The following is a 114,868-nucleotide window of genomic DNA, read 5'->3' as shown; positions in this document are numbered from 1 at the left end:
GAATGTAAAATGGGGAAACTGCTATGGAAAACAGTTTGAAGTTTTCTCAAAAAGTTAAACATAGAATTAGCATATGACCCAGCAACTCCACTTCTAAGAATATACCCAGAAGAATTGAAACAGGTATTCAAACAAAAATTTGTACACAAATGTATCACGAAAAAGTGGAAACAATGCCCATCAGACATCAGTTGGGGTCAATATTTACAGAATTTTGAAGGGAAAAGTTTTGATCAAAGAAAATTATATCCAGTCAAGGTGTTGGTCACGTGAGTTGCTAATGAAAATAAACTCGGATACACAATAGTACAGAGAATTTACCCTAAACGGATACTTTTTGAGAAATATTTCAAGTCATATATATGTCAACAGAAAAATAAATAAAAGTCTATAACTCCAAAATGAGTAATTTGTGGTGTTAGAGGAATGGGATGAGTGTGAAAAACATTTCGATATAAAATAAATTGTAAGCAATTATTTTAAAATATTGCTTTAAAATACTGTAAATATCAAAAGTAATTCTTAAATGAAAACACATGTAATATTAAAAATGATAATTTGATATGACTAATATATATTGAACTCCTAGATTATATTTACAAATATAGATTGGGGAGAAAAAAATAAGTAAATTCCCATTTTACTTGGAGTGGTGGTAAGGCAAATTCATTATTGATTTTGGTAATCAGAAAATTATAGTATTTTTATTTTTTTTATCTTAATGTGATTAGCAGCATATTTTAAAGCAGGATATATCATTGTTAAATCACTGGAGTAGATAAAAGCTAAGAATGTTTAGCCTATGCAATAAAATGTAAAAGAAATGAGTATTTTTTTTAAAGAGGAAGTATGAAATAAGAGAACTGTTATATCAGTTATGAAAATGGATACAAATAGCTTAATTTCCCCTATTACATAGCAACATTTCATATTGATTTAAAATGGATATTTCAACAACAGGCTGATTGTAAAAGCATATCTAAAGTAGTGACACAGGTGATTAAAAAACAAAGGATGATAAAAAGTAATAAGGCAAGTAGAAACAAAAAGCAAAAGAAGAAATATTAAATTTCAAAGAAAAGACAATTCAAGACAAATCATTAAGCAAGATAATTTTATATCAATAAGCATGGTTCACAATGACCATATAATAGTCATGAACCATTTTAGCAGAATATGTAACCTTGCAATATTTCATGTAAAAAGGTGTTAGAAATATACAGATAACTTGATAGAAGCAATAATTTTAGAATGCTATAAAGCACTCAACTAACTAAAGAAATTATACCCAAAGGCCAGACAGTTCAATAACAAAGTCAATCATTTTAAAATTTGTATACATTTTAAAATTAATTATGCACAATCACCTAAATTACTATTGGATGTAAAATACAATTCAGACTCAACTTCATACTATTTAGAGAAAGTAAAAATGAAGTTTTCATATTAAAACATGAAATACATCATCTAAAGACCTGCTCAAGAGCAAATTCAAAACTTTAAATATTTTGAAATTTAAAAATAATGAATTAAACATTTATCAAATGCATTTGAAAATGAACAACAAAAATATATTGAAGGCACTATGAACAGGGAAATGTGTAGGAAAGGTAAAACTAATCTCATTCCTAAAACTCAGAGGATGAGCACAACACCAAAAATGATAGACAGTACAGAGCAAATAAGAAATTAGTAACTCAGAAAGTAAACAGAACAAGGAAACTGATAAAAATCTAAAAATTGGTTGCTTGTCTGAGGGAAGGAAACCCAACAATCTAATATTATTGAAAAGCCTAGCAAACAGAATTGAAACGAAGAGGGAACTACTAAAATCAATAGTGAGAAACTAGATATAGGGACACATATCTAAATTATTTTTAAAAATTAAGAAATGCTGCACACAATTCCATGCTTACAATATTAAAAACCTGGAAAAGTTGATTATTTCTATTCATCCCAATTTCTCCTGCCTCAACATACATTGTAAAAAATGAATAGTAGTTTACAGTGTACAATACTGGTTTGTTACCTATAGGTATTATGTTGTATAGCAGATCTCTACAACTTATTCATCCTGGACAACAGAAATTTTGCATGTGTCCAAACTCATGAAGGGTCTGCATGAGTTTATATGAAATGTATACAGTATTTTTGTGTATAAATTATACCTCAATAAAGCTAAAGATGAAAAGAACAGTATTCAACTAATTTCTTATAATGGCACAGGCTGAATTAATTTCAGAATATAGACTCTATTACTGTTTTACTTTTGTCAAAACATTGTTTAATTGTTGTGTCTCCAGTCCCTTTCTCTAATAATAATTTTATATACTACATCTCTTATCTACTTATTAGATAGTTTATCTATCTTTAATCTCTTCTTTCATAGAACGTTATACATATAAGCCCTCCAATATTTGCAAAACTCTTTTAAGCTTCCTGGAAGCAGTTTGCTAGCTCCTAAGGTGAAGATAAATTGGAGTCTTATTACAAACACCAAAATATACACTTATTCCGGTAGGTGTAAGTGTAAATTTGTGTGGTCTTACATCTTCCCCCAAATGTATTATGCTTCAGTGGTCTCAGCTGGATATCTGGGTTAAAATAAAGAATGAGAAGCCCATGCTTCATTTGATCTCAGCTTTCCTAAGGTCATAAATAATGAAAGACAAATTGTGCCTTCCTAGTATTTCCAAAGAGTCATCAGGCATACAGGCATGGCAGTGGAACAGAGCATTAGAATATGATCAGGCTATTTGTATATTAACAGAAGCAACACCTGTTGATCCTGATCTCTGAACTTTGTGTTCTTCAAAACAGGTGCTTAATTTTCCTGTGCTAATAACTCTGTAAATTGTAACATTATATTATCTTCATTGGAAATACTGATCTTTCTTTCACTCTTAACAAATATTTGTTAAACATCTTTCAATATGTCCTAATTTTAAAAGCCATATATTACAACTATGTAATAATTATTAAGCTCGTGGCAACTGAGTGGTCAATGTTCCTTTCATAAGAATAGAAAACATAATGGGAATTTGTAGTCTATATTGGCTATTATTAATTTAATAACACCTGGTAGTTTTAAGCATAAAAGAATTTGTCCTTGGTTTCTTTTAAAAAAATAATTTATTATAGTTGATTTACAATGTTGTGTTAGTTTCTGGTGTACAGCAACGTGATTCAGTTATACATATATATGATATTTTGCATATGCTAATCCCAAACTCCCAATCCATCCCTCCCCCACCTCTCCTCCCCCTTGGTAACCATAAGTCTGTTCTCTATGTGAGTCTGTTTCTGTTTCATAGATAAGTTCATTTGTGTCGTAATTTAGATTCCACATATAAGTGATATCATATGGTATTTTTCTTTGACTTGCTTCACTTAGTATGATAATCTCTAGGTACATCCATGTTGCTGCAAATGGCATTATTCCACTCTTTTTTACAGCTGAGTAGTATTCATATATATATATTCATGTATATATATACACCACATCTTCTTTATCCATTCATCTGTCGTTGGACGTTTAGGCTGGTTCCCTGTCTTGGATATTGCAAATAGTGCTACCATGTATAAGGATGCATATATCAATATCTTTTTGAATTACAGTTTTGTCCAGATATATGCCCAGGAGTGGTTTCTTATAAAACATGAAGCTCATTGATTAACATAATGTGAATACATCTTTCTTTGATTTCTTGGCTCAGACATATTATTTAACTCTTTTGAACCAATTGTTCTCATATGTAAAGTGGAAACATCATTTATATTCTGGGATTGTTTAATGTTTTAATAGATAATAATGATATGTAATATATGAACATCATTAACATGTCCATCATTTCTGTCGGTGATATCAGAACAGATGTTTGCAGTTGTCTGGCAGTTAGTCTAGGAGAGGATCAGAATGAACAATAATGAAAGCTTAGTCCAGGCATAGGGAACAGTATATTCAAAGATATATCCATGTGTAAAATCATGGTGTGTTAGAAATACTGTGTCCCTGGTGCTTAGGGTGAGATAGTCAAAGATGAGTCTGGACAGTATGGTACAGCCTTGGCCTTAATGAATTTTATGTCATCCTAAAAGCCATGAAGAGTCACCAAACTGTTTTACACGGCAAATCACATAAGATTTGCATTTTAGAAAGAGTCCTCTCACAGTAGTGCGCAGAATGTGTCAGAGGGACTGTTGCCCTTGTCTAGTCGAGGGCAGTGTTATGAGCCCTTGATGAGCCCATTGACGATTCTAAGAGGGACAGTGACAGTGAAGAAAGAGAGAGAAGGACAGAACAGAGGGCTAGTACATACGAGGTAGATTACCAGGATTCAGTGACAATGGTATTTAGAGGGCAAAGGGAAGAATAAAGTTTAATTTCAATGACACCGATTTAGATAAACTAGGAGGAGGCTCATGTTATTCTCCAAATTAGAGAACAGAGGAAGATCAGGTTTAAGAAGGAAATGGTGAGTTTAAAGTGCCTTATCTTCACCACAGATAAATTCATATTTCCAGTTGCCAGCTACATACAAGAGCCTTGGGTTCAGTTGGGTGTATGACAGCCTTCGACATGTATGTCATAACTGAAGCCATGGGAATGGATGAGATTTCTTAAAGTGAGATGCCAAAGGCTGTGTTCTGGGGGTCATTGTTATTAATAGTTAGGCAGAAGATAAAATAGAAACCAGAGTGATTCATTTAAATGAAATAATGGAGGAAAATAATTTATTAGGCATAGTACACTGACATTACGGATCAGATGAAATGTTGGATCTTATTGCTTCATGAGAATGTTTCATTTCAGCAGTGCCAGAAATTATATTCTGCCTCATAGAGAAAACCTAATTAACAGTGGTTAACTAAAAACAGCGAGATTTTTTCCCCCTTTAGGTAATGAGAAGGTAGGAGGAAGGTGTTCTAGCTGGTATAGCAGCTCCAACATGTTGTTAAGATTCTAGCTTTCTGCCCTGCCACTGTTAGATGTGAGTTTTCTTCTTGTTTCTGCTACATAAGTGCAAGATGGTTCTTCCGCTTCTGGCCATTTACTTGCTTCCTAAGGGAAACTGCTCTCCCCAAGGTGTGGCTGAGGAAAGCAAGGGTGTCCATGTTCCATGCCTTGTAAACTTATCGGCCATGTATGATTGTACCAAGATGAACACTTTTAAGATGGCCTGGAAAGTGTAGATGGTAGTTAGCAGGTCCCAGTAGATTCACTCATTATCAGGAATTTGAATAGGGAAATTTAGAGAAAATTACTTAATTGGTAGCTCGAGAGGAAATGGACATAATAACTGAGCCATGTTGGTAGCAGAAAAACTAGAGTGATGCAGGGACTCTCATAGTGGGAAGGGTTAAAAGTTGACCAGATTTTTACAGTTGCCCTGGTGCCTGAAAGACGTTTTGGTGCCATGAGGGCCAAGAGCACTGTGGTGTCTCTTCTTCCTATTCGGGCTGGGTGCTTGGCTTTTCTCGAATTTCCTTGACAACTGATCATGTGCCTAGGATTCTTACTTTCTTCATTTTCCTGTGCATCCCACCAGTTAGATCCTCATTAATTAAAATAACTTGACTCTGTATTTTGCAAAGAGAATCACAAACAAACATACGCACACATACTTTATTCACTATTCTTTGAACATTCTTGCTAGATTCTAACCAATGATTTTAAGGAAATAGCCAATAAAGTGAAATCAAACACTCATGAAATCATGACAGCAATATCTCTAAATTTAAGACAAGTAATGAAGTGGAAACCATTCTGAAAGTTAGTGAATTCTCGCCAAGGTTAATTACTTTATACAGAATGGGAAAAATATAATACTTATATTTTGAAAAATAATAGTAAGAACTATGCAGTATATAAAAGTTGATTTCTGGATACTTTGAAATTTATCTGAAGCCATGTCAAATCAAATCAAATACATTTAATATTATCTTAGGAAAGATATTAAGAAGCTGGAGAGTATACCTGCCTATAAAATGAAATTATAAAGATCTTGAGCTTTCATAAATTATCTATTGTGTGGGAAAAAGAATAAACACAATATTTACTCAGTACTGAATATATGGCCTATACACAAAACTGAATTTTCCAGAATAAATTATGTCAGACTATGCTTCATCAATCATAGATATAGGATTGTAAGGTGAGTCAGAAATAATCTCAGTGCCTAGGATTTGAGAAACTTAAAGAGATTGAAAGCAAAAGATTCTCAGATTCAATGTTATCACTGCACATGTCTTTCAAGTGCCAAAGATTTGAGAGGACTAATTCTCACAACATTCAAGTTTTTTGGAAGTTTTTCAGGAGATTTAGTAAGTAAAATTTTTATTATTTGCTGCAGTAGAAATATGAGATAGGATTATTATCTGAAAAAAAATATTTGTTGACTGGAACTAAATGGAACTAAAGATTCCAATGCAAGTCCTATTAGTTGCAAAGAGTAATTTTCAATACACCATGGTGTTTTCTACAATATACTATTTACCACTGAATTGAAAATCAGACTTCAAATAATAAGAAAAACTTTTATTTATGTACATATATTTTCTATTATCATTCTTTTTTAAATTTTTGAACAGTTGTAGGGAGCTATGTTTGCTGATCTGGTGGAATCTGAAATGCTTTTATTTAATTTCAAGAAATAAATGAATTCACAACTATTTTATAGAAAGAAAAGAGAAATTTACTTATAATTCTTTTAAAATCTGTTATTTTGTAGATGGTTTCCAAGATAAGTATACTTATTGCTTGTGGTAATGTCATTATTAATATACTTTTATTATTTTGACTGAAGAGTGTTTTTATATTTCACTGAACAAACTGTAAAGCTGAAGGTTTTATTCACAACACATTTGAGATCTAAAAACTAGTTCCCAGCAGTCCTAAATGCTTGTAAACAAATTAATATATTTGTCTGTAATCTGTTTCTTCCTCTTCTCTCTCTGCCTCTCTGTCTGATTCTCTCTCCCTTCCTTCCTCTCTCTCCTAGCCTTCTCATTATGTTACATTCTGACTAAAATTAAAACGTGGATTTTTAGAAGCAGTTTTCTTTACAGCAGAAGTGAAGTCATTCGGTGAGAATGATATTTAAGTAGTGTCCAGTTCCACTTTAGGTAAATCATCTATTTTGCCAAACTGGTTTGGCTGTTGGGATTTGAGTTGACCTATCAGGTTAGTGGAGAAAACAAACTTTTAAGTCAGGCAAATGTTGGCTATCTGCCTTATTAAAAAATTGTCAAAGTTTTGATCTTTGAGTTTGCTTAGGAAGTGTTTTTAAAGTGATAACATTTGGTTTACATAACTTTTGTTTAAATAATCTTTTTTATATAAATACTAGCACTGGTTCAGGTAATACAAAAATGGACAAAAACCAGTTCCTGATTCCTGACAACAAGAAACGTTTCCTGGTCCCCAACAGTGTTCTACAATATGTAAGGCAGAAGTTAAACTACTCTCTGTCTTCAGTAATGGCTGTTTGGGGGCATGTTAGGCTGTGGGGCAGAGGGATGAATCATTGAACATTATCTAAATACAACCTGGGATACGCATTCTACTGGAGTTTCCAAAAATCAGCTCACAGAGAGAAGAGAGGGGAAGATAAAGGGATGAACAAATGGTGAAGTGACAGGAACACCTCATGAGTTCCTCAACACTCATATGTCTAACAGGCAACTGAAAAATGCTACATAATTGTTTAACATCTAACTTTGTATACTCAAAGTGGAACTTTTGGATCCACGTGCCAAATCTGATCTTTCCTCAGTTTCCAGTTTCCCTTTGGCTCAGAAAATGACACCTTCATATAGTCAATTGCTTAAGCCAAAAATTTAGAAATTGTTCTTCGTTTCTTTCTGCCAGTCCCATATACAGTCCATTAGCAAGGTCTCCTGGCTTTACCTCCAAAATATTCTTCCTACCTCTTAATTTATTTTTATCCTGATCACCACTACCCTAGGCCAATCCATCATAACTCATTTGGATAGTCACCCACTTTTGCCACCTTCCCCTGCCATCCCTCTTCTTTTCAGCATACATAGTGATGCTTTCAATCTATCAACTAGATCATATCTTTCTTCCACTGAAAACCTTCAATGGCTCCCTATTACACTTGGGATGAAACACAAACTCCCTGACATGGCCGATCAGTCCACACTTGCTCTGGTCCTTGCCAACCTTACCCGCCTCATCTCACACTTCTTCTGCTGTTGCTCCCTATACATTACTTTGACCTTCTTTCTTTTCCTCATCATGCTTGTTACTGCCTCAGATCTTTCTTTGGTTGCTATTTTCTATTCTTGAAACTTTTTTTTTTTGGTCATTTTTGTGGCTGGTTCCTCACAATTCAGGTCTTAACTCAAAATGGTACTTCTTCAAAGAGATCTTCCCTGACCACCCTATCTAAAATATCTCCCTGTAACTCTCTACTACGTAAGTTTGCTTTTATTAGTGTATCAAAACTTTTGCTATGTGACACTAACTTGCTAATTTATTTGTTCAATTATTTATTTTCCATTTTTCTCCCACTGAACATAAAGCTCCTTGAAGGTAGGAACTTGTCACATTCAAGGTCCCCATCCCAGCTTCTAGAAAGTGCAGAGCACCTTGCAGGCACTCCATATATACTCGACAAATGAATGACTGAATGCATGAGCAGACAAAATTATAGAGGGAAGTAATGATCACTAGGTACCATCATAACTTAGTCAAAACCAGGTCTTGGCAGAATAATCTAATTCTCTTTGTGAAGTAGGTTTGCCCGACCTAAAGACTTGGGTAATGCTGTAGACATAAAATATATGTAGACAAGATAGAGAAATCTAAATATATGTAGACAAGATAGAGAAATCTAAATATATGTAGACAAGATAGAGAAATGTAAATTAAGTTTATAATTATTTGGGTTCAAATTGCTCTCTTCTTTGAATACATTATTTCACCGAATTGGCTTAAATGAATATTACTGAGTTATTACTATATGCTAGGCACCTTATGAGGTAGGAGACATTCATTTACATTTGTGTGTAACACAAAACTTGTGGAATCTAATTTGAAAACCAAATTAGATTAAAAATAGCACGATAGGTTGACATAATTGTCTAAATTTAACAGAAAATTAATAAGGATTAACATAAGGATTAACAGAGTCCTGAAACATGTTTGTACAAAAGATTTAAACATGACAACACCCAGAAAAAAAAATCTGTGGGTGCTACCCAACTGTCAGTTTAAAAAATTAGAGATAGGATGTAGCTGATAAACATATCTCAGTTGCCTTAATAGAAAGCTTACACTCTGCCCAAAACAGAGAAATTCAGTCCTGAGAGGCAGAGCAAGAACAAAGGCTAGAAATGACAAGGGGATAGGTTTAAATATTAGATTAGGATACACTTTCTAGTAATCAGATTAAGAGTTTGACGAAACATCTTCCACTACTTGTTGGATGACCATTTTTGGAGTAATTGTGGAGAGGCTTCATGCTATATTCTATTCTGTAGATTTACAGATTTTCAGTAGAGTGTGCCTTGTTGAACCCTTCAAAGATAAATAGGTAAAATGCATCAGAACACCAAAAGAATCTAGAAAATATGTAGTGTCATAAGTAAAGGAGTGTAGCAAGGGAACCCCCTTGTGGCAGGATAATATTATTCCAAACGAAGACTGTAACTAGAATTCGTTAGATTTTTCTTATCTTATACCCAGTGTTTGAAGTATGACTTAATTGTACCATATTCATTAATTTGATGTCATTGTTTGTTTTTGTTTCCTTTTCTCTCTTTTAAAAGCAACTTATAGAAGTATAACACATACAGAAAAGTATACAAATCACAAGTGTATAGCTCAATAAATTATCATAAATTGAACATACCTATGTAACCAGCACCCAGATCAAGAATAAGAATATTACTAACACCAAGAACACTCCCATTGTTCCTGCTTCTAGTCACTGCTCCTGCAAGGGCAGCCACTATTCTGATTTTTAACACCATAGGTAGGTTTTGACTATACTTGAACATTGATAAATCATACATTATGTATTCTTTTCCCATTTTCCCATTTTTCACTTAACATTGTTTGTGGGGTTCATGATATGAAGATATCATTCTTTTGCTCTCATTGCTATACAGTATTTCATTTTGTGAATATACCATATTTATTTGTTCTATTGCTAATGGGCATTTGAGGAGTTTTCAGCCTGGGACCATTACAAACAATGCTGCTATGAACATTCTTGTGCGTGTTCTGTGATGAATATGGATAGGAGAGTGCATAGGTGGTAGAATTGCTGAGTCATAAGGTACCCTTATACTCAGCTTTCATTGATATTGCCCACTAGTTTTTTTTGTTTGTTTGTTTTTTGCAGTATGCGGGCCTCTCACTGCTGTGGCCTCTCCCGTTGCGGAGCACCGGCTCCGGATGCGCAGGCTCAGCGACCATGGTTCACGGGCGCAGCCGCTCCGCGGCATGTGGGATCTTCCCGGACCGGGGCACGAACCCGCGTCCCCTGCATTGGCAGGCGGACTCTCAACCACTGCACCAACAGGGAAGCCCTGCCCACTAGTTTTTAAAATGGTTTTACCAGTTTATACTTCCACAACCAGAATTGCCATTGTGCCACATTCTAGCCAACACTTGGTTGATCTTTATCATTTTGGTCAGTCTGATAGGTGAATAGTGATATATCATTGTGGTTTTAATTTTTACTTTCTTGATTATTGATGAAGTTGAATACTCTGCATATGTCTATTCACCATTTATGAAGCACTCGTTTTTCTGTTGGTTTGTCTCTCCTGATTTGTACCTGTTCTTGAAATATTCTGGATATGAATTCTCTGTTGCATATACGAATTGGGAATCTCCTCTCCAAATTTGTGAGATGTATTTTCATTCCTACAGGTGTGTCTTTTGATAAGAAATCCTTAATTTTAATATTTTTCACTTTATCAGATTTTATAGTTACTGCTTTTTGCACCCTATTTAAGAATGCTTTGCCTACTCCAAAGTCTGGAAATGTTCCATATAGTTTTCTACTAAAAATGTGGTTTTACCTTTTACATTCAGATTTGTAATCCATTTAGAATTAATTTTTGAGTAGGGTCAAAATTAATTTTTTTCTGTTTGGTCTTCTAATTGACTCAGAACCATTTATTGAATGAATTATCCTTTCTTCACTGTACTGTAGTGTGTGTTTATCATTAATCAGGCGACTGTGTATGTGTGAATCTGTCTCTATAGACTCTATTCTGTTCAACTGGTCAATTTCTCTATCTTTCATCAATCACACACTATCTTAATGATGGTTTTATAACAGTTTTATAATAGTGAGTCCTCCAGTTTGGGTGGTGTTCTTCTTCTGTTCCAGTTATCAATTTATTGCCTCCTGGCTCCAAATTCACTCTTTATTGCCCAGTCTCTGATGAAAATTGTCCTTTTAAATGTTTTCCCTTTGTCAGTTGGTATGAAGTTGAGCATTGTTAGTAGAGGGCACTGGAGAGACATTGCAAGAGAAAGGTTTTGCTTCCCGGTTCTGCAAATGCTGGAGCGTGCATGGCTTCTCCAGGTCCAGCTCCTGCAGCATGCGCAGCTGGCTATTCCAGTAACAGGCTCCTGCAGTACATGGCAGCCAGAAGCACCCAGCAGCCTGCGGCGTTCCCCAATACCCCACCTCGGGTAGTTTTGTGCCAGCATGACTCCAGTGAGACACTGCTGTCTGAGCAACTTTCCCCAGCACCCCAGAGAGTAAATTTCCAGCAATTTCCACCAATGCACGCAACAGGCATTTCTTTGCCATTTAGAAAGCCACTGCCATACTTAAGATTTGGGGTTCTTTGCCCTACTGGGACGTCTGGCTTGTGTTCTAACTCATCCTAAGGGTATGACTGTTCCTTATATCTGCTATTTATGAAGTTTTTAGTTTTTACTTCTAGACAATCTGTCATTGTTACAACCCTCTGTTACTATAAATAGTTCTTTGTATTAAACTTTCCCAGATTAAATTACAGTGTGGTTTCTTTCTCCTGATTTTATCCAGGTTGACATAATATCTTTAAAATAAAGTCTTCCACTCTGAACATGGTACGTTTTTCCATTTAGTTAGTTCTATTCTTGTACAACATTTGATAGATTTATTACTTTTTTAAACATGCATTGATGTTATTGTAAATGGTATCTTTTATATTTAGTATTAATTTTGTTATTGTTATATAGGAATCTAACTGATTTTTCACAATTTGCCTTTTATTCACTGAACTTGCTAAATTCACATATTATTGCTAACAGTGTGCCTGCACAGTCTTCTGTATTTTTCCACATACACATTTAACACTTATGCAAATCCCTGAATTTACTTTTTCCTTCTAATTCTTATGCCTTTTATTTCTGTAGCTTGACTTATTGCATGTTTACATTTAACACCTTCAATACGAGGTTAAATGGAACTGGTAATAGCAGATACTCTTTCTCTTGGAAAAAAAATTCAGTATTACACCATTAAGGGTGATGCATGCTGTAGTTATTTATCATTAGATACTCTTTATTAGATTAGGAAGGTTCTTTCTATTCCTAGTTTGTTAAGGATTTTATTATTGTTTTAAAATCATGAGTGGGTGTCAAATTTTATTAAGTATTTTCTCTTTGTGTAGATCTTGTTTCAAAACTTTTTGTTTATTAATACGTCAAATTAGTTGCTTTTCTAATGTAAAAACACTCTGCATTACTGCAATGAACCGAAGTCGTTGGGATGTACTATCTTTTTTATTCACTGATAGATTCAATTTCCTAAATACTGTTTAAGATTTTTGTATATATGTTGATAGTGGTTTATAGTTTTCCTTTCTTGTCTTATAATGTCCCTGTCAAGTTTTGTACATAGGTTACTCTGATCTCAAGTTTTGTATCTACGTTAACTGATCTCAAGATTTGGGAAGTGTTCTTGAAAGTTTTGTATAATGTTTGTATTATTCATTCTTCTTATATTTAAAAGATTTCACTAACAGAACTACCTGCGTTTGGGGTTTTCTTTGTGAGATTTTTCTTTTAATTTTTATTTTGCAGTAGTTTAGACTTACAGAAAAGTTGCAGACATAGTACAGAGAGTTCCTATAAAGTTCCTACATACTCTCAACTCAGTTTCCCTTAATATTAACATTTCCCATAATCATAATACAATTATCAAAACTAGGAAATTAACATTGGTATTATACTATTAACTAAATTACAGACATCATTCAAATTTTGTCAGTTTTTCTACTAATGCCTTTGTCCCAGGATCCATCTAAGATCACACATTGTATTTAGTTGTCTTCTTAGTCTCCTTCAGTCTGTGACAGTTCTTAATTCTTAATTCTTGTCTTTTATGACCTTGACACTTTTGAAGATTTCTGTTCAGCTTTTTTTTGTAAAATGGCCTTCGATACGACTTTGTCTGATATTTTCTTATGAGTAGATGAAAGTTATGCATTTTACCAAGAATACCATAAAAGTTATATGTTCTTCTCAGTGCATGATAACTAGGAGTACATAATAGCAATATATTTATCCTGTTAATGTTAACCTCAATTACCTAGTTAAGGTGGTGTCTGCAGAATTTGTCTACTTAAGTTACTATTTTTTCCTTCAAAATTAATAAATATCTTGGGGGAGATACTTTGAGACTCTGTAAATGTCCTAGTTCTCCTCAAACTTACAACTCATTAATTTTAGCATACATTGATGCATCTTACGGAATTTACCTAATATTGATTTTCTATTTCCCTCATTTTTCCTACACTTATTAATTGGAATTCAGAGCTGTACTTTGTCATTCATTTATTTACGTATTAAATTATTTATATCAGGATGAGTTCATGGCTATTTATTTTATCCTATGTGTTATAAACTAATATGATTATTATTTATTTTGCTTCTCAAATTATTTCCCCTTCAGTCATCCTGTGTCTTTTTGACAGTTCTTTGGAGCACTGTCTCACGTTCTGGCACCGCAAGATAGTCATTTCTTAGTTGACGGATCTAGGAATATATGTTGCATACTAATCCACACATACACATACATCTATATTTCTGTATCTATCTATTTGTATGTGTGCTTATACCAATTCCTGCAATTCTAATACAGCACTACAGGATTCCTGCTAGCCTCCTTCCTTTTCTTATTTGTAATTTCTTTGGCAAAAAGAAGCATAGTTATTATTATTTATAATATATTTAATTTTCCTTCAATTCTAGTTGGAACAAACATTAATTTATTTCAAAACTGCTAACCCAAACCCCTATTGCTAACACATTTAGTAACTGGAACAAGGTGTTTTACAGTTCTTTTTGTCCTTAGCATTAGAGTATTTAGTCAAAGTACTGTTTTTCTCAGTTACCTAGGTTAGTTCTTTTCTTCTCCCTCCCTCTCCTTCAATGTGGTTCCATCATTTCTGGGCACATGGTTAGGTTAAGTTCCTTTGCTACAGTTCATATTGTATTTTGGGTTCCTCCCACATCTTGATTGATTTAAATTGTTTATTTATTTGTTTTGGTATGTGAAACATTACTATAGTTCTACGAGTAAGAGGCAAACCAAAGGACATACTTAGAGAAGTGACGTTCCTTCCTCATACCTACTACTCCTTTTTCAGTCCCCCTTTTACTCTACACCTTCCCCACCCCATTAGCAATCAATCTCTTTAGTTTCTGGTTTAGCATTCCTGTACAGTCATCCCTTGGTATCCCTGGGAGGATTGGTTTCTGGACCCCCAGTAGATACCCAAATCCACAGATGCTCATGTCCTATATATAAAATGGAGTAATATTTGTATATAGCCTATGCACATTCTCTGGAATACTTTAAATCATATCTAGATTACTTATAATAACTAATACAATATAAATGCTATGTAAATAGTAGTAAATACAGTGTAAACACTATGTTGCTGGTGTGTGGCAAGTTCAAGTTTTGTTTTTTGGAACTTTCTGGAATTTGTTTCTGCATATTTTCAATCGACATTTGGTTGAATCTGTGGATGTGGAACCCATGAATATGGAAGGCTGACTATTTCTTTTGCACAAATGAGTGGATACATGTATATTTTCTTACATTCTTTCTTACATGAAAAGTAGATGACTATAGATACTTTTATTTGCACTTACTTTTTTCACTTAATAGTAAATTCTGGAAATTACTTCATATCAGTTCATAGAGATCTTTTTATACAGCATAATTCTCCATTGTGTATTGTACCATTTCTTCACCTGATCTCCTATATATAGGCATTTATGTTGTTTCTAACATTTTGCAATTACAAAGAATGCTGTAATGAATAACCCTGTGTATATGTATTTTTGCATTGTTGGAAGCATATCTTCATGGTAGATTCCTAGAGGTGGGATTGTTGGCCGAAAGGTAAGGACATATGTACTTTTCTTACCTATTGTTCAATTCCCCTCCTGAAAGGCTGTACCAGCTTGCATTCCCACCAGTAATATATGAGTGCTTGTTTCCCTCTAGTTTCACCAACAGAATGTGCCATAATTTAAATTAAAAAAATTTAAATACAAGTGAGAAACGGTATAGCAGCGCTTTCTACATTTTCATTTCTCTAATTATGAGTGTTTTTGAACATCTTTTCATGTGTTTGATGGATATTTTTATAACTTTTTGTCTGTTCATAATTCTTTGTGGAAAGATTTTAAATAAAAGATTTAATTTCTTTATTAGAGAGTGGAAATTTTAAATTTTCTGTTTTTTCTTCTATCAGTTTTAAGTTGGGTTTTTCTAGAAAAATTTCCATTTTATATAGTCAAATATGTTGACGTAAGCTGCTAATAATATCTTTATTATATTTTTAATGTCTTTAGGATTAGGTAAGTAGTGATAGTGATGCCTACTCTTTCATATCTAATGTTGATCATTTGTGTTCTCTACCTCTCATTCTCTCTCTCTCTCATTCTCTTGATCTGTCTTGCTAGGAGTTTATCAGTTTTGTCTTTGCAAAGAATCAACTTATGGCTCATTATACTGTGAGAAAGCCAAGCAACCATGTCAGAGAAAATCAAGACTTCTAGCCAACAGCCCCAGGAAAGCTACTAACCAGCAGCCAGAAACAACTTCCAGCCTTGGGAGTGAGGTCATTTTGGACTTCTGGCTGTTCTACACCCCAGCCAAAATCAAGTGAAGCAGAAGCACTTAATGGTGAATGCATAGAATCCTGATAAATAATTGTCATTGTTTTAACTCAGTAAACGTTAGAGGTACTTTGTTATGCAACAACAGGTAACTGAAACACCAAAACAGAGCTTGTATCACTATCTAAGTTAAATAAGATAATAGTCTACACTAGGGATATTTGAGAGAAAAATATTTTGTAGTGACAGCTTTGCTCATAATTTGGATATGGAGTGAAACAAAAAAGAGAAATTAAGAAGAATTCCTAGGCTTTGTCTGAATAAAGCTAGATGGGTATTGGTATCCTTAACTAAAACAGGAACTACTAGGGGAGAAGTGAGGTCATGTTTGAAGGCAGGTTTTGGTGTAGGCCTGTTAAAAACTTAAATGCTTTTTAGACATCCAGTAGAGATATCAAGTCGTCAGCCTGATGTTCTGGGAAGAGGTCAGGACTGAAGACATGCATTTAAGAGTCCTTGGCATATCAACATAGGTGGTATTTAAAGTAAGGGACTGTTTGTTTTTTTGGTATTGAGTTGTATGTGCTGTTTGTGTATTTTGGAATTTAAGCCCTTGTCATTTGCTCATTTGTGAATATTTTCTCCCAGTTTGTAGGTTGTCTTTTCAACTTGTTTATGGTTTTCTTTGCTGTGCAAAAACTTATAAGTTTGATTAGGTCCTATTTGTTTATTCTTGCTTTTATTTCTTTTGCCTTGGGAGACTGACCTAAGAAAACATTGTTACAATTTATGTCAGAGAATGTTTTGCCTATGTTCTCTTCTAGGAATTTTATGATGTCATGTCTTATATTTAAGTCTTTAAGCCATTTGGAGTTTATTTTTGTGTATGGTGTGAGGGAGTGTTCTAACTTCATTGATTTACATGAGGCTATCCAGCTTTACCAACACCACTTGCTGAAGAGACTGTCTTTTGACCATTGTATATTCTTGCCTCCTTTGTTGAAGATTCATTGACTGTAGGTGTGTGGGTTTATTTCTGGGCTCTCTATTCTGTTCCATTAATCCATATGTCTGTTTTCTGTGCCAATATCATGCTGTTTTGATTACTGTAGCTTTGTAGTATTGTCTGAAGTCTGAGATGGTTATACCTCTAGCTTTGTTGTTTTGGCAATTCTGGTTTTTTTATGGTTCCATATGAATTTTTTGATTATTTGTTCTAGTTCTATGAAAAATGTCATGAGTAAATTGATAGGGATTGAATTAAAGCTGTAGATTGCTTTGGGTAGTATGTCCATTTTAACAATATTAATTCTTTCAGTCCAAGAACATGGGATATCTTTCCATTTCTCTGAATCACCTTCAGTTTCCTTTACCAATGTTTTATAGTTTGCAGCATATAAGTCATTCACCTTTTTGGTCAGATTTATTCCTAAGTATTTTATTTTTTTGATGCAATTTTAAAAGGGATTTTAAAAAATTTTCTCTTTCTGATATTGCATTGTTAGTGTAAAGAACTGCAACAGATTTCTGTGTGTTAATCTTGTATCCTGCTACCTTGCTGAACTTGTTTATCAGTTCTAATAGTTTTTGTGCGGAGTCTTAAGGTTTCATCAAATCAAAAAATGAGCAGAAGACTTAAATACACATTTCTCCAAAGAAGACATAGAGATCTCCAAGAGGCACATGCAAAGATGCTCAACATTGCTAATTATTAGAGAAATACACATTAAAACTACAATGAGGTATCACTTCACACTGGTCAGAATGGCCATCATCAAAAAGTCTACAAATAATGAATGCTGGAGAGGGTGTGGAGAAAAGGGAAACCTCCTACACTGTTGGTGGGAATGTAAATTGATGTAAACACTAAGGAAAACAGTGTGGAGATTCCTTAAAAAAACTAAAAATAGAGTTACCACATGGTCCAGCAATCCCATTCCTGGGCTTATATCTAGAAAAGAGGAACACTCTAATTTGAAAAGATACATGTGCCCCAATGTTCACAGCAGCACTATTTACAATAGCCAAGACATGGAAGCAACCTAAGTGTCCATAGACAGATGAATAGATAATAAAGAGGTGATATATATATATACACAATGGGATATTATTCTGCCTTAAAAAATAATGAAATAATGCTTTTTTCAGCAACATGGATGGACCTAGAGATTATCATACTAAGTGAAGTATGTCAGGCAGAGAAAGACAAATATCATGATATCACTTATTTGTGGAATCTAAAAAAACCGATACAAATTAGCTTATTTACAAAACAGAAACAGACTCACAGACGTAGAAAACAATCTTATGGTTACCAAAGGGGAAAGGGGACAGGGGAGGGATAAATTAGAAGTTTGGGATTAACAGATACACACTACTATATATAAAATACATAAATAATAAGCACTGACTGTAGAGCATAGGGAACTATACTCAATATCTTGTAATAATCTTTAATGGAAAAAATCTGAAAAAGAATATATTTTTTATATATATATATATATATATATCACTGAATCACTTTGCTGTGCACTTGAAACTGACACAACATTGTAAATTAACTGTATTTCAATAAAAACACTAATTGTACCATATACAAAAAAAAAAAAAAAAAAAGAAAAGAAAAATAGAGTATGGGACCAAATCAAATCATCCAGGATGTGAGAGTGTTAATAGAGAAGTAAATGCAGGTTTGTTAGGGTTCTATTGTTATAAGCAACAATAGTCAATGCTCATTGACTTAAAGAACAGGAATGTGTTACATGGATATCAACAGGGAAACTGGAAGTAGTTTTGTCCAGGAGTCAAGGGAGAAGGGGCCCAGTCAAGCTCCTGTCACTGGGATAGTTTGCTTAGGACACATGCCCTAACTGCTTCAGGACATGTACTGTCCTGCTGCTGGATTCAATGTCCTTGGTCCAATTCTGAAAGTGAAGAGTTCCCCAAATGCCAGAGCATAAATTCCCAACACTCTGGGAGAGGGATTCAGAAATGAATAAATCGATTTAAAGAAAACGATGATTTAACATACTTGAGTTGGAAGAGTGAAATTTGTATCTCTTTTAAATATATTTCTATTTTATGCTCATGATTACTGTGAAAATTTTATTATGCAATATTCTTTTTCATTTAATAATAAAAATATTAAATGTAGTAAAACTGGTAAATTTGACATTTTTCATACCACAGTTTATTGTAGCCCCAAATGTGAAATTACATAAGCATTGTAGACTGTTCTTCCTGAGCCTAAGTCTGAGTATCATATTAAAATCAGTTCACTGTTCATTTACAATGCAGAATAATAAGAAATCAATAAATGAACAGTTGTGTGTTTAATCATAAGGAAAGGAAATTATTTAATCATAGGAAAATATTTTTCATTATTTTTATTTTCTCAAAGAGACATTTTTCTTTAAATATGCTCTACTTTCTCTTTAGAAAATGGGTCACAATGGTCATGACCAGGCTCTTCTTTAACCTTGGGGGTTTCTAAATTGTCATTCACCTGTTTAATTTAATTCATTCTTCAAATGTATATTAAGCAGCTGAGGAATAACAAGCAGAAGTGGAGACTAACCACAGAGGAGAAGGAAGAAAGCCAAGGAAGGAAAAATGCTAAGGAGGAAGAAAATAGAAAAGGAAGGCATTATGGGATGAGGAAGCAAAATAAGTGGAAAGAAAACAAAATGTTCAAAGCAAGACAGTACTGGGAAGCTAGAGACTCTGAGTCTGTGTCTGGAAGAGGCTGCAGAACAACAGGAAGCACGAAGAAGGAGAAGGAAGGCAGGGCCATACCTTTCTGTCCCCCGGGTGAGGCAGCCGTGGCTCTCTGGTCTTCCTAACTACACACAGTGTGGGGGATGCTCACTGCTTTTGGAGGTGGCCCCCCTATTCAGCTACAGGAATAACTCAAGTGACAAAACACTTAGGCCATTTCAGTCTTTAAGGCCTGAGTCTAGGATTTAGAGTCTTACTCTAGGCAGACCTGGGAATCTTTTTTTTTTCCTGTTTGACTAAAATTTTTTTTAAATTGAAGTATAATTGGCTTACAATGTTATGATAGTTTCAGATATACAACACAGGAATAAGAAGAGTAAATGGGCAGCAATATGGATGGACCTAGAGAGTAATATACTTAATGAAGTAAGTCAGACAGAGAAAGACAAATATTACATGATATCACTTATATGTGGAATATAAAAAATAAAACTATATGCAAAACTGAAAAAGACCCACAGACATAGAAAATAAACTTGGGGTTACCAAAGGGGAGAGGGAAGAGAGGGTGGACAAAGTAGGGTTATGGGAATAACAGAAACAAACTACTATACATAAAATAGATACACAACAAGGATTTACTGTATAGCTCAGGGAATCATACCCCTTATCTTATAATAATCTATAATGGAACATAATCCGCAAAAATACTGAATCACTATACTGTATATCTGAAACTAACACAGTACTGTAAATCAGTTATACTTCAAAAAAAAAAGAAAAAAAAAGGACTGATAGATGAATGGACGAATGATTGAATAAATAAATAAATGCAAAAGGCTAAAAAGTGGTCTCTTTGATCTCAGTCTTGCCCTTTGTGATAGTCAGAAATCTATGATGGCCCCCCCATGACCTACACCCTTGTGTAACTCTCTACCCTTGAGTGTGAGAGAGATCTGAAAATGATGGGATACCACTTCCATGATTAATTTATTGGCTTTAAAAGAGAGATTATCTTCAGTGGATGGGCTTGATGCAATCAGGTAAACCCTTAAAAGAAAGGGGCTCTCTCTGAAGGAGATTTGACATGAGGGACATTCTGCTGCTGGCCTTGGAGGATTCTGTTGCCACCATGTCTTGTAAGCCTCAGATGAGTGAGACCATTGGCAAGGAACTGGGAGCATCCTCTTGGAGCTGAGAGTGGCCTCAGGCTGGCAGCGAGTAAAGAACAGGGGACCTCAGTCTTACATTTTCTCGGAACTGAATTCTGCCGTAACCGGAAAGAGCTTTCCCAGAGAAAGATGAGACCACTCCTGGCCAACACCTTGAGTGAGAGACCCTGAGGAGAGAATCCACTTGAGCCATACTGGTCTCCTGATCCATGGAAAAACTGTGCCATAATAAATGTGAGTTGTTTCAAAGCCTCTAGGTTTATGGTATTTGTTACAAAGCAAGAAACAACAAATACACTTTTCTTTCTAAGACGTTCAATTTTGACCATGCCACCCCCTGCTTTTAGAGTGTGAATGTTGTCTTCCTGATAAAAATTCAATTTAAATAAGACTTTTTTCCCCCCCAGGTGTGTATATATATTTTTTATTTTGTACAGTTTATTTATTTTTTTAAACAACTTTATTGGAGTATAACTGCTTTACAATGGTTTGTTAGTTTCTGCTGTATAACAAAGTGAATCAGCTATACATACATATATATATATCCCTGTATCTCCTCCCTCCTGCGTCTCCCTCCCACCCTCCCTATCCCACCCCTCTAGGTGGACACAAGGCACTGAGCCGATCTCCCTGTGCTATGTGGCTGCTTCCCATCAGCTATCTATTTTACATTTGGTAGTGTATATAACTACATGCCGCTCTCTCACTTCGTCCCAGCTTACCCTGCCCCCTCCCCGTGTCCTCAAGTCCATTCTCTATGTCTGCGTCTTTTAAAACCCTGATCACCTCCCTAGCCTCATTGCCTGCCAATCTGATGTTGTCACTCCATTCCAGTCAGACTAAAATAATTGGAGGTCTCATAACACTGTGCTCTCTCTTGCTTCACTTCTTCCTTGTAATTCATGTCTCAGTCTAAACTTTGATCTTTTAGCAAGCTTTTTCCTAGTGCACTAAGACTGGGTGAGGCCACCATCATCCTGGTCCCCAGACAATCTCGTTCTTACTCCACTTGTAGCCCTCGGCACACTAACATAATTGTCTGTGTACCCGACTGTCTCCCTAACATAATTGTCTGTGTACCCGACTGTCTCCCTGAGTACACAGCATGGTCCCTGAGGGCAGTGGTTTTATCTTACTCAACATTTTCCTTCCCAGGATCTAAGTCTGTATTGAATGAATGAATGTATAAACAGGAAAAGAGGCCGTACACTGCCTTACGTATGCATTCAGGAAAAGCCAAATCATAAACTGTTTGTTCCAGTGCAGAGTCTGGGTTTTGAATACCAGATGGCTGCACCACTCTATCAGCTCCATTACTTTGGGCAAAGTCTCTTAATGTCCTTAAGTTTTATTTTCATACTCTGAGAAATAGGGATGCTAATAGTGTTTACTGTATGAGATTGTTTTGAGCAGAAACTAGGAAAATGCAGGTAGGTGCACAGTGCCAAATACATAGTTATATGCACAAGAAATTATTAACTATTAATTTTATCGCAATTTTTAATTAATAATTGCCATTTCATGCATGTCTAGATGTGGGCTGCAGAGGGGACCAAAGATCTTTTTCCTGTGCTCAACAGGAATCTTTTTATTTTTTTCTTGTTTTCTGTCTCTTTTTTACTAGAGAAAAAGAAACTTAACAGCAGGTGGCTTGCTGTCTCCTGATTGTTTGCTGCTGTCTCTTTTTTAGTAGAGAAAAAGAAACTTAACAGCAGGTGGCTTGCTGTCTCCTGATTTTTTGCTGCTGTGAGTTTCACTTTCCTTTCTTATGAACAGGAAGCCACTGATCTCAGCAGAACCTTCAGTGTCCCAACTGTGGCGGTTCCATAAATCAGAGAGAGCAGTTGAAGCCTCGTCCAACTCTGAAAAACCGGTAAGTGACTTGCTGCCATCCAATGTTTCCTAGCTGTGTGCGAAGAAAGTTGCCCGTTTTTCTTTCTTTGAAAAAAGTTTCAGAGTGAAATCACTGCTAATGATCATGCTTTTCTCTTTCACTGGTTTTGTTTTTTAATTAATATTTCAAAAACAGGGAACTATAGAGGATAAATGAACTCTACTGTAATCTTATACAGTTCTATCTGATTTTTCGAATGATTTGCTTTATTTAATTAGAATGTGGAACTTTTTTTTTTTTTTTTTTTTTTTTTTTTTGTGCGGTACGCGGGCCTCTCACCGTTGTGGCCTCTCCCGTTGCAGAGCACGGGCTCCGGACGTGCAGGCTCAGCGGCCATGGCTCACGGGCCCAGCCGCTCCGTGGCATCGTTCTCAAGATTGATTTGGCTATTCGGGGTCTTTTGTGTTTCCATACAAATTGCGAAATTTTTTGTTCTACTGCTGTGAAAAATGCCAGTGGTAGTTTGATAGGGATTGCATTGAATCTATAGATTGCTTTGGGTAGTAGAGTCATTTTCACAATGTTGATTCTTCCAGTCCAAGAACATGGTATATCTCTCCATCTATTTGCATCATCTTTAATTTCTTTCATCAGTGTTTTATAATTTTCTGCATACAGGTCTTTTGTCTCCTTAGGTAGGTTTATTCCTAGATATTTTATTCTTTTTCTTGCAATGGTAAATGGGAGTGTTTTCTTGATTTCACTTTCAGATTTTTCATCATTAGTGTATAGGAATGCCAGAGATTTCTGTGCATTAATTTTGTATCCTGCTACTTTACCAAATTCATTGATTAGCTCTAGTAGTTTTCTGGTAGCATCTTTAGGATGCTCTATGTATAGTATCATGTCATCTGCAAAGAGTGACAGTTTTACTTCTTCTTTTCCAATTTGGATTCACTTTATTTCCTTTTCTTCTCTGATTGCTGTGGCTAAAAATTCCAAAACTATGTTGAATAAGAGTGGTGAGAGTGGGCAACCTTGTCTTGTTCCTGGTCTTAGTGGAAATACTTTCAGTTTTTCACCATTGAGGATGATGTTTGCTGTGGGCTTGTCATATATGGCCTTTATTATGTTGAGGAAAGTTCCCTCTATGCCTACTTTCTGCAGGGTTTTTATCATAAATGGGTGTTGAATTTTGTCAAAAGCTTTCTCTGCATCTATTGAGATGATCATATGGTTTTTCTCCTTCAATTTGTTAATATGGTTTATCACATTGATAGATTTGCATATATTGAAGAATCCTTGCATTCCTGGAATAAACCCCACTTGATCATGGTGTATGATCCTTTTAATGTGCGGTTGGATTCTGTTTGCCAGTATTTTGTTGAGGATTTTTGCATCTATGTTCATCAGTGATATTGGCCTGTAGTTTTCTTTCTTTGTGACATCCTTGTCTGGTTTTGGTATCAAGGTGATGGTGGCCTCGTAGAAGGAATTTGGGAGTGTTCCTCCCTCTGCTATATTTTGGAAGAGTTTGAGAAGGATAAGTGTTAGCTCTTCTCTAAATGTTTGATAGAATTCGCCTGTGAAGCCATCTGGTCCTGGGCTTTTGTTTGTTGGAAGATTTTTAATCACAGTTTCAATTTCAGTGCTTGTGATTGGTCTGTTCATATTTTCTATTTCTTCCTGATTCAGTCTTGGCAGGTTGTGCATTTCTAAGAATTTGTCCATTTCTTCCAGATTGTCCATTTTATTGGCATAGAGTTGCTTGTAGTAATCTCTCATGATCTTTTTTATTTCTGCAGTGTCAGTTGTTATCTCTCCTTTTTCATTTCTAATTCTATTGATTTGAGTCTTCTCCCTTTTCTTCTTGATAAGTCTGGCTAATGGTTTATCTATTTTGTTTATCTTCTCAAAGAACCAGCTTTTAGTTTTATTGATCTTTGCTATTGTGTCCTTCATTTCTTTTTCATTTATTTCTGATCTGATCTTTATGATTTCTTTCCTTCTGCTAGCTTTGGGTTTTTTTTTTTGTTGTTGTTCTTCTTTCTCTAATTGCTTGAAGTGCAAGGTTAGGTTGTTTATTCGAGATGTTTCCTGCTTCTTAAGGTGGGCTTGTATTGCTATAAACTTCCCCCTTAGAACTGCTTTTGCTGCATCCCATAGGTTTTGGGTAGTTGTGTCTCCATTGTCATTTGTTTCTAGGTATGTTTTTATTTCCTCTTTGATTTCTTCAGTGATCACTTCGTTATTAAGTAGTGTATTGTTTAGCCTCCATGTGTTTGTATTTTTTACAGATCTTTTCCTGTAATTGATATCTAGTCTCATGGCGTTGTGGTCAGAAAAGATACTTGATACAATTTAAATTTTCTTAAATTTACCAAGGCTTGATTTGTGACCCAAGATATGATCTATCCTGGAGAATGTTCCATGAGCACTTGAGAAAAATGTGTATTCTGTTGTTTTTGGATGGAGTGTCCTATAAATATCAATTAAGTTCATCTTGTTTAATGTATCATTTAAAGCTTGTGTTTCCTTATTTATTTTCATTTTGAATGATCTGTCCATTGGTGAAAGTGGGGTGTTAAAGTCCCCTACTATGAATGTGTTACTGTCGATTTCCCCTTTTATGGCTGTTCGTATTTGCCTTATGTATTGAGGTGCTCCTATGTTGGGTGCATAAATATTTACAATTGTTATATCTTCTTCTTGGATCGATCCCTTGATCATTATGTAGTGTCCTTCTTTGTCTCTTTTAATAGTCCTTATTTTAAAGTCTATTTTGTCTGATATGAGAATTGCTACTCCAGCTTTCTTTTGGTTTCCATTTGCATGGAACCTTTTTCCATCCCTTTACTTTCAGTCTGTATGTGTCTCTAGGTCTGAAGTGGGTCTCTTGTAGACAGCATACATAAGGGTCTTGTTTTTGTATCCATTCAGCCAATCTGTGTCTTTTGGTGGGAGCATTTAGTCCATTTACATTTAAGGTAATTATCGATATGTATGTTCCTATTCCTATTTTCTAAATTGTTTTGGGTTCGTTATTGTAGGTCTTTTCCTTCTCTTGTGTTTCTTATCTAGAGAAGTTTCTTTAGCATTTGTTGTAAAGCTGGTTTGGTGGTGCTGAACTCTCTCAGCTTTTGCTTGTCTGTAAAGGTTTTAATTTCTCCATCAAATCTGAATGAGATCCTTGCTGGGTAGAGTAGTCTTGGTTGCAGGTTTTTCTCCTTCATCACTTTCAGTATGTCCTGCCACTCCCTTCTGGCTTGTAGGGTTTCTGCTGAGAGATCAGCTGTTAACCTTATGGGGATTCCCTTGTGTGTTATTTGGTTTCCTTCCCTTGCTGCTTTTAATATGCTTTCTTTGTATTTAATTTTTGACAGTTTGATTAATATGTGTCTTGGCATATTTCTCCTTGTTTTTATCCTGTATGGGACTCGCTGTGCTTCCTGGACTTGACTATTTCCTTTCCCATATTAGGGAAGTTTTCAACTATAATCTCTTCAAATATTTTCTCAGTCCCTTTCTTTTTCTCTTCTTCTTCTGGAACCCTTATAATTCGAATGTTGGTGCGTTTAATGTTGTCCCAGAGGTCTCTGAGACTGTCCTCAGTTCTTTTCATTCTTTTTTCTTTATTCTGCTCTGCAGTAGTTATTTCCACTATTTTATCTTCCAGGTCACTTATCCGTTCTTCTGCCTCAGTTATTCTGCTATTGATCCCATCTAGAGTACTTTTAATTTCATTTATTGTGTTGTTCATCGTTGCTTGTTTCATCTTTATTTCTTCTAGGTCCTTGTTAACTGTTTCTTGCATTTTGTCCATTCTATTTCCAAGATTTTGGATCATCCTTACTATCATTATTCTGAATTCTTTTTCAGGTAGACTGCCTATTTCCTCTTCATTTGTTAGGTCTGGTGCATTTTTATCTTGCTCCTTTATCTGCTGTGTGTTTTTCTGTCTTCTCATTTTGCTTATCTTACTGTGTTTGGGGTCTCCTTTTTGCAGGCTGCAGGTTCGTAGTTCCTGCTGTTTTTGATGTCTGTCTCCAGTGGCTAAGGTTGGTTCAGTAGGCTTCCTGGTGGAGGGGACTAGTGCCTGTGTTGTGGTGGATGAGGCTGGATCTTGTCTCTCTAGTGGGCAGGTTCACGTCTGGTGGTGTGTTTTGGGGTGTCTGTGGCCTTATTATGATTTTAGGCAGCCTCTCTGCTAATGGGTGGGGTTGTGTTCCTGTTTTGCTAGTTGTTTGGCATAGGTTGTCCAGCACTGTGGCTTGCTGGTCGTTGAGTGAAGCTGGGTGCTGGTGTTAAGATGGAGGTCTCTGGGAGATTTTCACTGTTTGATATTATGTGGAGCTGGGAGGTCTCTTGTTGACCAATGTCCTGAAGTTGGCTCTCCTACCTCAGAGGCAGAGCCCTGACTCCTGGCTGGAGCACCAAGAGCCTTTCATCCACACGGCTCAGAATAAAAGGGAGAAAAAGTAGAGGGAATTAGTAGAAGTATGAGGAAAGAAAGAAGGAAAGGAGGGAAGGAAGGAAGGAAGGAAGGAAGAAAGAAAGAAGCAAAGAAGGAAAGAAGGCAAGAAGGAAAGAAAGGAGGGAGGGAGGGAGGCAGGAAGGAAGGAAGGAGGGAAAGAAGGAAAAAAGACAGAAAGAAAGAAGATACAGTAAAAATAAAATAAAGTATAATAAAGTTATTGAATTAAAAAGGGACGGATAGAACCTTAGGACAAATGTTGGAAGCAAAGCTATACAGACAAAATCTTACACAGAAGCATACACATACACCCTCACAAAAAGAGGTAAAGGGGGAAAAATCATAAATCTTGCTGTCAGAGACCACCTCCTCAATTTGGGGTGATTCATTGTCTAAAGGAGGGAAGGAAGGAAGGAAGGAAAGAAAGAAAGAAAGAAAGAAAGAAGGTAAAGTATAATAAAGTTATTAAAATTAAAATTAATTATTAAAAAATTTTTTTAAAAAAACCATGGACGGATAGAACCCTAGGACAAATGGTGGAAGCAAGACTATACAGACAAGATCTCACACAGGAGCATACACATACACATTCACAAAAAGAGGAAAAGGGAAAAAAATCATAGATCTTGCTCCTAAAGTCCACCTCCTCAATTTGGGATCATTCCTTGTCTATTCAGGTATTCCACAGATGAGGGTATATCAAGTTGATTGTGGAGCTTTAATCCGCTGCTTCTGAGGCTGCTGGGAGAGATTTCCCTTTGTCTTCTTTGTTCTCACAGCTCACAGGGGCTCAGCTTTGGATTTGGCCCTGCCTCTGCGTGTACGTCGCTGGAGGGCGTCTGTTCTTCGCTCAGACAGGACGGGGTTAAAGGAGCCGCTGATTCGGGGGCTCTGGCGCACTCAGGCGGGGGGGGGGGGGGGGGGGAGGGAGGGGCACGGAGTGCGGGGCGGGCCTGCGGCGGCAGAGGCCGGCGTGACGCCGCACCAGCCCGAGGCCCGCCGTGCGTTCTCCCGGGGAAGTTGTCCCTGGATCCCGGGAACCCGGCAGTGGCGGGCTGCACAGGCTCCGCGGAAGAGGGGTGTGGAGAGTGACCTGTGCTCGCACACAGGCCCCTTGGTGGCGGCAGCAGCAGCCCCAGCGTCTCCCGCCCGTCTCTGAGGTTCGCGCTTTCAGCCGCGGCTCGCGCCCGTCTCTGGGGTTCCTTTAAGCAGCGCTCTTAAACCCCTGTCCTCGCGCACCAGGAAACAAAGAGGGAAGAAAAAGTCTCTTGCCTCTTCGGCATGTGCAGACTTTCCCGCGGACTCCCTCCCGGCTAGCCGTGGTGCACTAACCCCTTCAGGCTATGTTCAAGCCGCCAACCCCAGTCCTCTCCCTGCGCTCCGTCTGAAACCGAAACCCGAACCTCAGCTCGCAGCCCCGCCCGCCCCGGCGGGTGAGCAGACAAGCCTCTCGGGCTGGTGAGTGCCCGGTCGGCACCGATCCTCTGTGCGGGAATCTCCCCGCTTTGCCCTCCGCAGCCCTGTTGCTGTGCTCTCCTCCGCGGCCCCGAAGCTCCCCGCTCCGCCTCCCGCAGTCTCCGCCTGCGAAGGGGCTTCTAGTGTGTGGAAACTTTTCCTCCTTCACAGCTCCCTCCCACTGGTGCAGGTGCCGTCCCTATTCTTTTGTCTCTGTTTTTTCTTTTTTTCTTTTGCCCTACCCAGGTACATGGGGAGTTTCCTGCCTTTTGGGAGGTCTGAGGTCTTCTGCCAGCGTTCAGTAGGTGTTCTGTAGGAGTTGTTCCACGTGTAGATGTATTTCTGGTGTATCTGTGGGGAGGAAGGTGATCTCCGCGTCTTACTCTTCTGCCATCTTCAAGGTCCCCCCTCTCTACTATAGGTTTTGTCAATAAAATTCGTAGTGCAAATTATAGCAGGTAACTTGTGGATCACCAAGAACAAGTTATATTTATAATCATAAAATATTTCATAATAGTAATGTTAAAACAAAAATAGCACTGAGTGGATGAAAGACATTTCTAATGTTTTTATATACTTGAAAGGAAATAATTATTTGACTGAATGTCTACACTTTTGCTTAGAATTCTTACAGCTATGGCTGGTTTCAACTACTTCAGGGCAGGGGTGGTTGGCAGGTGGGGAATACCTATCATGAACTTCAAGAACATGTTAGAAATTTTCTACCTCTATAAACCTCAAAAGTCACATATTATGTTGTGGTTTTTGAAGTTTATTATTGATAATTTATTTTCATGTTTAACATAATTGCTGTTTATTCCAAGGTTTATATATGCTTAAATCTGAAAGGTTTTATGTCTGATTGTCTTTAGTTAAAACTGTTACTCTTACTTCTTTTACAATAGGATTTGAGATAAGATATTTTTGTGTCTTTTTATACAAGATACTAATCAAAAATAAATAATAACATATGAGAAAAAAGACTGAATTCTAGGAAAATTTATGGTAGAGTCTTGTGACCTAACCTTAGTCAACTGTTTAACTTGTCTTGTCTAAACAGGCTCAAGGAGAACTTATTGTCTGCTATAAGAACTTCCGAACCATATGGAGGCCTAGTTCACCAAATACGAATTCTGCTTTTGGGTCCAATTGGAGCTGGGAAGTCTAGCTTTTTCAACTCAGTGAACTCTGTTTTCCGAGGCCGTGTAACAAACCAGGCCTTGGTGGGGTCTAAGACAACTGGGGTATCTGAAAACGTGAGTCTGTTCTAGGTCACTCAGCCTTTGCTTCTTTGTTCAAGTTAATTATATTTGAAAAGTCTTTTGCTGATCAATTTCATTACATGTAGACTTCATTTCAATTCACAGTTTTTTAGAAAATGAACTTTTAAAGTTACTTTTTTTTCCTCTGCAGTACAGAACATATTTCATTAAGGATGGGAAGGATGGCAACACCCGGCCATTTATTCTGTGTGACTCAATGGGGCTGAGTGAGAAAGAAGAAGGGTTGTGCATGGATGACATACCCTATATCTTAGAAGGCTGAATTCCTGACAGATACCAGGTAAGATTTGGCTAATTATTGAGAAAGTATAATTGATACTTGAAATGTTTATTTTTGCCCACTATCGACAATATTAGACTCTAGTGCACTGGCATTTATTTTATTAAACTACACTTGTTCAAGATATTTTTCTGTTTTTTGACATTTTATTTTATAAAGAATTAAAACATCCATAGGGTTCTTCTCTCATAGTTGTTATAACAACTCTGAATGTTGTTATACATTCAATTGCTTTTGGCTATGTGAAACAGAAGTCTAACTATGTCAATTTACTCACAAGGGTGATTTTTCTTATGTAACAGAAAGTTTGAAGGTAGGCCGCTTTGGGCAAGTGTGGAAGGTTATTAATTTCATGTGTCCTTCTGACTTTCTGTTCTGAGATCCTCAGCATAAGGCTATGGATGTAATGTTTGCCCCCCACCCTCCATTCACATGTTGAAGCCTTAATCCATAGTGTGATGATGTTTGGAGACAGAGCAAGTTTGGGAGGTGATTAGGTCATGACGGTGAAGCCCTCGTGAATGCAATTAGTGCCCTTGTGAGAAAGAACACAAGAGAGATGACCTCTCTTGCAGCCATATGAGGACACAGCAAGAAGTTGGCTGTCTACACACCAGGGTCTAACCACACACAAAATTTACCAGCACCTTGATCTTGGATTTCCTAGTTTCCAGAACTATGAGAAATAAAAGTTTGTTGTTTAAGTAAACCAATACGGTAACTTGTTATAGCAGCCCAAGCTGACTAAGACATGTGGTTTTCATCTTTATATTCTCAAGATGTTCATGCTAAGCACTGTTGGTATTCCAGGCAAGAGGAAGGAAGAGATGAAAGAGAAAAGCTACTTTAGTCTGCCTTTTAAAAAAACTTTCCGGTTCCTTTTTATAAACATTTAGATCTTAAATTAATTATTAATTCACCTTGTTCCAAATGAATAGGCGAATGTGCTAACATATTTTATTGAAAGTTGTATCTTTCCCTTCTAAATATGGGTATTTAGTTTTGCAATCTATAGTTTGTCCTATTAATGTATTTTTCAATTCCTTTATAATATTGCTTTTATTACCATATTGTCTAATTGTTTTAATTGCCATAGCAATCAGTTATGTCTTGATAACCAACTGGATGTCATATTCATTATTCATTTCTCACATGTTTTGGACTATTTTATACATATACTTTTCCTTTTCTAAATGAACTTGTTAGTGTTTTATTTGATTGTTTGTATTTGTGTTTGACTTGTTGGTGCTTTGATTGAAATTACATTAAAATTATATATTGAGTGTTGATATACATCTTTACATATCCAGTGTTTTTATCCAGAAACAGAGCATGCTTTATTTTTATATTCATGCAAACTTCTTTCATTCTTTAAAGTTATCTTGTAGAGGTAGTTAAGTTTATTTTAAAATATTCTTTAAAAGAAATATTTATTTAGAGAATGTTAAACCTATGCAAAAGTGGACAAAACAATTTAATGAATTTGCATTTACATAGCTTCAACAATTTTTTATTTATAGCCAATCTTGTTTCATCTGTGCCTACCCACTTTCTCCTCTCCTGTATTATTTGGAAGAAGATCTGAGAAGTCATAATATTTCATCCATAAATGAATATGCATTTAAATATATATATTTAAATTAAATATATATACACATAAGGTCATATGTGTCTTTTATTAAATATAGGCATGATATGCTTATCACATTTAAAAGTAATAGCTGCTCTTAATGTATCAAATATTACCCATTTCTATTTCTCTTTTAAGTATCATGCACCTTTTATAACAGTTTGTTCAAAAAATTATTCAAATAAATCTATACAGCCTCTTTTCCTTTTTTATTTCTTTTATTTTTTTGAAGGAACATGCTAGGTTTATTAAAAGGGTGACAAGAACAGAATACATAATTACATTTGTTTAAATGTTTTAATTGGAGTATAATTGCTTTACAATGGTGAGTTAGTTTCTGCTTTATAACAAAGTGCATCAGTTATACATATATACATATCCCCATATCTCTTCCCTCTTGCATCTCCCTTCCTCCCACACACCCTATCCCACCCCTCTAGGTGGTCACAAACCACCTAGCTGATCTCCCTGTACTATGTGTCTGCTTCCCACTAGCTATCTATTTTACATTTGGTAGTGTATATATATCTATATATACACTATCACTCTCTCACTTTGTCCCAGCTTACCCTTCCCTCTCCCCATGTCCTCAAGTCCATTCTCTAGTAGGTATGCATCTTTATTCCCGTCTTGCCCCTAAGTTCTTCATGACCATTTTTTTTTTTTTTTAGATTCCATATATATATGTGTTAGCATACGGTATTTGTTTTTCTCTTTCTGACTTACTTCACTCTGTATGAGAGACTCTATGTCCATCCACCTCACTACAAATAACTCAGTTTCGTTTCTTTTTATGGCTGGGTAATATTCCATTGTATATATGTGCCACATCTTCTTTATCCATTCATCTGTCAGTGGACACTTAGGTTGCTTCCATGTCCTGGCTATTGTAAATAGAGCTACAATGAACATTGTAGTACATGACTCTTTTTGAATTATGGTTTTCTCAGGGTATGTGCCCAGTAGTGGGATTGCTGGGTCATATGGTAGTTCTCTTTTTACTTTTTTAAGGAACCTCCATACTGTTCTCCATAGTGGCTGTATCAATTTACATTCCCACTAACAGTGTATGAGGGTTCACTTTTCTCCACACCCTCTCCAGCATTTATTGTTTGTAGATTTTTTGATGATGACCATTCTGACTGATGTGAGATGATATCACATTGTAGTTTTGATTTGCATTTCTCTAATGATTAATGATGTTGAGCATTCTTTCATGTGTTAGTTGGCAATCTGTATATCTTCATCAGAGAAATGTCTATTTAGGCCTTCTGCCCATTTTTGGATTGGGTTGTTTGTTTTTTTGATATTGAGCTCCATGAGCTGCTTGTAATTTTTGGAGATTGATCCTTTGTCAGTTGCTTCATTTGCAAATATTTTCTCCCATTCTGAGGGTTGTCTTTTCATCTTGTTTATGGTTTCCTTTGTTGTGCAAAAGCTTTTAGGTTTCATTAGGTCCCATTTGTTTACTTTCGTTTTTATTTCCATTTCTCTAGGAGGTGGGTCAAAAAGGATCTTGCGTGATTTATGTCATCGAGTGTTCTGCCTATGTTTTTCTCTGAGTGTTTGATAGTGTCTGGACTTACATTTAGGTCTATAATCCATTTTGAGTTTATTTTTGTGTATGGTCTTGTGGAGTATTCTAATTTCATTCTTTTACATGTAGCTGTCCAGTTTTCCCAGCACCACTTATTGAAGAGGCTGTCTTTTCTCTATTGTATATTCTTGCCTCCTTTATCAAAGATAAGGTGACCATATGTGGGTGGGTTTATCTCTGGGCTTTCTATCCTGTCCTTTGATCTATATTTCTGTTTTTGTGCCAGTACCATACTGTCTTGATTACTGTAGCTTTGTAGTACAGTCGGAAGTCTGGGAGCCTGATTCCTCCAGCTCCGTTTTTCTTTCTCAATTATGATAAATAGAAATGATTAAAAATAATATGCTTTGAAAGTTTAGAGAAGGAAAAAATTGTATTAAAGTGGATGGGGAAGATTTCATTCCTGGGGTGGTACTGGGAAATGGCTTTCAAGGAGGAGGACTACTTCAGTAAGTGAAGGGACAAAAAGGCGAAAATATTGAGGCCCTGGGGGCAACATAAATCAATACATCAATGAAGGAAAAGGCAGCGTGTATGGGAAGCATGGAGTCATTTAGTTTAGCGGAGGGCTGGATCTTTGGAGGGAGAGAGAAAGTGAGAAAGTTACATTTGCATGAAGTGGTTTTATTAATTAGGTGCATTATGTGGAATCACAGCAATGTTTTTTGAAAGAGTAATGACGTGACCAAAGTTAAGCTTCACAAAAATTAATCTGCTGCCCATGTGCACAATAGACTGGAGTCAAAAAGAACCTGGAGGTGGAAACAACAGTTGGGAGGATATAATGATAGCTAATATTAGTTGAGCACTAAATATGTGATAGATTTTCTTTTTTTTTTTTACATCTTTATTGGAGTATAATTGCTTTACAATGGTGTGTTAGTTTCTGCTTTATAACAAAGTGAATCAGTTATACATATACATTATGTTCCTATATCTCTTCCCTCTTGCATCTCCCTCCTTCCCACCCTCCCTATCCCACCCCTCTAGTGGTCACAAAGCACCGAGGTGATCTCCCTGTGCTATGCAGCTGCTTCCCACTAGCTATCTATTTTACGTTTGGTAGTGTATATACATCCATGCCACTCTGTGATAGATTTTCTTATTCAATACTTATAACAACCTTATGAGATGGATACTGTCATTACCACATTTGATAGATAAACAAAAACACACAGAGTAAAGCATTTGCCAGTTTACTGACAATGTTAGGAAGTGACAGAGCCCTACTTTGAACCCAGGCAGTGTGGTTCCACAAATAAACTAGTCTAAGCCTGAATTAAACATCAACATTAAACTAGTCTAGTAAAATAGACTTATCCTGAGAATAACCTTTAAAAGGAAGCTGAAGGAAATGATAGATTCTAATATAAGGGTGTTAAAAATTCTTCAATTTCAGAGTAGTTTGTATGGATCTATTAGTTATCTTTAGTTTGTAACTCATATTGAATCTATTATGTGTGTTCTAAATGAAAATTAGAAGTGATATTAGAACTTGACTTGCGAAGTTCTTGAAGAAATTCCTTTATGGGGCCAGATCTCTGTCTCCACATTCTCCAACAGGACAAGTATTGCCAAGCTCCTAGTTTTTGATATTACTTTCATAATTTATATCAACATAAAATTGTATTTTCCACTGTTTTAAGATTTCTGGGTTTTAAATTCTGTATTGCAGCTAGAGGCAGTTCACAGAGAACTTGGATTTGTTCTTCTGACATCTTTGTGGTTAGTAATTATACGTCAGAGTGGGAGCTGGAGCCTGTCATGGACGTTCTGAACCTCTCTGCATTGAGACAGATGCTGTGGGCTGCAGATGACTTCTTAGAGGATTTGCCTCTTGAGGAAACAAGTAGATGTTTTTGAGGTGTAGAAGCTTGAAGGTGTCAGCTACATGGCTACTTCCGGTTTGGGTACATCCTAGAGGATCTATACTACTTCTCATCCCCCTTGTCTTATTTTAAAATGAAATATTTGAAATGATTGACCTCTGTCATTCCCACTGTCTGAACATCCCAAGTAGTATCCTTGCCCTCTTCTGTTAAAATGGGCTTTGCTGCTTGGGACCCAGAATGGGATTTGCTCAGCATTGTTTCTGATCAGATGTGATCTTTGATTATCGGTTCTTCCTTCAGACCTTATACTTCCACTGTTATTGACTTGACTTTTCAATGGCTCTCCCTTGTCAAAGTCCCTCTTAATGCAGTGTGGTCAGTTCTGGGTAGAGGTGTGTGCCTTTCCTGTTTATGACCTCAGATTTTAGTGTTATGTGTATTTTCTCTTATCAGCCTGTGCATAGTACACACTGCACTGTTCCAATCAAAGATCAGACAGAAGTATCAATCTAAACTCAAATCTTATTTTAGCTTGTGGGAAATCAGAGTATCATATCATCTCTAGTTCTCTCTCACTCACAAACTCCTGGGAAACTCTCACACTACTACTTTTGCTGTCCTGACTCTGCTATCTTGGTTTTTCTATTCCTTCTCTTCCTCATTGTGCATGCATTCCCAAAGTCAGGGTTGGCTTAGACCTCCTGTAGCCCAATGTTTCTTCTTCCTATTGGTGGATTTTCCCCAAATAATCCATCAAGAATACTTTGTTTCTCTTTACTAAGAGATCAGAGGAAAGAAATGATCAGGTGTAAGTAAAGAAAATAAGTGAATGCTTTGCATATTAAAAAGTTTTTAATCTCATCATAGAAGAGTAAACAGTGCGAGATGAGAAAACATAGGAAAAAGAGAAGTAGTTGAACCTGAGGGGGGTATTTTATTTAAGTCTGGAATGAAGTTACACATACAAGATCATAATACCTACAAAGAGGAACAGGACCATTTAAAGTCATTAATTGTAAAAAAAAATTATAATTTATTTTAAAATTATGTTCTGTATCTGTGAAAAATTAAAGTTTCTTTTTGTAAAAACCGAGTCTAACTTGAATGTGTGCATATGTGTGTGTGTGGTATGTGCATGTGATTCTGGCAAAGCTTATTTTAATATGACTTGTCAGCATCTTCTGATCTTCACCCAAGTCATCTTAATTTTGCTTTCTTATGTTACTTCTAACGTGCTTGATTTTATTCTCTTTGGGCCCCAGTTAACATTGTATTCTTTAACCTAAAGCCATTTTTATTTGAATATCTGAACACTTCTTCAAGGATGTGGCAATTAATATTAATGAGTTCCAGAGGACTAAAACTGAGAGGGACTATAGTTTGATTACTCTGTGAATTAGGACTATTTTAATTTCAAGTGACAAAACTCAACCTAAACTACATGAATAAAAAAGAGGACTATAGTACTGGATCAAGTAATCCAACAATAGAAAAGGCTGGGATTGAATTGAATTGGCCTCAGGAATTGTTGAATCTAGGGATTCAAAAGCTATTCTTTCTCTCTTTCTCTCTTTCACACACACACATACACACACACATATACCACAGCCTTTTGAGTCCTTCTTTCTGTATATTGCTGTCATTCTCTCACGCTAGCAATCTTGATAAATCCTTCATCTTTTGAGTCCAAGCTTCAGCAGGCTGGCATTCATTCAGTCTTGTGACCTGAAAAGAAAGGACTTTTCTTTTCTAGTTTCATTGTGAAATACTCCCCCAAAACGACTGCAATTGATCCAGCTCAAGTCATACACCTAACCTCCCTCCCCCAGGAATAATTACTTTACCAAGAAGAGCAAGGAAGTATGATCAGCCCATCTTAGGTCATGTCTGCCCAGGAAGAGTGATTTATTATTATTAGAAGAAAGTTAATCATGGACATGGCTACTGTTGGATTAACTGAGCTGGAGAGACACTGTAATATGTATCTCATAGATCAGGAAGTTTTGTATCTAGTTCCTCATTTAGATTAAAAAGTTTGCTAAAAAATCTTATTAGTAAGTCTAAAATGGTTAAATTAAGAAAAACTTTTTAAACTTTAATAAAAAGCATTTTGTTGAAGTACCATATACACATAAAAAGTGCATGGTTCAAAAGTACAATATATAGCTGGATTTATTTTTACAAACTTTACAAATCCATGAAATTAGAACTCACATTAAAAATAGAACATCACCAGCATCAAATAAGTCCCGTTTATGCCAGGTCTAGTTATCTAGGATATCCACTGTTCAGACCTTTAATTGCAACATTATCTACGATCATACCTAGAATACCCACTATTCTGACTTCTAATTGGGTAGATTGGTCTTGTTCTTATTTATCCCTCACATAAATAGTATTATGCACTATTTATTCTTCTGAGTCTGATTTTAATATGATAATGTATTATTGCACAATGATAAAGATTATTCATTCTCATCTATTCTACCTTTGATGGGCAGCTGGGTAGTTTCCAGTTTGGCACTATTACAAATAGTGTTACTACAAACATTCCAGCATATGCCTTTGTAGAACATATGGAAACATTTCTGTTGGATATATATCTAGGACAGAATTGCTGTGTCATGGAGTGTGTACATGTTTAGCTTTACTCGATAATACCAGCCCCTTTTTAAAAGATATTTGAAAAATGTTTTGATTTTATCTAAAAATTTAATGAGTCAAGACTTCCAAATTTTTAAAACTTCATCTCAAATTTAATATATTTAATTTCTGATTTTATCAATTCTATTGTTTGACTAAACCTTCCTGAGTATTGAAAGATTCTTACAGATCTAGTATCTTGATCTTAGAATCATAGTGAACCTAAAGTTATTCTAAATTTCCAAATATATGATGAAAATGTATTAAGATTTCAACTTAAATCCACAAGTTCAAATTAAGTACTTAATTAGATATTTTAAATGAGAGATATAAGAAATTTGACCTATCAGTACTTTATTTTTGGTTAACTCTTGCTGCCTAAGAAGCCATGTCAAACTTTAGTGCCTTCAATAAGAATCACTTATTATCATCTGTGTCTGAGTCTGGCTAAAGTTTGGTTATCCCAGCTTGGGATCAGCTGAAAGGTTATACTTCAGGCTATGGCTGCCGGGGTATGTTGGCTAGGGCTGTTCCACTCCATATCGGTGCATTCTGAAACTGATAAGACAGTAGCTTCCTAGGGACAGCTCTTCCTGTTGTGTGGCAGAATTGCAAGAAGGCAAGGGGAGCCATGCAATGTCCCTTAAAGCCTAAGTGTACAACTAACACATCATCACTTCTGCCCACTTGCCATTGGCCAAAGCGAGTTATATGGGCAAACCAAAACCAAGGGGCTGAAAAATTCACCCCTCTCTCCCAGTGAGGTCATGGCAAGTGTGTGACTGCAGAAGAGAGTGAAAAATTGAGACCAATAATTATGTATGTATATGTCTATCTAGTATATACATATAATATACCATATTATACAATTTGTTTTCCATTCCCATATCAAAAGAAAGCCAGGATTAGTTTACTTGCTCATGGGACTAACAACAGTATACATTCTCTATCCTCCCTCAAAGATACTTATATTCTCTAGTATACTGTCATAACCTAATAAGACAAGATTTATACTTGATCATTATCAAAAGTCAGTTGCTTCATAACGATGATACTACCATGATAGCTTCCCTAAAGGAAAAGAAAGCCAGGGAAAAAATGAGAATTGTGATAGTTTATTCAGTTCAATTTTGAGTGAAAAACATGGGCTGTAATCAGAAGAGACTTTCCAAAGACAGTACATAATATATGCCAGGGCTTACTACTTAGAATGAGGCTCAATGGCTTTTAAGGCTATTTGAATCTTGGAGGGTACATATGTTGTACCTAAGTTGTTATTATCCTTTATATATCAAGTGACCAAAGAGAAATCTGAGTTTGAATGGGATCTGGAACAAAAGAGACTTTGATATATTTACAAAGGAAGAGCTATAGCTCAAGTAGCAAAATCAAGTCCATGTAATGTTGTCACATGAATTATTTTGAAAATATCTACTATGCAGACATATGCAGACTAAATTCTCAGGAAGAAGTCTATAACTGCTCTCACTTGGTGACTACTGAGATATTTGGACCTGCAAGTAACCTGATGGCAATAGCTAGATGTAGTCACTCCAAGAGACCTTTGTTGTCCTGAAATTGGGCTTTGATAGAAATAGCTCCCATCACTGAAAGACATCAAATATCCATTATATTATAGGTAATGACAGAGAGCTATTCCAATAATGATGGATCAGATCCAATGATGGATAACATAGAAATGGAATAGTAACTAGATGTGACTCTGGGAAAGTACATGGTATCCATGAACAGGATACAGCCCCACCTTTGGAATAGAGGACAGAACCACCAGAAGAATTCTTAGTTTCTTGTTAAAAAGGGTGAACCTATGACTTTTATCCTACTAAAGTAACACTTTAGGATTGGACAATTACAAATACCACTGTGAGGAGAATTAAATTATGGAAATATGTGGAAATTCTGTGGAAGAATTACAGTGGGTCATATCAATGACCACCAGATAAAACCTGGCTGCTGGCTCATACGGGGTTAGAATACAAAGACTGATGCATTGGTCTATTCCTTGGATGTTATCTCCTTGGGTACATAAAATAAATGGGGATATTTTTACTTGAGCTATAAATATTGGATGGAACAATGACATCCTCCTTTACGGAAATTACTGATGTGATAATATGCTATCCGGATTGTGAATGGGAAAAGAATTTCCAAAAGATGACTTTGGGTAAGATTCCTCAAGGGCAGGGAATAGCAGTTGACAACACTGGACCCTTACTGGTAGCCCAGGTGGCTTCAACTGGGTCCTGACTAGAATAACCACATATTAGACTTTGACTTTGCTTATCCTTTGGGTGTAACTATGGCTGAGGATACTATTAAAGATTTGGAACAATACAACGTGAATAAACTCAGTCTCCTAAGTTACATTTTATCAGTCAAAGTATACTTTTCACTGTTGCCTGTGTACAAAAATGAGCTAAGAGACATAACATCATATGGACTTACCAAATTCCATATCACACATATAGCAGCAGTTTGAAAAATACCTGGAATGGGTAATTAAAATATATGTTGATAAAGACTGGTGATGCTAAGGGAATGAAGAAATGGCTGCCATGACTGGGTCAATCTAACATAGAAAAACCATTGGGAGGTAGTTCCTATGTGAATGTAGGGGTAAAGATAACAGTGATGATGCAATCACACAACTCCAACAGAAATTTTTTTTCTTTTCTTTCTTTTCTCTTCTCTTCTCTTCTCTTTTCTTCTCTTCTCTTCCCTTCTCTTCTTTTCTTTTCTTTAATATGGAATGCTTCACAAATTTGCCTGTCGTACTTGCACAGGGGCCATCCTAATGTCCAATTTTAGTTGGAACAGAAAATTTATTTTATCTTGCCAGATTCACCTGTATTGTGTTCAAGACTACACTACCATATCCCAGCAAAGGGAGGCATTGATACTCAGAAAACTAGTTCAATTTCTCTGAATTTGACTGGCATCTTGGTAAAAAACACAATGGACTTGACAGTGACGCCCCTCATGTGTCCTTAACTAGGACTGACTGTAAGTGCTGCCCTGTTGGTGACACGTAGGATGGTCCCATCACTACTTGTCTTTCCTTCTTGCTGGGAGTGGACAGAAGGGGAAGCCTTGGCAGAGTGATTCCAGCTATCTGCCCTTGAGGTAAACAGTATAGAGACACACCCAGGGAATGAAATATGGTAATAAGTAAGTAACAAATGAAAGCAAAGGGGGAATTGTGGCAGATGGAAAGAAAGCACATAAAATCTACAGTGTTGCATCACTTTTTTCCTGAGTGTCTCAGAGCGAGAGAAAAACACTTTTAACTGTTTCTCCCAGATATAATACCAAGTTATTGCTAATTCAGAGAGAAGAGCCTGGATTTTCTCCCCTCTCTGGGAAATAGAATGACACTGAAGCCAAACTACAAGACTAACCTAAGAACTCTGGTTTAGTTATTTACTGAAAAGACATCAACTACCCTTGATGATCCACCTCAATAGGAGTTAGTTGCAATTCTAATTTGAGTCACATTTTGTTGATTATATTCATCATATTGGTTTTATCATGTCTTGGAGAAGGAGCCTACCTTCAAACTGAGAAGGATATGTTGTGACTCTAAGCTCGGTGTGGGTCTGAAGGGAGATATGTCACCACTGGATTTCCAGTAGGTCAGAGTCTCCTTTTCTCTTTTGACTAAATCAGATATAAATGTGGAAGGAACATTAAATAAGTAGGGTAGTCAGGAAATCAGAATGGTGTCCAAAAGAGTGAATTATGCCTGACTTGATGAGTAAGTATCACTGATGGAATTTGTCTCTGAAACTTTGAAAAGGGTGATTATGAAAAGCCTACTCCTATTAAATTGAACTGCAGCTAGGAGTCAACAGTTTCAGCTGATGATCTCCTAGAATAGCAATATTTTAGGTGTCTCTTATATATTTGAATAACACTCATAGCACAAGCAGTTAATGGCAACTATACTTGTAGTGGATTAACTAAAACTGGTCCCAACATACCAAGAGAGATTTGGGAGCCTTGGGAATCAGACTTGGTGTGTTGAATCGAGTGCAGATGGCTTTTCTGGAAGCTCACCACCATACTGAGAGGAATTTTAACTCAGATAGGGACACTGGATTCCTCTCTCAGGAAACTTGTCTTGCTAGGTAGGCCATCTAAAAGATGATGAAGTTATCTGAAATTGAAAGAGAAGAAAAGGGGCTGAGGGAGAGGGAAAGCAGTAGCTGGGTGGAATAGAGGCTTAGGCTATGGAATCACTAGGGTCAACCTAATATGGCAAGCCATCACTGGGAATGCAGTCTTTTACTGCTACTTCCTCATAATCAGTGTACCCACTTTTAAAACAAGGTCATGTCCCTCACAGTAAAATTGATTGAGATTGGACAGGATCAGGATCAACCACCTCCTCCTAATGGGAAGCAGATGCTACCTAGAAGCTTCTATCAGTAAAAACTTATTTTTATTTATGGTATTTTTGTTTTGATGGCTGGCATATACCTATATGTATTTTTATCCAGACCAAAGGCAACCAAAATTTACAGAGCAGTGGCCTCTGGTGACTTCTCCAGCTATGGGAAAATATATGGCATACAGAAAATGTCCTTTTTACTGGAAAGGGTGGTAAAATGTCACAGTAGTATTATTAATGTGTGGTGTACTAGGTATCATTTAAAATCCTACCATAACTATCTAGTGTAATAAAGGATACGCAGGCTCATTCATAGATGTAGATGAAAATAAAACTTACAAAGACAATGAACCTCCAGGATGAAATGATTCCCCCCACCCTAATTTGGTGTATTACCCATGGAAACTAATTACCCATGGAAACTAATTTTTCATGTTGGGAAGGTTATACATTCAATATCTATCAATACATATAAAAATATAGTAATATTGTACTACAAGTAATAGTGGATAAAAGAATAAAATAGTCCACCTGGTTCATCTATGTTGTTGCATGTGTCAATAGTTCCTTCTTTTTACTGCTGAGTAGTATTCCATTGTGTGGATATACCACATCTCTTTGATTATTCACCTGTCAATAGACTTTTGTTTCCAATAAAGTTGAAGATATGCAGACAGACCTGATAAACTAGCAACTTGACTCAGTTGTATATCTTAGGGACAATTTTTATATGTGAATCAAAAGATGTGTGTAGGGCTTCCCTGGTGGCGCAGTGGTTGAGAGTCCGCCTGCCGATGCAGGGGACACGGGTTCGTGCCCCGGTCTGGGAGGATCCCACATGCCGCGGATTGGCTGTCCTGTGTGGGCCATGGCCGCTGGGCCTGCGCGTCCGGAGCCTGTGCTCCGCGGCGGGAGAGGCCGCGGCGGTGAGAGGCCCGCGTACCGCAAAAAAAAAAAAAAAAAAAAGTGTGTAAGAATGTGTGTAGTAGCCTTATTCATAACAGTCCCAAACGGAAGACAACCCCCATGCCTATCAATAGTAGAATAGATAATAAATTATGGTATATTACATAGAGCATTTCATTTTACGTAGCAATAAAAATTAAAGAACTGTAACTATGTACAACAGTATAGATAAATATTACAAATATAATATTGACCAAAAGGAGAAAGACATGAATGAATCTGTACACTATGAATAGATTTATATAACTCTCACAAAATTTCTAAACAAAAGAAAGGGAATGATGATCATAAAAATGAAGATGGTAATTACCTTCCAAGGTGGAGGGGGTGTTGTGAAGGGTGAGTAGCTCATCTGGTGCTTCTGCAGGACCTAAAAGTGTCCTTTGTTTGGGTCAGGGTGGTGGTGAAATGGATATTTGCTTTATTATTATTTTTGAGTTGAATACTTGTATTTTATGTACTTTCCCGCATGTACTGTATATTTCATAATTAACACAGAAAAAAAGAAGTAATATCACACACAAACTTTGGAATTAGACAAAATTGGGTCTAAATCCTTATTATGCCACATAATCTGCGATCTTTTAAAAATCTTTAATTTCTCCATCTTACAGATGAGGATGGTAACACTTTATTCACAGATGTGTTGTAAGAACAAATTTAGGTAATATATATAACTAAATTATTAGTGTAGGCAATTAGAAACACAAACCTAGGTTCTGAAGGACATTGCCAATCTTATAACAAAAAAGTAATAATTAACTATCAGTGTCTCTATTGTAAATTTAATTTTATTGTAGTTGAAAACAAAGATAAGATTTGGACTTGGTAACTCATAAGAAAACAAAAGAGACTTAAAATTGAATTGTCAGTTTTTTCTTTCTTTCTTTTCTGTTTGTTTCATATGCAGTTTTAAAGAAAATACACCATTGGCTTCAAGAGCATACTGCATCTCGATTCAAAATCTGAAATAGCAAATAGAAACATATTAAATGGCTTGATCATGTCTGCCCCCTAGTGGTCAATGCTCTACTAAATGAAGAGGCTGCTGAAGGTTGAATCTGGAAGCTTGAATAAAAACAAAGACTTCTAATTCTTAAAAGAAAACTATCACAACAGAAAAATTTTTAAACGTGTAATTTTGTTAGAGGTATGCAATATTGAATTGGAAGATAATTTTCTCCTGGTGTGGAATATATGATAGTATTTGGAAATGCTGTGTTCTGTGCTACATTTTGTTATTCCTGGCATTATATAAGACGTATTATTGATGTATTTTTGCAATTTAAGCTACTATTAATCTATCCTATTTTAGTATGTTTGTCAACCTGTAGAATATAAATTTGAATGTATAATACTCAAGACTTATGGTGATCAATGAACACATGAAGTGGGTACTATTGCCTTTTGCTTTTCAAAAATGTTATCCCCAATTACATTACTTTTGGTTAATGAGGTTTGAACCCGTGTATACATGAGTTAACTTGTGCAGTCAAATTACACTCCTGTAGGGCTTCCCTGGTGGCACAGTGGTTGAGAGTCCGCCTGCCGATGCAAGGAACACGGGTTTGTGCCCCGGTCCAGGAAGGTCCCACATGCCGCAGAGCGGCTGGGCCCGTGAGCCATGGCCGCTGAGCCTGCGCGTCCGGAGCCTGTGCTCCGCAACGGGAGAGGCCACAACAGTGAGAGGCCCACATACCAAAAAAAAAAAAAAATTACAGTCCTGTAGAACAGAAGACACATTATGCTTCAAGAGCCATCTTCCTTCCATTTTAATTTATATTTGATTTAGCATTATTCTATATGAATAAAGAGTTTGCAAATTAGTTACTATAGTACCTTGCTACAAAAATCATGACAATGTGCCCTGTTTCCCTGGCAATTCTTCCTTCAGAGATTTACAATGAATTCCCTTCAGTTACATGGTATTATGTCCAAACTTCTTAGGACAGTTTTCCTAAACTGGTCATATTTGATCTCACACAATAAAGCAAGAGCTCCACTGAGTGAATTCCCTTTCCTGACTATTTTACATGCATTGTCCTATCTCCCATGCTGTTGTTTATACTTTGGGACAGTGACTTAATTTCTATTTATAATACATGGTTTTCTCATCTGGCAAATGGGGATAATTATAGTACATACCTCAGAGAGTTGTTTTGAGGATTAAATGAGAGAGTATATGTAAAGCACTTTTTGAAAAGTGTCAGAAACACAGTAAGCAGTAAATAAATGCCTATTATTATTCATCTTGCCCTTGTGTAATATTCTACCCCATACACCTCTCTACCACCTGACAATCAGGAATTGATTTCTCGGAGATTGGTTCAAGATGGCAGAGTAGACAGACATGCTCTCACTCCCTCTTGCGAGAGCACTGGAATCACAACTAATGGCTCAACACTAATCCACAGAAAGACACTGGAACTCACCAAAAAAGATAACCCACATCCAAAGACAAAGGAGAAGCCACAATGAGATGGTAAGAGGGGCGCAATCACAATAAAATCAAATCCCATAACTGCTGGGTGGGTGACTCACAAACTGGGGAACACTTATACCACAGAAGTCCACCCACTGGAATGAAGGTTCTCAGCCCCACGTCAGGCTTCCTAATCTGGGGGCCTGGCAACGGGAGAAAGAATTCCTAGAGAATCAGACTTTGAAGCCTAGTGGGATTTGATTGCAAGACTTCAACAGGACTGGGGGAAACAGAGACTCCACTCTTGGAGGGCACACACAAAGTAGTGTGCGCATCGGGACCCAGGGGAAAGAGCAGTAACCCCATAGAAGACTGAACCAGACCTACTGGCTAGTGTTGGAGGGTCTCCTGCAGAGGCAGGGGCTGGCTGTGTCTCACCGTGAGGACAAGGACACTGGCAACAGGGGTTCTGGGAAGTGCTCCTTGGCATGAGTCCTCCTGGAGTCTGTTATTGACCCTGCCAAGGAGCCCGGGTAGGCTCCAGTGCTGGGTCACCTCAGGCCAAACAACCAGTAGGGAGGGAACTCAGCCCCACCCATCAGCAGACAAGCAGAGTAAAGTTTTACTGAGCTCTGCCCAACAGAGCAACAGCTAGCTCTACCCACCACTAGTCTCTCCCATCAGAAAGCTTGCACAAGCCTCTTAGATAGCCTCATCCACCAGAGAGCAGACAGCAGAAGCAAGAAGAACTACAATCCTGCAGCCTGTGGAACAAAAACCACATTCACAGAAAGATAGGCAAGATGAAAAGGCAGAGGGCTGTGTACCAGATGAAGGAACAAGATAAAACCCCAGAAAAAAAACTAAATGAAGTGGAGATAGGCAAACTTCCAGAAAAAGAATTCAGAATAATGATAGTGAAGATGACCCAGGACCTCGGAAAAAGGATGGAGGCAAAGATCGAGAAGATGCAAGAAATGTTTAAAAAAGACCTAGAAAAATTAAAGAACAAACAAACAGAGAAGAACAATACAATAACTGAAATGAAAAATACACTAGAAGGAATCAATATCAGAATAACTGAGAAAGAAGAAGAGATAAGTGACCTTGAAGAGAGAATGGTGATATTCACTGCTGTGCAACAGGATAAAGAAAAAAGAATGAAAAGAAATGAAGACAGCCTAAGAGACCTCTGGGACAACATTAAACACAACAACATTTGCATTATAGGGGTCCAAGAAGGAGAAGAGAGAGAGAAAGGACCCGAGAAAATATTTGAAAAGATTATAGTCAAAAACTTCCCTAACGTGGGGAAGGAAATAGCCACTGAAGTCCAGGAAGCACGGAGAGTCCCATACAGGATAAACCTAAAGAGAAACACACTGAGACACATAGTAATCAAACTGGCAAAAATTAAAGACAAAGAAAAATTATTGAAAGCAGCAAGGGAAAAACAACAAATAACATACAAGAGAACTCCCATAAAGTTAACAGCTGATTTCTCAGCAGAAACTCTACAAGCCAGAAGGGAGTGGCATGATATACTTAGAGTGATGAAAGAGAAAAATCTAAAACCAGGATTACTCTACCTGGCAAGGATCTCATTTAGATTTGATGGAGAAATCAAAAGCTTTACAGACAAGCAAAAGCTAAAAGAATTCAGCACCACCAAACCAGCTCTACAACAAATGCTAAGGGAAATTCTCTAAGTGAGAAACACAAGAGAAGAAAAGGACCTACAAAAAAAAAAAAAACCCAAAACAATTTAAAAAATAGTAATAGGAACATACATATCGATAATTACTTTAAACATGAATGGAATAAATGCTCCAACCAAAAGACACAGGCTCACTAAATGAATACAAAAACAAGACCCATAAATATACTGTCTACAAGAGACCCACTTCAGACCTAGGGACGCATACATGGAAATGATGTGTCACATACATGGAAAAAGATATTCCATGCAAATGGAAATCAAAAGAAAGCTGGAGTAGCAATTCTTATATCAGACAAAATAGACTTTAAAACAAAGACTATTACAAGAGACAAAGAAGGACACTACATAATGACCAAGGGATCAATCCAAGAAGAAGATATAACAATTATTAATATATATGCACCCAACATAGGATCACCTCAATACATAAGGCAACTGCTAACAGCTATAGAAGAGGAAATCAACAGTAACACAATAATACTGGGAGACTTTAACACATCACTTACACCAATGGACAGATCATCCAAAATGAAAATTAATAAGGAAACACAAGCTTTAAATGACACAATAGACTAGATAGATTTAATTGATATTTATAGGACATTCCATCCCAAAACAGCAGGTTACACTTTCTTCTCAAGTGCACAATGAACATTCTCCAGGATAGGTCACATCTTGGGTCACAAATCAAGCCTCAGTAAATTTAAGAAAATTGAAATCATATCAAGCATCTTTTCTGACCACAAGCTATGAGATTAGAAATCAATTACAGGGAAAAAAATGTAAAAAAACACAAACACATGGTGGCTAAACAATGCATTAGTAAATAACCAAGAGATCACTGAAGAAATCAGAGAGGAAATCAAAAAATACCTTGAGATAAATGACAATGAAAACACAACGATCCAAAACCTATGGGATGCAGCAAAAGCAGTTCTAAGAGGGAAGTTTAAAGCAATAGAATCCTACCTCAAGCAACAATAAACATCTCAAATAAACTACCTAACCTTACACCTAAACGAACTAGAGAAAGAAGAACAAACAAAACCCAAAGTTAGTAGAAGGAAAGAAATCATAAAGATCAGAGCAGAAATAAATGAAATAGAAAGAAAGAAAACAATAGCAAAGATCAATAAAACTAAAAGCTAGTTCTTTGAGAAGATAAACAAAATTGATAAACCATTAGCCAGACTCATCAAGAAAAAGAGGGAGAGGACTCATATCAATAAAATTAGAAATGAAAATGGAGAAGTTACAATGGACACCGCAGAAATACAAAGCATCCTAAGAGACTACTACAAGCAACTCTATGCCAATAAAATGGACAACCTGGAAGAAATGGACAAATTCTTATAAAGGTATAACCTTTCAAGACTGAACCAGGAAGAAATAGAAAATACGAACAGACCAATCACAAGTAATGAAATTGAGACTGTGATTAAAAATCTTCCAACAAACAAAAGTCCAGGACCAGATGGCTTCACAGGTGAATTCTATCAAACATTTAGAGAAGAGCTAACAACAATCCTTCTCAAACTCTTCCAAAAAATTGCAGAGGAAGGAACACTCCCAAACGCATTCTATGAGGCTGCCATCACCCTGATACCAAAACCAGACAAAGATACTACCAAAAAAGAAAATTGCAGACCAATATCACTGATGAATATAGATGCAAAAATCCTCAACAAAATACTAGCAATCAGAATCCAACAACACATTAAAAAGATCATATTGGGCCTCCCTGGTGGCACAGTGGTTGAGAGTCTGCCTGCTGATGCAGGGGACATGGGTTTGTGACCTGGTCCGGGAGGATTTCACATGCTGCGGAGCGGCTGGGCCCGTGGCCATGGCTGCTGAGCCTGTGCTTCCAGAGCCTGTGCTCTATAGCGGGAGAGGCCAAAACGGTAAGAGGCCCGCGTACCACAAAAAAAAGAATACAAATTGGAAAAGAAGAAGTAAAACTGTCACTGTTTGCAGATGACATGATACTATGCATAGAGAATCCTAAAGATGCCACCAGAAAACCACTAGAGCTAATCAATGAATTTGGTAAAGTTGCAGGATACAAGATTAATGCACAGAAATCTCTTGCATTCCTATACACTAATGCTGAAAAATCTGAAAGAGAAATTAAGGAAACACTCCCATTTACCATTGCAACAAAAAGAATAAAATACCTAGGAATAAACCCACCTAGGGAGACAGAAGACCTGTATGCAGAAAACTATAAGACACTGATGAAAGAAATTAAAGATGATACAAACAGATAGAGAGATATACCATGTTCTTGGATTGGAAGGATCAATGATGTAAGAATGACTATATTACCCAAAGCAATCTACAGTTTCAATGCAATCCCTATCAAATTACCAATGGCATGTTTTACAGGACTAGAACAAAAAATCTTAAAATTTGTGTGGAGACACAAAAGACCCTGAATAGCCAAAGCAGTCTTGAGGGAAAAAAATGGAGCTGGAGGAATCAGACTCCCTGACTTCAGCCTATACTACCAAGCTACAGTAATCAAGACAATATGGTATTTGCACAAAAACAGAAATATAGATCAATGGAACAGGATAGAAAGCCCAGAGATAAACCCACACACTGATGATCAAGTAATCTATGACAAAAGAGGCAAGGATATACAATGGAGAAAAGACAGTCTCTTCAATAAGTGGTGCTGGGAAAACTGGACAGCTACATGTAAAAGAATGAAATTAGAATACTCACTAACACCATACACGGAAATAAACTCAAAATGGATTAGACACCTAAATGTAAGACTGGACACTATAGCACTCTTAGAGGAAAACATAGGAAGAACACTCTTTGACATAAATCACAGCAAGATCTTTTTTGATCCACTTCATAGAGTAATGGAAATAAAAACAAAAATAAACAAATGGGACCTAGTGAAACTTAAATGTTTTTGCACAGCAAAGAAAACTACAAACAAATCAAAAAGACAACCCTCAGAATGGGAGAAAATATTTGCAAATGAATGAATGGACAAGGATTAATCTCCAAAATATATAAACAGCTCATGCAGCTCAATATTAAAAAATCAAACAACCCAATCCAAAAATGGGCAGAAGACCTAAGTAGACATTTCTCCAAGGAATACATACAGAGAGCCAAGAAGCACATGAAAAGCTGGTCAACATCATTAATTATTAGAGAAATGCAAATCAAAAGTACAATGAGGTATCACCTCACACCGGTTGGAATGGGCATCATCAGAAAATCTACAAACAACAAATGCTGGAGAGGGTGTGGAGAAAAGGGAACCCTCTTGCACTGTTGGTGGGAATGTAAATTGATACAGCCACTATGGAGAACAGTATGGAAATTCCCCAAAAAAGTAAAAAGAGAACTACCATATGACCCAGCAATCCTACTACTGGGCATATACCCTGAGAGAACCATAATTTAAAAAGACACATGCACCCCAATGTTCATTACAGCACTATTTACAATAGCCAGGACATGGAAGCAACCTAAATGCCCATCGACAGATGAGTGGATAAGGAAAATGTGGTACATATATACAATGGAATATTACTCAGCCATAAAAAGAAACGAAATTGGGTCATTTGTAGCTATGTGGATGGAGCTAGAAAGTGTCATACGGAATGAAGTAAGTCAGAAAGAGAAAAACAAATATCATATATTAACGCATATCTGTGGAACCTAGAAAAATGGTACAGATGAACTGGTTTGCGGGGCAGAAATTGAGACACAGATGTAGAGAACAAACATATGGACACCAAGGGGGGAAAGTGACGGGGGGTTGGTGGTGGTGTGATGAATTGGGAGATTGGGATTGACATATATACACTAATATGTATGAAATGGATGACTAATAAGAACCTGCTCTATAAAAAATAAATAAGATTAAATAAAAAATAAGAATTGATTTCTCTGTCATTTGCATTCTGCTGACTTTTTGTGGATACTGTTCAAGCATTATCACACTATATGTAAATTATTTAGCTATATGTCCATGTACCTGGCACACTGCTCTTTGTGGGCAGTTCAATTAGTACAGTTTCTGCACATAATAGAGGTTCAATAATGTTTGGGGAGTTTAAATGAAATGATTAGAAAACATGAAGATTGATGGGATGTGAACCTGATTCATGAAAATCAGTTGAGAACAACAACAAAACAACTACAGTAGACCCTTGAACAACACAGGTTTGAACTGTACAGGTCCACTGACACGCAGATCTTTTTCAATAAATATACTGGAAATTTTGGGGGAGATTTGCACCAATTTGAAAAAACTTGCAGACAAAACCGTGTAGTCTAGAAATATCAAAAAAAAAATGAAGAAAATGTTAAGTATGTCATGAATGCATAATATATATATAGATACTAGTCTATTTTATCATTTACAACCATCAAATATGCACAAAAGTATTATAAAAAGTTAACATTTATCAAAACTTATTCATAAAACACTTACAGACTATACTTGGTGCCATTTGCCGCCAAGAGAAATGTAAACAAATGTAAAGATGCGGTTTTAAACTGTAACTGTGTAAAATTAACTGCAGTACATACTGTGCTATCATATCAATTTCATAGCCACCTCCTGTTTCTGTTTAGGTGAACTCAGGTGTTGCGAGTATTGTGTAAAATGCCAAGTGATGCTAATCATCTCTGCATGTGCAGCTCCTCGCTGGTAAATTTCGTATCTCGGTAAAAAGTGATCTCTCCCAGTTCTTGCATGGTTTTCATCATGTTTAGTGCAATACTGTAAACCTCAAATAACACCATGGGATCCACACAAAGTGCCACTAGTGAGGCTGGAAGTGCTCCCAAGAAGCAGAGAAAAGTCATGATATTACAAGGAAAAGTTGAATTGCTGGGTATGTACCCTAGATTGAGGTCTGCAGCTGCTGTTGCCTGCCATTTTAAGATAAATGAATCCAGCGGAAGGACCACTGTAAAAAAAAGGAAAGGAAAATCGTGAAGCCATCGCTGCAGCTACATCAGCAGGCAGGAAAACCTTGCACTTTTTGCAAAATATCTTTTTATCTTGTATTGAAAATGCAGCTTTTATGTGGGTGCAGGCATATCTACAGACTCTAAAATGATTAAAAAAAAAGCGCGAAATCATTATATGACAACCGAAAGCCAAAGGAAGGTGAAGGATCTAAAGCTGTAGAATTTAATGCCAGCAAAGGATGGTTTGATAATTTTAAGAAGAGGTGTGGCTTAAAAAATATTAAGATAACAGAACCAGCTTCTGCTGACCAAGAGGCAGCAGACGAATTCCCAGACGCCATTAAGAAAATCATTGAGGAGAAAGGATTCTCCTGAATGGGTTTTTAATGCAGATGAAAGTGCCCTATTCTGGGGAAAAAAATGCCACAGAAGGCATTTATTTGTAAGGAAGAAAAGTGAGCACTAGGATTTAAGGCAGGAAGGGATAGGCTAACTCTACAGCTTGTGCAAATGCTGTCGGGTTTATGAGAAGTACTGCCCTTATCTATAAAGCTGCTAATATCTGAGCCTTGAAGGGAAAAGATAAACACCAGCTGTCAGTCTTGGTTGTACATCAAGAAGGCCTGGACCATGAGAATTCTTTTTCTGGATTGGTTCCATCGATGATTTGTCCCTGAAGGAAATACCTTGCCTGTAAGTGGTTGCCTTTTAAAGTTCTTTTGATATTGGACAAGGCCCCTGGCTACACAGAGCCTCATGAGTTCAACATCAAAGTTGCTGAAGTGGTCTCCTTGCCACCAAACACAACGTCTCAAAGTCAGACTCTAGATTAGGGGGTTGGAAAGAACTTTAAGGCTCATCACACACACTATGCTATGGAAAGGATTGTCAGTGCTATGGAAGAGAACCCTGATGGAGAGAACATCATGAAAGTCTGGAAGGATTACACCTCCCACTGAAGATGCCATTGTTATTATAGAAAAAGTTGTGAAAGCCATCAAGCCCCAAACAATAAATTCCTGCTGGAGAAAACTCTGTCCAGATGTTGTGCACAACTTCACAGGATTTACGACAGAACCAATCAAGGAAATCCTGAGATTGTGGCTATGACAAAAAGGTGGGAAGTAAAGGCTTTCAAAATATGGATCTTGGAGAAATTCAAGAGCTAATAGACACCACACCAGAGGAATTAACAGAAGATGACTGAATGCCTCTGAACCAGCGCCAGACAATGCGGAAGAAGATGAAGAAGAAGCAGTGCCAGCGAACGAACTGACGTTGGACCTTCCGTCGGAAGGGTTCTGATTTTTCAAGACTGCTTTTTCATTCTTTTACGACGTGGATGGGCCCTTCTATGAGATGGGTACTGGAGCTAAAGTGAAAAACAGTAGGGGGATTGATTCCATCTAGAAACAGTTTTAGAGAAATGAAAAAGCAAAAGTGAGACAGAAATTACCATGTAGTTCCATAAAGTTACACGGAGTGTGCCTGCCTCTCCTGCCCTCCCCCTCCCCCTCCTCCATCTCTTCCCTCTCTGCCGCTGCTGAGGTAGCAAGACCAACCCCTCCTCCCCCACAGCCTTCTCAACGTGGAGACAACAAGGGTGAAGACCTTTATGATGATCCACTTAACGAAGAGTAAATGATCATCATGCCGTACAGTTAATAAACTTATCTGCTGTGTACGTGTGAGTGTCTTCATGTGAAAATCTAGTAACCGTATGACAGGAACCATAGGAGACATTTTGTGTCATCATCATCAACATCACCTGAGTATTCATCGGGTAGAACATGGTGCACCAGACTTGTATTGAAGTGGACAGCATATCTTACATAGGCATAATGTTAGTAATATTTAACATAAAATTGACAGTGTGTTAGTTTTCTTACTGTTTTATAACTTTGCTTTCAAAGAATTACATTACCATACAGTATGCCTCTCTCTCTCATTATTGGAAAAACTGTGTATCAGCCTATCATCACAGGTAGGTGGTTTCTAAAAAAAAAAGTAACAATGTTTCTAATACTGTATTATGAATAAGACTATAGTATTGTATGCCATAAAATTTTATAATGATTCATTCACTAGTGCATAGGCTAGGCTACCATGAAGCAATCATACTGCCGCTTCTTCATTATCAATGCACAAATCATTATACTTATAAATAAATATGCATTTTTCACATTATCTTTTCATTTTGAAGTCTAGTGATAGTAATACACAGAACATCTATTGTGTTTTGTATCATATAAGAAAATATTGATGTACCTACTGTCAGACAGATGATTCATCCTGTAAACAAACCATGTAAACTTATAGTATCGATAAATACAGTACAGTACTGTATTTTTCTTCCATATAATTTTCTTAATTTCTTTATTTCTTAATAAAATTTTCTTTTCTCTAGCTTACTTTATTGAATGAATACAGTATATAAAACATATAACATACAAAATATGTGTTAACTGTTTATGTTATTGGTAAGACTTCCACTAACAATAGGTTATTTGTAGTTAAGTTTTGGGGGAATCAAAAGTTATACTCAAATTTTCATCTGTGTGTGTGGTCTTGGCACCCCTAACCCCCACGTTGTTCAAGGGTCAGCTGTACTTTTAAATGTAGAGGACTAAGGTAGGGAAAGGCAAAGAAAGGTGGAGCAAAGTCAGTCTTAATGGCCATCTGTACTTATCAGACTCCTGGCAGAAAATAGAAGCAACTCTGGGTCTTTTAAGCAAAGTGATGGGAATGCTGAGAAGTTAAATGAAGGATAGAGAAACAAGCCATAGGTTAGCCATTTAGGGGAGCCAAAGCTTTATCTTTGCTGATTTTAAGTTTTCATCTGGGGTTCCTTAATAAAAAGATTTACAAGAGGAAAATAGTTTATTTACCTGTGCTGTGCACATCATGGAGGAGAAACCTCAATGAAAAGTAACTCAGAACTGTGGCTTAGAACTCCAGCTTCTATAGCATCTTCAACAAAGAACAATACATTTGTAGAGAAATGGCAGGACAAAGGAAAGCAGTTTTAGGCTTCTAAGGATGGCAAACTGTGGGAAGGTAAATATTTAGGAGGGAACTAATAAAGTGAGGTTTGTTTGCAGATTGCTCTGGTGCTGTCTCTGAGCTGATAAGAGTCTGTCTCCAGTAAAGGGAGAATTTATATCCTGCCTTCATACAGAAAAGGGGAGGGTAGAGAGAGCGTTTCCTGCTTCTTAGCTGTCTTTAACTCAAAATAATTTTTATGTCAGAGAGGTATATTTGGAGTGACATATCCTGATTTCCTTCACGTGAAAGAGGAAGCTGCTACCACCCTTAGGGCAGAGAGGACAATGTGATGAGATGGTGTTACTAGAACCAAGAAGCCAAAGCTCTTTGGAGGAAATTCAACTAAGTGGGGGCTTCCTGGTGAGAAGTGAAACCGCACAGGGTGGACTGTCCTGTGGAAGCTGGAGACATGAAGACATAGTTGCTGTCAGAGGTCACACACAAGAGTGAGAAAGGAGCAGACAGAGCCCTGATCTCTGCGTTACTGACCTCCAGTCTCTAGCAGGTATCTCCCACTGGCCAAACTCAGCTGTAAACTAGCTGAGGTAGGAGCCTTGATAAAGCAGTCTGCAGGGGCAGGCTTTTCTATGATATGGAGTGGAATTGGATGCAAGCCTGAGGAATAGATCTGAAGGTAAAAGTACAGCTGACCATCTTCTAACTTCTTTTCTTCCTCACAATTTACATTCCTACCTCTGTTTTTCTGGCCATTCCTAAACACAGGGAAACTGTTCATGCCTTTACTACTATTCCTGCAGCACAGAACACAATCGCTATGCTTTTTTTCTGTTAGAATTTAACCAATTGTTCAAAGCCCAGTCGGAATGCCACACCATTTCAAAACTTTTCTCTTACTCTCAGTTAAATAGTGTATTCCATCGGTACTTTATGGTCCTTTGATTATGTTTCTCTTGTGGCAGTAATTTTTGCCTTACAGTATAGTGATTTATGTATAGGTCCTTTTCTCTTAATATTAAAAACATATTTGGCTATTGCCTAACTAAAAATCCCCACAGGTTCAACACTTTCTTTAGTGCCAAAATCAGTGTGGACTGTGAACTGTGAGGATATTACCCAAGATGGTATTGCCTCCATTTATAGCCCAGGGACCATGGCACATACTGTCTCCCTCTGGACACCAGGAAGGACTTCCATTAGCTCAGAAATGGGAGCTAACTTTCTCCCTGAGGCATGGAGAGATTGAAACTACAATGGATGTCAACATTATGTCCTCACCCTCTTTGGAGAATTCACCATCCTGGCATGAGTCTAATTTATTTAGGGGAAAAAAAAGTGCATTGATTTTTTTTTAAAAGATCATTTTCTTCTTCTAAATACAGAAGGTTTCCATCTATTTTTCAAAACAAGGCTACAGAGGGTGAGAAAGTTATGGCCAATATGCTTTTCCTTAACCAGTGGTTTTGATTTATTAACACAAATGTTAGGGTTGGTCAGTAACCACGGTATCTGTAGCTTCAAACCACATATTTCCCAGTGCATTGAACTACAATTTTCCAAGCATTGTAGGAGGAGATAAATTCACCTGTTTAATACCATTCTTTATTGAGCATCCATGTACCATGAACTGTGCAAGGGTCTTGGGTAGGTCATTCTGGACAAAGTTCGGTCACTCTGATAGCTGGATGGTGAACCAGTTGCTTTCAAGGATGTGGACTGGAGCTGTTGAGGGCCCAGCTTAGTTTAAAATGACATAGTCTAACTGCATCATAGCAATGCCAAGGGCATGCATTTCAACATACAGTCCTCAGTCATTCCAAGATCTCAGTATCTAGAACCTTGCAACTATTCTGTAATCTCCACAAACTTGAGATATTCTTCAGGAGTCTCAGACTATTGGTTTTTGAGACTCGTTCCTTTACTGTTCTAATTTTCCTTTCCCAGGCATATTTTGTTTTTAAAACATTTAGCATTCATCTGGGCTACATTTTCTATGCATGGAAAACATGCTTACCCTGAAAATCATGTAAATCGTAAGTTATAAGAGTGGGCTCCTAGCTGTATTCAAGAAAATTGATTCCTTCCAACCTTCATGATTATTATTCATTAGAATCTCCACTGTGTAGGGTATTGTTCCAGATTCTAGAGTTTGAGGGGGTGTAACATTAAAATTGTACTCTGGAAGCATAGGGTCAACATTTTGCTCTATTGTTAAGTAGCTCTGCGATTTGAGGTTAACTTCTTTACTTCTGTAAGATTTAGTTCTTTCATTTGTAAAGTTAGGAGCTTGGACTTCACAAGATTAATTCTAAGCTCTTTTCCAGGTCTGAAAATCTGATATTATAATGATAAAAATCCTGATATAAATATTTTCATATATGGGACAGGCAGTTAAAACTATAAAGTATATCCCTCTGACACATGAGGTTCTAAGTGATATAACTTGATTTTGAAAGTATCTTCACTGTGCGAGTGATGGGAGAAATCCTTAAAAAAAGACATTGACACCTGTAAGTTACAAACCATCCTTCTGTGACTTTTCTCTCACCTTTTCATAGTTTTCTATTCGAAGCAAGTGTTATCACAATTTGTGGCCAAGTAGAATCAAAGTAGGATATAAAAATCGATCCATGTTTATACTGTTTTCATACATCATTTAAAATTACCAAATGATGCACCAAATATCTGTAATTGGGTCCAGTCTGTCATTTATGGGCTCAAATGACAACACTGTATGTCCAGAGAAGCGAGAATATCATATCATTACTTCAACCAGGTTAAGTCTGTGACCAAGAAGAGACAAGTTCATAACTGGCAATGAAACCTGGGCAGGGGGAGGAGAGGAGAATGACAGTCCATGCGGAGAGTGAGAAGAAGGCAGAGCAGTGGGAGAGACGACTGGGGAAACTGGGAACCCGATTGCACTGAGAAAGAATGATCTCACAGCTCCCTGGGAGCTTCAACAAGTGATCATTGATCAGGATGATGGCTAGATGGCTCTGTTCAGCTGCTCATTTCATGTTTTCTCTTTTTTGCTATTAGGCACAAAATGAATCGGTTGCATTAGAGCCAGTGTAAATCATAAAACCACAATACATTAACTATGTTTTCCCTGCACAACATTTATTATTGTTGTTTTCCCTTAATGCCAGTTATTGTACATATATTGCAGAAATTTAGAATAATAGACAGGATTATGAGACAAAGACACATAAGGTCTAACTGTAATCCATCCACTCTTTTGAATCATCATTTATTAATATACATGACACTTCAGGGTAATCAAATCCCCTTACCAAAATCAAAGATAAGGAAAGTGATCAGTGCACTGTAAAACTAAGTTTAAATATCTGAAGAAAAACATCATTTACTTCATTCTTCTCAGGTGCCTGCCACAAAGTACCTGCATATGCCAGCAGTGGAGAATCAGGGGTCTTGGCTGTATCAGCCTTCTACAAAAACTGCCTCCATCTCTGAGAGTCCTTCCTAAAAATTACTCATTAAGAGGGTTTCTACCTAGGCTCAAATGGGTGACCCACTGTTCTAATGTGGTATTTTCTTGCAGGAGTTATGAAAATGCATCAGAAAAGGCACTCACACTTAAATGCTCAAGTGATTTCCACTCAATGTTCCAAAATTATTTAATGGGAAAATACAGTCTTTTAAAAAACAATCCTGGAATAAATGGATAAACAAATGCATGGGGAAAAGAAACTCTACCTCACCCCATATGCAAACATCAACTCAAAATTAGTCATAAAGTTAAATGTTAGAGCTAAAATTATTAAATTTCTAAAAGAAAGCTTTAAGACAAAATCTTTATGACATTGGGTTAGGCAGATTTCTTAAGAGGATCCAAAAATCACATAAGAGAAAAAAAAATGGAAAACTGATTAGATCAAAATTTGTTCAATTTCTTTGAACCTCATTAAGAAAGCCACAGACTGAGAGAAAAAAATTGAAACTATATCCACAAAAGGCTGATATCCAGAAAAGTAAACAAAGACCTTATCCAGAGCATATAAAAGACTCTTAAAGAGAAGAAAAATTTTAAATGGGCAAAAGGTTTGACAGACACTTCACGAAAGTGGCCAATAATCACAAAGTACGATCCACATCAGTAGTCATCAAGAAGATGCAATGAAAACTTTAGTGAGATACCACTACGGACTCACCTGAATGACTCAAGTGAAGAAGATGGACAACACTTCTGACAATGATGTGAAGCAACTGAGACTCCCATACTTTGCTGTGGAAATTCAAAATAGCACATTAACTTAGGAAGATAGTATGGTATCATCTTATGATATTAAACATATATTATTATCTGATCCAGCAATCCCACTCTAGGTATTTATCTAATGGAATGAAAACATATGTCCATACAAAGACTTGTATACTCATGTTTATTGCAGCATTTTCTATAATAGAAAAACCCATCAACTGATGAATGAATAAACAAATTGTGGTATATGTAGCATATCTATATATGATAGTTCTTTTTATGACTTGACTGGATCATGAGATGTCCAGATGTCTGGTTAGGCATTATTTCTGGTTATGTCTGTGAGACTATTTCAAGAAGAGATTAGCATTTGAATCAATAGACTGAATGAGGTGCATTGCCCTCCCCAACATGAGTAGGTATATTCCAATCTATTGAGGGCTTCAATAGGATTAAAAGGTGGAGGAAGGGGGGATTTGCCCTCTCTGCCAACTGAATCCTTAATTAAGCTATTAAATTTAAATTTTGTAAAGTAAACTCATCCACAAAGAAAACCCCATTCCCAGGTGAGTTCTTCAAAATATCTTACATACTTTTACACACAGAAAGGATAAAGTGGGAATACTTCCAAACTTGTTTTATGAGGCCATAACAAAATTAATTTCAAAATATGTCAAAGATAAAACAATAAAATTAAATGCCAATATTTGCCACTATCACAGTATATCTCTTTATATCTTCTTTAATTTTGCAAAGTATTATAGTTTTCATTGTACAAATTTGGTCCCTTATTTTTGCTTAATTTATTCCTAAGTATTTCATATCTTGATGTTCTAGTAAATGCTGTTAGTTTCTAATTTTACTTTAAAATTTTAAATTGTGATTATACAGTAATAAAGTTGATTTTTGTATTATTGACTGTGTCCTTGCTAACTTTATTTATTAGTTCTAGTAGCTTTTGTATAAATTCATTGAAATTTACTGTGTATATGATAATGTCCTGGGCAAATAAAGACAGTTTTTAGTCTTCCTTTCCAATATTTATGCCTTGCCTTTATCAATCAATCCTCTATCTCTATCTATCTATCTATCTATCATCTATCTGTCTATCCATCCATCCATCTATCTATCTACTATCTATCTTTGCCTGGTGAAACTTGCTAGCTAAGACCTCCATCAGAAGGTTGAACAGAAGAAGTGAGATAGACATCCATTTGTGATCTTAGCTAGAAAGCTTTGAACCTTTCACTTTCAAAAATATTAGCTGCAGGTTTTTCAAAGATGCCTTTTATCATGTTGAAGGAGTTCCCTTTTACTCCTAGTTTTCAAAGTTTTTTATCATAAATGGGAATTGAATTTTGTCTACTTTTTCCCCCTTCATCTGTTGTGATGATCATAAGGGTTTTTTTCCCCTTTATTTTATTTATATGGTGATTGATTTATTTTTGAACGTTGAACTGATCCCTTATTATCAGTATAAGCCATTCTTGCCCATTATGCATTTTTCCATTTATATATTTATAAATTTGTGGCTTTGTTTATGGGAATTTGGTATGTAGTTCTTTTTTCTGGAGATGTCTTTTGTCTGATTTTGGTACTGTTACATGAATTGGAAAATGTTCTCTCCTCTTTGCTTTTCTGAAACAGTTTTTGTAGGATTAGTATTATTTTTCCTTAAATGTTTGCTAGAATTTACCATTGAATCCTTCTGGGCCTGGTACTTTCTTTGTGGTAAGGATTTTGATTATAAATTCTAATTCTGTAATTGTTATAGGACAATTTATGTTTTCTATTTCATTTTGGATATCTTTCCATAAGTCATATCTTTCAAGTATATTGTCCACAGGCCAACATTACTGGCATAAAGCTATTCATAATATTTCCTTATTATTCTTTTAAAATGAAACTAAGGTCTACAGTGATGCATCTCTGTTTTGATTTTTCTTTTCTTTTTAATCAGTCTAGCTAGATTTTAATCAATTTTATCAATCATTACAAATAATAAGCTTTGGTTCTACTGATTTTATCCTTTGCTTTTCTATATTCTATTTACTTGGTTTGTACTCTTATCTTTTGTTATTTATTTACTTTTACTTACTTTGAGTTTAATTTGTGCTACTTTTTCTTGGTATGTATCACTAGGGTTTTATCAGTTTTATTAGTCATTTAAAAAAATTGCTTTTGGTTTTGTTGATCTTATCCATTATGTTTTTGTGTTCTATTTCTCTGATTTCTGCTTTTATCTTTACTATTTCTTTCCTTATACTTCACCATGTATGAGCCTATTCCTCTATTGGAATAGTGACAGATCTATTCCGTCTATGAAAGTATTACTTGTTGTGGAAGATGTTTCAAGTTAACAGCCTTTTTATAAGGTTAATTAAAGAGCTTCTAGAATTTCCATGAATCAAAACACTCACTGCCTATGACTAGTTTACAGCAAGGCCTGCCTTTAAGAAATCAACTAACCATATATTGAAGTTTTCTACTTCCACAATTTGGGGAAATAAACATTCTATGGTTACTGAAAAGTAGTAAGTAATAGTGGAGAGAGAAAGATGGAGGTAATTCAGTTTTGAGTACTTTGTCTTGGAGCTCAATATCTGCATGAAAACATGATAGAAGGGACAATTGAGGGTATCCAACAGCAATTCAGACGTGAGTAGTTATCATAGATTTATAGTCTCTCAATGGTATTTTACCTTCTAAAGGTGTCCTTGGGACAAAATTCTGTTCTTATGTAGGTCATAGTTTGGACTCCTCTGTGGCACACAATTACATTATCTCTGCTATTGTAAAGTGCATTCCTTGGACACTCAGTGAAAATATACTTTATACTAGGAAGACGTCTCCCAGGATTTCGAGCCTAAAGTCACTTTTTGTTGGAATGAAGCAGACAGATTTATCATTTGGCAATCCTAGTAGAAAAAGACTTGAGACAACTATTTCCTTTAACAAGAGAAAAAAAAACAAACAGTTCTACCTCTGGTTTTAAGAGAGTATCTTACATCAGAACAAACTTCCTGTCTTGGAACAAACAATAAAAATTGGACACAATAAGAAAAGAAACAATAAATAAAAACATCTATTTAAAGGCATTGGAGAGAAACAAAGTCAACCAGAAATAAGAAAAAAATATACCAAGGTGAGCTCTTCTTTCTCTGCATCTTTTACTCCTTGAGGCACTCGATGATTAACAGTTTTAAAGGTCAAAAGCTAAATAAAAGCAGAGGCTTAAAGCTTGATTTAGTCTCACTGGGCTAGTAATATAAAAAGGAATTCAGAGATAACAAGGAACTCATCACTTCATGGGAAATGCCCTGAAGAAAATCGAACTATGGAGAAGTGAAACCGTCTATCTGCTTGGCTTTTGGCCTCATACTATATTACACAATGACGAAGGACTCTACTTTGAAGAACCTTAGCTTGTTTTCTGTGTATATACCTAGGGCTTTTCAACTCTTTGTTTGGACCTAGCCTCCAGATACCTGAGATTTGTAAGGGGTATACCTAATACAAGCCCTCCCTTTTTTGCATGTGTAGTTCAAGGTGAACTAACACACCATGGGAACAGCAGTAAGGGAAGCTCAAGATTCTTGAGAGCAGTGTCTGACGATGAACGGACTAAATGTATGAGGAAGAAAGAGCAGCAGATTTTGAGAGTGAGGGTCTGGCTGCACTGGTTCTGTTTGCCCTGGAAGCCCATTCATTGGTGTCTCGGGTTGGAGACTCTACCAAGGACTTCGAAGCACCTCGCCTCTCTTTCATCAGTTTTGACCTTCAGGTAGGAGTCAGCAACCTTTTTTTGTAGAGGTCAGTTAGTAACATTTACAGCTTAATGGACCATGTAGCCTCTGTTGCAACTACTGAGTTCTGCTGGTGTATTACTAAAGCAGCCAGAGACAAAAAGTAAATCATTGGGAATGGCTGTGTTCCAATAACATTTTACTTATGGACACTGATATTTAAATTTCTTATAGTTTTCATGCATGATGAAATATTCTTCTTCTTCTGATATTTTCCTCCACCATTTAAAATATAAAAAAAACATTCTTCACTTGCAGGCTGTACAAAATTGGCCCATGGCTGGTGTTTGCTGACCCTGTCTTAGGGCATCAAGTCCTTCCTGATATTCAGGATCCTCAGGAGATTCAGTACTCTTTTCCCATAACAACAGTATTATGGTAATATGGGGTTTCGGGGAAATATTCTGCAGACAATCTGTTCCTGGAATCAATTTCAGCCGCTTAATAACCACCTCGTCATCAAGGAAGAGAAGATGGCTTGTCAGTTTTGTGGTTATTCTCAGTGTTTGCTCCAGAAATAACTTGCTTGATTTTTCTCCTTCTTTAAGTGGCAGACACTGAACATGAATGAGAAATGATTTAATATGATGTACTGTTCTGCCAAGAAGGGAATGTGGAATGAGACATGATTTTTTGGTTGTTGTTGAAATTTTACCATTGTTAACGAATGATTTCTACTTATGAACAAGTCTAAGACTTGACTAGATTCTTTCACACGTTCAGTAATGAAGTAAGTGACTGGTTGTCTGGCTGAAACAGCACTACGAATACCGACATTTATCCTTTCTCTGTGAGTCGAGCCAGAGAATAGTCTGAAATATGAGGAAATTAAAACAGAAAGACAGGGGAAATGACAATAAAATGATAAAGACATTTGATAATACACATCCAACTGTGAGTAAGGTTGTTATAGTTCAGAAATTTACATGAAAGTTAAAAAATAACTAGAAATTCACCCCCAAGATTATAATCAGTTTACGCAAGTCTTTTTAATTCAAATGGGAAAGTGTTACAAATGCATTTCAGGTGTCTATAAGGACACCCCAGTTCCAAGACATGTTTCCAACTTTGGAAAAGGAAAACCAAAGCTGATGTGTACAGCAAATTTGGGAAATGATTTCCTTGCCTCTATCAGAAACTGCATTCTGTTTCTTCCCTGAAAGAGTACTTCTAGCAAAGGAATTAATTCTGCAGAGTTTCTCTAACAAAAAAAAGCTTAAGATGAAACATCCCAGTATGGGGGCAAGAGGTTGCTTCAGAGAAGATACCTTCAGCAAGCAGTGGAGTATTTGAGTGAAAAGACTCACAACTGGCTCCCAAATAATTATAAACTTGTCCAAGTCAAGCAAGAGTTTTAGAAAAGCTATTAATTGATAGGACCAGTAGATGGCATCAATAAGTCAGGATAGACTCAAGGCTCAAGGAAAGAAAAAGGGCAATTTGGTAACTCCTTACTTTCATGTCTAACCCTTCTGTCTAAGCTAGTGCTATTTGCCTCCCTGATCCTATTTGACACTCTGAGCTACTGCTTCAATTTTAGTCCACACTCAGCAAAGGTCCATGAGCACATGCTGAGGGACTTAGGACAAAAAACCCAGTGAAATGATGTGCTCAGAAGAGAGTTGTATTTACCATTGTAATTTTCCTGCTTCTGTCCCCATGTTCATTTTCCTTCCTTCTTCCCTCCCTTCCTCCATCTCTTCCTCTGTACCTTAGGTGCAAATATCTGACTTATATTCTGCTCACCAACATCACAGGTTGAAAATCCCTCTCTCTCTTTTTAAAAAAATTTTCCCTCTTTTCCTGGACTTCCAAACTGATCTCTCCATAGGTATTTACGGAATGTAGTTGATATCTATGCTTGACAGGGTATGTACATATGTAAAATATGTAATGTTTTGTGCATGTATATATTTTTAATTTTTATGAAAAGTATTAGATTGTTGATTTTTGTTTCTTGTCTTTCCTTTTTCACTCAACAATATGTTTCTCAAAAATGTTCAAGTTGCTGTTACTTCTAACTGCTACCTACTATTATTCCATAGTATTTACCTGCTATATTTTAATTGGCTATTCCTTTAGTGATGGACAAAACTAGACCTTGGTTGTTTGGGGGTAATCTTCTATTTTTCTCTTTCCTTCTCTCAGGGCATGGTCAGACTTTAGAAAAAATACATTTTGTAAAACAGCTTTTAAAAATGTGATAAACAGTGAATAAAACTGAGGAAACACGGTGTTTGTTGGGAAAAGCATTCTCAGTCTCTGCTACATATTGGCTCGGTTCCTTTAAGACTTCTAGAAGAGCTTTCTGATTCTCATTATTACTAATTTTTACATTTTTTTTACCAAGTACAAGTATAAAAACCAAGGAGATATTTGAATTCATTCCACTCTTAGATTTATTTTCTCTTGTTCTAACAATGTATTTTGAACAGAGAACAAAAATGAGAATGTTACAAAATTAACATAACTGGTTTGTGTTTTATAATCAACATCATGGCTATTTCTAATCTTACACCCCTCTCCATTTTTAATGGAAAATGCAGCATTAAACACTGGTAAACTATCTGTGCCAGACAGACAGGCAATACCATATTCTTTGATGGTACAAACTGAACTGTGCTCCTCTAAATTCGTGTTGAAGTCCTAACTCTCCACGAGACTGTATTGGAGACAGGGCATTTAAGGTGATTAAAGTTAAATGAGGGCACAAAGGCAGAACCGCAGTTCTCTAGAGCTGGTACTCCGATAAGAGGAGGAGGACATACAGAGTGTACTCTGCACCATGTGAGGACCCAGCAGGACGGCAGCCTTCTGCAAGCCAGAAGGAGGGCCCCCTCCAGCATCTGACCTACTGGTACTCCGATCTCAGACTTCCAGCCTCCAGAACTCTGTGAAAATAAATTTCTGTTGTTTAAGCCACTCAGTCTATGATATTTTGTCATGGCAGCCCAAGCTGACTAATGCAAAGGCGCAGATAATAAATATTTCAGGCTTGTGTGCCAGGACCATCATTACAAGGCTTACTCCGGAATGCCTTTCTAAGAAGGTGACAGTTGGCTGAGAAATCAATCATGAGCAGGATCCAGTTATGCAAAACTCAAGGTGGTCCTGGCAGTGAAAACAGTAAGTGCAAAGTCCTCAAGGTGGCAGAGGTGGCATCCAGCTTGTGGCAGGGGTTCGGGGGGCTCAGGACAACAACAAAAGGACCAGTGTGTCTGGCTTAGAATCTGGTGTAAGAGTGTGAGATGTATGAGATAAGGAAGGATAATGAGGAGGGTGAGAACTTGGAAAGGACCTTGGATTTTAGCCTAAGGGTTGTGGGACACTTTTGGAGTGTGTGTGTGTGTGTGTGTGTGTGTGTGTGTGTGTGTTTAACTTTGTATTTCTTTGGAGCACTTTAAAGTCTGAAAGTAACTTGATCTGATTTATGTTTAAAAAAATCACTTTGGCTACTAAATGGAGAGGAAACTGGGAGTCTAGTTAGTAGACAATTGTAAACTTGGAATATCGATGCTGGAAAGCGTGGGTAGATTTCAGACATTATTTACATGCTAAATCATCAGGGTTTGTTGATAGATTATGAATAGAGGGCAAGAGAAAGACAGGATGACACATCGTTTTTTGGTTTCAATAACAACAAGAGGGGTGGGAAAAATAGAGAAGGAATAGCATCTTTTTCGAGGGGAGGGAGGCAAGAGTTTATTTTGGAAATGTTGCATATAAGATGCTTATTAGAAATGCATGGAATTATTGTGCATGTAGTTATATATACAAGTCCACATCTCAGTAGAGAATGGAGGTTGGTGTGTTACCTTCAGCATAGAGACGGAAGAAAAGCCATAAGACTGAGTGGAAGCCCTTAGAGCAGGAGTGAGCAAGAGAAAAGAGAAAAAGAGGGCCCAGGATTGAGCATGGGGACATTTATAGGCTGAGCAGTGGAGGAAGAGCCATCAAAGGGCATGAAGAAGAAGCTTCTAGGAAGGTAGGAAAAACACTTACCACAAGATGGCAGTCATTTTGGAAAAGGTCAGAGAAGGAAAAAAAGGCCAATTGCTTTGAATGTTGATAAGAAGTTGTGAAGAATGAAGACAGATAGTGACCATTGGATTCGTCAATGGAGGTGGTCAGTGGACCTGACAAGAGCTGTTTCTCTAAGAGAAGAGGATGGAAGCCCCAATGGACCATGTTGAGGAGAGAGTGAAGGTTTGGATTTGGAGGTTAAGAAGGAAATAAGATGAGCACTGAACTTGCCTCATAAGATCTGAGACTGAAGTTGATCTCTGTCATGTACTAACTGAACCATCTGGGAAAAATCACTTAATTTCTTTGAATTTCATTTTGCTTCTCTGTAAATTGGGGATAAAATGCTACACACAAGGGTAGTTATGGAGATTAAATAAAACAATGTAGGCTAAGTGCACATAATAGACAAGTATTTACCTTTTCCTCTCATATTCTCTTCCCTTGATCTAACCCTTCTGTAGGTAATGAATGTTTCCAATGTAAGGATCCACAGGTGGCCTTAGCAAGTGCCACGAAACTCGGGTTGTGAGTACAGAAACTACTAAAAAAGACTTTGCTGCTCTAGTTTCCTCACCTGTGCTTGAGGTGCAGTAAGTATAAAGGTCTATACCTTGGTCTCTGAGGGCCACCAACCTGGGAAAGCAGGAGGATATTTGCAACATATCCCGACAACTCCACTTTGGATCTATCAAAACGTTCTGATCTAAGGTCCATCCACATCTCAGATGGACTTTCCTACAGTCTATGAGTGACAAGAGAACATGTATAAGTCAAGGATGATGCACTTTCACCCAGAAAAGCAAGGTTGGCATTGTCAAGTGGAAATCTGAGGATTTCTAGGAGCTTGTAGTATGTTGCTATCTAATTGCATTGCACATGCCCTTACCCCCATAGTAGAAAAATGGGTTGAGAGGAACCATCCAATGGTCTTCCTTGAGTCTTCTACAGTGCTGCTTCCCCCAGGAGATTCTGTTTCCTAGCAAGTCACACTGATGTCACAATCAAAAGAAAGTGAGTTATAATGGAAAAGAATATAAAAAAAGAAATGTATATATATGTGTAACTGAGTCACTTTGTTGTACAGAAGATAGTGGGACAACATTGTAAATCAACTATACTTCAATTAAAAAAAAATAGAAATAAACTTTTAAGGAGATAGGAAAAAAAAAAAAAAAAAAAAAGAAAGTGAGTTATTCCAGTTGAGGGACCTGCCAACATTTTACCTTCCTTGAAGCATGTCTCCTTCTTTCTCTGTCCTTCTCCACCCCTGCACCTGTCATCAGGAAAAAATATTCTCTTTAAGCTTCATAATTAAAAAATGCTTTACTAATTAAAATATTTGTTTGTGTAGTAACAATAACTAATTACACCCAGCCTGATGAGTTGTATATCACATTTCAGCCAAGTAGAACTCAAAACAGCTGAGCTATTAAATCCTGATAAGTGATAATGGAAAAGACTGCACAGCCTTAACCCTAGTGATGTTGCCAGCAGCACTATAATTATAATTTCCTCTTTCATTAAGGACCATAATTTGCCATTGATTTTTATGTAAAATGCCATTGACTTCAATGGGAATTCCTTATGCATAGCAAAGGGAAAATATGGCCTTTGTTATTTCCTGGAATGTTTCTAAAACTTTCATTCTTTATGGTATAATTGGATGCCATATCACACAAATTTTCATCTTATTCTTTGTATTTTATCTTCTGTTAGAAAATATACATAAAGTTACTACAATTCAGCTTAGAATGTTTGTCATTTTTGAAAAAAGGTAGTATAGGATCATGTTCCCAAGAGAATTATAACACAAGTCATGTCTGTATGAAGATAGATTTGAGTTCAAGAGAACAATCTTTACAGAATCTACAGAATCCCTTTTCCCAATTTCATGACACATTTTGCCCTGTTTTATTGTTGTTTTTGTTTATTTGTGCATATGTCTGTGTGTGTGTGTGTGTATTGATAATGTCTGAAGTCTGTGAACTTCCTGGGTTATTTTTACATGGGACATGAGACATGTTAGAAAGAAGGCAAATTCCCTTTTCCTCCCAACTACCCACTCACCATTCCAGACAGCCATCCTTCCACAGCCCCACCTCCTGGCTCCTCTTAAGACTAAACACAGATCCTTGCACCTAGATGCCTTTTGTTACAAGGGCACAACCACAAGCATGGTGCCAAAAATACTATAATGACCATCAAGCTTTTGGTTCATTTCATTTGCTATCAAAGCATAGAGCTGAAGAATGGTAACATTATATTCTTGTCAGTATTCTTTATGTCCCCTCCCTCTTTTACTTTTCTTTTTTCTTTTCTTTTTCCTTTCCTTTCCTTTCCTTCCCCTCCCTCTCTCCCTTCCTCCCTCCCTTCCTTCTTCCCTTCCTTCCGTCCTTTCTTGCTTTCTCTCTTTCCCTTTTCCCCTGGTAAGTGCTTGATTCTCACTATTGAGAGAATTATACACTGTCACCTTGTTAGTTAAAGCCAAGGCAGGAGTAATCGTCATTGTGCGAGGCAGCACCCGCTCTCTAGAGCTTACTGACCATCGTATAAGAAGATCCTGGGGATTACTGTTGACTCTGGATCCCACCTTTAGGAGTGATGCTGGCTCCAGGCCCATGCACTGTGTGGGGGGAAGTGGAACATAGTTCTCCCTTGCTTATGATTTTCTAAAGCAAAGCATGTCCATGCAGTTCAGGGAAATGTGGCTTTATGAGCGTGTATCAGTCCGAGTATGCACAGATTTCAGCCCTGCCACTGTCTCAACAATGAATGGGGACAAGTTACCCAAACATTCTGGGCAAAGTTACTGACTATTATTACAAGCTAAGGGTTAAGAATCAAGTGACTCTAAGGTCTTAGGTCACCAGCTTTTGTTGTGTAACAAACGAATCAAAAATTTAGGTGTCAAACAATTTATTCCTGCCCATGGGTGGCTTGGGGGTGAACAGATCTAGGGTGAGTGCAACGGGCGGCTCTGCTTCAAGCTGTGGATGCCGCTGGAATTGGCTGCTCTCAGAGAGCTTAACCCAGATCTGCTCCATGTGCGTTTATTCTGGGCCCAAGCTGAAGGGGCAGCAGCTAACTCTGGGGAAGCTCTTCTTAGGGTGATATCAGAGGCACAGTGAGTAAGCACAATTTCCCAAGTGCCTGCTCAGCCTTGTTTTGTGTCACATCTGCTAACATACTGTTGGTCAAATCAGGTGGTGTGGCTTTTCCTGAAGTGGGGCATGGAAGATAAACAACTATTTGTTAACAATGAGATTAAAAGCAGAACTAATTTTCTCTAGGTAGTTATGTTTCCATTTTATATATTGGTACCTTCAGAGAGGAGGGCTTCAAAAGAATACATTTTGGGGGGAATTTCTAAAATTGTGGAGATGGGGTGTTGAGAATAAATGAAAAACAAGGCTTTCAAAATATGAATTAAATGAAAACCATGGAAAATTTCCCTGTAAAGATTTTAGTGTTTCTTTCTTTCTTTTAAAATTTTTTTCAATTGTTTTGATAATATTCATGGACTAGGTAAATCATTAGAAGCTGTGCTAATGGGTCCAGAGAAGATAGATGTACACAAGAAATTTGGAGTAGAATTTTAGAGTGAGGCATTAGTATCCCATTTTATATAATGCTGTCTTATCAGAAACAGCAGTATATATTAATTTTCACAGAATATATAATCATTTGTTCAAAAATATAACTTTATTTTCTTATAGCTGATCTTTATTTCTATTTCAAACCATATCCCATCTGACGACAGGGAAGGTTTTTCTTTTCCTCCTTACACTTGCAGGTAAATTCAGTCCAATTCAGGGATTATTTTGAAGATCATTTCAAGTTTTTTTTTTTTTTTTAACAACTTTTTTGGAGCATAATTGCTTTACAATGGTGTGTTAGTTTCTGTTGTATAACAAAGTGAATCAGTTGTATATATACATACATCCTCATATCTCCTCCCTCTTGTGTCTCCCTTCTGCCCTCCCTATCCCACCCCTCTAGGTGGACACAAAGCACCGAGCTGATCTCCCTGTGCTATGCGGCTGCTTCCCACTAGCTATCTATTGTACATTTGATAGTGTATATATGTCCATGCCACTCTCTCGCTTTGTCACAGCTTACCCTTTCCCCTCCCTGTGTCCTCAAGTCCATTCTCTATGTCTGAGTCTTTATTCCTGTCCTGCCCCTAGGTTCTTCAGAACCATTTTTTTGTTTTTCTTTTAGATTCCATATATATGTGTTATATGTGTAACATATGTATATGTTCTATATAGGGTATTTGTTTTTCTCTTTCTGACTTATTTCAATCTGTATGACAGACTCTAGGTCCATCCACCTCACTACAAATAACTCAATTTCATTTCTTTTTATGGCTGAGTAATATTCCATTGTATATATGTGCCACATCTTCTTTATCCATTCATCTGTTGATGGACACTTAGGTTGCTTCCATGTCCTGGCTATTGTAAATAGAGCTGCAATGAACATTTTGGTATGTGACCCTTTTTGAATTATGGTTTTCTCAGGGTATATGACCAGTAGTGGGATTGCTGGGTCATATGGTAGTTCTATATTTAGTTTTTTAAGGAACCTCCGTAACTGTTCTCCATAGTGGCTGTGTCCATTTACATTCCCACCAACTGGGCAAGAGGGTTCCCAGCATCTTGTTGGGACATGCTGGAGCTCTGTAGGGAAGCCTTGAGTATTCTTCTTGGGTATTTCTATGTAGCTGCTCTGTCTGCTTTCCCCCATGACTCCAGTAGGGTAATGTGACACATACCTCTCTGCCCATAGGTCCTCAGTTTATTGTGTTGGCATTTGTTCATTCTTCCCCAGGGACTCTGAGGCTATAGGCAGGGCATAGGCCACCTGGCCAGTTACTAAGGCCCCCTTCTTCTTCAAATCTTTTTTCTTCCATACTTGGATGATTTTTATTAAGTGGGCCATGGAGACAGAAGTAAAGGGGTTTCCCCAAGTTATTTTAAATATTTCTACTGTTTCCCATGGATTTACCAAAGGACTGGGCTTTTTGACCTTTAAAACCAGAATTTGACATTTTCTTCTCTCATACTTCTTGCCCTTGAGGTGATGAGCTACCCTAAGGAAAGATGATCACAAGAAAAAAGGAAGGAAGAGAGAAAATAACACGCCAGTTAATATCTCACCATATTATCACATCTCAGAGGTCTTAGGAGATGAGAAAATTATACTTTAACAACAATAATGGTTTACAGTGGTAAGACTTCTCAGTGTTTTCAAGTATTTTCACAACATCATCTCATTTAATTCTCACAATGACCCTCTGGGGTTGAGCACATTTGCAGCTCTGGAAGTGTGAATATATTTCATCACTTAATGAGCTGTGTCTCCTGGGACCGTCGCTTTAGCAGGGTTAGGAAATACAATTATCCGTGAAGCTGGAGCCACCCTAGGGAAAATGCTGCACCTTTTCATACATCTTTCTTTTTTATTTGTAAATTTGAAGTTGCTAAATAACACTGGATATGTATTGAGTCTTTGCCAGCTGTACAGAAAGATGCTTCTATTCACAGATATTTAGCCTGTCGGAAAACTTCAAGGATTCAACATAAAAGGCACAGTTATTTAAGTTCACAGGAATACCATGCTTTCTCCTCTACTTTCTGCTTGCCCATTATATTAGCTTACAAATGGGGGTGTCCCAGTTGAACCTACTCCTAGATTTGGAGGGGCTGGTCCGTTGACATGTTGGCTCCCATATCCTCCATTTGGCTTTTGTGGATATGGGGTAGAGCAGGTGGCCTCTGAGAAAGAAACTTCATGAAAAATCCTGTTATAGAAGTAGGAGAGACAAGAAAATGGAATAGGATGAAGCAAGCAGTAAGATGAAAGGATTAATTATAAAGTAGTCTGTTCCCTGGTCCTGCCCCTTTGACTAGTTCGGAGCTTTAGAGAAAGAGAGCTGTAATGAAACAACTGAAGAGAGCTTTCCTTGGGAGGGACTTTGTGAGATTTTTGCTTTAGATCCTAGGTGGTAAAATATGCAGAATGGGGTGTTCTCTCAGTTTCTGCCTGGAGCAGCCTAACTTCATCTTAGCCAACACTCAAAGCTATAATTGTAAGTAAAGCCTAATAGTTTTCATGGAACTCCATCCTGGGTTCAGCCTCCTGCATAAGTATGGAGACTAAAAAGGCTGCAAAGAAAAACTGAAAGAAAAATGTTGCTTAGCATTGTAAATCATTATAGGGCACAAGCCCATCAGAGTTTCATAGAAAGGAAAGCAAGTCATTCTCTTGCTGCAAAGACTGGTATTTAATAGAGCCTAGTTTAAATCCTGTGCCCACAATGTATTTATCACACTTGCCGTGTGATCTTAGGGCAAGTAATTAAACTTTCTGTGGCTCAGGTCACTCATCTCTAAAATGGAGATAATAAGAACAACTACTTCATTGTTTTTTTTTAGGATTAAATGAGGATATTTAGGAACTGGACAATTTGTGGTTTTAGGGAAAATATGGCCCTGTATTTCTATCATTATAAGGAGTTGGACACATTTTCCTTCTTCTTTCCTCCCTTCCCTCCTTCCTCCCTTCCATCCTTCTTTCCTTCCTTCCTTCCCTCTTTCCTTCCTTCTTTTACTCCCTTGTTCCTCTATTTATTTGAAATTACCATCTTTCATCATTTTTCTGATCAATTAAGATTGTTTTGATTGGCTCAGTTGACCCCTCAAATATTACTGATATTTCTCAATTTTATTTCCATACTAAAAAAATAAATTTTGTATTCTGGTATAATTTTAGATTTATAGAAAAGCTACTAAGATACTAAAGAGAATTTCCCACATACCCTTTACCTAGTCTTCCCTAAAGTTAACATCCTACCTAATCAAGGAACATTTGTCAAAACTAAGAAATTAACATTAGTATATCACTATTATCTAAAGTAAACGTTCTATTTGGATCTCACCCATTTTTCCATAAGTGTAATTTTTCAATTACATGATCCAATGAAAGTTACCACATTGCATTTAATTACTTCTATTTTTAAGAGAAAAAGTATCTTCGTAAAATATAAATATCCAGAAAAAATAAAATTAAACTCTATCAATTTGTTTATAACACAATTTTGATAAATTAGGTAATAAAGTGACGAGAAATTAGAAAGTTTTGACTTTTAAATCCCATTAATATAACTGTATTCTTTCTATATATAATGTGCCAACCCTCTTTTATAATTCTAAAATGCTGGAGAAAATAAGGAGTGTAATCCCAGAAAATAAAATTGCTTATTTAGTCAGTATCTTTTAAGGTAACTTTCAGGAGAGATATGATATATACTATATATGCTATTTATTATATATAGTCATTTAAGCATTTGAACTTTAGTTTTATCGGGATAAATGCTACTTTTTTAGTTTTAATTTATATAACTATGAATAATAAAAATAATATACAAATTATCTTATTAGGTCATAATTTGGCATTAATTTAATTTTTGATACTTAAATACTGGGTGACCTTGGTAAAGTTACTTCTCTGTGCTTTAAATTTGCTTATACAAAGATAAAGAGATTGATTTAGATGGACTCAAAGGTCCAGTTGACTCCAGAAATCCTCTACCTATGTTTTACTTTGGTATGTTTTTTAAAAAGTAGCAACTCCATGAGACAGGTAAGGCCTGTGGCCCATTGGGGTTAAATGATTCATGATGTCACCCAGTGAGTAAGTGGCCAGCTCCGAGGCAAAATAAGGCCTTAGGACTGCAAGACCGGTGTGCATTCCATCCCATGGAGTCCTCTTCTGTGAAATACTTTAGAAACACACATACACATAGCTCATTAGAGATGGAGAAACACGTTTATTTAGAAAAACCAAAAAGAGCTCTGGATTACTCACTCCATAGCAGAATTTTGCTTCATTTACCTCAAGATTCAGAACTGTTATAATTGTTTTATTGTTGTCAAGGTTATTTCCATGATTTTGTTTATTTTTGAGAAAATAATCTTTCATTTAGCCCATCTAGATCTTAGTCTTTAGATCTAGGTAAAGACACTCTATGATTAATATTTTTGGAAGGGAAGTTGAAAAGTACAAAAATTAAATACCTTTGACATCATCACCCAAGAGACCAGCGTTTCACCACCGATGAGACGGCAATTCTCTGAGTTTACTCCTGTGAACATTCTTAATCCATTGCTAATGCCCCTCTTTTTTTTGCCTGGTCTCAGCACTCTAGTTGCAAAGCATTACATAGTTAACTGTGTAATGTTAACTTTACAGTTAAAAGAGACACTCTTTTACTTTCCCTGAAGGTCATGAGTGCAATAGTGGGGCACTCCTATTACTGGGAAAACAAGGAACTAGTTGTGTTTTCAAATGCCCATTTGGGTTCTCATTTTCCACAAAAGCAAATGAAGATCTAAATTCTGAGGCTTGTGTGGGATGCACTTGGGTTTCATTGTGGCTGATGGACTGATGCATTCATGCAATCTTTCTTTCTTATAAAGATGTGCGGTTCATTGCAGAGCAGTGGCACTAATGAGCCTTCCAAACAACCAGGACCACACTCTTTAATAAGGACTGGAAAATGAGACCTACGATTTTTTGCTTGTCAGAGAGAAAAAGGAATATGAGAAATATATGGAGTCCTGCCTTATGTAAATTGGTACTTGCCTTTCCAAATGACATGTTTTCTAGTAAAGTACACAAAGATGCCTTAGCGGGTACTGGAGAAAGCCATAGGGTCTGCTGGTGTGCAGCAAATAATCATAAAAGATCTGAAGTTGGGCTGCAGTGAAGTGGGAGTAGAAGGAAGTAAAAGCTGTTGTGTATTATTTTGTCTTTCTAAAGATTCCCTTATTCCCATAATAATAAACCATAATTTTGACTGCAGGAATGCTACCAACATTTCAGGCATTCTATAGAGTCTGCCTAACTATATACTAAAATGAACTATGGCTGACTTAACCTGATAATTAATTGTTTATCAATTGAATGGGGCTTTAAATATACAGAGGTATGAGGATAACCAGCAATTAAAGGTCATTTGTCCAAATGAAAAATAGGAGATCAGAGGGGACCACATTGCCAGCACCCAGTTTAATCCTCAGTTTGAAGACAGAATCTTGATTTTAGCTGAAGAAATGCTTTGGGCAAACTCTGTTAGAGAAATGCGATTTGGATGCCTATCATCTCATACAGTGGATATAGGTTGTTCAATCTGACAAATGGAGAAGAATATTAAAAGAACAAACACAGAGTCAAATTCTTTTAGAGATCAGGAACTAGCATTATGTCCATTTACTGACACTCAAAATATGGTCCTTGTAGCACAAAAAGTCCCTGAATGCTTCAGGGTAACTCTAACCAGTCTCAATTACTGATCTATATTATACTTTAAGACTAGCTCCTGAGTTAGGTGTAAAAAGCTGCAATTTTTTTCTCTTCTGTACTGGGAAACATGAAAGAAAAAAGATGTGTGCAATATTTTCAGCAGGCTAAATACGAAATACTTTATACAATGAAATATTAAAGGTAATCATTTCTTATTTCTTTTCATCTGAGCATGATTTAAAAAGGGAAGAGTGTGATTATATTTTTGTATAGGATGGAGCAGAATTTCTGGGTAATCTTATGCTCAGCTTTATTGCTTTATTGATAAGAAAGGAGGATGTGTGGATGTATATTTTATGAGTAATGCATTTATTAAGCACAGACTGTACATAATGCATTAGGCTTTATGTGAATTGCATTGGATTTATCTTTATTTTAGAGTATATTTAAAAAATGTTTTACTGTATCTATTATAATCCCTTTATAGCTAAGATGTCCCTTCATGGTAATAGTGATTTAAAATCTTAAGAGTAACTTGTGAGATGATAGTCAAGGGAAAAAGGTCACTCGGGCATGCACAATTAATAATTAACATCTCATGTCTCCCCATTTCCCTCCTTTCCTTGAACAATGCTTCTTTTTCTCCTGTAATCTTCCAGTCAGTCAAGTTCACTGACAAATTTGTGAAGAAAGTAAGATGATTATAAATAGTAGGAGATATAAACAGATCTAAAAATAGTTTCTAGAAGTAGAGTCAAATGTCTCAGTCCAACAAAAGCAGCCTAAAGTTTGAGAGTGTGTCATGTTCTCTGACAAAAGGAAGCATACTCCTGATTGCTCTTTGTTGAGAGCAAACAACCTCTGCAAGCAACCAGAGTTGGCTTCCACAACCAGCCTTAAAAGGGAGACCATTATACAAATTATGCACCAGCCACCTGTTTCCCCTTAATCACTGCCTGCATATTAGCTAATATATTAGCTCTAAATTTAAGTTCATTCCTAAGGATATGATATTTGGAGATTTTTTCAGACTTTTATAAACTCCTAATTAAAATTTCCCATATATTCTCAAATCTGGCTTGGCGTTTGTCAGTTTTAGCATTAACCCGACCACACGGCTTTATCATCTGCAGCATGAATGAGCCATATCCTTTAATGCTGAAATAATCTAAATGGAATAATATGATTCATCCTCCCAATAAAAATTCTCATGGAGGTTTATCATGGTATAGAGATGAGTATTAGAGCCTCTATTTGGATTAATTTTGTACAACTAGAATGTGCAAAGCTTCCTGATTTTTTTTTCCTGGCTTTGCTATTTATGAGAAGTATATTGCATACGAAGAATGTTTAAATCCATTTAAAACAATTCAAATTACACTGTAGATTTGAGTTGGGACTCTCAGCATCATCTATTTGCTGAATCAAACAATATTAAGGTCATCTTAGAATTACACTTTCCTGACCAACCTGACCCACAGATTTCAAAACATCATAAAATGTCATACTAACCCAATACGGTGTCTGTTATTCACAATTTAATACAAAGAAAGAGATGTCTAAGAAACACTAGACCTGATTGCAAGATTCTGAATTGTCTCATTCACCTGGTCTTCTTCCCTACTGTTCTTTAGTATAAATTCTGACTGAGATCAACAGGAGAGTACATGTCATCATTGAAAAGGAAATCTGTCGGCTATTTCCATCACCATTTCTGTAACAATGATTTTTTTTCTAGATCCTTATAATAATGTTCAGTGTTAGAGGACATCAGGTTGTTCATAGGCCTGCCTGTTGTCAGCACATTTCCAGTGTGTTAAATTCCATGGGGTACAACACTGCCTGTTTTACTTACCATCAGCTACTGGCTGACACAGTGACTGGCACATATTAGGTACTTAGTCCATATTTATGGAAATGTATGAATAAATGAATGAATGATGTAGCTGTTCTCTGCCTCAGGGTGATTGTGTAGAATAGAGGTCTGTTTCATTTACTCTGTCTGTGTAACCAACCCAAAGCTTAATGATTTAAAACAACATATTTTATTGTGCTTAAATAACAAGAATCAGCAGTCTGGGCTGGGTTTGGTAAGGACACCTAATTTCCTTTTCACTCAGTATGGCTGAGGCAGTCCAATGTTTGGGAGCTGGAATCCTCTGAAGACTTCTGAATCATGTGTCTGAAGGCGGGGCTGGGAAGACTCAAATTGCCCAGGGCTAGAACAGCTGGGGTTCCTTGGGCATTTCTCCTTCACTCAATGTGGTCTCTGCTGAATTAACTCTTCATTATAGCTCGTCTCTTATACAGTGATTCAGGACTTCAAAGGCATGAGTCTCAATAAGGAAACAGAGGCTGAATTGTCTTTTGTAGCTTGGCCTAAGAAATCACATAGCATCATTTCTGCTGTACTCTATCAGTGGAGACAGTCACAAAGGTCCACCCAGATTAAAGGGGAAGACACATAGACCTCACGTCTCCATGAAGGAGCGTGAATGTCATATTTTAAGAAGAATATGTGGAATGGATTATGTAAGGGTGCAGACGTTTTTGGAAAAATACTATCTGTCACAATACTCAATCTTGTGTTATTATTTTACTTGGAGAGCTAGGAAGATTCTTAATCAGAAACTTACAAATCCCTTTTTTCTAGAGATGAAAAATAGCTTAAGTGAATAAATAAAAGCTTAACTGAATAATAATATTATTTTCAAAAACCATTTAGAACATTGGCAAATGTGAATTTCTCATTTTATGTTTCTAGGAAGATGAAAGATTATCTATATTTTATTAACCCTGAAATACTTTAAGTTTTGATTATTGGTCAATTCCAGTTTTTAGAAGTGGAGAAAATGAAATAAAAGCATTCAGAATCTACTTTCTTATTATCTGAAGACTGTGAAGTACAATATTATCTGAAGAACATGAAAATTTGATGGCAAACTTCAGAATCATTTTCTACTGTATTATTAGCCCAGTTCCAACCCAATCCTTGAAAATATGTCATAATCCTGTGATAGTCTGCATTATTATTATTATACCCTTGGGTTTTACACAGGTCAAATCATATTGCACAGATCTTAGTGTCTCTGATCAGAAAAAAAATTCTTTATTAATTATATTTATATAATTATATAAATAATTATATTATCTACAAATATATTACCACAATTAGAGTCTAGAATAGCATCTGTTAGATCATACTGTAAATAAATGCACTACTTACACAAATTAAGTCACTAAGTCATAATAACTTAGTCCACTGACACTGATTCCAGTAAAACCAGGGAAGAGTTTTTTAAAGGCTGCCTATCTATTTTCTATTAGTTTTTACAATTTCAGAGGATTCATTTTTAATTGCTCTTAATTTCCACATTTGAAATATGAAGTATAGAGGGTTCTCCAATCTGAATTTTAAGCAAAAATCTTTAATAGAAAGGCAAGAGTACTCAAATGATGGCAGAGAGTTAGGTTCAAGTCCCCACCAAACCACAAACTCCGCAACCCAGGCAGATCACTTAACCTCCTGTAGACCTGCTTTTCACACTGAGTAACAGAATAAATGGCTAGATGAATAAATGAAAAACTTATTAATGAGCAGTCCAGGAAGAAAGCTTACAAATTCAAAACCCTAAGAGACTCTCAAACATGGCCAGGGTGCTAGAACCTTAATGAAATAGAGTAAAATGAAGAAAATTACATTTGTCAGTATTTCTCAGGAAGAAATTGAATGTGGATGAAAGAATGCAGTACTTTGATAAGCCCCTTTGGTGGGGCATGAAACCTCACAAGAGCTGGAAATGGCATTGTATTTTAAGGTGGCAGGGCTTTGGTTTCGTGAGGTGAAGATTGTGAGGAGTGTTCAAAGTGTTCAATTTGGAGGCATTAATAGAAAAATTGTTAAGCTCTGTCCCAAGGAAATCTCATTCTCTACTTTTCCCCAGTGCTGTTCAACCTTCCCCTCCCTCCCTCCCTTCCTTCCTTCCTTTTCCCTTTCCACTAACATTTATTGGCCAATTATTTTGTGCCAGTTTACTGTTTTAAGAACTTTCCATATAGTAACCCATTCATAAGTAACTGTTGGACACTTACTTGATGAACATTTATTATCCTGAAGAGGCACTGCGCTGGAGGAGACACATCTGCTGCCTCATTTAGTCAGAGACTTTCACTTTTGTCCTCTTCCAGGTCTTGGGTTTACTGGGATCCTGTGCTGATGAACAAGAACTTCTCTTAGAACTCAGCTTGTTCACTTCTTCAGGTTTTCCTTGACGACTCACCTCTTAGGTCCTTGACAGGTTAAACTCCTAGAAACCAAAACACCAAGAATAAAGAAAACAAAAACAGAGGAACAATAACAGAAACCATCACCATTACCACTACAAGGAGGAGGTTAGTTTCTGTGCAAACTAAGGTGTTATGTAAGGTGAGATAAAATAGGTATCATGGCATTATGGCCAGAACCATAACAAGAGATGAAACTGGTGAAATGTCAAGATCAAAGACAAAACTAGAATGAAAAATTAGCTATTGCATGGTGCTGAGAGGCAAGGAAAGGAATGGTAGAGATTAGGAAGCTGAGATAATTGAAATGGATGATTACTAAAGTCTATGAATATTTTTAAGGAACATACAATAATTTCAAAACTACATAGACTCTGGACAAATTAAGTCAAACATATTATGCAAGTATGAGGTTAAAATAAAAATGATAGTTCTTCATGTTTTTCAAGTAAAAACATCTCTCCTGTTGAAAGGGGAACCCCATCTTATTTTTCTTTACATCCCCAGCACCTAATGTGCTCTTGGCATGCAGTAGGAGGTCAAGAAATATTTGTGAAAGAATTAATGATGAAATTTATTTGTGCAAACATTAAGGATCCATAAGGATGACATTAAAAATCAGGAAGAATTAAAATTTAAATGATTATGTATCAGACTATCACTCGATATCTCAGTAGGTCATAGTGTATAAGTAAAATCTAAAGAAGATTTTCTGATTATTTTGCATATTCACATTCATATTCCTTCTTTTATTATTTATTCCACATCAATCTATGGTTAACATTTGCCATTAGCTCTGCCTAAAACAGTGATTCTCAACTGTGGGTTCACATCTGAATAACTCTATCTGAATTTCAGAGAGTTGATGCAGACCTCTGTATTTTTCTAAAGGGTCTTGGATCATCCACGTGATTTCTCCTTGTTAAGAACCACTGGGCTACAATATCTTTTCCCACCTCACACACATGGCCGATCCCCACTTTTTTTTTTTCCTGAGATTTAGCAGATGTTTAAAAATCAATATAATAAAAACTTTTAGATTTTCCTTTTTCTGATATTTATGAACAAACACAGATAGGCAATACCAGTCAGAATATATCTGAGAAGCTTAAGGGGCATTGACATTTTAAATGCTGTTATCCTGTATTATAATTCAGGTTGATAGGGACAGACATTGTCCTTTTATTGGTGCACTAACTCTAGCATACCAACATGAAGCTAACGTGTCCTAAGGAAAGAAAAATCCTAGAGTTTTACAGCATTCAATATGGCATGCTACAGAATGAATATGTGAAAACACACTTGGAAATAAACTATTACATTTTAGAAGTGAACTTTTATTTTCCAGAGAAAATTATTTATAAATAAATATATCTATAATATTCTGAGAGACTCACTACCTTACAAGTGATAATCATGTATAGTTTAATTAACTATTTTCAAATTCCTTTTTGGTAGAAGATATAATAAAAATACATCAACCCTTATATTCAGAATCACCTATCAATATCAGCATGATATTCAAAGTTAAATGGTGATTTAATGATGCAAAATATATTTTTATTTTCCAGAATGAGAGGAAGTACTAATTTCAGTTCATAGACTAATATTTCCAACAGATTAAATAGTTCTAATTATATTTATAACATCTAGAAAAGTTGTATAAATGCCTTTGAGCTAGGGGGCTTAATTTTACAGTCAGGATTCTGAATAAAATCAATATGCTTGTTGAAAGCATTGTACAGTTGTCTGAAAATTGTCCAGTTTAAAGGCTTACTGGTATAGAGCTGAAGTTAATGCTTGTGATCATGAACTCTGAAAAATAATGAATAAAGAATTTTAGTTCACTAACGGAAAAGTGAGTCTCTAGCTTTTGACTGGTGCAGTGTGGTTGATTTGTATTTCTACTATTACATATGCTTGTGCTTAAATTGTGAATTTTGCAGCTGTGGTACTAAATGTAAATTTATAGTCATGGATAGGTTGCTTTTAGTCATTATTAAACTAGTTTAATGTTTATGATGGATCAAATAAATACTTTGGGACTTCTGTTTTAAACCTAGTTGATGTTCACCTACTGTATTTTATTCATATTCTTTTAATAGATGTATAATTTCCTAAAATTGTCAAGTTCTAATGATAACAGATATGAGTAAGTTGTGGACTTATCCTTCAAGAAACTAAAGGACTGGTAGATTGATGAGAGAATTTGAAAATTTCTTAAAATTTTGTAATTACAGAAGAATGTACCAACAATTTTTATCCATTAGATTCTCTCTGATTGGTAATTATTTTCTCCTTTTGTTTGAACTAAACTTGAATAATAATTTCTTATGGTTTCATTTTGTTAAGATAAAATTACTGCTGGTCTAGAAGGAGAGAAACCTGTCTTTCAGAACTTTTATAAAAGCTTTTTTTCCTTAATTTTCACTAAGTTAATCCGGAAATTTTATGTCTGAGTTTGAGGGGGAAAAATCTATAAAAGATTTCTCCCCTATGGTTGGTTGTAACAGAAATGTCTCCCAGTGCTGTGTGAGCTTCTGGTTTGCTCAGCTTAGAGGCCCCTGACAGTTTTTGCCCAGCCTCATGACGTTCCAACTTAATGCACAGTTAATGCCTAGCTTAGAATTCAGCAACGAACTCAAGGAGATATCCTGTGTCCTTTGTCTTCCTCCCTACCTCCTTTTCAGGACTCTGTCCACAAAGTCAACTGCAACCTCACTGAACTGTGGTGTCTGACTCAATTCTGTAAGCTTGTTCTGCTCTGCTTGGGTTCCCCTTTCCTGTGCCATCCCTCTAGGTAAAAAGGTGGTAATAAGGCTCCTCTTATTTGTTTTCCTTGTCTTAGAAATCAAAGACCTGTACTGCCTGTTGTCTAACGTTTGAAAGTAGGTTGTTTCTTATATGTTTCTGGTGGGAGGGCAGGTTTGGCACTTCTTATTCCATCCTGGTCTGTCTATTGAATCAAATAACAAAACTTTGGCTTGTGCTTTGCAGGTCTTTGCTTTTTTAAAAAAATTATTTCTTTTAACAATCTATTTTCATTATACTTTAAACGTATATCAGTCTGGAACAGAAGTGAAACAAGAAAGAGCTGCTTTGAACCACAACAGTTTAATTTTTTTTTTTTTTTTTGCGGTACGCAGTTCTCTCACCGTTGTGGCCTCTCCCGTTGCGGGGCACAGGCTCCGGACGCGCAGGCTCAGCGGCCATGGCTCACGGGCCCAGCCGCTCCGCGGCATGTGGGATCTTCCCGGACCGGGGCACGAACCCGTGTCCCCTGTATCGGCAGGCTGACTCTCAACCACTGCGCCACCAGGGAAGACCCAATAGTTTATATTTTAATGTGTATACAAGTTACCTGGGGATCTTGTTAAAATTCAGATTCTGATTCAGCAGGTATGAGGGCTGAGGGTGTAACAATCTTCCAGGTGATACCAATCCAAGGACCACATTTTGTGGAGCGATGTTCTGTGCCACAGGAGATTCAACTTTTGAACTCAGACACATTCTGGTTCTTGATAACCAGCAAGTTAGATTCACTAAAAGTGCAAAACCAATGAAGAAAGATCAAAGCAGCCCAGGCAAGGAAAGAGACCTTTGTCTCTTTTCTTCTCCCTTCCCCCTACCTCAACCCTGACGGAGTTGGTATTGAAAGGGGCACTAGAAAGAGATGACTCAGAGAAAGATCATGTCTTACCTTTACCCGCTGAGACCAGAGTCCGGGTTCCAGCTCAAGGCTCTGGCAAACAGCTGGCAGCATGTAAAACCCTAATAGATTTGAATTAAACTTTTAAATACTGAAAGTGATAGAATTGGCCCAAGATAACATCAAAGTGCGGGAAGATTATACAGAACATATCTGAAAGCAGTGATTAGAGAACAGAGTTATTTCATATTTATTCTTCTCCATATTAAGACTGCTTGACAAAGTGGTTGTGTTTATATAACACTTGCCTTGAGAAAATTTTTCAAGCACATTTTAAAGTCTGGATAAAAATGAAATAATAAATGTTATGCAAACTATTTTTAAATGTTACCACAGAACTGTGTTTATACAATTAAAGATTTGAAATAGTCTCTTTATCCAGAGCAAAGTACACACACACACACACACACACACACACACACCAATTTTTACAACAGAGTCAAGTCACCATTTTTATGAGTGGCATCTCCTGCCATCTGCTCAAGGTTGGTCGCTTTACTTCTAATGTATTTACTTTCTGGAATGCAGACTTGTTCGGCTTGAAAGTTATTGGGTGATGCAGTGAAATCTAGGTAATAGAAAACATCCGATGTAAGGCTGATTAACTCTACAGAGAAAAGATATTTTGGGAAACTGCACAGGCAATAGGATTGGATGATTTTGTAGAGGCATAAATTGAATTACAATTATTGCCAAAGGCAAGCAGCACCATTAGAAAGCACATCAAAACGGTAACCAAACCAGACACACTGCCAGCGTTTTTAATGGGCGTATCAACTCTGTGGAGATGTTGAGAAATAACTTGATGAGATTCTTTTTCTGCTGTGTTTGGGAAAAGGGAATTCTTAAGATGTACATTATATTAGTTTAGAAAACAATGCATGTTTTTGAAGCTTAAGTGAGCAAACTCACAAAAACTTGTGAACAAGTGTGTGTGTGCCCACACACACCCACGTGCACACATGCACGCACACAGGAAACTTTAGGTGTGCTTATCTTTTTGATATTCAAGATAGACTATTTGCCCGTCAGGCTTCAGCCAGAAAGTTGTATTTCTTAACAACTCCCCAAAGAGAATTTCGGTTCTCTTTCATAATTCTGACATTTGAAACCAGTTTTCAACATTTCTACAGGAAAAAGGGAAAAGATAACTAAAACCTGGTTAAATGGATCTGCTCTTGGGCTTGACTTCAGTCCCAACTCCTCTGTGAGAATTTTTCTGGCCATTTCAGCAATAAAAAGAAAGATCTATTCCTCCATCATTTTAACTCATTAGCCTTTTATCTATATCACTTGTCATTTAAATACCACTTAGTGTCAATAATAATTTTTTCCTGTGTTATTTTCCCAAATAGCTCTTCAAGGACAAGGAACTTGCTGTCTGGGGGGTATCTCATGGTACTTTCCAAGATGCCAACACACAGTAAGTATTTAATAATAATAACTGCCGTTTACTGAGCTTTAAGTATTACCTGCTAGATACTGCTACGTTACTCACATCTAACACTTCAATTAATTCTTATGGTAACTTTGTGAGGTAGCTATATTCTCCATTTTTTAGATGAGGAAACTGAGGCTCAGAGAGGTTAAAGACTTGTTAGATGTAGGCATTGGGTCAGAGTTCAGCTCAGCTCCAAAGTTTTTATTCCTGTGATATCTAGCCTTCCTGGTACCCACTATATGTATTAACTAGTAAGTCAGGAGATCAGATTCTAGGTCCAGCTCTGCCTCTAAATAGGTCACTGATGTCGTATTAGCCACTTTATCTTTATCAACTTCAGTTTTCCTTGCTATAAAACAAACCTAAGTCCATAGAACCTGCATATGCACTTCCAGAGAACTAACATTTATTGAGTACTTATTATGTACCACAAACTATACTAGTCAACTTCTTATGTACATTCATCTCACTGAATCCTCCCAATGCCCCTAAATACATATATTAATATATCTCTTTTGTAGTTGATGAAAGTGAGATCTGAAGAAGTTAAATGAATTACTCAAAGATACTTGGTCTGAAAATGATGGAGTCTGGGTTTGAACCTGACCCTAAAATCATTGTCCTTCAACTTTGCCGTGCCAACAACAGGAAGAAAAGCTGCTGTTGAGTTAATAATGATGTAGACAATTAATTTTCTACTTTGGGAGGAAGGATAAACATCATTAATGCCCTGTATTCCTCTATTAGTGATCAGATAACTTTAAAAATATTCTCCATGTCAGAAATGGGTAGTTTAAGGCAGAAGTTAATCATGTCAAAGTGGTTGTAATAAAAAAGATGCAAAGCTATCAATATATCTGTCTCTAGATACAATTGGAATTTTTATCACCTTGGAAATTCAGCAAAGTGTAGACAATGTTTAAAATATCTACTTCAGGCAAATATTATATGAATATCTTTGAAGCAATTAAACTCGTTTAATTTTCCAGTTTACAAGTACTATTTGTAGGTATCTCCAATGTGGTAGCATGTTTAGTATGCCCTCCTAAAGGCATGTAGTAAAGTGATTATCCTCCCTCTCAATCTAATAGTCAAGGGCTTCCCTGGTGGTGCAGTGGTTGAGAGTCTGCCTGCCGATGCAGAGGACACGGGTTCGTGCCCCGGTCCAGGAAGATCCCACATGCCATGGCGCAGCTGGGCCCATGAGCCATGGCCGCTGAGCCTGCGCGTCTGGAGCCTGTGCTCCGCAACGGGAGAGGCTGCAACAGTAAGAAGCATGCGTATCGCAAAACACAAAAAACAAATAAAAACAATCTAACAGTCTAACTTTTTTTTTTTAACTGCTGGATATATTTTTTAGAGCCACTAATTACTCAGAGATGGATTTGGTATTGCTATTGTTTGTCTATTTTACTCACCCTAATCTGCCATATGACCTGCTCTCTGCCTCACACCCCCATTTCATTATAGGGTATTACATCTGAATTCAGAGGGGTGAGATGCATTTATGCTTCTGTTAAAATAGTGTAGACTCGGAAAAGCAGTTTCCTTTTTAGGGGGAAAGAATGAACAAAACCATAACTATTTCTCCCAGGGTGTGTCCCAGTGCAATTTTCACCTTGAATGAAACCTTTAAGTCAAAATCTGCAAATGGTGCCAGAAACTTTTTGGCTTAATACTATACAGCAGTTAAGACTATTATTATTTTCCTTTTCTTCAAATAAGTTCACAAATCTGGTAATTACCAGGAAGTTGTTATTTTTTGCCTTTACGTGAATACACTTTATTTAGCATTAAGGTGGTTCTGTAAGAGAGCGCTTTTAAAATATGTATACAGAGGAGTTTTTTCTATCACATGAAGGTCATCCTTGTTGCTTATCCAACTTCATTGGAAAAGTCTTTTGTGCAACTGAAAAATAGAGAATGTGCTTATTTCAATTTCTCCCCGGGTCCTGACAGTGAATTTCTCCTCAAGGTGATATTAAACATAGAAAGTGAAGTGCTGAAGCAAAACTGGCCAAGAGTTAATTTGGATCTTCGTGGCAGCATAGTTGAGATAATCTGAATCATATGCAGTTCTTAAGGACTGCTGAAGACCCTTAGTGAGCCAGAGCTTGAGTTCCTCTGACAAGCATATTGAGAAAATGTTTATGGTACCTGGAAGTGAGGAAGCTCCTGTCACACTAGTTAAATTTGGAAAAATACCAAGAGCGCAAGTTTTTTATAGGCCAACCATGCAGTGTCTGCTTGCGTCAAGCCTGACCATGAACAATATTTTAGCCATAATTTATCTCTTGTGAAATCAGTTCACAATAAATCTTATGAAAAGTTGAGCACAGCTCTGTTCTCTTCTACTGCTTCCAGGCTGATGTATTAGACTACTGGAATACGTCACTTAGCAGGTTGAATTTATAATCTTCTAGCGCTCTACTGACTGCTTTTTGCAGAGCTTGATATATCTCTGCTGTCTATCATTAAAATGATCCATTTCTTATTCATTCTTGAAAGCATGGGATGCAATCCCTACCAGGGGTTAAGCGTAGTAAACAATCTTCCAACTAAAGTTACTGAGGGAGGGAGGCATATCTTTAATTAATCTAGCTGATCCTATAAAGAGTGCTCTTGGAAACTGTGCTGATTTCCTTTTGCGGAGAGTGATTTTGAGACTTTAAAAAGTAATTGAATATTTTACTCCCTTTACGTACTCTGAGACATCTAAAATGGACAAGGCTATTTAGGAGCCACATTATGAAAAATAACACATACTCCATAGTCACAGTGGAATACTTTTGTGCATTTTCAGTCTGCTACCTTTGCAGAATACACATCAACAATCAAAACATGTCTTTTCTGTTTTCTGGGTTTTTTTTTTTCCTCTTTAGTTTTACAAAGAGATACTAGAACTAATAAGTAAACTCCATATTGCATTCTGAGAGAATATATTTCTAACTGTGGTCAATATATTTCCTGCTGTGTTAGGTTAATAGCTCCTTTCCGTTGTTTACTCCAGAAAATGGACCCCAGCAAGCATGTATGGTGGGAGTTACAGCAACAGTGGCAGCAACATAAATAGCTGTGGTAACTTTTTTACACATGAGGTTATTACATTTTCATTTTTTAATAACTGAATGTATTGAATACATAAGAATAAAGTTAAATCTTGAGAACTGTAAACACTTTTTAATTATTACTTTGAATTCAGCCATTCTTAATGAATGTGTTTTGTTTTTAATATCAAAGTAAGAAAATTCCTTCAAGCCATTGAAATAGATTGAATTCTGAATCCTATTTCTGATGTTCACAGTAGGCAAAAAGCAGTTGACCTGCTCCTTTTTTAGTATAATGTCTTAATGGGGCTTTTTTTTTTTTTTTTTTTTTTTACTTTGAGTGTACTAAACATTAGAAATGCTCCAAGCAAGTTGTCTAAAGAGACATCTCCCTTTTTCAGGGTCCTTTGATAAGGTAGCTTTAAGAACAGGAAAGAGCTCATTTGAAAAATATAAAAGAAACCCTGTCGTTACATCAGACCGAGTTATTTTCTTACCACTGAGTTTGCCCTTCATTTATCAAAGAGTTGTTTACAAGGGTTGAGAAGGCTGACATATCTCTCTGTTCTTTAATTCTTTGTTTATGAACTGGAGTAATCAAACAAGAATGTACATAGCATGGAGAGTGGTAAACAACCATTGCTTTGTTATCATAGTTTATAAAATTACAGAATTTCTCAAGAGATTTACATCATTGTTTGGTGCAAAGCATTTTCACATTAATTAAGAAACAGATTCACTTTCGGAGATTCAGTAAACACATTTTAATTATTTCTCCAACAGTGTCTAAACCAAATGAACAAGAAGGTAATGTAAAATTCTCCTACTCACCTTGAATTCATTTGGAAGATTTTTAACTCCAAATATCTTTTGGCCCACATTGTGTACACTAGCTGGTGTAACCTTGTTTTTATTTTGTGCATTTGTGGCCAAAACCTTCTTAGCAACTAAAGCTGATGCTACATCATGCAATATTCTATAGAGATGACATATTTAAAACATAGCTGCCTTTGTAGGCACAAAGGAGGAGGTCCAGTTAAATTGAGACTTATCTTCATTCTTGAGGATGGTCAATCTATTTGAGACCTTCTCAGGATCCCCTGAAAGCACCATCTATATTTCAGGATTTAACTCTATGGAACCCATGGAAGACTACAAACTAGCTGTAGGGGTTCCCTAAAAATTTATGGTGCTAGATTTGATATCCTGGAGGTACTCTTCAGACGGCTACATCTTTGATTCCTAGGAAAATTCTTCATGTGTTTGCTCTGTAACATCTCCTTTTATATAAATGTTCAAAGACCAAACTAAGCATTATTAATGATAGAAAGGACAACACAGAAGAAAAAATGATGCCATACACAGACCCCATCTGATACCTTATCTGCTTCCACAGTGCTATAGACTGAACGTTTGTGACCCCTACACATATGTTGAAATCCTAAACTCAATGTGATGGCAGCTGGAGGTGAGGCCTTTGATAGTTGATTAGGCTATGAGGGCAGAGCCCTTGTGAATGGATCCCTTATAAAAGACACCCTAGAGAGCTTCCTCCCTGCTTCTTCCAGGTGAGGACACAGCAAAAAGATTATCTCTGTGAACCAGGAAGTGGGCTCTCACCAGACATCACATTACCAGCATTTTGATCTTGGACTTCCCAGCCTCCAGAACTGTGAGAAATAGATTTCTATTGTTTATAAGTCACCCAGTGTGTGGTATTCTAATACAGTAGCCCAAACAGACTAAGATACATAGTTAACAAATGAATATCTGTCTCAATTTTGTTTTATAGTGGAGCATTTCGTTACTGAAGATAATGCTAACTGCTGTAGTGAATGAGCTCAAGATCTCAATGGGTTAATAAAATAGAGGTTTCTTTCTCTCTCACATAAAATCCAAATTGGGTTTTCTTGATTGGCAGGCAGCTTTCCACATTTGAGGACCCAAGCTCCTTTCATCTCGTAGCTCTGTCCTCCTCAGGAGCCATGGATTCCTCCTTGAATTTTGTTCATAGATAGGTAAGGAGAAGGTGAAGAGGGCTCACTTGCTTCTTTATCAATTTAGCTGGCGAGTATTTCATGTTATCAATATTTTTGCTGACACCATCGGCAAGAACCAGTCCCGTGGTTCCAGTGACATGCAAAGAGGCCTGGGAAATGCAGTCCATTTTTGGGCAGCCATTCTCGTAACAACTCTGCACAATGGAAGGGCATCTTGGATTGTCCTTTAGATTTAGGTGTCTCAAACATCCTTGACATTTGCTGAAGTGATGGTTTTCCATTTAAAACAAATTTGTTAGGTCCTTACCTTTAGGAATTTTTAAAAATATGGAACAATCTGATAAGGAGAGCTTCTAGGTGAGAAGGAATTTTTTTAAAAGAATATTTTTTTTCATTTGGAAAGAGTCTTTTCTTTCTTCCTTCCTTTCTCTCTTTTTCTTTCTTTTTTTTTTTAGAGCATTTTTAAGTTTAGAATTAGTGAAGCTTTGATTTACAAATGGTTTACTTATGCAAATCTTCAGCAGAGGGCTAAAGTCAAATGAGTCAAGAGATAGTGTCTGGTAAATTGTGATTTCCATTGAATGGGGTGTGGGTGTGTGTGTTCTTTTCTCAGACATATATTCTTAGCTTTTGTTTGAGATATTGCCTTTAGGGATTTACTCCATTGATCTCGGAACTTTTAAAGAGCCATACAACAAAATACAATTAAAATAGTCTTGTACTATAAATACTAGTATCATTTAAGATTTAGCCTAGGAAAAGACTCTAGTGATCATGGAACTCAGTATAGAGGCCTGAGGAAGGAGAGAATATAGAAGGGCTGAGTCAGATGGGAGATGGAAAGATGAAGCCAGTGAAGACTTTTACCTATTTTCTAGTTGTATTGAGTGTCAGCTCTGAGTGGGAATGTTGATTTGGAGTACAGTGAATAAGTATCAATGAATATAGAAAAGCTATTACTTTATTCTCTCCACATGTATTTTCTAGGTGCCTACTATTTGCTAGCAATTTTATGAGATGCTGGAATAATGAAGAAGAGGATGGTCATTTCAGTTTTTGTAGAGCTTACAGTCTATTGTTATTAAAATTGAATCAATTATATTGGCAAATTGAGTCAATAATAATGATAAATAATAATGAAAGTGGGCTGAGTTTCTGTTTCACTTGAAATATTTTAATTTATATGTGTAATATTTCAATATTGTAATATCTGTATTATACATTGATATATTTATATGTAGGTAGCAATAGGCTAAAAGGCAGCATAGTGTTATTCCTAGAGCCCAGGGCAATATCTGGTACATAACAGAAACTCAACCAATGATACCTGATGAATGAATAAATAAAATAATCCTGGGTAAAAAATTAGGAGAACTCCAGTTCTTACTGTGAGTTTGCCAGTGACTTTCAGTGTGACACAATAAATGACTCCCTGTTTCAGTTTCCTAATCTGTAAAATGAGATGAAAATATCCATTCTATCCACCTTACAATGTAGACGGTTCCTTGTATAGAAACAAGATAGCAGACATGTAAGACTCAGGAATATTACAATAGCTGATAATCTCAAAATGGAGTATATTTTTATGTGACTAAGATATTTCCATATTCTGTTTTAGAATAAGCTTTCTGATTGTCTTGTTTTAGGGAAATAAAAATAATTTTATTTTAGAAAATTGAATTGTATTACCAAGAGGCAAGTATATTTTGTGAAATCTTAGAACCTAGTATCTCTTAGAAGTGTAGCCTAATGAAAGTGTCTTGGAGCCCTGGAAAAATCTCAGTGCAGAAAATGGTACCATTTCCTCGATTCTTTCCTTTCATGGACAGATGTTCCCCAAGGTAAATCCTTGGTCCATCATTTTTTAACCTGGATTGCTTAAGAGAAAGAAGTGTTATTTAAAGACAATGTAAAAACAGCTTAAGAGGGAGGAGGTGCACATGCACATATTTGAGATTAAGATGAAAGAGCATGTTTTATTCAAAGTTCAACATCCATTTATTTTGAGGATAGAGGTGTCTGTGTTGTGACTCATGCATGCTGGGAGAAAATGCCAAGTATCTTGATAACTAATGTTAGTAAGGAAAGATTCACCAAGAGGGGGCAGAAGCTCATGAAATATTAATCTTTGAATACAAGAGTGAGAATCAATTTTAGATTCTGATTTTTTGGAACATTTCAAAGGACTTAATATTTTGGTACAAAAAGAGAAATTTATATATTCCGAGAATAATGATAAACACTTCTCTCTACTACAATTCATCGTTGAGGCTTTCTTTTCTTTCTTACTGCTTTAGCTTTTCCATTTTTCTTTTGTCTTCATGCCCCCCCTCACCTTCCCTCTAACCTTTCAGACTAAACATTATAGTCATTCACCTTTTAAGCTTTCAGACTGAACATTTTATTCCTTTAACTTTAGAAAAATTTTGGTTGTGAATATGCTCCTTTTATGCTAAGTGTTGAAAAACTATAAAACTTAAGCTAGAAGGACAATACTTCCATCATAATCCCTGCTTTAACAAACGATATTTTGGAGCATTAAAAATGTTGTAAAGAGACAGTACATTTTCTTCAGTCACTGAATGTATGATGAGTGGTACACTGAAAGTGAAAGGAGAGACATTTTATAAAGTGTAAAGAACAAATTTACTAGGGCTTAGTTATGGACTGCACACTAACAAGAGACATGAGGCAGTTTAGTTGGATGACAGTGGATCAAATTAATCCTACAAAATGACAAGGGCAAACACCAGGGATCTCCATTATGAAATGCCTTGGAGTGGAGGCTTAGCAAAAAGTCAGTCTTGCATAAGCATAAAACACAAACTCTTTTAGAAACTACATTGCTGAAGATGATTTATTTTGATGCGAGAAGAGTTTTTAATTTTTAATTTTAGACCTTTTCCTTAAATAGAAATATTGATTTACCTAATAGGACACATATACTTTTTCATCTCAAAATATCAATGACTTCAAAAGGAGAAGTGAATGGGACACAAAAGGAGCAATCACAGACCACAGGCATAGAATGATTTTGATAACTTTTGGACCTGAATACAAAAATCGAGTTAACAAAACCACAGCCTCCTTCAACTTGTAATGCAAACACACAAAAATAACTTGACTTCAACAGGCAAGGTAAATTCACTTTACTCGGAAATGTCTAAGGTACTTACAGAAAGTCAAGGAGAGGACCTAAAGTGAAGGAAAAAAATGTATCTGATTAATAATTAATAAAACTATTGTTGATTCAAGGAATATTGTTGAGTGGAATATTTTCAACATCTTAAATATGTCTTGATGTCAAATGCAAAGCTGTTGAACGGTTTCAAAGGAAAGGTTGGCTCTGTAATAAGAAATCTGCATTTAATACATAAATAGATGGGTTTAATATCTTTGTATTAGCCAGTCTTGAGAGAGACTAGCCATATCTAAATTCATGTATTGTGTAATTTGCATGATTTGAGTCTGGTAAATGTAGCTACAGAGAATCCATATTTTTTAAAAAGTAAGCATGCTACTTGCTCTTTTAAATTGCTCTGCTGCATTTTTAAGAGTTTTAAAAATGGGTACTTGGTGTGCATAGAACAGCAACTGTTGCTCATTCTGTCTTTGCCTCTACTTCAGCAAAGGGATATTTTAAAAAGAAATATACTAGGAATACATCAAAATACGTGATGCAATGGAAATAAGTTTTCCTTTTTTTTTTAAACCTTCATTCCAAGCATTTCATCAGCCTAACAGAAGAGAATGTCTCTCACAAAACCTTCATGGCACCTATCACTGTGGCCACATTCTTAGCTCCATCTAAGCAATTGACATGGATCAGAAAATATAGCATAAATTTAAAAACAGGCTATCCCTTACTGGAATAACACAAGGGTTTTGTTTGAAAATAAGAACAGTTGAATTATTTGTAAGAATGTGGTATGGCGGAACTGGTTAGGAAACACACCCCATTAGAGAACTTTTCCCTCTTTCTTCTTTTGTCTATGTCAGGATAATTGAGGAAGGCTATTTCAGGTGGTACAAATAGCAACATGAAACACCAAAGAAGAAAATCTGCATCTCAAAGATGAACTGAGGGACTTCTTTCAGAGGTTTGAAAGATCAAAACTTTGAGTGGACTATCTTCCAAACCGCAGATTTTGAGATTAATCAATGACCATAAAGCTGGGTGCCAAAGTATCTCTCAGAATTTTGAAACATAAGCTGAATATACAATCATTTAACAACATTAACAGCCAAATTCATTTTCAAAGCAAGCCAAACAGTGTTATGGGCATTTTATAGTTCTTTTTCTGTTAATCTTTTATATTAAATATTTAAGTATTTTAAAATATACACCAATTATTTTTGATGTATTCAAAGTATATGTATATATTTAAAATATATGTAACACATATGCTAGCAAAACAATATAATAAACATTGGTGAAGCCATTATGTAACCTAAGAACTTAAATGTTAATATGAATTGCATCTACCTGTGTACAATTGACTATCCCATGCTTTCCACTGGAGAAAACTACTGTGGAGTATTTTAGTAGCTTACACTAGTAGTTTCTACACTAGTATAGAAAACTATATATGTCATTATTCTGACATACGTATGTAAGGCAAAGGCATATATGATCCAACTGTACTTGTGTTGAGATTTATAAAAATAGTTCTATGTTTTATGTAGTCTTATAGGACATTTCTATTCAACATTATATTTTAAGTCACATCCATATTTTTGTAAATAGCTGTGTTTCATACATCTTCACTGCTTTGTAATATTTGATTCAGTAAATATAAAATCATTTATTTATCTATTCCTTTGTCAAAGGACATTTGTGTGACTTCCAGCATTTTATTATTATTAGTGTTGCTATTATGAGTACTTTTGCATGTCTTCTTGTACACTTACGTAATAACTTTTCCAAAATTTGTACATAAGGGTAGAATTATTGGTTTGCAGGGTGTGTGGATGTTTAACTTAATGTCAACAGGTTTTCTGAAATAAGTCCCAAATCACAATCCACCAGATTGTCTGAGTTCCTGCTGATCTACATCCTCCCAGATTGTCATATTTCTTAACTTTTTGGCACTCTTGTGGCTATGTGTAATAATTACAAATAATTAAATTAATTAATTAATAATCCCTATCTCATTGTAGTCAAAATTACATTTCATTCATTGCAGTATTTGAGAAACATTTGAGTGCCTATGTGCTAGGTACCTGTTGACTGTGCTGTGGATATGGCAATAAACAAAACAGAAAAAAAAAATAATCCCTGCCCTTATAAAGGTTAAGTTTTAACTGGGCAGACTGAAAATGAACATAATAAATAAGTGAACTATGTAGCACATAAGGAGGTAACAATTGCCATTGAGAAAAATAAAGTGAGATGGGGAATCTGTGGGTAGAGGGCCAGTTGCAATTGTAAATAAGGTAACCAGGGTTGATGTCTCTGAGAGAGGATTTCAGTAAGGACTTGACATATGTAAGGCCTTTAGTGATGCGGAAGGAACAGCCAGGGCAGGAAGGATCCTGGGATGTTTGAAGCATAGCCAGGAGGCCATTACATCAGGAGCAAGTTGAGTGAAGGGAGAGTGATAGATGAGATTGAAAGGTAATTGTGGACCCGGATCACCATGCAACGTATAGGTGATTTTAGGGATTTTAGCATTAATATGGTGAAATGTGAATCTACTGAAGATTTTGAGCACAGGATTTACATGTTCTGAGGCCATGGGTAGAAGTATGGAGACCAGTTAGGAGAGGATTAGAAAAATGGAGAAGATGATGGGGGATTGGACTAGGATGATACAAGTGGAGGTAGAAATTGAGGAGGGTATACGCTTTTAGAATATTGGCTCATTCTATTCTTGAACATGGGATATCTCTCGATTTAGATCTTCTTTAGTGTCTCTCAATAATGTTAAAAATTTTCTCCACACATTTCTCTACATCTTTCATTTCTATTTTTATTGCAGTTGTCTCACTCTCTCTCTCTCTCTCTCTCTGTCTCTCTCTAGCACTGGCTCTCTCTGCTTTAAACATTATTTCAGTGTTTACTGTATACTGAGATACGATTTATTTTTGTATAGTGAATTTATGACGAGCCACCCTGCTAAATTCTTATTAATACTAGCAATTTGTCTATAAATAATTTTGGGTATTTTATGTGGTCAATTATATCAGTTATGAATAATATTTTCTTTTAAGTATTCTTCAAATACTTAGGCCTTTGATTTATTTTCACCTTTCTTACTGTACTAGAAAAGATCCCTGATAAAATTGGAATAAAAGTAGTGATATGGGCATCCTTGATTTATTCCTGATTTTGAAGGGAATACGTTTAATGCTTTAGCACTACAGGATTTTTGTGGTAGACTTTTGGTACATATCTTTTATCAGGTTAAGAAAGACGCAGACGTAGAGAATGGACTTGAGGACATGGGGAGGGGGAAGGGTAAGCTGGGATGAACTGAGAGAGTGGCATGAACTTATATATACTACCAAATGTAAAATAGGTAGCTAGGGGCAAGCAGCCGCATAGCACAGGGAGATCAGCTCGGTGCTTTGCGTCCCCCTGGAAGGGTGGGATAGGGAGGGTGGGAGGGAGACGCAAGAGGGAGGAGATATGAGGATGTATGTATATGTACAGCTGATTCACTTTGTTATACAGCAGAAACTAACACACCATTGTAAAGCAATTGTACTCCAATAAAGATGTCAAAAAAAAAAAAAAAAGAAGCTCCCTTCTATTCTTAGTTTTCTATTGGTTCTTTACATGAAGACAGGTGGGAATTTTATAAGATTTCTACATCTCTTAGATGCTCTTGTGCTTTTTCCCTTTAATATAGTAGGTTTATTATTAAAGGGTTTAATAGATTTTCAATGTTAAAACTTATTTGTATTGCTAAGATAAGTCCAACTTGGTCATAGTGTATATTTTTATGTTATTTTGGATTCAGTTTGTATATCTATCATTTGAATTTTTGCATCTATATTCATAAATGAGATAAAGCTATATTTTTCCTTGCTTAAACTATCCTTCTCTAGTTAAAAACGATGCCAGTATTTCTAGTTTTTGGCTGTCAAATCCACTACAGCATTTGTCCACACTTAACTAGTGAACAATATTTTAAGACCTTACTCCAGTGGATTTTGTACATATTGACACAATTTAAAAATTTTGTGTTTGGACCATTGGTTATTTTAAGGTAACAAATATTTGATTAAGCTAATGAAATCAAGACTCGGTCAACATATATTATGCCCATTGTGCTTTTGTAATTCACAAAGGACTATTAACTTATGTTTATATATAAATAGCCCAAAAATGATTATTCTATAGGGCTGAGGTGTTGCAAAATGAGTGCTATAGGAATGTAGTATTTTGAACATACGTATAAGTCATGATCATTATGTGAAGTGTCTACTATTTCATCTGATATTTTGGTTTGTTTGCTTGATATTTTTTGATTTTGATTTTTGTTTTGATGTTTTGTTTGTTTGATTTTTTTTTCTTTTTTTGCAAAAGTTTTGTGTATGTTTATCAGTACCCAGATCTCCACCCTAGCCATCTTGTGTGCCCACTGTATCTAATTAGCAATTTCAAGTTAACAGAGTCTTTCTTGTAAATAGTGACTTGACTAATTCACCCTAAGGTCAGAGATCTTTTTAAGCTGTAAGGTTCTTTAAATTGTTATCATTTCTAGTTTTTACCAGACCACAAGAGTTGTCAAATAAATATGAATGATTAGGCCTGAAAACTTTAAAATAACAACTTAGAAGAAAATTTAAACTACCAACTTCATAACATTAAGACGTTGTTTAAATGAATTAAGTTTTTTCTTCATGGTATTATGGAGTTAAACATTTGCTTTATGCAAGGGCACTGGGCTTGAAAACTCCAAAGACACTGTGTTTCTTTGACAAATTGATGACTTCCTTGTGTAGAACTGTCATATAAAAATACAAGACGTAATATTTGGGGCATATACTAAAAAATTTGCTGTTTACTCATGTTATTTTCCCAAGTTTTTGATTTATCTAAATTTACCTGGGTGTTTTGTACTGTGTTTGCTAAATCCAGTAACCCTCTCCCTAGGGGAATTAAAAACAAAAACAAGTTTTTATAAATGCTGCGTATAATTCTAAAGGAGCACCTAGCTCATCTGTCTAGGTCTATTATGTAATCACTTCAGGTGGTTAACATCTCTGCTAGTTAGTCATAAATAAGAAAGCAACACAAGTCAACTTGAAGAGTCTGTTTGTGTGTCTTCTTTGATATTTAAATAGAATTCTAGACAGTTTTTGGTATATGGCATATCTGCTGTATTTGAAGTGAGAGTATGTGAGACCATAAAAAAAAAAGTAAGAGGAAAAGGAGGTGCTGGATCCTCTCCTGACGATGACTAGAAAGTGAAGACTGCTTTCAATAGTCTGGGTCCAAATTCACTTTGAGCAACTAGCTCAAGAGGGTTGTGACATTAATAGATGTATTAGAGATGAATATACGTGAAGGAAGAGGACAGAACTCCACAATACAGCTATTATTTGGAAAATAGACTCGGGTGCAGAAACCAGAGAATAGTTTGGTTAAAAGCAGATGAAATAACTGATATTTTCAACTAATCCCTATAGGTACCCAACAAGACTCAATGTCCTCAATTGCCCATTCTATGATCTGATAAGAATTCCTGGAATATTTCAAAGAGGAAGTACAATAAATGCTCTTTCTGCTGATAAATCCTCAATTTCTGAGAAATTCATTTTCCAAGCAGAATAAAAAAAAATAATTTCCATTTCCATGAACAAATCTGCAATTATGTTGCAAAGAACAATCCAAATAACTTTAAAGCTGTCTTGGGAATTTGTGTTAAACCAGATAGAAAAGTCACATAATGACTGAAGTGGCTTTGTGTGCCGAATATGTAAATAATCTTGGATAGTTAATTATTTCAGGTAATATTATAATTCAAGCAGAGAGGAAGGAAGCTTTTACTAAATTTCCTTGATTAAGTAGATTTTTCGCTATGATTAATAAAAGCCAGCCACCTCCCAATATGACTCCTCCACTTTGAGTTTAACTCTCATTTCCAAAAATCAAAGCAAAACGAAAAATAAAAGCAATATGCAAAAATTATCAATATTAAATTTTCCATTTGAATGTATACTTGGTTAATTTCCAAAAGAATATTTAAGATAAAATATTTTCTCTTAATAATGTGTCTTTAATTAGGAGTAGAAGACTGTTTTTAGGAAGTTGAATTCCGGTCACTTTTTAATAATTAGTCATGTTGGGGCTTCCCTTGTGGCGCAGTGGTTGAGAGTCCGCCTGCTGATGCAGGGAACGCGAGTTCGTGCCCTTGTCCGGGAAGATCCCACATGCTGCGGAGCGGCTGGGCCCGTGAGCCATGGCCGCTGAGCCTCCGCGTCCGGAGCCTGTGCTTCTCAACGGGAGAGGCCACAACAGTGAGAGGCCCGCGTATGGCAAAAAAAACAAAACAAAAAACAATTAGTCATGTTGGTAGATGATGAAGTTTCAGTATTTTGAGTAGCAGAATATTCTTAAGCCCTACAGTATTAATGTTAATACTAACAATAGAGCACTCTTTCCAATGAACAGCAAATGTGTTACCATCCAAACTCATTATTGTATTTTGGAAATTAATTTAAATTGAATCTGTTATTTCTTATCTCAAATATATATTTGTTTAATTACTTTTTTGAATTCTTTTATGTTTTATAATGATTTTTCTCTGCCTTCAATGGTTTAATGTGTGAATATACTAAAATACCTTAGGGCAAATTACCTGCTAAGAAAACATTTTTAAGTATCATGGATTGTGGAAGACTTAGTTTACAGTTAAATAATATTCCTCTATATTAATATAGATTGTTATCTCTCTATTAAATATCATTTTTACTGGGAATAAACTTGTCTGTAAAAAGTATTATTAAGCAGAAAGAGCTTGTTTATCTTTTGATTCTAGCAGTGCCCAGGTCAATTTCCAGAGCAAAAAAAGGTCTGAGCCTGGGAGTGTTTTTTGTTAATACCTCTAAATAAGGGATGGAAAGAAACTTTTCATCTGCTATTTAGCTCTCCAGAGTGGAGGTCTAAAGATATCTCTTTAGTCCAGGAATAGATTACTAATAATTTATTTGACATTTAATAAATTCTAGGTGCTATGCTGTGCAGTGCACAACATAGTCTGTGGCTTCAGGGATTTCCTATTTATTTGAAAAACAAGATACAGATGTGTGGCCAACTAGTCAAGTGTACCTTGAACACTGCACTAAACTGAGACACAGTAAAACCATGTCTCTCCCTATTGTGTTACAAATTAAATGCAAACTTATTTCTGGAATCTTATACTCTCCACAGTGTGACCACACCCGCCCCAAGGTCTACTGCCCATTGTTTCCCTCACAAAGATTCCACAATAGTGAGATGGGAGTTGCACGTAGCATTTGTTTTTTGAGTGTTCATCATGTGTCAAGCATTTCACATGTATGGAATCATTTAATTTTCACAACAATTCTAGGAGGTAGTTACCATTGTTATCCTCATTTTATAATCAGGAAAAAAGAAAAAAGGAAAAAAAAAAAGCAAGACATGAAGATGTTAGACAGCTTGTCCAAGGTCATAGAACTAGAGGTGGGCCACTGTCAGGACTGGAAACTCAGTTGGCTGGTCCCAGAGCCTGAAGATTTAATCACTGTATTTTGCCTCCTTCTTGCCTGCTATGTGTTAGTCTGCTTCCAACCTTCTGTTCTTGTTGTTTCTATAATGCTTCCTTCCACCATCAAAACTGTTCTCCTTATTGAACCCCTACTCATCTTTTAAGGTTGATCTCAAAAGTCACCTTTTCTTATGACCACACAAAGGTACCTTTTTTTACTACTCTATAACCACTTTATTTACCTCTTTTTGGCTATTTATTAAAATTTACCTTATATTATTGGAAACTTTGTACTTATCTGCATTATGAGATTATAAACTTCTTGACTGTATCCTAATTCACTCATTTATTCACTCAACTCTCTGTCATTGTGCTAATCTCTGCCCAACATAGAATAAGACAGAGTACTTGACCTCAAGAAAAACCTTCTAGAGTGGGAGATAATTACAACAAATAATTACATCCAGGAGGGTCAGTGCAAAGACATAGAAGCAAACATTGCAAAACCAAAAAAGTGAACTGAATCTAAGTTGGTCACTGGGGAGGTGGAAGACAAGAAAAAGTTTTAGGAATTGTTGACACTGAGCTAAGGTTTTAGTGTTGAAACTAAACCTCATTGACTAGTGAGGAAATGGATATCATAGTCCACAGTCCCACCAAACCATGTTCCTGCACATAGTAGATGCTTAACAAACATTGGTAGAACTTAATTAGATTAAAATTGCTACGTGCATTTCCTGTGTTCATGCAGACACAGCGAGAACAACTTTGAAGCCATTGATTAAAAAACACTTTACAGAAATGAAAAGTTTCAGCTTTCTGTGAAGTTCCCTGTCAAGCAATCTCACAATTGTACATCGTTGTTGATAGTTTGGCACATATTATGGGCTTTATGGTCTTTATTTTCTTTAAAGCTCTCTATATTTTAGAGATTGCTAGATAAATATGTGGCAGCACTCCGTGCAGAGTGCACAGAACAGAACATTCAAAGATAAATCCTACCAAGCTGAGGGGATAAAAGAATTAAAAAAAAAATCAACTTGCATTTCAGGTTGTTCATCTGGGCAAAAAGAGAATAAAAATGGCTTTTATTTAGCCCATTCAATAATTCAAATTCCTGGAGAACAGTAGTGGGGTAGTCACCAGGCAGAAAATTCTCTTATTTACTTTTAAGAACAATTTTTTATGCCACTCATCTATTTCTATCACCTAATGAAAGCTGAAGATCGATTCTTCCCTGGTGAGTGCAGAGTTGGCCAAATGTAGCTGCATCAGAGGTGTCATATGTCAATACGTGTAGAATTATACAGAATAGTAAAATAAAAGCCAGAGTTGGCTCTGGTGTTTTAACACACACACACATATATATATGGCATATATATGAGATACGAGAGTGTGTGTTCCCTATGATCTCTGTACTAGGAAAAGCATGAAAGATATTTCCAATTTAAAAGCACTCACACACATTTTTATAATATTGTGGAAAATTGAGTGTCTATAATAGTGAACATATGTGTAAAATGTTTACTTGGAATTTATTTAAATAACTTTTCCTTAACATAGTATTAAAGAAAAAGAACAGTATTCTCCACAGCATATGCCCACATCAGTGCTTTAATCATAACAGCCTCATTTTCCAAAGGTTTATTTACATAAGTGCTTTCTCTGTAAATGTTACATTTGAAAAAAAATACACACATTCATATAACCTTTTAAATCAACGACTGCTGGCAAAATGTATGGAGGAGACCAAAGAAATATGCCAAAAGTGGTTTGGAATGTATTTAACCTTAGTACTGTTTGTAAAATTCATTTTAACTTTGATGCCTGATTACATTGCAACAGCTTTTTCAAGATTCCATCTGGCGCTGTAAGTGTAGTGGGTAATCTGTGCTGAAAAGGGAGTTTGGGCGGTGTTAAGTACATTGCCTCATGCGGATCTTGGACTAGGCTTTTCAGGCAGAGGTATTTTTGACTGATTAATATCTGGTGAACTTGACCTTACATCTTCATCTTGTGCCCTGGAGGCCTGCTTTCCCAGAGAAGGCCCTCACTTCAGCACCTTTTTGTGGATATTAATGAGATCAAAGGACCCCCTCCTAACCTGGTGAAAGGTATTGTCCTCAGATGTTCAGACTCCTTTTCACTTTCTAGATGCTTTATTTAAAGGAGCTGATGAAATTGACCAACTGTTTGGATCTTGGGTGGGTAAAGGCTACAAAGATAATGCTAGAACAACAAGGGACATAAACTTCCTAAAGACTGAGGCAGATTTTTAATGAGTTATTCAAATTATTATATAATTCTCAAGCTCACTTTTATCATTCAGATGTCATACTTTCTAAATTCATTCGGTAAATCTTTTCTTCGGTCTAACATGGGCTGAAATGTTGTAATTGTGGGACCATGAAACAAAGTGATTTATTTTAGTTCTTTAAATTCTGGATTATTTTTATAGATCTTTACCTTAGAAATATAAACATGTTTAAACTGAAAGAGATACCAGCAAAACTTATTTTAGTCACTCTTAACGTTAACTTTCTGAGGACAATTTAGGAAATTTTGCCTGTATTGTATCTTTCTCCTCACTCCTCCCCCATATCTCCAGGCAAAATTCTTTCTCTAGATTACACTGCCATCTGTTTTCATTCTTTTGGTATTTGGTTGCAATTGTTTTACAGCATATATTTTTGAATAATAATTAATAGAAGTAAATCAAAACTCTCAGAGAAATAATTCTCATATGTGGAATAGCAAAATCAGATGAAAATATGACTGGAAATATCAAATTAATTTTCAAAGCTAAGGACTGGGGATTTTGCCTTGTGGCCTTGATCAAGGTCAACAGGACTCCTGTGGTTAAGTTTTGGCAATGTGCTCTAAAAACGCTATCCTCTGAAAATATCTAAGGAAACTGGAACGAGGTAAAAAAAAGTCAAGAAAACACAAGGGCATTAAAAGAAAGAAAATCTCAGAAACCCATTTTTTGTAGAAGCTAGAATAATATACTGTATGAAATCATTCGTATTTCTGGCAGTATATTGGAGGTAAAATTTTATACTCCAGAGCAACCATGACTAATTCTTCTACCTGCTGTTCCCTTGGTTTCTATATTTTTTTCATTTGTGTTTTCTTTCCTTGGCTCTGCTGAATGCAGCCTTTCCCTCTTGGGGAAGTGTGATAAGGAGTCCAACTTTTCATTATTCATTATGGTCTAAAAATCTCATCTGCATGCTGATCTCACTTTGAAATCAATGGAATCTCAGCCCCCGAAGAGGTGTTTAACTAAATGAGAAGCAGCTCATGGGAAAATGACGGGGAAAACATTTTATTATACTAATGTACATTTCAAATCCAAATGTAAAAACATGATGGATGATAGAGGCAAAACTGGAACCAAGAAACATATTATGTCAAGAATTAACTTAGTTCATGTAGCAAATGTCTCAATTAGACAAAGGGGGGAATAAAAAAAGGCAAATGTTAATGTTATTAAATTAATGCAATTAATGTTTAGTTACTTTAATTCAGCGTGATTCAATACTTAGCTGAACTCCTAAGTCAACAAGTAATATTATGTCAGGGTCTATAATGTTTATCGTCTACGACTAGAAACCACATTTTGAGAATTAAAAATATTGATAGTACATTATATTATAGAAGGTTATCTATATAATCTATATTTTATTTTAAAAGGACTATCATTTCTGGGAATAATCAGAAAACTGGTTATCCCCAGAAAACATCATTTCTTCTGTAGATCTCTTCATTCCCTGGGCTTCTCACTTTTTTTGAGATTGTGAGTACTGTCATTTTCCTAAGATTTTAAAACTCATACAGAGACCTTTTAACATGAAAGTGGGACCATTTGCTATCCTGCCTGTATCTTATTTCCCTCATTTACTTTTTATTTCCATATATATAAAGTTACATAAATGTATCGTAATAAAAATATACATTTTCATTCACATTTCAGGCATCTATTGAGGACAATGTCTCCTTTCTCACAGTCATCCTTACCCTTTCACCCTCTATCATCCTATATGATTTCACCATATACATCACCCCAAAGTATCCCAAATCTCATGACTCCTTATTTCCTCTATGTTAGTGTCTTCCCCTTATATTCCTCTTCAGTAATTTATCTTCATTGCCATATCCTGAAGTTTGCCCTCACCTGAAATGGAGCCTCCACACAGCAGGATTAGCGAATGTTGGGAAGAAAGTATTTTCCTTCGCCCTTCAGAGGTTCTTTTGACTGGTCTAATAACCAAATAGACATGAGACAGATTGACAGGAGAAAATCAAATTTAATTTCGTATGCACAGGAACTCCTGCATACATGGGAGGTTCAAAGACAGAAGGGTAAAATGAGGTATATATGCAATCCAGAGCTAAGGAATGGGAAAGGAACCAGAGGCTTCAAAGGAGAGGAGAGCAGTTCACAGGACAATAAGAGGAGCAGGCCAACAAACACATGAAATAATGCTCAACATCATTAATCATTAGAGAAATGCAAATCAAAACTACAATGAGATATCATCTCACACCAGTCAGAATGGCCACCATCAAAAAATCTAGAAACAGTAAATGCTGGAGATGGTGTGGAGAAAAGGGAACACTCTTGCACTGCTGGTGGGAATGTGAATTGGTACAGCCACTATGGAGAACAGTATGGAGGTTCCTTAAAAAACTACATATAGAACTACCATATGACCCAGCAATCCCACTACTGGCCATATACCCTGAGAAAACCATAATTCAAAAAGAGTCATGTACCAAAATGTTCATTGCAGCTCTATTTACAATAGCCAGGACATGGAAACGACCTAAGTGTCCACCATTGGATGAATGGATAAAGAAGATGTGGCACATATATACAATGGATTATTACTCAGCCATAAAAAGAAACGAAACTGAGCTATTTGTAATGAGGTGGATGGACCTAGAGTCTGTCGTACAGAGTGAAGTAAGTCAGAAAGAGAAAAACAAATGCCGTATGCTAACACATATATATGGAATTTAAGAAAAAAAAATGTCATGAAGAACTTAGGGGTAAGACAGGAATAAAGACACAGACCTACTAGAGAATGGACTTGAGGATATGGGAAGGGGAAAGGGTAAGCTGTGACAAAGTGAGAGAGTGGCATGGACATACATACACTACCAAACGTAAGGTAGATAGCTAGTGGGAAGCAGCCGCATAGCACAGGGAGATCAGCTCGGTGCTTTGTGTCCACCTAGAGGGGTGGCATAGGGAGGGTGGGAGGGAGGGAGACCCAAGAGGGAAGAGATATGGGAACATATGTATATGTATAACTGATTCACTTTGTTATAAAGCAGAAACTAGCACACCATTGTAAAGCAATTATACTCCAATAAAGATGTAAAAAAAAATAATAAAAAAAGAGGAGCAGATGTTTGGTAATTAGATGTTTGCTCTGCCATACAGATGGGTCACTCATATAAAATTTATCTCTAATAATAATTCTCATTCTGAAAAAGCCCTGAATTTAAATTCTTCTAGGTAGTTAAGGATGGGGCAGAAGTTTCTCTTGAACGCACAGGGTCTTAATTGCCTTTTGTTCAAAATAATCCACTTGCCAAAGTGGCACGTCTTGGGGAGGCTTATTCTGAACCCCTTCAAAAGCTTAAGCTGCATTGTCTTTCTTTCTGATTACGGCATCATTTCATTTCAGACATCATGCGAGTATTCCCTACACTGTTGTTTTTTGATCTTATTGAAACTTTCAGTCTCTTGACATCCAACTCTTTCTTCTAGTCTCTGGGCTTACTTGAGGCATTCCTTCCTTTTCTAAACACTCGGTTCACTTTAAGGGTCCCTTGGCTAACAGCCTCAATTCCTTTGCCTCCCTGACCTCTGCCATCCCCTATAATCCTCTTGCAAACAAAAAAATGTTAAAAATTGCCTTTCACTTCTTGACACATGTGTATGACCAGAGGCAATCACACAATTCAGCAGCTGTTCTCTGATTTATTTCAACAACTATCCTGGTTCTTCCATTTGTATGTCATGCAGCTTACTTTGTTTTCTGGCAACTTGAGAGACAACCTTGACTTCTATTATAAAGAGAGAAGAGCATAAACCACCAAGCATGAACTTTCTTTACTAACTCCCCATCCTCCTATAAACATGTCTATGTCTGATTCTAGAGTCTTCTTTTCCTCAGTCTCTTAGACTGAGACGAACCCCCAATTTGTTCTTAAAGCCAGTCATTTCTGAGATTTTTCATAATGTTGATTCATCAATCCTCTTTTTTTTCTTGTTTCTTCAACTTCTTTATATTTGCCCTTTTCTATCAGTATTAAAAACAAACAAAATCTAAAAATTTATTTCCAGATTACACACTACCTTATATGGCATCAGCTTATCTTTACAACAGCCCTGTGTGTGTGCTGGTGGTCAGTTAACCTGGGAAATTAGATTCAGCAGTGTTGAGGATTTGGCCAATGTCACACTGCTAATGGTAGAGCACCAATCCATTTCAAATCTTCTTCTCCCTTCCACCATGCATTGTTAATTATCTTTCCATATGCAGTCTTCTAAATTAAAGGTATTCTCTTTACTCATTGTATCCATCACAGCACTTAGCCCAGTACCTCACAAAATATTGGTGAAATATGGGCTTCAGTTATGATAACGTCATCACAATTCAGTGCTTTAAATGCTACATTTCCAAGATATAATCATGTAAACTACGCTCACAATGTCCAATTTACGGAAGTGTCACAGGCACTCCTTTCTAATGGCAGTCCAAAATGGAGGTTGGCATGATGTTCTGAACATTTGAAAAGAGTAACAGTTTATATCTCTGAACTATGAAACTGTACTGCCAACTCCTAATGACCTTCTTGACTGTTAAGAGATTCCCCTCAGGTTCTCCAAATGCTTAAAATAATAATAATAAAAAATCTGAAATACTAAGATCATATTATAAACTGCACCTGGAGAAAATGCTTCCAGGGGTCATAAAGTCAGTAGGTTTTGCAGATGAAACAACTTTATTTGAAAAAAATTATAAAGGGAAATTACGCCACGAATCAAAGTACCTAAAAAGAGATAGAAAAAAATACTGCACACTTTTCAAAACTCTCTATTCCATTTGGAATAGCTATTTATCAAGTACAATAAAGAAAATATTTTTGTCCAAATAACTTTGCATATACAGTTGTTAACCTATTTGTAGGTATTGCTTTTCAGACACATTTTGGATATTGCTTTTTAGTTATAACAATGGAATAACATTGTTCTCACTTGAAGTATATGAATAGCTCAAAAGTAATTTTCCTGCTTTACTTTTTTTTCTACCACTTTTTGGATATTGCTGCTTTTATGTGCCCTGTAAGTGTCATATCTTATTGGATGCATTTTCATAAGCATGCCTAGCCTTTGTTAAGTGTGCATCTCTATTTTACAGGCTAGATTATAACAAAAAGATTTTTAACCCACATTTTAAATCCAGGGCCATCTGAGTAGAAATACATCAATACCAAATTATTAGTAGAGTTCTGATGGGACAGTGATACCTGTCTGTCTTACTAAGTTACTAAGTATTGAAGGACATTTCCTGTCATAAGAAAATGTAAAAAGAAAGGAAACACATATCAGTACAAGTATAGTTAGATTTTAAAACCACCCTGTGCAGTATGGATTAATTTACTAATTGCCTAATATGACATACAGCATAATATGAGAAATGCTGGAAATCCCAACCATAAAACTGATATCATTAAACAGAACACTGCATCCTTGTCCTATTAATGTGTCTAATTAGAGGTCTCTTGTTAACTTCATGGCAATTATAATGTTTTTTCCAATTGTACCAGCCAGGTCATTTGCATTCCTTCACATTCTGTAGTAACAGTTCATGAGATGTATTAAATGGGAATCACTCAACGAGATATAAAAAAGGAGATCAAGAAATAAAACAAATGGCTCTCTTTTGCTATCAGTTTGGGAAAACTGGTGAAGGTGTTGGGAAGAACTAGGCCAGGTGGTGAAGTGTTTTATCAGAGACAAAATTACAATGAGGTAGTTTGATATATCCAGTGATACCTGCTAAAATATTAAAAATGAAATGCAATAAAATCACATCTAATCTCAGAAACATTTGTCTGTCCTAGGGTTGGATATTCTTCTTTGAACTTATTTTTTTTCTGCTCTGGTAGAATTGGAGAATAAGATATGGCTTTATATGCACTCATTGTACTTTGAGTTAGATTAACAGCTAGTTCCATCAGGATTGGCAGTAGAAGTAGAATTTGCCAGTATCATATTCCAAAAATTTAATAACTATTCTCTAGAGAGATTATGTGACAGATACAGACTTATGCATCTTAGAGTGAGCGGCTCTTCTGTTGAAGTTTTATGGAAAGACCTTGGTTGTCTCATATGCTTTTAGACTCTTCTCTCCATTTGTCTACTATATGAATTATTTATTTAAATTTATTCATTTATAAGCATGTAGAAGTTCCATTTGGAGAAAATCCCACCCATCCAAACCCCTTTCTTTTCATCTAATTATAATTCACTGGGTTGCATTTAAAGAGGAGTATTGGATGCATCATTGTTGACATAGACTCTCTTCTTGACATAACTGTAGTCATGCTCCTCTAATCCCTCTCTAGGCCTCCACCTTCAATGTCTGTCCTTGATATCTGATCACTCTCCATATCTGGTCAAATTCCTTATTCCTCTTCCTTAGTATCTGATCCCCCCGGGTCTGACCTCGACAAGAATCCTATCAAGTAGATCTAGCCAGAATTCCCCCTTATCCTTGAGTTTCCTCCTAGTAATTTTCCATCCACTGACCTCCAATCTACTCCTGGGCTAAAAATTCCCAGTTTTTTCCATGCTGTATTTGGAATTGAGCTCAGTTCTATACTGAGGTCTCTTTTCCCCTATTGCAACAGTTCTTAAATGAAATCTGGTTTTGCTTCTTAATTATTATCCAGTTCTAATTTTCTTTAACATTGTGAATATGCATGATGTCAAGAAAAGAGCTTTCATTTGACAGAACAAGTAAATAATAAATACAAACTTACAAATTGATCAAATTTGGCTGGTATTGATGTGCTGAACTTTTAAATTTACATTTGTTTCTGACTTAGACATCTTAATCTCTCTTAAAGTCCCCTACAAACATTCTCTCCTCTCTCACCTTCACCACTGGGGTCTAACGTTATCAACATTATTCCAGTATCTGTAGGTAGTGGAGGAAAAAGATCTTATAAATACATTCATAGTGATATGTACAGGACTCGTTGTGCCATTCTTTTCAGAATTATAGATTTTTTAAAAGTCCTAAGGAGAAGACTAACTAAAAGAAGAAAAAAATTAAATAATGATAGTATTTTAGGCAATAGTGGGGGAATTCTCTGGATTTGGGGAACCAAGTAGCAGTTATTTAATTCCATCAAGCAGTCAGCATTCCACTGCCTGTGTATAAAACCTGCACTGATACAGATGTCCTATTTTAAAAGTCTTTATTATTATATATAATCATTGGTATTTTTAATAATAGGTAACTAATTTATTATTGCATCATTATTTCTTCTTCTGAGTTTTTACTTTACAAACCACAGTTTCTAAGATAGTGAACTTTTTCTTTTGGTATATGTTCTTGTTCTTCTTTCCCTATAGTTTGAATGCAAACTTATTTCTCCCAATCTATGGAGTTAATTTGAGTAGAGTTAGTTTCCTCATTACATTGGGTGAAGTACATAATTTATAAGTCTCAAAAAGTTATTGAGAAATATATTTGTCTTATGATATTTGTGTGATTTCAAAGAAGAGGCTTATGTCAACCTCCGTGGACAGTGTCCAACTCAACTCTCCTGTCTGTAAAGAGAGTCCTGATTTATTAGACTTAATAGAAGTTGATACAATATGATATATTTGGCTATAATTAAGGCATAGTTTTCAGTTGGCTGTCATGCTATACATTTTTGCCACTGTCGTTGTTAAAGAATAATTTTCAAAGGAAAGGAAAATCTTGATTCTTATACAGATGCAAGAACGAGTACATATTAAAGATTTTATTTAACTCATTAATGAGGAAGCTAAGATGTTACAACCTGCTCAAAGAAGTTAAAGAAACACAAATATATATAGAATTATGGAATGTTGAAATGAATAGACAAGTGGAAGCAAAATTGGCTTTTCCACAACAGGAGAAGTTTGTCTCTTCACAGAATTTATTTGTATGTTGATAGAAAAGAATTATTTTTGTACAATAGCTTCCACAGAGTCAGAATCAGACAACCTAGAAGGACGTCTTATAGAAAATGTACAGTTTTCCTTTGAAGCACAAAGTTTTTCCTACACTGTCTAGACATTATGAGTTCGATTAATCTGTCCTCCTGGATGGTAGTCATGTCTCTGATGACTTAGTAATATGAGGACAATGGACCTTAGCTAAAACTCTAAGGAAAGGAAAATTCTAAGGTTGAATTTATCATCCTGACAGGTCAAACATGGACTAGGCTGCAAGGCTGTTTACCCTGTAATTCCTGGCACGTAGACTTGATATCTCCAGAAAAACCTTAGCTAAATAGCAAGGGAAGACCCATATTAGGAAATTTGAAATAAACAGTAACAACAAAAAAAAACTAGGTGTCTGCAACGGAAAACTTTGCATTGTTTAGACTATCATACTTTCTGGGTTACTAATTCTAGCTTTTTTTTTTTTTTTTTTTTTTTGCCTTTGAGCTAATTTAGAACTCTGCAAGTTGTAGATAACTGTTAGCAATGAGAAAGAATTCTTGTCAATAAACATGCAAATAAGTTAATAAATTGTGTCAGGTGGCAATTTAGTTGATTTCCCTCACTCCCCACTCCTCAAGTACCCCCCTGGAAAAAGCCAGTTTTGAGTCATTTGCACATTTATTTCAACACTTATTTATTCCGTATAAATTTGCAGTTCTTTGGTTTCTCCTTTGGACTTGTTGTAATATCATACCAGTTACCTCAGTTAAATAAATTCTTTGACATGTGTTCATTTGATATTTGTATGATACACAAGCAGATCTTTTACAATTTATCGTTTAACATCACAAAAGCATCTAGAGACTCCTCTTGTGTAAGAAATAGTTGCAGTCTCACACTGGCTGGGTTACATTACGAAAGCAGGCAGAAATGGAAGGAAATGATGGCAAACTCCATTACTTGCAATAGATCTCTGTCCTTACAATCTTCTCTCGTGTACTTCTTAAGGTGAATATGCCTTAGTTTTCAGGATAAAAACTAAATATTTGGTTTATAGGGGGTATTTATTGTATGAAATAAATTTCATGAAATAAAAAAATACATAATTACCATATTTGGTAAGTATCTTCTCACTGTATCTTATATTTTTATAGGAAGAAATAAGATATTCAACTTAATTCAAATGAACTCAGTTCAATTCAAATCAAAATGCCTCTACTGTAAGTGTCCAAGAGGTGCTTTAAATTTAAAAAGTTTCTCGTTATCCAAGTTAGATATATTTTGTGTAATTCTCTGAGTTTCTTGTGGAAAACTATTTCACAATTGCAAGGTATTTTCAGATTTGTATACAAGCAATGATCAATTATCAATATTTCTCCTGGGTATTTCCAGAAAGCAGTGCCTTCTTATAAAAAATAAATTGTTATTTACCTATAGCTTAGATATTTTTCCAGCTGTTCATGCCAGTCCCTTAGCTTTCATTAGCACCAAGGAGTTATGCATGATGAAGGGAAAATATTTACCAATGGAAAACATGTTGACTAATGAAATGATGCATTCCACCTATTACATTTAGGAAGATAAGACTACATATGCAGGCATCTAATTGAAGTGATATTTTTCATGTTCAATCGCAATCGTTTGAAAATCTTTTAAGGAAGTATTTATATTCAAAATTACCTGGACTAAATATAAACAATAAATAAATACTTTTAAAAGACCTACATCACTAAACAATTTCTTATGATTTTCTTAGGGAAGCCTCCCCTTTTGCATAGCTAATGCTGTGGCAGCTTGAAATTGAGGTCCATGTATTAGTCTGTTAGGACTGCTATAACAAAATACCACAGACTGGTTGGTTTAAACAAGAGACATTTATTTTCTCACCATCTAGAGGCTGGGAAGTCCAAGATCAAGGTGCCGGCAAATTCAGTTTCTGGTGAGGGCTCTCCTCCTGGCTTATAGACAGTTCTCTTCTCGTTATTTCCTCAAAAGGCCTTTCACTGGTGTGCAAGGAGAGTGGGAAGAGAGAGAGAGAGAGAGCTCTGATGTCTCTTCTTATAAGGACACCAATCCTATGGGATCAAGACCTCACCCTTATGTCTTCATTTAAACTTAATTATGTTCTTAGAGGCCCCATCTCCAAATACAGTCAATTTGGGAGTTAGTGTTTCAACACATGTATTTTAGAGGGTACAAACATTCAGTCCATAACCGACCATAGAGTTCAACTCTGTTATAAAAATTTGACAGTTTGTATACACATTTTATTACAAATTAGAGAATGATTTATTCAATTTGAATGATAATTTGCTTATACTTATACACTTGTACCTTATATAGAAATTGTCCCTAGCTTCATGAAACCATCTTTAGTGCAAATATAAGACATATTTACATTCTATTACTGAAATATGCTTCCACAGTGCAGTGCGATTGATGAATTCTGACCGACTGTTTCTTCAGTTTGAAATAGAACCTCACATTTGAGCAAAAATGTAATATTCACTTACATTACAGATTTTCTGAAAAAATATGTATGTTCACATTTCCTCACTTTTTGTCACAAAACCCTTTGAAGTATACTTTTAGTGATAATCTT

At 36.2% G+C, this 114,868-nt stretch overlaps 1 protein-coding gene across 1 annotated transcript; it reads left to right on the top strand.

The window, feature by feature from the left end:
- Nucleotides 1–11,557: 11,557 nt before the first annotated feature.
- On the top strand, nucleotides 11,558–63,675 carry LOC309829471 (interferon-induced protein 44-like; the record flags this gene model as incomplete). The annotated part of the gene is given in 9 exon segments (XM_082665405.1): nucleotides 11,558–11,749; nucleotides 22,803–22,879; nucleotides 29,830–30,025; nucleotides 30,183–30,311; nucleotides 30,315–30,332; nucleotides 35,235–35,265; nucleotides 35,268–35,408; nucleotides 58,895–58,935; nucleotides 63,595–63,675. Coding segments are annotated over 9 exon segments (906 nt in total).
- Between the last annotated feature and the right edge of the window lie 51,193 nt (nucleotides 63,676–114,868).

Source organism: Grampus griseus, assembly GCF_964374135.1.
Source record: "Grampus griseus genome assembly, chromosome: 1".
NCBI classification, from domain to species: Eukaryota; Metazoa; Chordata; class Mammalia; order Artiodactyla; family Delphinidae; genus Grampus; species Grampus griseus.
Note: the sequence above shows the minus strand (reverse complement) of the source record. Positions and strands in the feature narration are given on the sequence as shown.